The sequence below is a fragment of the Lethenteron reissneri genome, unplaced genomic scaffold (genome assembly GCF_015708825.2).
Source record: "Lethenteron reissneri isolate LAM-NWPU_2019-01 unplaced genomic scaffold, ASM1570882v1 scaffold_1639, whole genome shotgun sequence".
NCBI lineage: Eukaryota > Metazoa > Chordata > Hyperoartia > Petromyzontiformes > Petromyzontidae > Lethenteron > Lethenteron reissneri.
The window spans coordinates 5,694,499-5,806,218 of record NW_026891376.1 but is presented as its reverse complement, the minus strand read 5'-3'; the positions used below and the strand labels follow the sequence as shown (position 1 = coordinate 5,806,218).

Here is a 111,720-nt window from a genome sequence, read left to right as displayed (position 1 = left end):
GTCCACACGTGGACCTCCAATTAGTACGGTTGGCTACATATGCTGCAAAAGAAGTTCAACATACATACGTGGGCAGAGTCAACCGGCCCTTTATGTTCATGCAGGGCGATGGATACTCACTTTAGTTTGGTAAACTTAGCATTCCACCCACTCCGAAAAGGCAAATACGCACAGTCCTACATCTGATGCTCTGTAACACTCGGCTTGCTATCAAGGCTGATGAAGACAAAGCATCAGAGGGCCTCTCTGAATCACTTTAACCATTTGTTCTTACAAGTGTAGGACTCGTACTGACGCGACAGCTTTGTCTTTCTCGTTCTTTATTAACGCGTATAGTTCACATCTCCATCGGCATCACCCAATGTCCCTCCATTCTCTTCAACGCACAACTCCCCATCAACGTCACTCAATGTCCCTCCGTTCGCTCCGCTGGCTTCGCTCGCTCTCCCTCTGCTCCTCTCCTCCAGCGACCTCCCTCCCTGCTCTCTCTCTCTCCAGCTCAGTCGCTCTTTCTTCTCTCTGCCGTCTCACTCCGTCGTAGCTTCTCCACCAAGGTCCGTTACTCCGCTGCTATCCTATACTGTATTCTCTTTATCCGCTGCTACCCTACTGTGTCTTCTCTTTGTCCACTGCTACCGTACACTCTCTGTCCACTGCTACCTTATACTATACTCTCTTGTCCACTGCTATTGTATACTATACTCTCTTGGCTGCTGCTCCGTCTCTTCCTCTATCCGTCTCTTGTCCCAGGCACCAACCAACCCCCGTTTCTCCCCACGCTTTGCCTTTATCCCTGAACCAATTCCCTTCATCAATTAGACCATCCCCCACTTCGCCCCTCGCCCCCAGCCTCACGTGATGTTGTTATTGTAGACATCGAGGCGCCAATTCCCAACACCCATCCCTCTCGTCCAATCACCGGCCTGTGTCCTCGATTACCCCCGAACACCTGCAGGCCCCCCTTAATTACCTTACCACCTTAATTGGTACAATAACAACAGTATGTCGCCCGCTCCCTGTGTCCCTGTTTGCCCTCACTGTCTGCCGCGTGCCCATATCACAATCCAACGCGTGACGCGTGTTTCTCAAGTCCTACACAAGTAAAACTCTGGATCGGTTTTAACATTCAGTGTCTCACCAAGAGTCAGGCTTGCTTGAACCATGTTTTCAGTGCCAACAACACTCGGGACCGGTTTTGACTTTCATTGTCTCATCAGCAGCATATTCACCTTCATCAGGCTCAATCGAGCCTGACTCTGCCGCTGATGAGAACCTGAACGTTCAAACTCGTGTGAAATGTGATTCTCATCGGGCCCCAGGCCCATGGTGTAAACCAATGCAGCCTCCAGTTCTTAGCATCCAATCTGCCTCTCTCCTGGCTTTTCTGTGCATGTGCTATGAAAAGAAGGCAAGTCCATTTCCCAAAACGTCGCCTATTGTGCCTATTGTATATTTTAATCCAGTCAGCCTCACATGCTACGCTATTATTGATGACATGGAGAAGGGTCATTGCCAAAAAAGTCACCTGCTGAGTTCATTGGTTGATTATGTCATCAGATTGAGAGGGGGTGGCTTCCCTCACATGAAAAGATTGCAGAACACTCAGTGCAAGAGAGAAACACAGAAACAGACACAGCGACAGAAACACGAAGACACAGAAACAGAGACACAAACAATAACACAGTGACACAGACAAAGACAGAAACACAAAGGTACAGAAACACATACAGTCAAAGAAACGCCGCAAAAAAAACACGAAGAAACAAAGATACAAACACTTAAACAGAGACACAAAATTAGACAGACAGAATCACAAAGACAGAAACACAGACATGCACAGAGACACAGATACACAGATGTAGTGAAGGTGTATGTCTCCTTCTATTCTACTAACATGGTCCATCCAGCACTCACCCTGGATGCAAACAGGACCCTGCGGGGTGGGCTGGTAGGAACGAATAACCAAAGAATATAAACATAATGTATTATTACACTTGTTTAGCCAGGAAAGGCCCACTGAGTCTAAAGGTTTTTCTAGGGTCCTGCCAAGTGTTTGCAGTAGGGGGCGATGTTGCTACACCTAATCGGACGATACGAAGGGAGAGTTTGAGGCCTAGTTGTAGGCTTTAGGCCGCTGTGAGTTAATTGTAATTTAAATTATTTAATTATTTATGTAAAAGCTTTAAATGTAAATGTTTCTATTTAAAAACATCAGGGAATGTAACATTGTTAAACATTAACTCCCTTTCACACACGCGGGGGTACGATACGAAGGGAGAGTTTGAAGCCTAGTTGTAGGCTTTAGGCCTAGCTGTAGGCTTTAGGCCGCCGTGAGTAAATTTTTAATTTAAATGTTTTTATTATTAATGTAAAAGCTTTAAATTTAAATGTTTCTATTTAAAAGCATCAGGGAATGTAACATTGTTAAACATTAACTCCCTTGCACACACGCGGTGGTACGATACGAAGGGAGAGTTTGAGGCGTAGTTCGAGGCTTTAGGCCTAGCTGTAGGCTTTAGGCCGCTGTGAGTTAAATTTGTATTTAAAAGTTTTAATTAAAAGCTATCTCAGGGAATTATAAGGGAATGTTACACTTGTTTAGCCAGGAAAGCCTCATTAATTTAAATGTTTTAATTAAAAGCTATCTGAGGGAATTATAAGGGAATGTTACACTTGTTTAGCCAGGAAAGCCTCATTAATTTAAATGTTTTAATTAAAAGCTATCTGAGGGAATTATAAGGGAATGTTACACTTGTTTAGCCAGGAAAGCGTCACTGAGTCTAAAGGTTTTTGTAGGGTCATGCCAAATGTTTCCAGTAGGGGGCGATGTTGCTACACGGACGGACGGACGGACAAACGGACGGACGATATAATCTATTGTAGGCTGGTTCACTTCGTTCCTACCAGTATAACCCATTTTTATTAACTCCAACACCACTCAGTCTGACAGTTGGGGCATCCCTAATCCTGAATGGCCAGGCGCATCGGAGTAACAAGGGGAAATAACACAACTAACTATTTACCACAAGACGCCCACACGGTTGTACGCACCTGCCATGCCAGTCCCACAGAGGTGCAGTCTGTGATTTTTCGCTCTGAAGAACACGAGTAGCCAGGGCACAGCGTGAGCAGAACAGGCCCAGGGTGGAAGGTCATGGATACGTGTGAGCAAGGGGTGTGTGGAATCTGCCAAGGGGAGTCACGATGTTTCAGCGCATACGACTGGGAGCACGCAGTGGCTACGAACGCCTGACAACCTGATATCTTAGGCCAAGTGTCTACCGTTATGCTGATGTAAAGTAGTAACTCGGCAGGAGACGACTTCACGGGTAGCACACTCTTTATTTCACCAACTTGTAGTTACACGGATGACTAACACCCTACTTCGGTTCACGGGTGACTAACACCCACTTAGCTACACGGGTGACGGACACCCACTCAGCTACACGGGTGACCAACACCCACTCGGCTACTCGGGTGACCAACACCCACTCAGCTACTCGGGTGACCAACACCCACTCAGCTACACGGGTGACCAACACCCACTCAGCTACTCGGATGACCAACACCCACTCAGCTGTACTGACACGGGCTCTTACGCCCCGTAGCCTTCCGGGACACTCCCAGCCGGGGTGCCCGTCTCGGCTCTGGGTACCACCGTCCCGACCCACACGGGCGTCGGACTACGGTCCCCCCAGTCTCGGCTCCGAGCCACACAGGGCCCCGGTCCCCACAAGGACGGCGGGACTAGGGGTCTCAGGCCACTACCTCCTCCACCCCGTCTTCGGTCTTCAACTGGTTAACTCTGACCACGAGTGCTCTCGCGCGTCCCCCTTTATACCCCTCCTGCGGACGTCGCTGAGAGCACCCACTTATCTGACCAATCACTGCGCACTCGCTACGATCCTCTTTTCCCAGCTTGTGTGAGCGCGCCTTACCACCGGCGCGCGCGTCCATGCCACGCCCACATCGCGTGCCCAACCCCGCGCCCCGTGATCCATCACTGCCGGCGCACGTCAATACCACCACTACATCACCCCCTACCACATAGCTCGCAGCCGACCCGGCTGCTAATAAAACATACAACACCCCTTCACCCCCCATGTGTGCCCCGTAACATAACACAAACCCTAACAACACAACATGAACACCGCAATCCGCAAAACCCAGCAACCGCCACACCCACAACAAGAACAACATGCACAATCCGGCGAGTGGCAACGATACTGTGTATGCGGAAAGAGTAACAATAAAAAAAATTTCTTTAATCATTTTCTCTTCTTTTCTCTCCGACTCATGCAGCGTCCCAATGTGTCCGAGCGTCCCTTGAACGGGACATTACCCCGGCAGAGGGGGAAGCCGGCAACGAAGTCGGGCTTTAACAAAACAAAAAAAAAAAAATTTTTTTCATGAAAAGTGTTGCGTCCTTGCCCGAGTCCGCCTTGCCGGACCGTCGTACGGCACAGGACGCAGTTGGCCATCCGGCGGCGCCGGCAGTTCAGGAAGGCATGGGCCAGGCATCGGGGCTCCGCGCGAGCCGCGGGGTTCCGGTTCCCGACGGTCAACAGCCGTCAGGTCCGAGACACCTGGGGGTGGGTCAGGTGGAGACACGTGAGGATCAGCCTGCGACACATCCCTCCCCGAGTCGACGGTCACATCACACGCTCGGTCGTCACGGCACAACCCGGGGTCACGCGGCGCCGCGTAGGGTTTCAGTCGGGAGGGGTGCACGTACCAACGGCGTTTTCCCCATTTAATCTGTATACTCTGGGGTCGTGCAACCCGCACAATTTCCACCGGTCCCCTCCATGATCTCAACAGTTTGGGGGACGTAGCCAACGGTGCGTGTGGACAATGCAGCCAGGCCTTATCGCCCGGTTCCCAATTGTGCGTATGCACCTTCCGTTCATGCAATCGCTCGTTCGCGATCTGCCGAGAGCGTGAATTCAATCTCGCAGCCTCTCGCGCCTCAGCCAATTTGGCAATGTTAAACTTAATGTGGTCTGCCAATTTTGATTTTGCACGTGGCTGTGAAATCCCCAGTTGGACGTCCATGGCCGGATCAGCCTCCCGCCCATACATCAGAAAAAATGGAGAAAACCCCGTCGCCGCATGGGGTGCCATCCGATAGGCCGCTAGTACCCCCGGTACCTGTAAGTCCCAATCCACCTGGTCGTCGCATACCTGTTGGCACAGCATAGACGTAATCGTCCTGTTCAGACGTTCAACCATACCGTCAGTCTGCGGGTGGTACGGGGAGGTACGTACTTTCTTTGTACCCAACAGGTCGCACACCTCGCGCAACAAAACACTCAAAGTTTTTCCCTTGATCCGTCAGCAAGCGTTCGGGGGCGCCTTTGTCCAAAACGTAACCTTGGACAAAGGCGTCCGCCACTGCCGCAGCCGACTGGTTGGCGAGTGGCCACGCCATGGGCCAGCGGGTGAAGTACTCTACGCCAACCAGCAGGAACTTATTTCCCCGAGGTGTAGTGGGAAAGGGCCCCAAGATGTCTAGCGCGACCAATTCGTTCGTGCGCGAAACTTGAATGGATTGAAGCGGTGGATTAGCCGCTATTGGTGGCGGTTTCCTTTTAGCGCACCCTACACACCCCTTAAGAATGTTCGCCACGTCATTGCCCATCCCAGGCCAATAGTAGTCTCGCTGAATGAGGGCGAGCGTTTTGTGAAACCCCAGATGCATGAGTCGTTCATGGGCAGCCAGGACGACCTTACCCCGTACAGCAACCGGCACCACAAGCATGTGACGCCGGGACATGGAGTCCCACTTCATCAAGAGGCCCTGTCTGCACACCCAGGAACCGACCCGCGTTTCCCCGCCCTCGGGAACGTTACCCTTCCGACGTAGCGCGAGTAGGGAGCTGTCGGCCATTTGCAGCCGGCCCCACTCGATGAGAGGCAATGCTAACAGCGAGTCCCTCCCCGTGGGGGCGTCGACCCCCGTAGTATCCGTGGCGGCTAGCACCACTTCCGCGGGGACATCGACAGAAGGTTTACACCGCGCCGATCCTAACTGACATGCGCATTCCGTACGCGTCGGCAACCGTGACAGTGCATCCGCATTCGAGTGGCGCAACCCCTTGCGGTAAATCGTCGTGAATTGGTAGTCCTGAAGGACCTCCAGCCATCGGGACAATTGGCCGGATGGCTGCGCCACCCGCATAGCGTATTGGAGAGCCGCATGGTCCGTGCGAACCGTAAAGTGACGGCCATACAGATACGGCCTGAATTGCTGTATAAAAAACACAATCGCCAGCAATTCACGCCGTGTCACACAGTAGCGTTGTTCCGCGGGGGACAGAACCCTGCTACCGTAGGCGACCACCCGTTCGACCCCCCCGACCACCTGTGAGAGCACTCCCCCGATACCCGTGTTACTGGCATCCGTGTCGAGCACAAACGGTTGCGTGAAATCGGGGTAACACAAGGGGGGAGCCTGCACCAAGGCGTCACGAAGGGAGCAGAACGTGGCCTCCTCCTCCGGCCCCCAGTGAAACCGCACCCCTTTAGCCGTCAAGGCGTGCAGGGGCCTGGCTATGGTGGCAAACTGCTTGACAAAACGACGGTAATAGGAGGCAAATCCTATGAAGCTGCGGACTTCAGTAACAGAGGTCGGTGTTGGCCATGAGCCGACGCATTGCGTCTTAGCAGGGTCCGTCGAGATCCCCGAACGGCTAACGATATGGCCCAAATACCTGACCGATTCCCGAAGCAGAAAACATTTAGCCGGTTTAAATTTAAGCTTCGCGGAACGCATCCTGAGAAACACTGCTCTCAGTCGCTGGAGGTGCTCCTCAAAAGTTCGGCTGAAAACGATGATATCATCGAGGTAAATCAAACAGGTGTCCCATTGAAGGCCTGACAAAACCAATTCCATGAGCCTCTGGAACGTGGCAGGAGCGGAATGTAAACCCATGGGCAATCGGTTGAACTCAAATAGGCCTCCCGGTGTCCGGAAAGCGGTTTTAGGTTTTGATTCGTCATCGAGGGGCAATTGCCAAAATCCCGAAAGCAAATCGAGCGTCGAAAAAAACTGTGCTCCTGCCAAGGCATCCAGCGACTCATCCATCCTGGGGAGCGGATACGCATCGGCCATTGATATTTTGTTTAGGCGGCGGAAATCAACACAGAAACGCAGGGATCCATCCTGTTTTTTAACCAAGACGATAGGAGCACCCCACGGACTGGAAGAGGGCGCAATGATGTCGGCCGCCAACATGTCATTTACTGCCGACTGCACATGCTCCTTCTCGGCTGGACTGAGCCGGAAGGGATTCTGTCGGATAGGGGCCGCGTCCCCAGTCTCTATGTGGTGGCGCAACAGGTCTGTGCAGCCAATGTCGTACTTGTGCCTGCTAAACACGTCAGCGAACTCGAGCAGCAAGCCCCTCAATGCACCCAACTGTACACTGGACAAGGTACTGGACCCGGCACACAACGAGTCCAACCACTCCGTCCCCTCTTCACTTTGGGGATGCGTATCGACATTTGAATCGGCGTGAGCAACGAGCTGTTCCTCGACGGGTAGCGGCGCGGCGTGAGCGAGCACCGTTCCCTGCGTAATGACGGCCGGCCGCGACCCCGTATTTAGGACCACAACGAACGGCTCACTGTCCCCCCTCACCATGGTCTGGGCCACCGCTAAGTCGAGGTCCCCTTTAGCCCTGTTAGACGGCCCCAATAGAACTCCCTGCGCCCCCGCATCCGCCCCCAGGGGTTTTCTCAACCGAAGGGGTACCAACATTTGCGATCCCGGGGGCACCCGTACAGTCCGGGTTGCCAGCGCCTGCACCGTCGCACAAGCCGTGCGTATCTTATTTGGACTCTTCAAAAACTCAACCCGCCGACCCGACGGAAGCTCAATGCAGGCCTGGTCTATAAGAATTTTGATGGGCATTTTAGACAGAAAGTCCGTGCCTAGTAAACAAGGAACGGCCAACGATGAAGATACAAAAATAGGACCCGCCAATTTAATGTCGCCAATACAAATCTTCGCCCGAATCTGGCCGATGATTCCCAAAGATCCCCCGTTTGCCGCGTAAAATGGTACGTCCACCGGCAGAAGTGGTCGACATTGTACGGGAAGAATATTATAAATAAGGTCCGAAATAATAGTGGCCGACGCACCCGTGTCCACGAGCACCCGGACCTCAACCCCGTCAATGTACCCCGTTACCACGGACGACCCGGCCGACGCAGCCACAATCCTGTGGGCCAATTCGGACCACTCGACTGCCTTCGGGCCGTACGCGGACCCCTCTCGCCGAACCGAACCCCCGGTGCCCATACACGGTCCCCCCACCGCTAAGCGGCGACCCGAACGTGCCGTGCGTGTGGACCGAACGTGTGAGGTGCCGCGACTTGCCGGGTTCAGTTGGGATGTCTTGAGTCCCTGGTCGTCGTCCGGACGTGGTCCCGCGGTGCGTTGACGCGGGGCCCGGCACCCGGACGCGACGTGGCCCCGAAGGCCGCAGTTGTAGCAGACGACGAGGGACGCCGTAGGTTTCGGTTGCTCCAGCTTGCGGGAGGAGCGTGTGGGCGAACGACCTCCCGTTCTCCACTCCCCCGGCCTCGAACCAGCGAAGGCCTCCTCCCGAGGCACAGCAGGCTGAGGTCCGATGATCGTGGCGGCCGGTGCCCCGTTCTCCACCGATGCGCAGACGACCGTCGGCTTCCGCTGTAGGACCTCGTAAGCGTGGATACTCGTGGCAATCCCCAGGGAGCAGATGTCCATTTCGTCCGCCGTATTAATGGGAACTCCCAATCCGTGAGCCAACGCCAGCAGCTGCTCCGTCACCATGGCGTCCTTCCCCTCCTTGTCCATGCGGGGAAAAGCTGAGTCCGCCAGGGCGAGCAGCGCCGTGCGATAGGCGAGCGTTGTTTCTCCAGCCACCTTCCGCCGATCGTAGAACTGGTGGCGACAGGTCGAGGGCGGCCCGAACACCTTGGCCAACAGGTGCAGCGCGGCCTGGAGCGTTGAGCGGGACGACCTCGGGGCAGACGTGAAGGCCGCAAGCGCGTCGTCGTCGAGCATCGCTGGCAGCGCGCGCAGGGCAGTGGTGTCGGACCACCCCGACATTTCTTGATGCGCGATGAACCGTCGCTGGAAGGCTCCCCAGTCGCCCCCGTCCGCCTTGAACACCGACAGCGCGGGCAATCGTTGCTGGAGAACTCGATCGTCGTCGTCGTCGTTGGAACGATTTTCCCGCGCGCCGCTGTGGTTGTAGAAAATGTCGGCTCCCTCTGCAGGCGCAAAATGGAGAGCTCCGGCGCTCGCCGATGACGCGGGCTGCGCTGTGTGGAGACCTCTGGCCACGTGGTGTCCGCGTTTCCCGCCAACCGGAGGCGGACCCTCAAAAATGGCGCCAACTCCCAAACTTTTGGCGCGAAACGCCTTATGGCGGGAACCCTCCAGCCGCGCCGCCTCTTCCAACCCCGCAGGCGTTCCACCGGCCGCTGGAACGGAGATCTCCGCCAAGATCGCAGCGGCGGCGAGCAGCAACTCCGCCAGGCGGGAGTGTGCGTCCTGCAGGCTGGTGTCGGAGGCGGGCGGAGCATCGGCCATTTCCGCGAAGTGCTGCATCGGCGGCAACTCCTCGTCCTCTCCTCCCGAGGGTGGTGTCACCGGTACGTCGTCGTCTCCCCGGTCTTGCACGTGGGAACGAGAAGTCTTCCTTGTGTCCATTCTCCTTGAAGACAGGTTTACTTCTGACGCCAGTTGTAAAGTAGTAACTCGGCAGGAGACGACTTCACGGGTAGCACACTCTTTATTTCACCAACTTGTAGTTACACGGATGACTAACACCCTACTTCGGTTCACGGGTGACTAACACCCACTTAGCTACACGGGTGACGGACACCCACTCAGCTACACGGGTGACCAACACCCACTCGGCTACTCGGGTGACCAACACCCACTCAGCTACTCGGGTGACCAACACCCACTCAGCTACACGGGTGACCAACACCCACTCAGCTACTCGGGTGACCAACACCCACTCAGCTGTACTGACACGGGCTCTTACGCCCCGTAGCCTTCCGGGACACTCCCAGCCGGGGTGCCCGTCTCGGCTCTGGGTACCACCGTCCCGACCCACACGGGCGTCGGACTACGGTCCCCCCAGTCTCGGCTCCGAGCCACACAGGGCCCCGGTCCCCACAAGGACGGCGGGACTAGGGGTCTCGGGCCACTACCTCCTCCACCCCGTCTTCGGTCTTCAACTGGTTAACTCTGACCACGAGTGCTCTCGCGCGTCCCCCTTTATACCCCTCCTGCGGACGTCGCTGAGAGCACCCACTTATCTGACCAATCACTGCGCACTCGCTACGATCCTCTTTTCCCAGCTTGTGTGAGCGCGCCTTACCACCGGCGCGCGCGTCCATGCCACGCCCACATCGCGTGCCCAACCCCGCGCCCCGTGATCCATCACTGCCGGCGCACGTCAATACCACCACTACACTGACAATGCAGAAACGTGTCAAGCGGCTTTGTATCAATATTCCTGGGATTCCCCGCTCCACGTCCCACAGGATCATGGTTCTGAGGTTAGCAGAGTTATTCTAATAAACATAATAAGCATTGTATACAGTTACTACGGATCGTTTTCACACTGGGACTCACTGTCACAAGTTCGAGTTCAATTTGATATCCTGGACCTTGCTGATCACTGTCCTTTGTTGCTCCTATATATCCTGTTACTGGGATCACGATCACTCTGTCTCTCCCCATATCCCTGTTTGTTTCTCTGTGTATCCTGGTGCTTCCCTGTGTGTGTCTGTTTCTCCATGTCTTCCTGTGGCTCTGCGTATTTACCTGTGTCTCTCCATGTCTTCCTGCGTGGCTTTGTCTCCCTGTTTGCTGTCTCTCTGTCTTTGTGTATCTGTATCACAACGTTGATGTGCCTCTGTCTCGCTGTCTCATTGTCTCCCTGTATCACTTTTTCTGTGTGTCTGATTCTATCTCGGTGTTTGTCTAACTCTGTATCTGCGTCTTTGTCACGGTCTCTGGGAGGGAGACAGCAACCTTCAACTGGTCTTCCTGTTAAATGAAGTTTCTCAATGGGAAAGCGAATGCGAGGGAAGCTGATCATCACACATTTTTACAAGCCACCAAATGACCTCTGGCCCGATATGCAATGCAGCCTTCAGTGCACCCAACCGTCAACATTGACCACTTCAACAGCCAACACTACATGTGGGGGTATTCTAACAACAACACTGCACAAGGACAACTGTCAGATTGGTTCTCCATGCACGACCTAAACATGGTGTACAATGCAAAGCAGTCCGGCACATTCAGTTTCATCAGCTAGAAAGACTACTCGCCTCATCTTTCTTTCACGAACCACAATAGCAATGGCCGACTGCTGATGCGCTCCCGACAAGTGCTGCCCATCTTCTCCTAATCCCAATATCGCCCAAGTCAACCAGTTCTGCAGAAGGTGAGTGAGTGCAGTTTGTATGATCTCCCCCTGTTCTGCAGAGTGAGATTGAATGAGTAGAGTTTGTAACTTCTCTGTCTTATAAAGATTCACAGTGAAGATTGTATGATCTTCCCCAGTTCTACAGAGTGAGGAGTTTATTTTCTCTCCCCATTTTGCAGAATATGATGGAGTGAATGGAGCTTGTATGATTTCCCCCTGTTCTGTAGTAAGAGTGTGTGAGTTGAGTTTGTATGATCTACCCCTGTTCTACATAGTAAGAGGAAGTGAGTGGAGTTTGTATATTCTACCCGTACGGGGTAAATCCGTGTGATGTAAGGAAAAAGTTTAGCTGGAGGCATATTATATTATTTGCGACAATTGTAATGTGTGACTTACTGTTAGTAGCTCAGAATATTGGAGAGTATATTTAGTATACTGATGATATTGATGTAGTTTATATTTTAGTTTTTTTACGTGGTGGTCTGGCTGCTGCAGAACCTTACTATTGTAGTATGGTTCAAGGAGACTTGGACGACGTAGTCGGAGGCACACTTATTTATTAAACACAGTTGTATTACAGGCCGAGATATACAACACTCGAAGGGGTATCGGCCCCTTCACCCGTCTAACAGGGAGATCCCTCTATCTCTACCTCGGCTAGCCTACTCCCTGGTCCTCCACTACAGGGCTAGGGGAGGCTAGCTGACCCAGCTCTGGTTAAGCTGGGATCACGGCACCCTGAGTCACCAGACCGGCTCTTAGAAGAACATCAGCTCTGGGCTCTCAGGGCCATGCCACTGGCTTGCCCTGGTCGGTCCTGAGAAGGACAGCGATCCAGGGGAGTCCCAGGGCCTATCTAGCTGGTCTTCTTGCTTCACTGGTTTAAGCTGAACACTGAACCCCGAGCCCTCCGGCTCACCGCCTTATATAGCAATTCCCCCCTGAGGGGTGGGGCCGTGGGGGATCCCAGCGCCGTGTTAGCCCCCCAGGCTAAACGGTGCGGACGTGGATGTAAGCATCTCCTCGCGTACGGGCATAACCACGCCCAGTGTGTTTGTTTGCCATCCGTAACACCTCTACACTATTAAAAATTCCTTCCCTTTATTACTGCTACTTCCTCCCTTTGTTGCTGCTAATCCTACATAATGCACGGGCATAATATGGCTTTGAGACCCCCCCCCCCCCACCTCCCACGCATTTCACAAGTAGTGACTAATCCCATATCTGCATTTACCATGAATATGCTAAATTCATCTTCATATGCAAATTCCTTTGTCAAGGCGCCCTTCCCCCTCTAACCCAGCTTAAATATATGCTACCAAGCTTGGTGGTGCTCATGCAGACGCTGTCTTTCCGACAGACCTGTTCTTCACCTGAGGACGGCTGCTTGCGTTGTGGCCGAAACGTCGTGAGAATTGTATTTTATTATGTTTTATTTTTATTATTTCCCTTCTACGTGACTTTACCGAAAGAACCAAGAGGATATTCTACCCCTGTTCTACAGTGAGTGTAGTTTGTATGATCTCCCCTTGTTCTACAGTGAGAGTAAGTTAATGGATTTCGATTTAAAGCTTTCGTGACTGCAGGGATTCATCTTCTTGGTTCTTTCGGTAAAGTCACGTAGAAGGAAAATAATAAAATTATATAAATAAAACAATAAAATAATTCTCACGACGTTTCGGCCACAACGCAAGCAGCCATCCTCAGGTGGAGAACAGGTCTGTCAAGTAAACAGAGTCTGAATGGCACGCCCCAGGCTTGGAGCGACTATTTATGCTGGGATGGAGGGGCGAAGAGCGTCTTGACAAAATAATTTGCATATCAAGAGGAATTTAGCATATTTATGGGAAATGCAGATATGCGTTTAGTACTACTTGTGAAATGCGTAGGAGGTTTGGCGAGGGGTTTAAAGTAATTATGCCCATGCATTATGCAGGATGAACAGTATCAAAGGGAGGGAATAAGGTTAAAATTAATAAAGGGAAGGAATATTAATAATATGGCGCCGCAGCAACTAATATGCTTATAGACTATACATTGTAATATTACACTATGTTTTATTTTACCCACCCAACTGTATACCACACTGCTATATATTCACTATAAAATTACGATACTATATATTACCTTATACATTGTATTAAACATTACACTTTAACACTATTTTTTTATTATACAATATGCTATATACTATACCATTGACCGTCGCGTGAAAGGTACTAAGAGTAAGCAACGAAATATGTCAATGGGAGAGTGGTGATAGGAAGCTTGCAGCGGAGCAAAGAATCCATTCTCTGCGGAGAATACAAGATATATATAGTCAACTAGCGGTTAGTACCCGGCGTTGCCCGGGCGAAAAAGGCAGACACATGTAGTTACACACGCAAATCCATTGATACACAAAAATAGAGTTACACGCACAAATGGACTCGCATATACATGCATAGACTGAACAACAACAACCGCCATTCGCCACTAAGTGGCGGTGACTTCACAACAACGCTTGTGCCAGGCTATGTGCACCTTGAGGCCACGTGAAGTGTCGAACGCCCGCTGGAAAGAGGTGATGGGGCAAACCCAGATGGCACAGGTCGACTGACTGAGACAACTGGCTGATGCAGCACCTGTGGCCCCTACTGTGGCAACTTTCTGTGCTTTAGCCACCCAGCGCTCCGCTCGTTGTTGTGAGCGTCGCTCCTCTGCCCTCCGTTGTTGTTGGAGGGTGACTGCCTCCAACTGGCCAGTAGCGTCTTTCAGGAGCCTCCACAGTGGCCGATCTTGACACGGCTGGTACCAGTCATCCGCAAGTGAACTCAGCTCCAAGTCTTCCTGTAGCACATAACTCCATGTCTTCTCCAGCCCGTGCCGCACCCATTTAGTCCCCTCGATCCGGCGGAACAAAAGCTGTTTAGGCATGCGGTGGCTGGCCATGCGGGCTACATGACTCAGGCAATGCAGCCTTGCCTGCCGGAGGTCACAGATGGGACTTTGTGCACATCTTTCAAGGATTTGTGAGCTCCTCACACAATGCAGCCTGGTTAAAGCCAGGATGGATCGTAGGCAGGCCAGCCTAAATGTTTCTAACGTGCGAAGATGTTCCATTAGGGGGTTCAAGTTTCGCAAGCGTAGAGAAGGGAGGGAATGACCGTGGCCGAGAACACATGAAGCTTCGTACGGAGTGATAGACCAGGTAGCTTCCACACAGCGTTACGCAGCCAATGAAAAGATACTGCAGCTCGACTGATTCGAAGTGAGACCTCTGCTGTTAAACCGGAGCCGGTCATTAGCACACTGCCCAGGGAAACTCTCCACTGTTTCCACAACTGGCCCATCACCAATTGGGAGTTGTGGGGGTGGAGTGTCCGATGGTACAAAATAGCCAGGCAGGTGCTTAGCTTTGGTTGGGCTGATGGTAAGGCCCCACCTGTTGGTGGCAAGCTCCAGGTTCAGCAGCAGCACCTCGAACTCCTCCTCCGAGTGAGCAGCCATTAGCAGATCATCGGCATACATAACGTGGTTGAGCAATAGGGAGCCATCCCTTGACCGCACCCGGGCATCGATCAGCCTCCCATTGTATCTGTAGCAGATGGGAATTCTTCCGGTACAGGTGTAGTGGTGATACGCGCTGACAGTGGGGATCGTGGGGCAGCGCGTGATGATTGGCTGTGTGCCGGTGACGCGCGCTGACGGTGAGGGATCACAGGGCAGCGCGGGGTCATGGGTTATGTGGTGGTGATTGGCTGTGTGTTGGTGACGCGCGCTGACAGGGAGTGATCGTGTGGCAGCGCGGGGCGATTGGTTGTGTAGTGGTAACACGCGCTGGGAAAACGGATCGTAGGAACAGCGCGCCGTGATTGGTCGACTAGTGGGTGCTCACATCGCGGTCCGCATGGACTCCGTCTCCTCGGGAGCGGAGGGCTATATAAGGCGGTGCGCGCGGGCGCTCGGGGAGTGGGTGACCAGCGAAGACTGAAGACGGAGGAGGAAGAGATAGGGCCCTGCGGCACCTAGTCCCGCTGTCCGTGTAAGGGCCGGGGCTCTGTGTGACCCAGAGGCGGGACCCTGGGACCCGGGGCCGAACGTCCGTGTGAGGGCCGGCCCTCGGGACCCAGAGGTTGTGACCCACGCCCAAGCTGGGGTGGGCATGTAGGCTCCACGGACGTTACGGGGCTGGAGTGCAGTGTGAGCATGCAGTGTGAGCATGCAGCGTGAGCCATAGTAACTACACGTGTCAAGTGGAGTGTGTAGTGGGAAAGGTAGTGACCACACGTGTCAAGTGAAGTGTGTGTAGTGTGAGGAATAGTGACCACACGTTGTATCGTGACAAGTCAAGGTTTAATAAAAAGTGTGCTACCCGTCAAGAGGTTTCCTGCCGTCATTCCGATACTTCACAGGCATTGAAGGCTCGACGAACTACGTGGTCCAATGTGGGAGCCAGAGGACATCCCTGTTGCACCCCACGGTGTAAAGGGAATAGCTCTGACTCACGGCCACATAGTTAAGACGCGGGGCCGCTCACCATCATGAAGGTCCTTAAGGATGGTGATGAGTGGGTTCGGGACTCGGAAAGAACAAAGAGCAACCCAGAGGCCAGGCCTACTGAGGGTATCATAGGCCTTGAGCAGGTCAATAAAGCACACGCATGGACTAAGACGCACACATGGACCTACAGACACGCAAAGAAATGGAGTTACACTGACTAACATGGAGGCATGCACACACAGCGACTAACACACACGCACATGGACTGAGACACACACACACACATATGGACTGACACACACAAACACATCGACTTACAGACACACACACATATGTACTGACACACACATAGACATGTACTTGAGATACGCACACATGGAGTTACACACACATATCGACGTACACACATACAGCGACACACACACATACATAGAGTGACACACACATTGCCGTACACACACATACACATGTGGACTGTCACACAAACATCCACTTGAGATATACACACATGGAGTTCCACACACATATATGGACGTACACACATACAGCGACTCGCACACACACCGACTCGCACACAGCAATACGTGGACTAAAACACACATTGACATAAACACACATATGTAAATTTCGATTTAAAGCCTTCGTGACTGCAGGGATTCAGACTCTGCCTTCTCGACAGACCTGTTCTCCACCTGAAGACGGCTGTTTGCGTTGTGGCCGAAACGTCATGAGAATTATTTGATTATGTTTTATTTTTATTATTTTACTACTTTCCTTCTACGTGACTTTACCGAAAGAACCAAGAACACACATATGTACGTACACACACACACATATGGACTACGACACACACACATGAACTTACACATACATAGACTGACATACACACATACACATATGGACTGTGACACACAGATATCTACTTTAGATACACAGACATGGATTAACACACACATATGGACTCACACACAGACGCATTGACTTACACACACACATCGAGTGACACACACATGTATAGACTTACACACACATGTGGACTAACACACACATATGGACTGACATACACATCGACGTACACGCACACAGATCGACTGACACACACATATGGACTAACACACACACATACACACTTTGACGTTGTCCGTTCGAAAAAGACTCACATGGAGTTAAAGACACGCATGGCTCTACACGCACACACACATGGACTCAGACACACACATGGACTCACACACACATCGACGGGCACAGCAATCCCCGATGATGGCACAGCTATCAGTATCGCAGTACTACGTATGAGTAAATAGCGTGACGTGAGCGATGGAAACAATAAAAATGCATTTAAGAAATAAGCAGAAATCACAGACTGGCAGTCGACCGTGGCAACGTTATAAAAGCGCAGCAAAAAAATGGGAAATTGAGGAACCCAAAAATCCTAAAAGAGTTTTTTGTACACAAACATAATTGCTGCCTGTGTTGCTCTCTCTGTGTATCTTGGTGATGTCTGTCTGCTGGTATGTCTGTCTATAGTTTTCTGGTTGGATTTTATGTCGCTATTTCATTTTACCTGATGATGATTGCTTGTGTTGCAATCGAAACGTCGTATTCTATTATTTAATTTAATTTATTATTTTATCTTTAGACGTGACTTAACCGAAAGAAACAAATAACAAACATAATTATTGTAACATGTCAACTCGTTTCATAATGGTAAACAATGAACCTGAGTTATCTTCACGCAAACATAATTGTTGTAACATCTGTGAACTTGTTTCATAATGGTAAACAATGAAGCTGAGTTTTCATCTGCACACAAACATTATTATTGTAATGTTTGTCAACTAATGTGTTTAACAATAATAAACAATGGACTTGAGTTGTTAGCGTAAGAAGCAAGGAAAATTGTACTTACCATAGGCGTGTTGAGGCCTTGTGCGATGCGTAGCCCCCGTCCTGGCCTACATTGGCGAGGCGCGGAGTTGGCACGTTGCCAGGCTAGGGGCTGGGCCGCTACCCCCTCTCCAACATCCGGCGCCCGTGCAAGAATAATGGTATGTAAGCAGTAAAATATTATCTACGGAGTCTGTTGTATAAACTGAACGCATCGTGTTGGTGGGGGGGGGGGTGAAGAGGACATGACACTGTGAATAAATATCCGCAGCGTTATGTGTGTACGTGTTGACTGTAAAACGCGTAAAAGAAAATGTCTCCCGTGAGCTGGAGCGAACGCGCATCACTTGGCAGGGTCTGCCCCCACCCCCACGCAATTGGCGTCACTTGGTACGGTCGATGTCGCGCAATAAGTAAATAATGAATAATAGAAACGGCACAAATGTGTTAATTAAACTACTTTAAAGTTTACGGACGGGAAAACGGAATAGCCTATTCCCACCACGGGGCTTAGGGCGTGCCTTCTGGGAAATGATTTCGGTCTTAAACCCCACCGTCCGAGAGCCAAATCCTCCGCAAGTGCGAGCGCGCGGAGACTTTTATATATAACTAGCAGAAGTACCCGGCGTTGCCCGGGTGAAAAATATATTTCTTAATAACCTTGCATATATACACAGCTACTAAGGTATTGTCAAAGCCCGGTGGGCTTTGACAATACCTTTCACCACTCACCACTCACAACTCACCTTCACCACTCATCCTCACCACTCCCACTCACTACTCACCCTCACCATTCACCATCACCACTCACCAATCTCCCTCACCAATCTCCCTCACCCTCACCACTCACCCTCACCACTCACCCTCACCACTCACCAATCACCAATCACCACTAACCCTCACCACTCACTCTCACCATTCACCATGACCATTCAGCCTCACCACCACCACTCACCCTCACCACTCACGCTCACCACTCACTCTCTCCCTCTCCACTCACCCTCACCACTCACCCTCACTACTCACTAATCACCCTCACCAATCACCACTCATCCTCACTACTTACTAATCACCTTCACCACTCACCTTCACCACTGACCCTCACCACTCACCCTCACCACTCATCCCCACCACTCACCCCTAACCACTCACCCTCATTACTCACCATCACCACTTACCCTCACCATTCACCACTCACCCTCACCACTCACCCTCACCACTCACCTCACTACTCACCATCACCACTTACTCTCACCACTCACCCTCACCACTCATCCTCACCAATCACCATCACCATAAACCCTAACTACTCACCCTCACCACTCACCCTCACCACTAACCCTCAGCACTCATCCTCACCACTCACCCATAACCACTCACCCTCACCACTCACCACTCACCCTCACCACTCACCAATCACCAATCACGACTAACCCTCACCACTCACTCTCACCATTCACCATGACCATTCAGCCTCACCACTCACCACTCACTCTCACCATTCACCCTGACCATTCAGCCTCACCACTCACCACTCACCCTCTCCCTCACCACTCACGCTTACCACTCACCCTCACCACCACCACTCACCCTCACCACTCACGCTCACCACTCACTCTCTCCCTCTCCACTCACCCTCACCACTCACCCTCACTACTCACTAATCACCCTCACCACTCACCACTCATCCTCACTACTTACTAATCACCTTCACCACTCACCTTCACCACTGACCCTCACCACTAACCCTCACCACTCATCCCCACCACTCACCCCTAACCACTCACCCTCACTACTCACCATCACCACTTACCCTCACCATTCACCACTCACCCTCACCACTCACCCTCACCACTCACCTCACTACTCACCATCACCACTTACCCTCACCACTCACCCTCACCACTCATCCTCACAACTCACCATCACCATAAACCCTAACTACTCACCCTCACCACTCACCCTCACCACTAACCCTCACCACTCATCCCCACCACTCACCCTCACCACTCATCCTCACCACTCACCATCACCATAAACCCTAACCACTCACCCTCACCACTAACCCTCACCACTCACCCTCACCACTTACCCTCACCACTCACCCTTACTACTCACCACTCAACGTCACCACTCTTCGTCACCCTCACCCTCACCACTCACCCTTACTACTCACCACTCACCATCACCACTCACCGTCACTACTCACCATCACCACTCACCCTCACCCTCACCACTCACGCTCACCACTCACCCTCACCACTCACCCTCACCACTCACCCTCACCACCACCAATCACCCCTCACCACTCACCCTCACCACTAACCCTGACCCCTCACCACTGACCACTCACCCTCCCCACTCACCCTTCCTACTCACCACTCAACCTCACCACTAACCCTCACCCCTGACCACTCACCCTCCCCACTCACCACTCACCCTTCCTACTCACCACTCAACCTCACCACTGACCACTCACCACTCACCCTTACCCTCACCACTCACTCTCACCACTCACCCTTACTATTCACCACACACCCTCACCACTCACCCTCAACATCAACACTCACCCTCACCACTCACCATCATCACAAATCCTAACCACTCACCCTCACCACTCACCCTCACCACTCACCCTCACCACTCACTCTCACCACACCCTCAGCACTCACTCTCCCCACTCACCCTCACCACACACCCTCACCACTCACCATCACCATAAACCCTAACCATCACCACTCACCCCTCACCATCACCACTCACCCCTCACCATCACCACTCACCCTCACCATCACCACTCACCCTCACCACTCACCCCTCACCATCACCACTCACCCTCACCACTCACCATCACCATCACTACTCACCCCTCACCATCACCACTCACCCTCACCACTCACCATCACCACTCACCCCTCACCATCACCACTCACCATCAACACTCACCCCTCACCATCACCACTCACCCTCACCACTCACCATCACCATCACCACTCACCCCTCACCATCACCACTCACCCTCACCACTCACCATCACCACTCACCCCTCACCATCACCCCTCTCCCTCACCACTCACCATCACCATCACCACTCACCCCTCACCATCACCACTCACCCTCACCACTCACCATCACCACTCACCCCTCACCATCACCACTCACCCTCACCATCACCACTCACCCCTCACCATCACCACTCACCCTCACCACTCACCATCACCATCACCACTCACCCCTCACCATCACCACTCACCATCACCACTCACCCCTCACCATCACCACTCACCCCTCACCATCACCACTCACCCTCACCATCACCACTCACCCCTCACCATCACCCCTCTCCCTCACCCCTCACCACTCACCCCTCACCATCACCACTCACCCCTCACCATCACCACTCACCCTCACCACTCACCATCACCACTCACCCCTCACCATCACCACTCACCCCTCACCATCACCACTCACTCTCACCATCACCACTCACCCTCACCATCACCACTCACCCCTCACCACTCACCATCACCACTCACCCCTCACCATCACCACTCCACCCTCACCATCACCACTCACCCCTCACCATCACCACTCACCCTCACCACCATCACCACTCACCCCACCATCACCACTCACCTCACCATCACCACTCACCCTCACCATCACCACTCACCCCTCACCATTACCACTCACCCTCACCACTCACCATCACCATCACCACTCACCCCTCACCATCACCACTCACCCTCACCACTCACCATCACCACTCACCCCTCACCATCACCACTCACCCCTCACCATCACCACTCACCATCACCATCACCACTCACCCCTCACCATCACCACTCACCCTCACCACTCACCATCACCACTCACCCCTCACCATCACCACTCACCCTCACCATCACCACTCACCCCTCACCATCACCACTCACCCCTCACCATCACCACTCACCCTCACCATCACCACTCACCCCTCACCATCACCACTCACCCTCACCACTCACCATCACCATCACCACTCACCCCTCACCATCACCACTCACCCTCACCACTCACCATCACCACTCACCTCTCACCATCACCACTCACCCCTCACCATCACCACCAACCATCACCATCACCATCACCACTCACCCCTCACCATCACCACTCACCATCACCATCACCACTCACCACTCACCATCACCACTCACCACTCACCATCACCACTCACCCTCACCATCACCACTCACCCTCACCATCACCACTCACCCTCACCATCACCACTCACCCCTCACCATCACCACTCACCCTCACCATCACCACTCACCCCTCACCATCACCACTCACCCTCACCACTCACCATCACCACTCACCCCTCACCATCACCACTCACCCTCACCACTCACCATCACCATCACCATTCACCCCTCACCATCACCACTCACCCTCACCACTCACCATCACCACTCACCCCTCACCATAACCACTCACCCCTCACCATCACCACTCACCCCTCACCATCACCACTCACCCTCACCACTCACCATCACCACTCACCCCTCACCCTCACCAATCACCATCACCATCACCACTCACCCCTCACCATCACCACTCACCCTCACCACTCACCATCACCATCACCCCTCACCATCACCACTCACCATCACCATCACCACTCACCCCTCACCACTCACCATCACCACTCACCCCCTCACCCTCACCGCTCACCATCACCATCACCACTCACCCCTCACCATCACCACTCACCCTCACCACTCACCATCACCACTCACCCCTCACCATCACCACTCACCCCTCACCATCACCACTCACCCTCACCATCACCACTCACACCCCTCACCATCACCACTCACCCTCACCACTCACCCTCACCACTCACCCTCACCACTCACCACTCACCCCTCACCCTCACCACTCACCACTCACCCTCACCATCACCACTCACCCTCACCACTCACCATCACCACTCACCACTCACCATCACCACTCACCCCTCACCATCACCACTCACCCTCACCATCACCACTCACCCCTCACCATCACCACTCACCCTCACCACTCACCATCACCACTCACCCCTCACCATCACCACTCACCCCTCACCATCACCACTCACCCTCACCACTCACCATCACCATCACCACTCACCCTCACCATCACCACTCACCCTCACCACTCACCATCACCACTCACCCCTCACCATCACCACTCACCCCTCACCATCACCACTCACCCTCACCATCACCACTCACCCCTCACCATCACCACTCACCCTCACCACTCACCCTCACCACTAACCCTGACCCCTCACCACTAACCACTCACCACTCACCCTCACCACTAACCCTCACCATCACCACTCACCCTTACTACTCACCACTCAACCTCACCACTCTTCGTCATCACTCACCCTCACCACTCACCCCTCACCACTCACCCCTCACCCTCACCACTCACCCCTCACCATTCTCCCTCACCACTCACCACTCACTCTCACCATTCACCCTCACCATTCACCCTCACCACTCACCCTCACCACTCACCCTCACCACTCAACCTCACCACTCAACCTCACCCTCACCACTCAACCTCCCCACTCAACCTCACCACTCACCCTCAAAACTAACGACTCTCTCACCACTCACCCTCACCACTCAGCACTCACCCTCACCACTCACGCTCACCACTCACAACTGCCACTCACCCTCACAACAACCACTCACCCTCACTGCTCACCACTCACCCTCACCACTCACCCTCACCACTCACCCTTACCACTCACCCTCACAACTAACCCTCACCATCACCACTCACCCTTACTACTCACCACTCAACCTTACCACTCTTCGTCACCACTCACCCTCACCACTCACCCCTCACCACTCACCACTAACCCTCACCACTCACCCTCAAAACTAACGAATCTCTCACCACTCACCCTCACCACTCAGCACTCACCCTCACCACTCACCCTCACCACTCACCATCACCATAAACCCTAACTACTCACCCTCACCACTAACCCTCACCACTCATCCCCACCGCTCACCCCTAACCACTCACCCTCACCACTCACCCTCACCACTCACCCTCACCACTCATCCTCACCACTCACCATCACCATAAACCCTAACCACTCCCCTCACCACTAACCCTCACCACTCACCCTCACCACTTACCCTCACCACTCACCCTTACTACTCACCACTCACCATCACCACTCACCCTCACCACTCACCATCACCACTCACCGTCACTACTCACCATCACCACTCACCCTCACCCTCACCATCACCACTCACCCTCACCACTCACCCTCACCACTCACCCTCACCACTCACCCTTACCACTCACCCTCACAACTAACCCTCACCATCACCACTCACCCTTACTACTCACCACTCAACCTTACCACTCTTCGTCACCACTCACCCTCACCACTCACCCCTCACCACTCACCACTAACCCTCACCACTCACCCTCAAAACTAACGAATCTCTCACCACTCACCCTCACCACTCAGCACTCACCCTCACCACTCACCCTCACCACTCACCATCACCATAAACCCTAACTACTCACCCTCACCACTAACCCTCACCACTCATCCCCACCGCTCACCCCTAACCACTCACCCTCACCACTCACCCTCACCACTCACCCTCACCACTCATCCTCACCACTCACCATCACCATAAACCCTAACCACTCCCCTCACCACTAACCCTCACCACTCACCCTCACCACTTACCCTCACCACTCACCCTTACTACTCACCACTCACCATCACCACTCACCCTCACCACTCACCATCACCACTCACCGTCACTACTCACCATCACCACTCACCCTCACCCTCACCATCACCACTCACCCTCACCACTCACCCTCACCACTCACGCTCACCACTCACCCTCACCACTCACCTTCACCACTCACCCTCACCACCACCAATCACCCCTCACCACTAACCCTCACCACTCACCCTCACCATTCATCCTCACCACTAACCCTGACCCCTCACCACTGACCACTCACCTTCCCCACTCACCCTTCCTACTCACCACTCAACCTCACCACTAACCCTCACCCCTGACCACTCACCCTCCCCACTCACCACTCACCCTTCCTACTCACCACTCAACCTCACCACTGACCACTCACCAATCACCCTTACCCTCACCACTCACTCTCACCACTCACCCTCAAAACTAACAACTCTCTCACCACTCACCCTCACCACTCAGCACTCACCCTCACCACTCACCCTCACCACTCACCCTCACCACTCACGCTCACCACTCACCACTCACCCATCACCACTCACAACTGCCACTCACCCTCACAACAACCACTCACCCTCACCGCTCACCACTCACCCTCACCACTCACCCTCACCACTCACCATGACCACTTACCCTCACCACTAACCCTCACCACTCACCCTTACCACTTACCCTCACCAGTAACCCTCACCATCACCACTCACCCTTACTACTCACCACTCAACCTCACCACTCTTCGTCACCACTCACCCTCACCACTCACCACTCACTCTCACCATTCACCCTCACCATTCAGCCTCACCACTCACCCTCACTACTCACCCTCACCACTCACCGTCATAACCACCACTCACCCTCACCACTCACCCTCACCACTCAACCTCACCCTCACTACTCACCATTCATCCTGACCAATCACCGCTTACCACTCTCCACTAACCCTCACCACTCAACTTCACCGCTCACCCTCAAAACTAACAACTCTCTCACCACTCACCCTCACCACTCAGTACTCACCCTCACCACTAACCCTCACCATCACCACTCACCCTTACAACTCACCACTCAACCTCTCCATTCTTCGTCACCACTCACCCTCACCACTCACCCCTCACCACTCACCCCTCACCCTCACCACTCACCCTCACCACTCACCCCTCACCATCACCACTCACCCTCACCACTCTCCTTCACCACTCACCACTCACTCTCACCATTCACCCTCACCATTCAGCCTCACCACTCACCCTCACCACTCACCGTCACAACCACCACTCACCCTCACCACTCATCTTCACCACTCACCCTCACCACTCAACCTCACTACTCACCATTCATCCTGACCAATCACCACTGACCAATCACCACTCACCACTCTCCACTAACCCTCACCACTCAACCTCACCACTCACCCTCAAAACTAACGACTCTCTCACCATTCACCCTCACCACTCAGCACTCACCCTCACCACTCACCCTCACCACTCACGCTCACCACTCACCCATCAGCACTCACAACTGCCACTCACCCTCACAACAACCACTCACCCTCACTGCTCACCACTCACCCTCACCACTCTCCCTCACCACTCACCCTTACCACTCACCCTCACAACTAACCCTCACCATCACCACTCACCCTTACTACTCACCACTCAACCTTACCACTCTTCGTCACCACTCACCCTCACCACTCACCCCTCACCACTCACCACTAACCCTCACCACTCACCCTCAAAACTAACGAATCTCTCACCACTCACCCTCATCACTCAGCACTCACCCTCACCACTCACCCTCACCACTCACCATCACCATAAACCCTAACTACTCACCCTCGCCACTAACCCTCAACACTCATCCCCACCACTCACCCCTAACCACTCACCCTCACCACTCACCCTCACCACTCACCCTCACCACTCACCCTCACCACTCACCCTCACCACTCACCATCACCATAAACCCTAACTACTCACCCTCACCACTAACCCTCAACACTCATCCCCACCACTCACCCCTAACCACTCACCCTCACCACTCACCCTCACCACTCACCCTCACCACTCATCCTCACCACTCACCATCACCATAAACCCTAACCACTCCCCTCACCACTAACCCTCACCACTCACCCTCACCACTTACCCTCACCCTCACCACTCACCCTTACTACTCACCACTCACCATCACCACTCACCCTCACCACTCACCATCACCACTCACCGTCACTACTCACCATCACCACTCACCCTCACCACTCACCCTCACCACTCACGCTCACCACTCACCCTCACCACTCACCCTCACCACTCACCCTCACCACCACCAATCACCCCTCACCACTAACCCTCACCACTCACCCTCACCATTCATCCTCACCACTAACCCTGACCCCTCACCACTGACCACTCACCTTCCCTACTCACCCTTCCTACTCACCACTCAACCTCACCACTAACCCTCACCCCTGACCACTCACCCTCCCCACTCACCACTTACCCTTCCTACTCACCACTCAACCTCACCACTGACCACTCACCACTCACCCTTACCCTCACCACTCACTCTCACCACTCACCCTCAAAACTAACAACTCTCTCACCACTCACCCTCACCACTCAGCACTCACCCTCACCACTCACCCTCACCACTCACCCTCACCACTCACGCTCACCACTCACCACTCACCCATCACCACTCACAACTGCCACTCACCCTCACAACAACCACTCACCCTCACCGCTCACCACTCACCCTCACCACTCACCCTCACCACTCACCCTGACCACTTACCCTCACCACTAACCCTCACCACTCACCCTTACCACTTGCCCTCACCCGTAACCCTCACCATCACCACTCACCCTTACTACTCACCACTCAACCTCACCACTCTTCGTCACCACTCACCCTCACCACTCACCACTCACTCTCACCATTCACCCTCACCATTCAGCCTCACCACTCACCCTCACGACTCACCCTCACCACTCACCACTCACCGTCACAACCACCACTCACCCTCACCACTCACCCTCACCACTCAACCTCACCACTCACCCTCACGACTCACTCTCACCACTCACCACTCACCGTCACAACCACCACTCACCCTCACCACTCACCCTCACCACTCAACCTCACCCTCACTACTCACCATTCATCCTGACCAATCACCACTGACCAATCACCACTCACCACTCTCCACTAACCCTCACCACTTACCCTCAAAACTAACGTCTCTCTCACCACTCACCCTCACCACTCACCCTGACCACTCACCCTCACCACTCACCACTCACTGTCACAACCACCACTAACCCTAACCACTCACCCTCACCACTCAACCTCACCACTCAACCTCACCCTCACTACTCACCATTCATCCTGACCAATCACCACTCACCACTCTCCACTAACCCTCACCACTCAACCTCACCGCTCACCCTCAAAACTAACGACTCTCTCACCACTCACCCTCACCACTCAGCACTCACCCTCACCACTCACCCTCACCACTCACGCTCACCACTCACTACTCACCCATCACCACTCACAACTGCTACTCACCCTCACAACAACCACTCACCCTCACCGCTCACCACTCACCACTCACCCTCACCACTCACCCTCACCACTCACCCCTCACCCTCACCACTCTCCCTCACCACTCACCACTCACTCTCACCATTCACCCTCACCATTCAGCCTCACCACTCAACCTCACCACTCACCCTCAAAACTAACGACTCTCTCACCACTCACCCTCACCACTCACCCTGACCACTCACCCTCACTACTCACCCTCACCACTCAACCTCACCCTCACTACTCACCATTCATCCTGACCAATCACCACTGACCAATCACCACTCACCACTCTCCACTAAGCCTCACCACTCAACCTCACCACTCACCCTCAAAACTAACGACTCTCTCACCACTCACCCTCACCACTCAGCACTCACCCTCACCACTCACCCTCACCACTCACGCTCACCACTCACCACTCACCCATCACCACTCACAACTGCCACTCACCCTCACAACAACCACTCACCCTCACCGCTCACCACTCACAACTCACCCTCACCACTCACCCTCACCACTCACCCCTCACCCTCACCACTCTCCCTCACCACTCACCACTCACTCTCACCATTCACCCTCACCATTCAGCTTCACCACTCACCCTCACGACTCACCCTCACCACTCCCCACTCTCCCTCACCACTCACTCTCACCACTCAACATCACCACTCAACCTTACCACTCACCCTCACCACTCACCCTCACCACTAACCAAATCTCTCACCCCTCACCACTCACCCTCACCACTCACAACAACCACTCACGCTCACCGCTCACCCTCACAACTCACCACTCACCCTCACCACTCACTAATCACCACTCACAATCGCTACTCATAACCGCCAAAAAAATTGCATGTCAATGAGTACGAAGATACGCGTAGTAAAGTACGCAGGCTTAGAGGGAGAAAGAACACACTAAATTAAATAACCTAGCAAAGTATCGAAATGTTATGTAAAACGACACAGAGAGTCGGTCAACACACAATAAACGCATAGCCTGGTCGATTACGTATTTCAAAGATTGCTAAGTTAGAATTTAAGTGTGAAAATTCCAAAGAAAGACAAAACATAAAAACAAGAGGAACGGAGACACACAGACAGATAAAAAAACTAAGAACGACAAAAAACGAGTGTAGACAGAAAAAATTGCACTAAATATACAGACAGAGAGAGAGAGAACAAAAAACCCAGAGAGAGAGAAAAAGGTTAACTTAGAACTTCCCCATAGAAGTGGTTCAATCTTAATTTTGGAGCTTTCGTGACTGCAGGAATTATTATTTGGTTCTTTCGGTAAAGTCACGTATAAAGATAAAATGAGAAATTAAATAATAGCATACGACGTTTCGATTGCAACACAAGCAATCATCATCAGGTATAATGAAATAGCGACATAAAATCTAACCAGAAAACTATAGACAATCGAAACGTCGTATGCTATTATTTAATTTATTATCTTATCTTTATACGTGACTTTACCGAAAGAACCAAAGAACACCACATTATCTCCATACCATCACACCAAACTATCACTACACCTCACATCACCACACTATCTCTCCACATCACCTTTCCCATCACACCACACTACCACCAACTCAAAACACCATCATAGAGCCTCATCATGCCTCTACATCATCACAAGACACCGTCTCTTCAGAACATTCCACCACTTCCCCTCTCCATATCACAACACGACCCCCCCAACACCATCACCCCATCTCTCCACCATCACGTCATGCCATATCAAACATGGGAAGGCACTTGAAGTGGCCATTTATTACCAATGAAGACACAATGACATCAGGCAATAACATGAATTTTGTCTGTGAGATGATTGCAAATTGCCATTCCAGTTGCCCACTGTGGGTGCAGCAGTGACATTTGTCCAGATTATGGGCATCCACATCTTTACAATGGAATATTCTGTGGAAACTATTGCCCGTGATGATTGTTGCCAAACAATTGCCATGAAATCGTCACAGCCAATCACAGCCTTAAGTACATGAATGGGGTTTGTGAGGGTATATGAGCATGTAACATGTATTTTTATTCTGTAGGGTTTGGGTTATTTAGGGGTTAGGGCACTTACAATGTGATAAAAGTATTGATGGATAAGGAGTTGTGTTAACATCAGGTGATTGTGTATATTCATGTATGTGCTAAGCAAGTTTGCATGAGTAAATGTAGATTTCGATTTAAAGCTTTCGTGACTTTCGTGACTGCAGGGTTCTTTTCGGTAAAGTCACGTAGAAGGGAAATAATAAAAATAAAACATAAAATAATTCTCACGACGTTTCGGCCACAACGCAAGCAGCCGTCCTCAGGTGAAGAACAAGTCTGTCGGAAAGACAGCTTCTTTCTGACAGACCTGTTCTTCACCTGACGGCTGTTCTTCACCTGAGGACGGCTGCTTGCGTTGTGGCCGAAACGTCGTGAGAATGATTTTATTATGTTTTATTTTTATTATTTTTTTATTTCCCTTCTCCGTGACTTTACCGAAAGAACCAAGAAGAGTAAATGTAGATGTTTGCATCCGTACATAGATTTGTGAGTATGCATGTGTTTGGGTTTATGAGCACGTCCATGTTTACATGCCTGTGGGTATGAATTTTTGCTTGCATGTGCATGTTTGAATGTTTATTTGCTTATCTTTGCTCGAACAGAGGAGCATTGGGGAGTTGAAGCACTTAAGCGGGGTGAAGCGTCTCCAGGAAAAACACCTTGTGAAGGAGAAATGCACCATGGAAAAGGAGCGCCTCATTGAGGTGCAGCGCCTTGCCAGGGTGAAGTGCCACACAGAGGAGAAGTGTCTCAGAGACAATATACTCAAGAACCACCTCATTGAAAAGCACCTCATTGAAGTGAAGTGCTTCAGGGATGAGAAGCGTCTTTGCAAGGTGAAGTGTCTCGAGGAGAAGCATCAGGTGAAGCACCTCGCCAGGGTGAAACACCTCACACAGCAGAAGCGCCTCAGAGACAATCTCCTCAATAATGTGAAACGTCTCATGGAAAAGCGCCTCATTGAGGAGACCAGCTTCATGGAGGAGAAACGCCTTCGTGAGGTGAAGCGTCTCAATGAGAAGCGTCTGGAGGAGGAGAAGCGTTTCACCAGGGTAAATTACCTCACCGAGGTGAAGCGCTTTGCCAACATGAAGCGGGTCGAGGAGGAGAAGCGCCTCATGGAGAAGACGCGCCTTGTTGAGGTGAAACTTCAAGAGGAGGAGCGCTTCATGGAGGAAAAGCACATTGTAGAGGAAAAGCATCTTGTGGAGGAGCAGTGCCTCGCCAAGATGAAGCAACAGTGGCTCCGGACAGCTACCACCAACAGCAGCACCGCCAGCAGCCCCACCACCACCACCGCCACCGTCGCCTCTGCCACTCTTGTGCAGGGCCCGATTGCTCCGAGCTTTGGAGAAGAGGACTTCCAAGAAGAGAATGCAAACTCTGGGGCCGCTGAGCCACGGTAAACCACTCTGCATGTGTCCTATGTGTGTTTATTTCTGTATTATTATGCTTGTTTTTCTCAGGACGAGCCTCACGAAGTCTCAAGACTTTTTTTCAGGAGGGTCCTGCCAAGTTTGCTCGCAGTAGGGAATGAAGTTGCTGCTGTTTTTGATCCAAATTAGGCAATTTGCATTGCTTGTGTGGATCAGTTACAGGGAGAAAGCTGCAGCACCCTTCCAGAATAGGGGGCAACACACTCCACAGAGAGAATATGGCCAAACATGGAAATCAAACCCAGGTCTCTCTTACTGTGAGGCACAGATGCTCCAGTCCTGCCACATTTACAAATACACAGACACAGCAAGCCCAACGCGTACATTCGGCTATACTATGGACAGATATATTTTCCATAGTGTCTGGGTTAGACCACATAATGATGCGGCCATATCTTCACCATGTAACCCTCCATCCATCGTGATATTTTGGCAGTCTAAGGCCTGTCTCCAGGCCAGCTTCCAAGTTGCCTTGTAATGTACAGAGACAGCTACCACTGGGAGGGATCCTTAGGACATTCTGTCTACAGGAAAGCCACCCACACAGATTCCTACTTGAAACCGGATTCCCACCACCACCCATCTCAAAAGAATTCTCTCATCAAAACGCTATACCACAGAGCCCATGGCATTTCTGACCAACACCACCTGACCGGTGAATTAAGACATGTACATCGGGCCCTCAGGATGAACGGATACTCTGACCGTACTATCCGCCAAGCTGTCTCTCCCACCACACAGAAGCAGCCACATGAAACTCTGACCAAAACTATCACGTTACCATACATAGCAGGCGTGACCAAAAAGATCTCCAAAATTCTAAACAAACATAAGATCCAAGTCCGATTCAGTACAGTGCATAAAATCCGTGATCTGATTCCATCTGTGAAGGATGCTGTTCCTGACTTACAGTATCCTGGAGTCTACAAATTGAGTTGCATTTGTGGTGATTGCTACATTGAAAAAACGAAACGTCATGTTGCTGATCGTGTCCGCGAGCACAAGTCAGATCTGAAACACGGCAGAACTGATTCTTCGGCCGTTGCCGATCATTGCTACAACTCAGTGGGCTCTCATGAAATTGTCTTTTCCGAGACCAAGGTTCTCTGCAAACCTCCTGGCTACCATCAAAGGTTTGTACACGAAGCCATACAAATATACAAACACAGACATAATTTCAACCGTGATGATGGGTAAAAACTTAGTAATCATTGGAAAGATGTTATTAACCACGCAAAAAAGACTTAATCACACTTTTTTGACCATCTTATCTGACAGGCACTAGTTTACTTTACTTTACCGAGTGTTAACATCCCCAGTGTTTAACAGTGATCTCTTCATTGTTCAGCCAGCATTGGTATAAACATACGCATTTTCTTATCTTTTTCTATCATGTGTATCAGACCTCCCCCCTCCCCCCTCTCTTTCCAATGCGTTGGCGTGGGCAGCAGTGTGTCTCTTGCGCACAATAGCTTCCACGCCGTCGCCCACCCTTTTTTGGCCCTTCTCTCCCGATACTTTCCATTCATTGGCTACCACATTCTGATGAGCCCCCCCCTCTCCTCCCCCCTCAACTCGCTTTTAAGGGATTACATCTTGAATCATTGCCTCACTTGATGCAGCTGATCTGGCTGTGACTGTCCCACCTGATGACGGAGACTTGTGTTGCCTCCGAAACGTCGTGATCTTTATTTTTATTTAATTATTTTTATTAATTTTTACCTACGTGACTTTACCGAAAACACCTAAGAATATGATTCCTTGCAGTCACGAAAGCTTCAAGTCTAGAACTGGGAGGGGTGTCCAATTTCAAATGTATTGAGACGAGAGATGCAAGATGTGAGTGGCTCATCGCGTGCAATGCACTCTGAGATGCCTTCGATGTTAAGGGAGGCGGCTCTTTCGACCACAAATCACTGTCAGATATCTTTCCGAAATCGTGGATGGGTTTACGCGGCCAAAAGGTAGCGCACTCAACGTTCACCACTTACAGTTCAGATCTTGCTTCTCGCCCTTGCTATTACTGCCACCGCATTAACCACAAAGATACACATCCATTCCATCACAGCGGACTTTCAAAAACTCCACCGATATCATTTTAAATGTGTAGGCCATTATGTTCAAGGGAATAATTAGAATAATCATATAAACAATAATTTCACGACAAATTATCCAGCTAAATTTACACAGCAACGCCACCCAGTACTTTGAAACTACAGCAGTCTGTGTGAGACAGCTGCACCTACCTCAAGGATAGCCTTGAGCTATGAGAATGACAGCGCCAATACCAAGCACTCACTGGCCATGTCGTTATTGCTGTTTATATTAAGCTCAGATTAATCCGCCACACATTCCACACACGGACGATGGAGAGATGGCGATGTCTGCCATAGCAGGAAGTTGGAACGGTGCCGTGTTTTGTCTCTTCACAGATTTGAACCAGCGCAGCCCTCCTCCTCACTCATCCAGGCCTTTGAAGCAAAGACAGAGGTTATGGTGGAGACAAAGGAGGAGGTGAAGGAGGTGGTGAAGGAAGAGATGATGGAGGATGAGGTAGAGGCAGAGAAATCGGAGGAAGAGAAGACAAAGGAGGACGAGATTGTGATGGAGACAATGGAGAACACGGAGGGAGAGGATAAAGACAATATGGAGGTGGAGGACCAGGACAAAACAAAAGATGAACAGATGGTCGTGGTGGGGGACATGGAGGAGATAGACAAAGGGGAAACAATGGTGGTGGAGGAGGAAGAGAAGATGGTGGTGGAGATGGTGCTGCAGGAAGGTGAGGAGATTATGAAGGAAGAGATGGTGGTCGGGAAGGGGGAGAAGATGGAAACGAAGACAAATGTGGAGCAGGAAGAGAAGGTAGAGGAGATGGTGGTGGTGGAGGATGAAGAGAGGAGAAGATGGAGGAGGTTCAGGAGGTGGTGATGCACGAAAAGAAGAGGAAGCGAGGAGGCTTCGTTCACATGGCGAGAGCAATCACCTCACTCCTCCGCCGCGTGCTGCTTTGTGGCGGCAGGTTCACCGCCCAGTAGGGGTGGTCGTGGATTGGTGCCAACCATGACCGCTATCACCACACTACCCACCCACCCCATGATACACGCCACACACACACCACACAGTTCCCCAGATAGACGGTGCCACTGGGACCACAGCTGGGGAATGAAGCTGAGCAGCAGATGCCAGGACTACAGGGGAGAATGACTGCTACAAGGACACCTCACACACACACACGGGACTATCCCAATAGCATAGCCAACCCCACACTGGGCCCCTTCCATGCTGGTTTTCATCCAGGCAGTCCTCATGGGATGACCTTGCCATGGTTTCCAGGACATGGAAGGGGCAGCTGACCCAGGGTGAGAGAGCGGGAGGGGTCAGGTGCAGACAATGAACAAAACCTGCACGTGCCAAGTTTCAAGGCCACCCTGTTAATAATGAATATAAATACTATTGTTGTTACCATAAACTTTGTGAAATCAACCTTTGAGGACACAGCATAACGTTGCATTGCTTGTGCTTCCTGGGTTGGTTAAATGTGCCTTGGCTTGTGCGTGCGGTGTCCCGGCTGTGTGTGCGGCGGTACAAGGACACAATGAGACGTTTTGGGAAATGGTCCTTCTTCAGAGCACATACAAGCGGTGGTGGGAAAACATTCAGGCGATTTGCCTTCTTAACGACAAATCCGCCCCTCCTCTCCCCCATGAATCCACTGTTCCACTGTGCCACTGCTCCACTGCCCCATTGCTCCACTGCCCCATTGCTCCACTGTCCCATTGCCCCACGGCCCCTGTGCTCCACTGCCCCACTGCTCCACCATCTGGCACAGCAGTTGAAACGAATTATTGAGTATCTTAAATCCTCCTGCCTCTGTCCACCAAGCAGTGAAATCGGGTGCGCCACAATCGTGAGGCAAGATGTTTGGTGGATTAAAGAGAAAGCAATTGCAGGATTGTGCCACTGCTCCACAATCCCATTTCCTTTGGCAAAATATTCAAAGAATGCTGCTGCTCACTAAACACGTTGCTGCTAATGTATATAACGTGGGGGGGCGGCATGTTTAGACGCGGCCCAGTGACCTCGTGGTAATAGCACTAAACTGGCACCACGGAGTACGTCAGTTTGAATCCAGGCAGCCGCCTGTGATCAAAGCGGATTCTCAAGTCTAGCGAGTTAATGGTCTCAGCCTGGTCGTCATGGACTGCACAAAATAAACCATCACCTGGCTGTAATGTGGTTCTCCATGTAACTGATCAATTCCAGCTGTAAGACGTAACAACATTATTATAGATCATTGTCTCTGACATACACTCATCCCAGAAGCATGTTTGTACACGTACAAAAAAAAACCGTATATAGCCCTCACGAGACTTTTAGGGAAAGTGTTGTTAGCAAGCACGCTACGAAGCGGGTGGCCAGCACAACGTTCGACCACCTTTCAATCCCTAGTGGCGATGTTTACACAGCACGCCATGTACTCCTTTAAAGTTGAGTCGACCTAGGGGAGGCCCAAGACCAAATCAAATAATCGTCACTGCGATTAGCCATAGGTGGGATCCAAAATCGGGTCAACGGGTTCGTAGCCCAGAGCAGTAATCGCTATGCCACCACTCCCCACATACAGACACCTACAAAAACAAAGATCCCCTTTATAGCTTTAACAAACTGTTGAGGCAAGTGCCTTTAGTGAGCAACACCTATGAAGGCTGAGACGGCGCACGAAGGGGTGGGTGGACAGCACCACGCCCCAACGCCGTTGTCACCGGAGTGCTGATTGTGACACACCACACTGAGGAGAGGCTTAAGCCCAGTTCATATCAATCACCACCGAAATTAAACGTTAGCCGTGGACAGCAATCAAACTTGGGCTCCCAGGTTTGTAGCTCAGCGCCCTAACCACTGCACTACCGCTCTTCACGCAGACAACCGGGTTGGTGGGTCCAACCTGACTCGGAGTAAAACAAGTACCTGATGCGGTGCGTAAACACACGTACCTTAAAGACATAGCAAATCTGGCGTGGTGCTGGCCACAGCCCTGATGCACCGTGCCGGCCTTCATGGTGCTCGCTAACAACACTTGCCAACACAGGACTGCTGCTTGCATGCTCACCATGCCTGGGTACAGGGGGTGACATGCTTCCTCACGCGGCTCCTCCGCCCGGCCCAGCCAGCGCCCTGTGGGGCCGAGACTCGCAGCGCCGGCGTCACGCGATGCCCGCCACTACCACCACCACCAGCTGTGCCAATGTGCGATTTGCGATGGAGTGGCAGAGGACCTAGGGCTTTGTTACAAACACATGGGTTAATGTTCAGTAGCTGGTGAAATAAGTCAACTTTGCCATCATCATCTTCATCAACCATCATCTGCTGAATAAAGGTCTCCGACTCATCACCATCTCTCATTGGTCCTGTGATGCAACACAGGACCATTGAGCTCCTGTACAGCGGTTAGCACGCCACCTTGTGAACCCAGCAAATCGACGTTGGATTCTTGGCCAAGGTCAACATCAGAGATGAGCGATGTCTAAACTGGTCCCGAGGCAGCAGCTTCCCTCCCCATCCCACACGGAGTGACATGGCAACATTCAGTCAACTAACCTCCTCGACCTGCACGGCGTGGGGAGGTCCACGTCAAAGCATGGATTTACTAGGAGGTCTGCAATGTGTACGCGAGCATTGGGGGGGGGGGGCCCTGCGCTTCAATGTCATAGAGGAGTCAGATGTAAAACTTCCGGTTGAGTTTGAAGGCGTCGGGGGGCCCACACTGTGATTTGCCCCAGGCCTAACACCCTGTATGGACAGCCTTGTGTTTTATTTTTTAGTCTGCCACATGCCTTTGCCACACATAATATGGATAATAAAAATAAGACGCATCACAGGACTGTGTAGGGCCTGGGGTTTGAGCCCATGTAGCTCTCTGAAGTGCTTTCGGGTTGAACCGCGTGTTGTTCGGAAATACTTCAGTGTTGATGACGGGAGGATGAGCAGCAACTGTGAGACAGACCCGGATGAGTGTGGGTAGAGAGGTGAGTGTGACAGTAAGACAGACCAAGGTGAGCGTGGGAAGAAGTGAGTGTGACAGTGAGACAGATCCAGATGAGTGTGGGTAGAGACAGGAGTGTAAGTAGAGGTGAGTGTGACAAGGAGACAGACCCAGGTGAGTGAGTGTAGGTAGAGAGGTGAGTGTGACAGTGAGACAGACCCAGGTGAGTGAGTGTGGGTAGAGAGGTGTGACAGAGACAGATCCAGATGAGTATGGGTAGAGACAGGAGTGTAATTGTAATGTGAGGATATATCCGGGTTGCTGATGGATCACACCTCGTTACGATGATTGGCTCTACCGGTCCTGGCCCATAGCCAATGGGGGGAAGTCTAGGGGCGTGGCTCTGACGTAATGGGAAGGTGACATCTGTAAGTAGAGGATTGGTTCTGCTGGCTTTAGCCACAGCCAATGGGGAGACGAGTCAGGGGCGTGGTCCTGGGAGCGTACGATGGAGTCTAGAAGATTCCATAGAGGTTAACCAGGATTGGTGGAAAGGTACCACGTGACTCGGGTATTAATAGGGGTGGAGACGGACAACACGTGGTCAGAACTGGAACGGAGGGTGAGGCCACGCTGGAGCGGGGTCCAGGCTGCCACGTGGCCACGCGCGTCTCTCTCTCTCCCTCTCACGCTGTCTGTCAGCAGCGTGAAGGAGTAAGATGGGAGTGTTGTGAACGAAAGACAAATATAGACCGGATTCCAGAAGTCGCTTCCACGACCTTTATTACATAAGTAAAGGTGAGTGTGATAAGGAGACAGACCCAGGTGAGTAAGTTTGAGTAGAGAGGTGTGACAAGGAGACAGGCCCATCACAACAGCAACATTCATCAGTCACCTCCAACCACCACCACCATTGCGTCATCATCTCAATCACTATGTTACAGTCATCACCATCATCACACTGGAGCACTATTAGACATCACCACCATCATGCTCATCATCATATAAAAATGATCCCCGTATATACTTAACTAACAGACTGTTGAGGCAAGTGCTGTTAGTGATCACCTATTAATGCCGGCACAGTATACGACGTTGGGTGGCCAGCAACACGCCTGGCCGCATTTTTCTCCCCAGTGGAAATGTTTACACACCACACCACGTACTCATTGGAAGCTGAGTCGACGTCGGGGAGGCCCAGGAACAGTTAAGATAATCGTCACTGTCGTTGGCCATGAGCAGAAATCGAATTCGGATCGAAACATTTGTAGCACAGCGTGTTAACCTCTATACTACCGCTAGCACCACCATCAGCCAACACCATCAATAGTAACCATCAGTCACCACGAAGTCACTATCACCACCAGTCACCCTCACTACTAATCACTCCCACCAGTCACCACCAATAAGAGTAACCAGCACCACCAGTCATCACCATCACCACCAGTCAGCGGCACCACCGGATGGCAACCAGGCTGAGATGCATTAGCACTGAACTACTCGGAGAAGCACGTCTTCCTGCGCCGCCTGTGGGGGAGGTGGGCATCCTGCACTCGATCTTGCGGGGGATCGGTGGAGGAGGTGCAATGGGTTGGACCCCCCGCCCCACGAGTCACCACTGTCGGACCTCGCGCCCGCATGGCACAGCCTGTCGCACCACTGCAACGACATCCTGGCGGGGAGGGCGGCGAGTCGGGACCCGTGGCAGCTGCGTGCCCCTTGGGAGAGACTCAAGCTCGGGACCAGGATGAGGAGCTGGGAGAGAGCAAGCGAGGGAGTACCAAAATATAATAATAGGGTTGTTCTCCCTTTTTTTTCTGGGAATAAATCTGAAACCTTTTTACAAGGATTCATGTCTGCATTAACCACAATACTTGCAGTCAAAATGCAAACAAAAACACGCTGATAATATATGCATTGTCCTTGAAACTGATTGGCAAGGGAGGTCTAATGATGTAGATGCTTACCACGAGCCCTCATTACTATGATAGTGCATTGTCTTTAAGCTGTACGCCTTTTGGCGTCATCTGGTCTAGCACCAATTGAGACGAGGCTCAAAAGAAAGCTGTCTCTGGTGTGGACCAATCAATTTCAAGGACAGTGCATATATTATCAGTGTTTTTTGTTTGCATTTTGACTGCAAGCACTGTGGTTAATGCAGATATGAATCCTTGTAAAAAGGTTTTAGTTTTGTTGCCAGAAAAAAGGGGAACAACCCTATTATTATATCAGCAAAATTATATCACTTGAGAGAAGGCTGCAGATTTGTGTGTCGTTGAGTGAACACTTGGGTATGACGTGGTGCATTTTATTATTCTCGTGACAGACTGCAAAGGCTGAAGTGGAATTTCCTCACACATCCACAGGTTCCTGCTGATTAAAATTTGGAGCGACGCAATATACGCACAGAAACACGTAAACATTACCTCCTATATTTCCAATATTCCTATAACCGTGCTCGATTCAAGACACGTATTAACTCTTATCAGAGACACATTCAATAGTCATGTTTTTTTGCTGGCTGTTTTGTATGTTTCGGTCTTTGGGACTGCGTGATAAAAAAACAATTAGTTTCTTGAGTGTTATCCCCTCCATATGCGTAGGCTTTGTTCGGGCACTCCAGTTTATTGCCACACACGACGACCAATTCAGCTCCTGCCCTCAGGACCCTCTTGGAAATGCAGCTCGAGACCACCAATCACTGCACCGCTGCTCCCCGAATACAGGATATTGCAATATTTGTCAAAAATAAAATCCATTCAAGTCATTCTCAGCACAACGAATGAAGGCCCCTTCCGTACGTCGCGTCAATAATGGGGGTCATTTGACCATATGTTACCACGCTGGTGAGTGCGAGTTAGCAAAGCGTGGGTGCCGGGGGATCAGTCCAGATGTCGCTCGCCACTGATGTGTGCAATTGATGGGAATCGAACTCGGGTCGCCGAGTTCGTAGCGTGACACGCTAAGCACTGCGTCACCGCATCCCAAACACATATTGCACCATGTACCTGTACTGTGGAACAAGTGTTGGCACATGCGCATGTCCTCCCTTCTTACAATTGCCATGACGCTTCTCTGAATCGCCTTGCTGGCAAGTGCTCAAGTCATCCAATCGCTCACCATAGCACTGTCATGGGGGAGCTGCAGGGAAGAGGTTTCTGATGGGGGCGGGGTGGTATCTTTTAAACAGCGCCAGGTACGCCCCCCAATTCTCCATTTCACAGCCTCGAGACGTTTTGCACATTTGTAGATGCAGGGCTTTACATTCCTCGCTCTACATTGCCCCCAGGATGCTACTATAGGCTGGCTCGGAGTGGGAAATATCGGCGCAAGGCACTACCACTAGAGTGTGAGGTATGCCTATCCATAATAATGTTTCATTATTGTCCTCATGATCTTATGTCTATAAACAGATTTATACAAAATTATGAGGACCAAATAAAGAGAGATGGATGTGGCGTGACAAAATTATTCTCGGTGCAGCGATCTGGAGCGCTCCGTCTGAAAGTAAACATTGAGCGTCGCGATGGAGAGAAAGAGCAGTCTAATCACGAGAGAAGAAGGCGCGATGAAGGGACCACTCCTACCCCTTGTAGCAAGCCACCCTCCCTTATCACGCATCTTGATACTTCTCCACTGTCCATCAATGCTCACAATACGCCCGATTCTTTACTTGTGTTTTTTTTATTCTCGTAGATTCTTTGGCATGGAAGCCCCCGTTTCAGCGAGGCCGGTGCTCTCCTCCATCCCGTAGGCATTCAGACGTGACTCGCCTCCTCTCGTGCAACGTCTGACCTCCATCCCCCTCCCTGCGCTCCTCTCCTACAATGCTCCGTCTCCTCACAAGTTACCAAGTTCTCCATTCGGTGGCCACACTTCCCCTACAAGGCGACCCTGGCAGCGCGGACCTGGGAAGCTGCGATCCTCCGTGAACGCACCAGCGCTTTCCTTCAGCATCTTCCTCGGGAGGCTTGCTGGGGTCCGGAGCTCCGAGAAGGTGGGAGGGGGGTTCCAGGCGGCGTGGGCCGGGTCTTCACGAACCGGCTACCCTTATGCCGCCCCCTGCTGGCGTGGGGTGGCGACGCCTGTTCATCACCCAAATTCGGAGGCCTCATTCCCCGCCGTTCTGGCCTTAGTGACGGAATATGGAGGTGCTTTGGGATACAAATTAAATGAAACTAAATCGGAGTTGATGCTCCAATCATCTGTGTGTCCCCCAGTCCCCGAATGGCTTGGTGCTCTTCAAGTGGTCTCCAGCTCACATCAAATACCTGGGCATGATGATTCCTTCTTTCTTGTCGTTGCTTTTCCAGAAGAATCCCCCCCCCCCCCTTGCTTAAGTAGATTAGTGTTTCCCTGTCCACGTGGGCCGATATCCCTTTCTCGTTTCATAACAGGGTGCATCTGATTAAGATGCTGAGTCTCTCTAAACGCCTTTATTACCTAAGAATGATTCCTTCCCGCATTCTTTCCGCATTCTTTTTGTAAAGTGTGGCCCAAAAGTCAGAACACATTGGGTTATTATTGTAGGGTGTGGCCCAAAAGTCAGGACACTTAGCGTTATAATACACATTGGGTTATTATTGTTCATTGTGGCCCAAAAGTCAGGGAACAAGTTATTATTGGACAGTGTGGTTCAAAAATTCGGACACAAGGTTATTTTTGTAGTGTCGCCAAAAAGGCAGGACTCATCGGGTTATTTTTGTACAGTGTAGCCCAAAAGTCAAGACACATCGGAGTTATTGTTGTACAGTGTGGCCCAAATGTCAGGACACAGGTCTATTATACAGGGTGGCCCAAAAGTCAGGACACATTGGGTTATTATTTTAAAAGTGTGACCTAAAAGTCAGGAAACATCAGGGTATTATTGAATAGTGTGGCCCAAAAGTCAAGACACATAGGGTTATTGTTGTACAGTGCGGCCTAAATCTCAGGACACACAGGGTTATTATACAAGGTGGCCTAAAATCAGGACACATAAGGTTATTGTATAGGCTGGCCCAAAATCAGGACATATAGGGATATTGTATAGGGTGGCCCAAAAGTAAGGACACGGAGTTTGTATAGGGTGGCCCAAAAGTCAGGACACAGGGTTATTTTTGTACAGGGTGGCCAAAAAATCAGGACAGATTGGGTAATTATTGTACAGTGTGACCCAATCGTCAGGAAACATCAGATTATTGCACAGTGTGGCTCAAAAGTCAGGACAGGCAAGACACGTCGGGGTTATTATTGTACAGTGGGGCCCAAATGTCAGGACACATACAGTTATTTTACAGGGCAGCCCAAAAGTCAGGACACATCGTGTTATTATTGTACAGGGTGGCCTCAAAGTCAATAAACATAAGGTTTGTGTACAGGGTGGCCCATAAGTCAAAACACATAGGGAGATTGTCCAGGGTGGCCCACAAGTCAGGACGCAAGGTTATTATTGTACAGGATGGCCCAAAAGTCAAGACAAGCCTCACACAGAAACACATAGACTCACACTCAAACCCACTCACACTGAGGCCCAGGGACCCATAGAGACCCATAGACTCACAGAGACATATGGATTCACACATAGATCCACACATAGATCCATAGTCTCACACAGAGACCCATCGAAACACAGAGACAATATACTTACACAAAGACACATAGACTCACAAAGAAACTCATATACTCACACAGAGACATATACACACACACACATAAACCTATAGACACACACAAACTTATAGACACACACCGAGACCCATATACAGTAGAACCTCGGAGATCGAACGCCCCAGAACGCTAACAATTTGGTGATCGAACCAAATTTACGACCATTTTTTGCCCCGGACATCGAACAAAAATTCGTCGGTCGAACAACTGGAAAGAACATTCTAGATTTGAAGCTTTCGTGACTGCAAGGATTCATACTCTTAGGATTTTTCGGTAAAGTCACATAGGTAAAAAATAGAAATAATAGAAATAAAATAATAAATCACAACTTTTCGGAATCAACACAAGTCTCCGTCATCAGGTGGGACCGTCACAGCTAAATTTATTGTATCAAGTGAGGCAAAATTCCAAAAGACAAGCTCTTAAATACAAGTTAAGGGAGAGGGGGGGGCTTATCTGAATGTGGTAGCCAGTGAATGGAACGTGTTGGGGGGGGGGGGTTGGGCGGGGTTAAAAGAGAACAATCGGTGTATCTCGACTTCGGGTTGTAACCGGTGTTGGCTGACAATCCAAATACAAAAAAGGCAGTACTGTTAAACGCTGGGGATGTCAACACTCGGTAAAGTAGAATAGTACCTGTCAAATAAGATGGTACAAATATGTGTAGTTAAATCTTTTTTACATGGTTAATAACATCTTTCCAATGATTACACAGCTTGTACCCATCATCATGGTTGAAGTTATGTCTGTTGTATATCTGGATGGCTTCATGTACAAACCTTTGATGATAGCCAGAAGGTTTGCATAATTTATATGCCATAAAATGCCATGAAAAAGTAACTCTTCGGGAGCGGGTTCCCGCAGCCAGCCCATCATCCCGGCCCGGGTGAACAGGGGACAAGGGCGGGGAGCATCCCTCCGTGGGCTTGGGGCAGCGTCCTGCCCGAAACGTGCGCCTCTCCTTGTCGTACCGGCCGCTCCCTGGCGAGACTGCATTCCGTTCCCATACGTCCCGGGGCAGCCCCTGACTCAAAAATGGTGATCCTGCAGACACACGGGGGGGTAAACTGCTGAGGTGCGTTCTCCCACCGCCGCACAATACGCTCGTCGGACACATCCAATACAGGCCGCTTCGGGATGGGAGATGACGCATCATAAGGCAATACATATTTCTTCAACCGCGACGGGTGAACATGCCACAATCGATGACCGCACCGAATCCGTACACTCTGGTCCCTTCGAACCTCCACAATATCAACGGGACCCTGCCAGGGCCGATGGAATTTTGGTGATGTGCCCACTGGCACCATAGGACAATGCAACCAAGCCCTGTCTCCCACTTGCCATGGCTCCCACGGAGGCTGTGTACCATGTAGGCCACCTGCCTCTGCTCCGTATTTCCCAGTGAGGCCTCCCTAGCCTCTTTCAGACGGTCCAATGCCACTTGCATGGGGACAGGCACCGCTGACAACTTTCCTTTAGATTTTACCTCCAGTTTGACCAGGGCCGGGGCCTCCGGTTCACGACCATACATCAAATAGAAGGGTGAATACCCCGTTGAGGCGTGCAGGGCTAATCTATAAGCGGCCAGGGCCGCCGGAACATGTAGATCCCAATCTGTTTGAGCAGAATTAACCTGCTGGCACAACATAGACGTCAACGTCCTATGAAGACGCTCAACCATCCCGTCGGTTTGCGGGTGGTACAGGGACGTCTTAATTTTCCTCGTACCCAATGCGTCACACACTTCCTTCAACAGGCGGGAAGAATTTGTTTTGCCCTGATCAGTAAGCAGCTGCATAATGCACGGGCATAATATGACTTTGAAAACCCCCCGCCCACCTCCTACGCATTCCACAAGTAATGACTAATCCCATATCTGCATTTCCCATAAATATGCTAATTCCTCTTGATATGCAAATTCCTTTGTCAAGGCTCTCTTCCCCCTCCAACCCAGATTAAATATACGCTGCCACGCATGGTGGTGTTAATTCAGACGCTGTCTTTCCGACAGACCTGTTCTTCACCTGAGGACGGCTGCTTGCGTTGTGGCCGAAACGTCGTGAGAAGTATTTTATTATGTTTTATTATTATTATTTTATTATTTCCCTTCTACGTGACTTTACTGAAAGAACCAAGAAGATTAATACGAGTTCCATTAATCATTGAAAGGTGGCTGGCGCGGAGTGCAGCCCCATCGGAATAACGTTACAATGAAACAACCCCTGCGGCGTTCGGAATGCCGTCTTCGGTTTAGATTCCTCGTCCAAGCGCAATTGCCAAAAGCCTGATAAGAGGTCAAGAGTGGAAAAAAGATTTGCGCGGGACAAGGCGTCCAACGAGTCATCAATGCGCGGGAGCGGGTATGCATCCGCCACCAAAATCTTATTTAGTTTACGATAATCAACACAAAATCGCAGGGAACCATCTCGTTTCTTAACCAATACAATGGAGCCCCCCACGGGCTGGAAGAAGGAGAGACGATATTCTGTTGCAACATTTCGTCCACCGTTTTCCGAATGCAATCCTTCTCCAGCGGGCTCAGACGGTGAGGATTTAAGCGAATCGGAGGTGCATCTCTAGTGTCAATGTGATGCCTCAACAGGGACGTGCGACCGACATCATATTTCCCTAAGCTAAAAACGTCCTTCAATTCCCAAAGCAGACAACAAAGACGCGACCGCTGCTCGGGTGTCAAATCATCATTACAATCGTACAAATCCCGGAACCAGCTCAGTTCCTCATCATCCCGTGGCAGCGCACTTCCTTCCCCTGCTGCCAAACACGCATCCCCATCTGAGTTCCGCGCCACCGACGCGTGCGCTAACGTAGTCCCTTCCTGAATAACAACCGACTCGTGCCCCGTATTAACAATCTCAATAAATGGTTCGCAATTTGCCGGCACCATCGTAAAAGCTCCGACCAAGGAGGGCGTCCGTGCCACGGCGTTCGACGGTGTCAACAAAATACCTTCCCCCAGGTTATCCAATCGCAGGCTCTTTTTCAAGCGTACAGGAAAAGCATCTGCATCGCAGGCGGAACGTGCACCATGTGACTAACCACCGCCTGCACCACAGCGTTAAAATGAGCAAATTTAGATGGAGTTCCCAGAAATTTAAGGCACTTCCCCGATGGCAATTCCAAACGTCCCCTCTCAATTGAGATCTTAATGGGCATCTTTTGCAAAAAATCTGTACCCAACAAACATGGCACGGCCACAACAGTTGAAACCAAAAGGTATTCCGTTACACACACCTCCCCAACTTGAATCGTTGCAAGCACGCGACCCAAAATTCCCAAACTGCCCCCATTTGCTGCTATACACGGGCCATCCACTGGTTCCAAAGCCTGGGGCGAGGTTGGCAATAACCGAAGTTTGCAAAGAAATGAGGGTCGCAGAAGTCCCTGTATCAACAATAACTCTAACCTGTACCCCTTGAACAAGCGCCATTACATCCGACGAATCCAGCGCAGCTCCCAAAACACGACGAGCCAACGCACTCCATACAGCATTTCCGTGCGAATCATACGAAGGGGGATTAACAGTATGTGGTGTCGCGGATGGGTGAGGTGAAGGATACGGCCGTGTATTAAATGTGTCACGACTCGTCTGTTGGTCCTGGAATGGGGAGAATCCTTGGCCACGTCCCCCAAACTTCTTAAGCCATGGAGGGGTCTCGTCGAAATTGTTGAGGTTGTCCAGCCCCAGTGCATTAAAATCCGATAGGGCAGGCGTCGCTGGTTCGTACACCCCTCCCGCGCGTTCCTGCATCTCACATGCATCATGGGGGCCGAGTGTGCGACGTGTCCGACGAGCTGGGTGATGCCTCATTGGTGCCTAACCCACAGCGCAGTCGTGTCGTCCTTCCTGCAGGTGATGCGGGAGTGAGGGGGCCGTGCAAATCGACGTCGCCCCTTGTGGACGCCGAGTCGTCACGGGCCTTCCCAGGCGTGGCTGCTGACTCACCCGCACCGCTCGTACCACCAAGGAAGCCGCCCGTCTCCTATGGCGGCCCAGCGACACGCACTCGTGCTAAGACTCGGGGGTTTTCATGATGGCCTCGTTCACTTTCCCTCACATGTACGCGGTCTTGTTGTTCATTGCCTTACACCAGTTTTCTCTACATGGTTGTGGGGGTACTTACCTTCCATCGCTCGGAGGTTCCTTCAAATGTTTTTCTCATTGCCCGCTGGCTTGTTGTTGCTACATCGTGCGTGATCATGGGTGCGTGTCCACTCAATGTCCTCATGTATATATATGTGTATGGTGTGCACTTGCATGGGGGGGTATTTATGTTGGGATGTTGTTGCGTTTTTTGCGAGGCACACGCGTTCTCTGTTCGTGTTCACGTTTTGTTTATTGATCTTCATTCCATTGTTACAGCCAGAACGGCTGCAGCCTACCAAGGGGGGGGGGGGGGTGATGTCGGGGTGATTGTCACTCACCACTCTGCAGGCTGGTAGCTTCCCCTTATCGTCAATAGGGGGTAGAAGCGTTACCATGCCAAGGCAAATGTCCATGGCCCAAAAAGGGGCCAATGACAAATCCCAGCAAACGGATCCTGGGACGCATTCCCCCGGGGCCCTGGGAGGGGGGAACCGGGGGATGATGTCACCTTCCAGAATGTTCCAGAAGGAAGGCGTGGCAAGGGCGGAGCAAGCCATGAACCAGTACATAAGCCAGATGTCTCAGATGTCTGGCTCAGTTATCTGCAAGCTGAAGAACGAAGACCTGGGCTGAAGATAGGACCCTGGACCCCAAGCTCCGATGTCCTTCTCAGGGCCAGAGCTCAGTGAGGCCAGTGGTCAGGACCCATGGACCAGGACGGTCGGGTCAGATAGCCTCCCCTAGGTCCCAGCCGGAGGACAATAGGGAGCGGGTTACCCAGTGATAGGGCCCGTATAGTCCGGAAGTCATGCCTCCCCAGGTATCGGGTCAAGGGACCAATATACCCTTTGTGTTAGGGACCTTGTAAAAAAAACAATAAATATTGTGTTGCCTCATAAGACGTTTATTCGTCAATTTCTACCCACTATACATTCACAAAAATAAAAAGGATTAAAAACTTAACGTTTACATTTGAACATATTCACATCATTTGAGCACTTACTTTCATTGTCAATGCAGACATATTTTACACAAATAAACGGCATCAAAACCTTACGTTTCAATGACAACATATTAAGAACATATGAGCAGTTACTTTCCATTGTCAATGTACACATATTGACAAACATAAACGGCTTAATAACGTACACGTTTACATTACAACATATGACCAACATATCACCAGTTACTTGCCATTTTCAATCGAGACATATTCACAAACATCAACACATGAAAACTGTACGTTACAATAATAAGATATTCACTACATATGAACACTTACTTCCCATTGTGAATACAGACATATATAGTACGCGCGTTCGACGCTTTTATTTCGAGTCGGTTACAGCAAGAGTATATGAAACAAAATAATGCAAAGTACTTGAAAAAAAAAAGTTTTGAAAATATATTTTATTTCACTCATAACCACGATGGAAGCACCCAAACACAGCTATTCCCTGCTTAACAAGGGGACTGTGTTCATGAAAATTGTCATGTAAAGTGAATTCACGTTAAGCGGGGGGAGTAATTTTCCCCAAATAACGGTAAAGGTGGGTGTGGCGTTTCAAACCGGGATTTTATTATTGGTTTTATTTGACATGTTTCTTTTCAAATGTGTTGTGTTTATGTAGTATTTATATAAATGTGCTATGTGTTATTTATTTCAATATAAAGTGTGTGAGAGAGATATGGCGAGTGAAAATGTTAGGGAGTGAGATGACACTATACGCACACAGATGTCGGAACAAAGAGTGAGGAGGAAGGCACGCCATGTACCACAGTACTACAGTACCAGCACTACATTACCATTACTGCAGTACTACAGTACCAGTGTCATGGGTTCAATTGAGGCGCACACTCAACTTGGAGGCAACACTATTAACGTATAACAACCAACGTGGACATTATATACAGGGTGGTGACCACCGTTCCTAATCTCAATAACACTCGGGGAGTACTACACTATTTTCATTGTATGTGTGGTCATTCATGCTAATTACATCCCATAGTTCTTTATATGTTTATACCTGAGGACCAAATCCTATACAGTACATGGCTATTCCCAATCAAATAATAACCCTTCTTCCAAGCTAAATAAAAAATGAATACGCAAATAAAGACATGGAGCAAAAACAAAAGGCACATCATAACAGAGAAATTAGTCCGGTCTCGCATCGCAGACCACAATTCCAACTCGAAACTGTCGGTCAGTGGGCTGGAAGGGAGGAAGGAGCGGGTGGCTGGGAGGGGAGGGGTGGCTGGGAGGGGTGGCTGGGAGGGGAGGGGTGGCTGGGAGGGGAGCGGTGGCTGGGAGGGGAGGGGTGGCTGGGAGGGGTGGCTGGGAGGGGTGGCTGGGAGGGGAGGGGTGGCTGGGAGGGGTGGTGGGAGGGGAGGGGTGGCTGGGAGGGGAGAGTGGTGGGAGGGGAGGGGTGGCTGGGAGGGGAGGGGGTGGCTGGGAGGGGAGGGGTGGTGGGAGGAGAGAGGTGGTGGGAGGGGAGGGGTGGCTGGGAGGGGAGGGGTGGTGGGAGGGGAGGGGTGGCAGGGAGGGGAGGGGTGGCTGGGAGGGGAGGGGTGGCTGGGAGGGGAGGGGTGGTGGGAGGGGAGGGGTGGCTGGGAGGGGAGGGGTGGCTGGGAGGGGAGGGGTGGTGGGAGGGGAGGGGTGGTGGGAGGGGAGGGGTGGCTGGGAGGGGAGCGGTGGCTGGGAGGGGAGGGGTGGCTGGGAGGGGAGGGGTGGTGGGAGGGGTGGCTAGGAGGGGAGGGGTGGCTGGGAGGGGAGGGGTGGCTGGGAGGGGAGGGGTGGTGGGAGGGGAGGGGTGGCTGGGAGGGGAGCGGTGGCTGGGAGGGGAGGGGTGGCTGGGAGGGGAGGGGTGGTGGGAGGGGTGGCTAGGAGGGGAGGGGTGGCTGGGAGGGGAGGGGTGGCTGGGAGGGGAGGGGGTGGTGGGAGGGGTGGCTGGGAGGGGAGGGGTGGCTGGGAGGGGTGGTGGGAGGGGAGGGGTGGCTGGGAGGGGAGGGGTGGTGGGAGGGGAGGGGTGGCTGGGAGGGGAGGGGGTGGCTGGGAGGGGAGGGGTGGTGGGAGGGGAGAGGTGGTGGGAGGGGAGGGGTGGCTGGGAGGGGAGGGGTGGTGGGAGGGGTGGCTAGGAGGGGAGGGGTGGTGGGAGAGCAGGGGGCGGGGAAAAGGTGGGATAGGTGGGGAGGGGGTAGGAGAGGGGGGGGGGATCAGTTGGGAGAGGAGTGGGGTTGGACAGGAAGGGGCAGAAATCTTGACTTAAAGCTTTCGTGACTGCAGGAATTCTTCTTTGGTTCTTTCGGTAAAGTCACGAAGATAAAAAAAAGAATCATGAAAAAAATTAAGTGAATAAAAATAAAACCACTAAAGTAGACTGGTTCTATTTTTATTCACTTAGTTTTTTTTAATAATAATTTTTCTATCTACGTGATTTAACCGAAAGACCCAAGAGAATAGGAAGGGGGAGAGAAGAGATGGGTGAGAGGTGGGGGTAGGAGATAAGAGGAGAGGGCGGGGGGGGCAGGTTAGAGAGGAGTGGGGGGTGTGGGAGACAACGGCGGTCGTCCGTGCGTGGTGCCCATCCACCCTTTTGTGTGCCGTGTTGTGACCGTTATAGGTGCATACTCACTCACAACTACCACTGACTCACTCACCATACGCCTTTGTCTCCCCAGTGGCCATGTTCACACCACACAAGTTACTCGTTTGAGGCTGAGTCGACCTAGGGGAGGCCCAGGACCGGTTCAAATAATCGTGACCGGTGTTGGCCGTGAGCGGGAATCGAACTCGGGTCGCCGGGTTCGTAGCGCAGCACGCAAACCACTACACTACAAGTAACTGGTGTGGTGTGAACATCGCCACTGGGGGAGACAAAGGCGGCCGGGTGTGGTGGATCCAAGTCCCGGGCGAAGCCAAGTCCCGGGCGAAGCCAAGTCCCGGGCGAAGCCGGGTACTCACCGCGAGTATCTGGTAGATGACATTTGAAATGAAACTTGTCTTTGTTCCCCCCCCCGCTCCTGACGTCACCAGGGACCCGTTGCGTCACCGCGAGACGTCACGAGAAGACCCCGGAAGTGAAGTCGTCAACGCCGCGGCTCTGATCGCCACATGCGATCTCAGGTGCGATGTTTACACGGCGCCGCTTGTGATTATTATTGTTGTTGTTATTATTAAGTTTGTTTATTGGGGAAAGCCTCGCTTCTGGCTTCTTTCGTAGGCATATCAATTTAGAAGCAACAGTCTGGGTTAGCGTGAACACGCTACAACGCTGGGCCTAGTCGTGTAGGCTGGCCTGCTGCTCTTCACTGATTAAAAAAAAATCTAGATCTTAATCTTAAGTTTTCGTAACTGCAATGATCGATACTCTCTGATTTTTTTTCCGTCTAATTTATCCACAGCCTAACTGATAGCTTTAAGTCGCCGAGGAGAGCCTTGATACGTCTCTTTTTCATCAGGGCATTGCCTGGTTTTTTGCAAGAGGGGGGGTTGATCTTGCAGCTGTGTTCTTAAGTGTGTTTCCCGAGTGAAGTTGATTGAGCTAAGAATCTAATTTAAAATTTCGATTTAAAGCTTTCGTGACTGCAGGGATTCATCTTCTTGGTTCTTTCGGTAAAGTCACGTAGAAGGGAAATAATAAAATAATAAAAATAAAACATTAAATAATTCTCACGACGTTTCGGCCACAACGCAAGCAGCCGTCCTCAGGTGAAGAACAGGTCTGTCGGAAAGACAGCATCTGTTTCAGACGAAATAAATAACACATAGCACATTTATATAAATACTACATAAACACAACACATTTGAAAAGAAACATGTCAAATAAAACCAATAATAAAATCCCGGGTTGAAACGCCACACCCACCTTTACCGTTATTTGGGGAAAATTACTCCCCCCGCTTAACATGAATTCACTTTACGTGGCAATTTTCATGAACACAGTCCCCTTGTTAAGCAGGAACTAGCTGTGTTTGGGTGCTTCCATCGTGGTTATGAGTGAAATAAAATATATTTTAAAGTGGCTCTATTGGGCACTTGTCCTCCAACAACAGCGGAGCACAGAAAGTGACGCTCACAACAATGAGCGGAACGCTTAGTGGATGAAATGCAGAAAGTTGACAGAGTAGGGGAAACAGTAGGTGCATTTGCCAGTCATCTCACTCATCAATCAACCCATGTGGCCTCAATGTGCACCTAGCCTGCCACAGGCTCTGTGGTGACTTCATCGCCGCCTGGTGGCGAGCAGTTCTTATCTTTTACGTTTGTTGTATGTATGTTGAACTTCTTTCGCACCGTACGTAGCCAAGCGTGCTAATCGGAGGTGTATAAATAATATCTTATCCCTAGGTACTTGACAGAGGAGATGTCAAAGGTGAAACCTTTTGAGTTTAGAAATTTCGTTTTCTTTAAAAGTAAAACTTTTACATTATTTTCCTGAGTTATTTATTTGTGTGTTGCGTGCAGAGTTTTCCAGCTGCGTTTTCACAGGAACAGCAGCAACAGCACATCCCGCTATATCAGAGGCCATCGTCACAAAATCCCCGCGAGGTGAGTGATCTCCGACTCTAAACTCATATTTCAAATGCTACCACACAACAGTTATTTCATGTGTAACGCATTCAATGAAGATCTCTATTTAGCAACTGAAGGAGAAGTAATCCAATGAGCTATGGAGTTCTTCACAGATGTCCAGTAAGGGACTGAGGGGTCAGAAAGTTACATGAACAACAAACAATACAAGCAACACAAGGAGGGCAAAGTATAGAAAAGGAGTTAAGTCACTAAAATAAATAAAAGTAAATCAAATATACGAGTACAAATTGCATAATTACTTAAATTCCTGCCGATTTTCAACACCAAATGCAAGATTATGTTTAACAGATGAATTTGAAAAGCTAAACTATTATGGTTGTATAAAAAAACGAGAATAATTAAGAAATGTATGCAGAATAGAAGCTATAGAGGTTCAGAATAATTAATCCAAGTAAAGCTCATTGAGCGTCTTCGTATGGCTGGGGAAGCAGTTTTATTTTGTTGAGGTTTTCAATACATTCAGCAGCTTCTGGTGAGGCAGAGTGAATTCTTCTGATGCCACCGGGAATGAATCTTTCAGGGCTGGAGTTAAAGGAGTTGAATACGTGGGCGATTATCTGACTTGGGTGGCCAGCCACAATTTGGGATGCTCCTCGTGTTCCACTTGTGGAGCAGGTGGCCACATCTCCCCTGGCCTGTCTTCAAGTGGTTGAGGGTTGTCCAAATTTTCTGTGGTAGGTTGAACCCTGAGACTTCACTAATTGGGTCAGTTACCAGGTTGCAATTGGTCACATTTTCAGTCACCCAGGATGTGCCCTATTGAGAGGAAGGGCTGTCATCAGTTTGTAGGGTTTGGAGTGTATTCCAATAGGGGCTGCGAGATTTAACACGTGCGTAGGTGGGTTTTCAGCTCTTTCGTCAGTGGACTTAGTTGGCTGACAGCCGGTATTCTTTTCGGAATGCACCAATACATTGTTGCTGCATTGGCATTGTTGCTGCATTGGCATTGTTGCTGCATTGGCATTGTTGCCGCATTGGCACTCATGCACCGCCCGTGCTTCTGGTGCTGTTGGTACACTTGGGCTACGCCGATCCCCAAACCCTTATAAACAGTTTGCCTTTAGAGGCTGACTCCTTTGCCTGATGACGACCGCTTCTGTTGCGATTGAAACATTGTGTTTTATTTAATTTCTAACTACGTGACTTTACCGAAAGAACCAAAGAGTATGGATTCCTGCAGTCACGAAAGCTTCAAATCAAGATTTGTTTTATCCTACTAGGACAGGCCTACTGAGCGATTAGCTTTTTCAGAAGTAATCTGGCCATAAATGATAACTAAATGAAGTCGCTTATCATGTGGAAATCCACAGCAGCAAAATATTACAAATGATCTACCGTATTTCCCGCATATAGCCCGCATACGCATATAACCCGCAGACGCATATACCCCGCAAAAATAGCGTTTTGTGTAAAAAAAATTCAGATAGCTCTCACCTCCATATGCATTCATATATTTAACGTCGTTACCGCAGCTTAATTCCATCTCTCTCCCCCAGCTGCCCCACCCCCCAACCCCCACCTCTCTCTCCCCCAGCTGCCCCACCCCCCAACCCCCACCTCTCTCTCCCCCAGCTGCCCCACCCCCCAACCCCCAACTCTCTCTCCCCCAGCTGCCCCACCCCCCAACCCCCACCTCTCTCTCCCCCAGCTACCCCAACCCCCACCTCTCTCCCCCAGCTGCCCCACCCCCCAACCCCCACCTCTCTCTCCCCCAGCTGCCCCACCCCCCAACCCCCCCCCTCTCTCTCCCCCAGCTGCCCCACCCCTCAACCCCCACCTCTCTCTCCCCCAGCTACCCCACCCCCCAACCCCCACCTCTCTCTCCCTCCAACTCTCCCGTCGCCGGTAAACAGTGCCGCGCACTTCAAACAGTGTCGTTTAATTGTATAAACAATTAATTAAAAACGCCATAACATGTGCAATTTTAGCGTGAGTAGTTTATTCAGCAGTGCTTTAGTCAAAGGTAAGTGTTGCATAGTGGATAGTCCTACCATGAAAAAATTAACCGAGTCATGACATGTCACACGTGTAAAATATTTGTGGGATAGCCCGCACCTCCATATACCCCGCAGGGTCTTGTTTTGTTTGTAAAAGTGGTATACCCCGTGGGTTATATGCGGGAAAATACGCTAGGGAAAAATAGATGAACCCGGAGAAAAACTACACGCCTCCATGGGGGGGAATAGGCAAACTCCAAATATACAGGTGGCAGGGTCGGGATCGAACCCCGAACGTCCTGCATACCGGGAGAGGAAGTTAACATCCACAGTTCTTGCGTGCTTTTTGCACGAGGTGGCGTCGCCAACTATAAGCATGGCAGTTACCTGGTGAATGAGTGGAAGAGTCAGTGTTCATCTTCTGTCTTCTCTCTGTTCACGGTTTGTCTGCGCTTCGGCTTGATCTGCAGCTTGAGCCACAATCCAAGCCTCTTCACACCTCATACAATGTCAGTCAGGTTGACTGGACAACAAGCGAACTCTTCCAGCCTATAGCTTGTACAATGTTTCCATGCCCACTCAATATTGGTGTGTACCTCAAATATATGCTCAGGGAAGTTGCTTCATACCACAACAGTCGTCTTTCCAACAATTTTCTGTCACTTGTTACCTGAGTACAGTATTATATAGAACACTAGCGGTGAGTTCCCGGCGTTGCCCGGGCGAAAAAGGCAGACACACATGTAGTTGCACACACAAATCGACTGACACACACACATAGAGTTACGCACACATATCGACTCACACATACATACATAGACTGAACAACAACAACCGCCATTCGCCAGTAAGTGGCGGTGACGTCACCACAACGCTTGTGCCAGGCTATGTGCACCTTGAGGCCATGTAAAGTGTCGAATGCCCGCTGGCAGGAGGTCACGGGGCAGACCCAGATGGCACAGGTCGACTGACTGAGACAACTGGCTGATGCACCACCTGTGCCCCCTACTGTGGCAACTTGCTGTGCTTTAGCCACCCGACGCTCCGCTCGTTGTTGTGAGCGTCGCTCCTCCGCCCTCCGTTGTTGTTGGAGGGCGACTGCCTCCAACTGCCCAATAGCGTCCTTCAGGAGGCTCCTCCACAGAGACCGATCTTGACACCGCTGGTACCCGTCATCGGCAAGTCGACTCAGCTCCACGTCCTCCTGTACCACATCACTCCATCTCTTCTCTAGCCTGTGCCAGGCCGTTTAGCCCTCTAGATCCGGCTGAACAAAAGATGTTTAGGCATGCGGTGTCTGGCCATGCGGGCTACATGACTCAGGCAACGCAGCCTTACCTGGCGGAGGAGCTCACCGATGGGACTTTGTCCACATCTTTCAAGGATTTGTGAGCTCCTCACACAATGCAGCCTGGTTAAATCCAGGATGGATCGTAGGCAGGCCATCCTAGATGTTTCTAACCGGCGAATATGTTCCATTAGGGGGGCGCAAGCGTAGAGAAGGGAGGGAATGACCGTGGCTGAGAAGACCTGAAGCTTCGTGCGGAGTGATAGACCAGGTAGCTTCCACACAGTTTTACGCAACCAATAAAAAGATAATGTGGCTCGACTGATTCGGAGTGAGACCTCTGCTGTTAAACCGGAGCCGGTCATTAGCACACTGGCAAGGTATGGAAAACTCTCCACTGTCTCCACAACTGCCCCATCACCAATTGGGAGTTGTGGGGGTGGAGTGTTCGATGGTAGAAAATACCCAGGCAGGTGCTTAGTTTTGGTGGGGCTGATGGTAAGGCCCCACCTCTTGGTGGCAAGCTCCAGGTTCAGCAGCAGCACCTCGAACTCCTCCTCCGAGTGAGCAGCAATTAGCAGATCATCGGCATACATAACATGTTTAAGCAATACAGAGCCATCCCTTGAGCGCACCCGTGCATCGATCAGCCTCCCATTGTATCTGTACCAGATGGAAATTCTAGCGGTACAGCCATTGAAGGCTTCACGAACTATGTGGTCCAAATATATGTAAAATAATGTGGGAGCCAGAGGACATCCCTGTTGCACCCCAAGGTGTACAGGGAATGGCTCTGGCTCACGGCCACGTAGTTTGACGCGGGGCCGCTCACCATCATGAAGGTCCTTAAGGATGGTGAGCAGTGGGTGAGGGACTCGGAAAGCAGGAAGAACATCCCAGAGGCCAAAGCTACTGATGGTATCATAGGCCTTGAGCAGGTCAATAAAGCACACACATGGACTAAGACGTACACATGGGCCTACAGACACGCAAAGAAATGGACTTACACTGACTAACATGGAGGCATGCACACACAGCAACTAACACACACACACATGGACTCAGACACACACACATATGGAGTCACACACACATAGACATCCACTTGAGATACACACACATGGAGTTACACACACATGGACGTACACACATACAGCGACTCACAAACATACATACATAGAGTGACACACACATTGCCGTACACACACATACAGACTGTCACACATAGACATCCACTTGAGATATACACACATGGAGTTACACAGACATATATCGACGTACACACATACAGCGACTCACACAGATATGTGGACTCGCACACACATTGACGTAAACACACATATGTACTTACTCACAGACATATGGACTAAGACACACACATGGACTTAGACACACATAGATAGACTGACACACACACAGCCCTACACACATACACATGTGACACACAGACATCTACTTGAGATACATAGACATGGTTGAACACACACATATGGACTCACACAAACGCATTGACTTACACACACATCGAGTGACACACACGTGTATAGACTTACATACACATGTGGACTAACACATACACATGGACGTACATGGCCAGATGACACTGGCAGACCGTCGCAGCGTGATAAAAGCGCAGCAAAAAAAGGGAACATTTGGCAACCTAAAAATAAAGAGTTTTGTGCACACAAACATTATTATTGTAATATCTCCCAACGTATTTGTTTGATAATAGTAAGCAATCAACGTGAGTTATTTTCTGCACACAAACATTATTATAGTAATGTTTGTCAACTAATGTGTTTAATAATAGGAAACATTGGACTTGATTTGTTAGTGTAAGAAGCTTGGAAATTTGTACTTACCATAGGCGTGTTGAGGCCTTGTGCCATGCGTAGCCCCCCTCCTGGCCTACATTGGCGAGGCGGCGGAGTTGGCACGTTGCCAGGCTAGGGGCTGGGCCGCTACCCCCCCCCCCCCAGCATCCCACGCCCATGCAAGAATAATGGTATGTAAGCAGTAACATATTATAATCTAGGGAGTCTGTAGTATAAACTGGACACATCGTGTTGGGGGGGGGGGGGGCGAAGAGGACATGACACTGTGAAGAAATATCCGCAGCATCATGTGTGTATGTGTTGGCTGTAAAACGCGTAAAAGGAAATGTCCCCCGTGAGCTTGAGCGAACGCGCATGACTTGGCAGGGTCCGCCCCCCCCCCGCCACGCAATTGGCGTCAGTTGGTACGGTCGATGTCGAGCAATAAGTAAATAATTAATAATAGAAACGGCACAAATGTGTTCATTAAACTACTTTAAAGTTTAGGGATGGGAAAATGAAATTGGCTATTCCCACCGTGGGGCTTAGGGCGTGCCGCCCAGCAATTTTTTCAACATATAGCCCACCGTCCGAGAGCCAAATCACCCGCAAGCGCGCGGAGACTTTTATATATAAGATTCCTTTTCTCAGCGAATAGTTTTATACTCAGAATTTCTGAATGAGGCAAAACTGTATAAGGCCACTAGGAGTGCATATCAAGAATTTTCCTTGAATACACGTAACTTATATCGCAAAACAACTCTGCAAGAAACTAAAAATGTAAATAAATTATTTTTAAATGTTGCCTACTTCCAGGAACACTTTGGAGTCTTCTTTAGCTAGTTTGAAGGGTTACCCGGAGCTATTGCTATTGCAAGACTGATTTTTTTGTCGTCAAGAAGCATAAACCATCAAGTGGACTCCGGTGATCCTCACAGCGGCTTTTGGCTTACCATCGAACAAAGACGGTTACCACATCGCGCGCTTTCAGATGCGCTTCTTTGGCCGTCTGGAGCGATCTTCCTTCCGATATTTTTTTTCGAACTAGATTGAAAACTTATTTCTTTATAACTGCTTTCTGTGTTTAGTTTGTTGCCCTTTCACCGCACCTCCGATTAGCATGGTTGTCTACATACAGTGCGAAAGAAGTTCAACATTAATATATATGTAAGATTCTGTATGTTGTTTTTATTGGAATTTTTACCTTATTTCATCAATTCATAGGCCACATCAAAACCCGAAATTCCTCCCACTTTCACACCTGTGGTGCATCCATCGGGTCAGCTTTAGTTCATCTCTGGTTCTTGCTCTCCAGACATCCTGGTGCCTGATGTAAATTCTGCCATACTTCCTCTTTTTGGAGGGAATCTCAAAATTATTTTTGTGAACATAGCCATGGTGGTGAGATGTTAACTACCTCACCTGGTATACAGGAGGTCGGGGGTTCGATCCCGACCCTGACACCTGTATATTTGGAGTTTGCATGGTCTCCCTGTGGTCATTTGGATTTTCTCCAGGTCCTTCGTTTTTTTCCTCCACATTTAGAAACATGCATTTTCAGTATTTGGCTGCTATACATTATCACATAATGAGCCACATTGTTAAACTATCAATTGTAGCTAGGTCACTTCTGAAAAGAGCTATATAGCTCAGTGGGCCTTGTCTGGTAAAATAAAAATAGATAGGTTAGTTGATTACCCTTGTGAAGTCTATAAACTCATAAAAGCTAGCTTATCCCACTGTTTTTATTGTATATGTGTTTAGGTGTGAAAACAGCCTCCCTTCCTCTATGGGTGTTCATGTTTTATCCTCTCTCCTCGTTTGCCTGCTTTTCTGAGTTCGATTCCCACTCATGATCAATACAGTGGTGGTTATCTAAACTCATTCTGGTTCTCCCCCAGGTTGATCCAGCCTTAAAATTATTACCTGGTGTGTCATGTAAAGATCGCCACTTGGGAGACAAAGGTTGTTGGGCGTGGCTCTGGTTATACACCCTTGAAGGCATTGTTTTTGGTCGTGGAGAATTAGCATAATTAAAATATATACAGCAATCTCTTGCCAAGCGAGGACTTGCCAACCACAGAGTCAAGCATACATGGTTAATTATTTTTGTACTAATTTACCAACTGCGGTTTGGAAATGTGAGTATCCGCAGGTAGACATGGGTCTGCAACACCCATTTACAAATGTTGCATGGCCACAGTTTTCCTCCATTCACCAGTGCTATCCGTGGCCATCCATGGCGCTGCGTAGCTTATCAGCTGTCCGTACTGTAATTCTGGCAGCACATACATAGCCCGCCTCGCATCGCAACTGCACTCCCTTAACCCATTCCAAGTTGCAGAGTAGGTCCCGTTCACCGCTGAATCTCGTAACGCGCAAGCGGTTAGCGTTATATATTTTTATTGGCCTAGCGCCGTTGTTTGTAAATACATTGTACTCACCGCACAGAACTGTAGCAACACGACCGCACTCTATGATAGCTGCTGCCAAACTCTGACACGCCTTGTGGGAGTCTCTTCAGCTCGGAAGACGTACAGATAATTATTTTATTTCAGTTTTTCTTCTGATTCCGTTCAGGTGATGTACACGTACCCCTGTCCACTGATCTGTCATTGATGAACCGGAAGAAGATAGTGGGCTGAACCCCTCCTAACCACTCCTTCCCCCATCATCTCATTGTCATAATCGTTAATATTAAAGGTATGTAAATTTAATGTAATGTTTATATTTTATTATGTTATTGTGTAATGTGCTGTATTTTATTTGGTGTTTAGTTAATAAACAGACAAGTTAGTTGAGATATGACGAGTCTGACCGCGGTCGTGGTTCCCTTACCCCCTATTTCCCATAGGCCCTGTACTTTACCAACCACGGATTTGCCTACTGCGGCCTTTTCTTTGAACCTAACCCCCGCGGTTGGCGAGGGCTTGCTGTTTATATTTTGTTCTGAAAGATTCTTATGCACTTCAACATGAGCTGTCATAATTCCATTATCATCAAGGTTCACATGCTTAACCCAGATCTTGACATATTTTGTGATGATAGTGATTGTTAATAGATCATGAAAAATAATAATATTAAAACCTTTTGACCCTGGGCTGCATTGTCATGTAGTGGTATATCCTGTCATCAAATTTATAATTTAATACAATTATGTTTACAATATTAATATACAGTGGTCAAGGAATATTATTGTCCCCTTTGCCTTGTATCTGCTTGGTGGGGCAGCGGGTTTATTGTATTTTGCTATGTGTCATCCCTGAGTTCACATAGGTGATTGTCAGGTGTTCCCACGTATGTGTGACAACTTAATAATTATGAACTAGGTTTTCTAGAATCGGAGGTGAGTTTTAAAATCTGATCAAAAAAGTGTAAAATTCTCAGATGCTACTATTCTTGGACAATCCACTGACAGGAATGCTACCACTCAGCCACGCAGCCCAAGAAAGTAGTTTGTTGGGAACTGCTCAAAGACAGCATTATAACGGTGTGTGTTATATTTCGATTTAAAGCTTTCGTGACTGCAGGGATTCATCTTCTTGGTTCTTTTGGTAAAGTCACGTAGAAGGGAAATAATAAATAATAAAAATAAAACATAATAAAATACAAATTCTCACGACGTTTCGGCCACAACACAAGCAGCCGTCCTCAGGTGAAGAAACAGAGCTGTTGGAAAAGCAGCATCCCAATGAACACCGTCAAGCTTTGCAGCGTATATTTAAGCTGGGTCGGGGGCAGGAGAGCGCCTTGACAAAGGAGTTTACATATCAACACCGGAATTAAGCAAATTGATGGAAAATGCAGATATGGGATTAGCCACTCCTTGTGGAATGTGTAGGTGGTGGGGGGGGGTCTCAAAGTCATATTATGCTAGTGTATTATGTAGGATTAACAGTGATAAAGGGAGGAAGTAGGATTAGCAGTAATAAAAGGGAGGGACATTTTAATCGTAAGGAGCTGCAGCAGCCAAACCACCGCGTATCAAGCCCGTGCCTTGTGTGGGCATAAAAGGAGGAGTTTCTAAAGAACTGCAAATGCCCTACTACCATCTAATACACCTATGTGAAAAAACTAGATATAAACTATATCAATATAATCAATGTGCTCAATATACTCTCAAATAAGCTGAGCTATTAACATTAAGTAATTGGGTATACGCTACACTATATGACTACCATATAGTGAACCGATAAAAAAATAAAATATAACATACATCAATGTAATCAATATACTCAATATACTCTCCAATAAGCTGAGCTACTAACAGTAAGTCATACATTACACCTCTATGTTCGAAAACATAATAATAATAATATGCCTCCAGCCAAACTTTTTTCTTACATCACACGGATATACCCCGTATTATACACTGCCATAGACAAACCCAACATTGAAATATACACTGCGTTACTATACCTTAGACCAGGGGTCCTCAAACTTTTTAAACAGGGGGCCAGTTCACTGTCCCTCAGACCGTTGGAGGGCCGGACTATAGTTAAAAAAAAACTATGAACAAATTTCTATGCACACTGCATATATCTTATTTTGAAGTGAAGAAACAAAACGGGAACAAATACAATATTTAAAATGAAGAACAAGTAAAGTTAAATCAACAAACTTTCCAGTATTTCAATGGGAACTATGGGCCTGCTTTTGGCTAATGAGATGGTCAATGTCCGGATCCATATTTGTCACTGCTAGTCGTAACAAGTGATGCAAGATGTGTATCCGTTAGTCTAGATCTGGTTGGAGATTTCAAATGTTTCATTCTGGTACAAGTCTGTTCACAGACATAAGTGCTGCCAAAGATGGTTGCCATTTTGAGTGCATGGTTCCTGCGATGAGGATATGTCTCAGAGGGGAGAGATGCATAGAAATTATGAAGGCTGCTTGACTTGAATGCGTCTTTCAGAGAGTCACAATTCTGCAGTTCAGCCAGTTCCATTTGGTAAATTGTATCCACATTTTCAATGTCAATAGAAAATGGGTTACGGAAAAGCTGTATGTCCTGTTCATGGAGATGAAGCTCTTTAAATCTAAATTGGAACTCCTTTTGCAATTTTTCCAATAAATCCACACATGTTTTGTTTGGGAATGCAACCAATGGTTTTTCTGCTAACAGATTTTGAGTTGTGGGGAGATGGCAGAAGTTTTCCTCCTTCACTTGTTTGATGAGGAGGCCTAATTTTACTTCAAATGCTTTGACATGTGATTGCATATCACAGATGAGCTTCCCCTTTCCTTGAAGTTGCACATTGAAACTGTTGAGTAGCTCTGTTACATCTGTCAGAAAGGCAAGGTGCCATTTCCATTCTGCATCATTGAGCTCTGGTACTTCTTTGTTTTTTGAAAGCAGAAAAGCTGTAATCTGTGGAAGTAAGTCATATAAACGTTTCATAACTCTCCCTCGACTCAGCCAACGGACTTCTGTGTGGTACAGAACATCTTCATAGTCAACATTTAGCTCAGACAGAAATTCCTGAAATTGTCTGTGGTTTTGTGCATGAGCTCTAATGAAGTTAACACAAGATACCACAATTTTCATAACAGTCCCACTTCAGTGATTTACTACACAGCGCTTGTTGGTGGATGAGGCAGTGTATGGCTATTGGATGAGAATGGTTATGTTTGTCCATCTCTTGGTTAATGCGAGCAATTACTCCTTTCTTAGACCCCACCATGCTAGGAGCACCATCAGTTGTCACACTGGCTAGTTTAGCCCAGTTCAGCTCCAAACCATTCACAGTTTGGCAAACCTTTTCATAGATATCCTCTCCTGTAGTTGTTCTTTTGATGCTTTGCAGTGCAGCAAGCTCTTCTGTGACTTCGAAATCGTCATTCGTCCCACGAATAAAAATTAGAAGTTGTGCAGAATCACGAACATCATTGCTTTCGTCGAGTGCCAACGGAAAATAGGAAAGTTTGTTTGTGGAGTTTTGCAAATGCTGATGCAAATTGTCTCCCATTTCTTCAATCCTCCGTGTAATTGTAGGTCCTGAAAGACTCACTGTACTAAATAAATCGACCTTCTCTGGACACATCTCTTTGGCAACAGAAAGAAAGCATTCTTTAACAAATTCTCCCTCCACGAATGGTCTGCCAGTGCACGCTATTAGCTTGGCAACTTGAAAACTTGCTCGCAGTGATGACATTTAGCTGCTTCTGCTTCACAAAAGTATTTTGCTGAGTTGTTAATGTGTTTTTCAGTTTTAATATTTTATCTTTTCTCACTTCTCCGACCAAACAATCATATTTATCTTTATGTTGAGTTTCATAGTGTCGACGTAAATTGTATTCTTTGAACACAGACACTATATTCTGGCATATCAGACACACAGCTCTTTCCTTGTACTGCATGAAAAAGTAATCATAAGTCCACTGTTCTTTGAATATCCTACACTCCGAGTAAATTTTTCTCTTTCTTGACATCATTGTTTCCTAGGGAGTCAAAATTGCTATTAGTAAAATACCAATATATATATACAGCGCTACAAAAACAATATACCAGCAATAACTTTGCCCACACAGATACATACAGACTGCACTGCCCATCAATGCAGTCTGATTGGGGGGAACTCCGCCCCCTCTCACTCTTCCACCAATGACCGTCCTTCTCATGCAGAAAAAAAGTAACAGACAGGCAGCGGCGGCAAAAACACCCGGCGGGCCGGATAAATGTCCTCGGCGGGCCGCATGTGGCCCGCGGGCCGTAGTTTGAGGACCCCTGCCTTAGACTATACATTGTAATATTGCACTATGTATTATTCTATACACCCTACTGTATACCACACTGCTGTATATTCACTGTACAATTACGATACTATATATTACCTTATACATTATATTAGACATTACACTGTTATTCATAATCAACGTTTTTGGGTTTAGTTCGCGTTATTTATAAATGTGTCGTAACCCTCCACCACCCGACACGGCCAATCAGTAAAAAAGTGTCACGTTGACAAAAGACAAATAGTTCACTGCTTTAGCCCACCGGTATGTTGAAGTGTGAAACCACAACATTTACAATTTGAGTACGACGTTTCGCTGGTAATTGCATCCAGCATCATCGGGCAATTCGCCACAATGGTGAGGCTCTGCTGTGTCTCCCGTTCTTATATAGAGCAGCAGCAGGGTGACGTCATCATTAACTCATCAGGTGCAAAGATTCGAGGGGGGAGTTATTGTAATCATATACTAGATTAGTAATCAGGCTATTGTTACGATGCGAGTTGTAGATTAGTAATCATTTGGAATGTGTTTTATTGTGATTATGCTACATTAGTAATCAGTTAGTGTTTGTTTCCCTTATAAGGAATTGTAATGTATCTTATTTAATAATACGCTTCCAGGCCGCACTAAGCCTGTAGCTGTCTGAGCGATTAAAGTTATTTCTGTTTCTCTCAATTTCAATCGATTCTCTAATTAGTCTTTGCCAGTAGTAACTAGTTTTACACAACACTTCAACGTTGTCAAAATCAATTGAGTGTCCCTGTTGGCATGCATGTTCTGCCACTGCCGACAGTTGTGTTTGTGATAGTTTAATATTTCTCTGGTGTTCTTTTAGTCTTACACTAACGTTACACCCTGTCTGTCCAATATAGCATCTGCCACATACACAATTAATCCGATATACACCTTCTGTTGATAATTTAGGTAATTCGTCTTTAGTGCACGTTACTAGTTGTTGAATTTTGTGTACTGTACCAAATCTTACTGTAATGTTTTGCTTTTGCAAAACACGGGCTAATTTGTCAGTTACTCCTGAGATAAATGGTATTTTTATTGTTTTAATAATCTGATCGCTTTCAGCAGTGTTGCTTCGCGATCGTGATTTGGCATTTAGTGCTCTGTTAATTTGAGCATTATTGTAGCCATTCTGTCTTAGTGCTTCTTTAACATGTTTAATCTCTCTCACTAGACTTTCACCATCTGACACTGTTTTAGCCCGATGTATGAGCGTCTTGATAAGAGAGGATTTCTGAGCTGGGTGATGATGCGAATCTGCATTCAGATAGGCATCAGTGTGCATTTGCTTTCTGTAAACGCTGTGTGTTATTTTACCATTTAGGCCATGCCCGAGTAAAATATCCAGGAACGGGAGTGTTATTCACCTCCATTTCCATGGTGAACTGAATGGCCGGGTTTTGTGCATTGAGATGATTTAGAAAATCGTTAAGTGTATCTTTACCATGTGGCCAGACAACCAAAGTGTCATCCACATATCTAAACCAAAAGGATGGTTGTAATGTGCTCGAGGCAAGTGCTCTGGTTTCAAAGTTTTCCACGTACAAATTTGCTATAGCAGGAGATAAAGGAGAGCCCATTGCTGCTCCCTCCCTTTGTTTAAAGAATTCGCCTCTCCATAAGAAGTAAGTGTTATTTAAACAATGGTCTGCGAGTTTCGGAATATCTTTTGGTAAACCTGTATTCTTTACCAGTGTATCAAGTAATTTAAGCGACTCGCTCACTGGAACCTTAGTGAATAGCGAAATCACATCAAAACTCACCAAAATATCATTAGGGTTAAGTTTAATATCTTTGATCATATTCACAAGATGTTCTGAATTTCTTATGAATGATGATGTCCTACCGATGTAAGGCTGTATTTGTTTAGTTACATATTTTGCTAATTTATATGTGGCAGAGCCAATTGTACTAACTATGGGTCGTAAAGGGATGCCGATTTTATGGATCTTTGGTAGCCCATACAGTCTAGGTGGTTTTGAAGCCCTTGGCTTAATTAGGAATTGCTCAGCAAATTTGTACATGGAAAACTTTGAAACCAGAGCACTTGCCTCGAGCACATTAAAACCATCCTTTTGGTTTAGATATGTGGATGACACTTTGGTTGTCTGGCCACATGGTAATGATACACTTAACGATTTTCTAAATCATCTCAATGCACAAAACCCGGCCATTCAGTTCACCATGGAAATGGAGGTGAATAACACACTCCCGTTCCTGGATATTTTACTTGGGCATGGCCTAAATGGTAAAATAACACACAGCGTTTACAAAAAGCAAACGCACACTGATGCCTATCTGAATGCAGATTCGCATCATCACCCAGCTCAGAAATCCTCTCTTATCAAGACGCTCATACATCGGGCTAAAACAGTGTCAGATGGTGACAGTCTAGTGAGAGAGATTAAACATGTTAAAGAAGTGTAATAAAAGGACTCAGACACTTCTTCCTGTCTCCGTGTCCTTTATTTGGGGTTCGCGTTCTCCTTCCCACACGGCACTCCTCCTGAGACTCTCTCCCTGGCAGCCCCACATCTGCCTTCGCTCCCGTAGCCTTCCACGCTCCTGCAGCTCCGCTGCAGGCTCTTGGTGCAGCCCTCTGGCTGCTCCCACAGCAGCTCCATCGCTGCTCCCTGTTCCTCCGTGCGTGGCGATCTCGCCACCTCCCAACGTCAGCCCTTCGTGGCCTCTATGGCTATCTCGCCATTTCCTACCTCAGCCCTTCGTGGCCTCTGTGGCTATCTCGCCACTTCCTACCTCAGCCCTTCGTGGCCTCTGTGGCTATCTCGCCACTTCCTACCTCAGCCCTTCGTGGCCTCTGTGGCTATCTCGCCATCTCCAACCTCAATCCTCCACTCTCTCTTCCACCCCGCTGGCTGGCGCCGTCATGAGCCCCTCAGCCACCAGGCTGAGGCACGGCGACCACCCAACGTGTTCACCACCCTTCACTCCCCCGACTCACCCAGATAGCTTCCTGTCTCCCCGCTATAACTTCTCCCCCACGTCACCCTGACTCCTCCCTCTCGGATCGTCATATTCGCCCCGCCCATTTACGCCCGCATTACACTACCCTCCCCCGTAGAGAAAATCCCAGCCGTCCTCGGCTGAAACAGAACAAAATAATGCGGGCGAAGGCATCACAATCAGGAGTCCCCCAGACACAACGGAGATTATAACAACAACAACACAAGCAACGAAAGGGGAGGTATCAGGAACTGGAACAGAACACCGGCCTGTCCTCCGCGCAACAACAACAAGAATAAGAATGGCACAATGAACAACAACGGCAACTGACACGCAAGAACGGCCAACGCGCACAACCCAGAAATGTGATGTTTTAGTGCGTGTCCATGTTGCAGTTCCATCCGCTCGGCTCAAGTCCAACGTCAAAGAGCAAATGGTAGAGCAGAACGACGAACGGCGCTCAATTGCTCCTTCAAGTCCTCATCCAGCTAGCACACCAGGTAACACCCAGTGCGACGGGAGCTGAAGAATCTGTGACGAGAAGGAGAATCCAATCCCCTGAGGCACAGCACAACAACGCACATCCGCATGTCGTACACGACAGCCACCCGGCCTCAGGGTAGTGGAGATGATGTAAATCCGGCCCGCTTAAAAAAACTCCCCATAAATACCCAAAATAACGCAATGGATGCCCCAGTATTTACATTTTAACAACAATATTATTTACACATGACAACAACAACAACAACATTTCCTGCTCTTGCCCACCAGCAGTCCTCCCTTGAGGACCAGCACAGACATCGCACGTACACAGCATGTACCCACGGTCACTCTCAGCAACCCAACAAAACACCTAATCGCACACCCTCGCGTGGAGAGAGCCACGCTCCCCAGCGGTAACGTTTAACTCGCCCTAACCCCCACCGTGGTCGTCAACCCACAGCAACATCCACTGACCATACTCTCAGCTAGTGCAATTTCGGGGATGAGCAGCAACTCGGCCACGCTCCTCCCTTACTATCCCATCAGAGATGGACACACACCAGCCTCGTATAGTCCGATGCTTTATAGCCCAGGGAAGGTTCATCCCCCAGCAATGCCAGATCCCCTGTACTCCCCCCACGGGGCAATGTTCTCTTATAGAGACAATAACACCCTAACCCAGATCCCGTGAGCCCCCGGCACACCAGGTTCAGTCTGCCACCGCACAACTGAACCATGACTCCCTGAGCCATATGAGCACATGGCCCATTAGTTTAAGACATACCACGGAGGTTTCGCCTCCGGGCTGTCAGGTCAGCCATCAGCCATAGGCCGATGTGACCACAACTCGTGCATCACCCAATCAACAATGGCAGGCATAACAGATGGAATATTTGCCCCACCCCGGTTTTTCCCGCGCGCTCAAAAATGGCGTCCCCCTTCGCCCAGCACGTTCGCGCAATATCTCGCGCGCACTCAAAATGGCGGCCCTTTCCGCAAAGTGCATCGTCGCCATACCCCGCGTGCGCGCAAAATGGCGGCCCAACGTGCGAACACGTGGCCAGTTTTCTCCATTCGTGCACCCCAGCTTCCCTATGCTGGGGGTCACAAAATGCATCCCCCGTCTTATTGTAACAACCCCAACAACGATAGACGCACAGCCCCAGCTTGCTGCGCGCAGCAGTCATATCGGGGAATTTTTAACCAATATTTTACCAACCACATTAGTTACACAACCCAACTCACAAAGCAACTCGTGGCTGCATGCAATCAACCAATACACGACGCCACTTGGCGCCCATTTACGATCCCATTAGCATTAACATCTAAGCCACCCACAACGGCGTCATCGCGCACCCTCATTTTCAAAAAGCTCAATTACCCCTATAATATACACGCAATCTCGTGTGCACAACACCCATACAACCAAATTTTTGGGTCCCCCTCTATAATATACACGCAATCTCGTGTGCACAACACCCATACAACCAAATTTTAGGGTCCCCCTCTATAATATACACGCAATCTCGTGTGCACAACAACCATACAACCAAATATTTGGGTCCCCCTCGAATTTGTTACCAATTTCCAACAGGTACGCACAATATAATAACAATCTCAATTCCAATAGTCAACCACTGCATCGCACCCCATAACCATACAGAACGGTATAACAGCACATGCAATCAGCATATCGCGCTCACACGCGTACATTTAAGCACAATAGCAAGCAGATCTGCAGGCAACCAACACACCATTAATTCTGTCGTAACTTTGCAGCAACAACACAATTATTCTCTCTCTTGCAACAATCGCATCGCACACAGCACCTCGCAGCACAATACACCGAAAAAAAAATACATATTTTTTTTTTCCAATTAAGCCCATCGCACAAGGTAACCCACAAATAATACAGCGCAAGATACCCGACGCTCCCAAGTTAATAATTAACTTCACCATCAAGATAACAACTCCACGCAGCAGCGCACACACACAATTTGACACTCAGCAATTACAGCAGACTCTCCGTCCATTCTCAACACACGCACACACTTATATTGACACCAAGCAACAAGCAGATAGCGCGTTCATCGTTATTACACACACATACACACAGTCCGAACCGCGCTCCGCACAATCGAGTCATAAGAGAAACCCAAAATAGCCCCCCGGCCCTCGAAAGATGAGTGAGGTGTGTGTTAAGGCCGGGTGCGTATCGTTATGACTCGCCCGGGGCTGCAGCAAGAAGAGGACGGCAGGGTGGCAACTTGAGACGCCTCGCAGAACTCGTTCGGCGACTTGACGGCTCCGTTGTCACGCACCCGAGCCAGGACGGGAAGCTCCCGCCCCAGCAGCTGCAGCATCGGCGTCTTCTCCTCGCAGCACCCCCTCGAAAAACAGCAGCTCACAGCAGGCTGCTCACCCCGCGGCACCTCCAGATGGCAGCGCAAGGCTGCCTCTCCGCCGCGATGTTGAAGATGGCGGCGTCCTCCCGCCGCGGTGAAGACAAGATGGCGGCTTCCCGCCGTTTTTCCCCTGCCACGCCCAAGATGGCGTCTTCGTGCCACGTGGCAATGGCGCTGGCAGCGCAGGAAAGGCAGAGGCCTGCGGATCACCACCGGGCCTCCCCGACGTCGTCCTCGGCGTGGTGAACTCACACAGTTGCGCCAGCACGATTTTCAAGGTCCCCATTTGCATCGCCATCTGTCTCCATCGTAAGTTGGCGTCCTCCGGCACAGACAGGTCCACCGACGCGGCGACACCTTGCTCACCCGGACCCGTACTCGTTCCAGAACGGATCTCCTCTTCCATCGCAGGCAGGTCCACTGTCTGAGGAAGGTCGTCGTCGTCGGATGATGTAGCAGGAATATTCTTTTTTTTTCTTCTTTCTCTCAGTTGTTTTGAGATGCCGTTTCACTTCTGACTCCAGTGTAATAAAAGGACTCAGACACTTCTTCCTGTCTCCGTGTCCTTTATTTGGGGTTCGCGTTCTCCTTCCCACACGGCACTCCTCCTGAGACTCTCTCCCTGGCAGCCCCACATCTGCCTTCGCTCCCGTAGCCTTCCACGCTCCTGCAGCTCCGCTGCAGGCTCTTGGTGCAGCCCTCTGGCTGCTCCCACAGCAGCTCCATCTCTGCTCCCTGTTCCTCCGTGCGTGGCGATCTCGCCACCTCCCAACGTCAGCCCTTCGTGGCCTCTATGGCTATCTCGCCATTTCCTACCTCAGCCCTTCGTGGCCTCTGTGGCTATCTCGCCACTTCCTACCTCAGCCCTTCGTGGCCTCTGTGGCTATCTCGCCACTTCCTACCTCAGCCCTTCGTGGCCTCTGTGGCTATCTCGCCATCTCCAACCTCAATCCTCCACTCTCTCTTCCACCCCGCTGGCTGGCGCCGTCATGAGCCCCTCAGCCACCAGGCTGAGGCACGGCGACCACCCAACGTGTTCACCACCCTTCACTCCCCCGACTCACCCAGATAGCTTCCTGTCTCCCCGCTATAACTTCTCCCCCACGTCACCCTGACTCCTCCCTCTTGGATCGTCATATCCGCCCCGCCCATTTATGCCCGCATTACAGAAGCACTAAGACAGATTGGCTACAATAATGCTCAAATTAACAGAGCACTAAATGCCAAATCACGATCGCAAAGCAACACTGCTGAAAGCGATCAGATTATTAAAACAATAAAAATACCATTTATCTCAGGAGTAACTGACAAATTAGCCCGTGTTTTGCAAAAGCAAAACATTACAGTAAGATTTGGTACAGTACACAAAATTCAACAACTAGTAACGTGCACTAAAGACGAATTACCTAAATTATCAACAGAAGGTGTATATCGGATTAATTGTGTATGTGGCAGATGCTATATTGGACAGACAGGGCGTAACATTAGTGTAAGACTAAAAGAACACAAGAGAAATATTAAACTATCACAAACACAACTGTCGGCAGTGGCAGAACATGCATGCCAACAGGGACACTAAATTGATTTTGACAACGTTGAAGTGTTGTGTAAAACAAGTTACTACTGGCAAAGACTAATTAGAGAATCGATTGAAATTGAGAGAAACAGAAATAACTTTAATCGCTCAGACAGCTATAGGCTTAGTGCGGCCTGGAAGCGTATTATTAAATACGATACATTACAATTCCTTATAAGGGAAACAAACACTAACTGATTACTAATGTAGCATAATCACAATAAAACACATTCCAAATGATTACTAATCTACAACTCGCATCGTAACAATAGCCTGATTACTAATCTAGTATATAATTACAATAACTCCCCCCTCGAATCTTTGCACCTGATGAGTTAATGAGTTAATGATGACGTCACCCTGCTGCTGCTCTATATAAGAACGGGAGACAGCAGAGCCTCACCATTCTGGCGAATTGCCCGATGATGCTGGATGCAATTACCAGCGAAACGTCGTACTCAAATTGTAAATGTTGTGGTTTCACACTTCAACACACCTGTGGGCTAAATCAGTGAACTATTTGTTTTTTGTCAACCTGACACTTTTTTACTGATTGGCCGTGTCGGGTGGTGGAGGGTTACGACACATTTATAAATAACGCGATCTTAACCCAAAAACGTTGATTATGAATAATATTGGTCGCGAAAGCCTACGTGTTAAATTACACTGTTATACTATTTATTATTATACAATCTGTGAAACACCATCTCATTGACCTTCGCGTGACAGGTACTAAGAGGAAGCAACGAAATATGTCAATGGGAGAGTGGTAGCAGGAGACTTGCAGCGGAGCATAGAATCCATTTCGTGAGGAGAAAACGTGAACAAAATCAGTCAAGACCCGAAATGGTTTATCACGTCCTTCCAATGATTGCTGAGCCAGAGTCCATCTTCTCGGTTGAAATTGTCTCTGTGTTTGTATATGTGGATGGCCTCATGAACGAATCTCTCATGGTAGCCAGATGGCTTGCAGAGAACCTCCGTCTTGGAGAAGTCAATGTCATGTGAGCCCACTGAATTATAACAATGGTCTGCCACGGCTGAGGTGTTCGTTCTACCGTATTTCAAGTCTGCTTTATGTTCACGGATGCAGTCCGAGACATGTCGTTTTGTTGCCAAGCTTGGCGGTGTTCATTAGGACGCTATCTTTCCGACAGCTCTGTTTCTTCATCTGAGGACGGCTGCTTGTGTTGTGGCCAAAACGTCGTGAGAATTTTTATTTTATTATGTTTTATTTTTATTATTTTATTATTTCCCTTCTACGTGACTTTACCGAAAGAACCAAGAAGGTGTGTGTTATTACGGTGCACGATCCACGTTAAAATGGTGAGCGTTATAACGGTGCACATTCCTCGTTGTGAAAAAATGTATTCCTAATGGAAGAACCGAAAACGCGTTGTGTGAATGCCACGCGTTAAGCCAGAACTTGCCGTTTTTGTCAATTGATTTTGGGAAGAGGTAGGTTTTCACGACCAATATTCATAATAAAGGTTTTGGGGTTAGATCGTGTAAATATAAATGTGTTGTTAACCCACCACCCCCCGACACAGCCAATTAGTAAGGTTTGCCACGTGAACAAAATGTGCCAATTGGCTACTACGTGCTAATTATACCGGTATGATGGGTAATGAATAGGCTTTACCCGTTCTGGAAATAACACAGGAGGTGTTAAAATGTTCAAACATCAGATACACTCATTATTGGAAAGCATCAAGTCTGCATTAAGCATACATCATGAGTGTGGTAAAACATGAAAATCATGTTTTGATATTAATGTATGCATTGTCTGTGAAACTGATTGACCTGCACAAGAAACAGCCTCATTCATGGCCTTGTCTCATCACCAGTGTTAGACCAGAGAACAACACCAAAAGGTGACTGGCGCAAAGGGTAAAGCCTATTCTTTTTCATCATCTTGATACTCACAAAAAGGGTCCCGTATAAATTAACAGTATTTTTGTAAACAGTATTTTGTAAACAATACATATAAATTGTGTGTAATATGTATATCTGCAGAAACGGATGGAGTCGAGAAACGTGACACAGCCCGGTACTAAGAGGTACCAATGCGGCCAGTGTCCGTACAGCACGGATCGAACTGGTAACATGAAGAATCACAAAAGAACACACACTGGAGAGAAGCCCTTCAAGTGCACTCTGTGCGGAGAGGCATTTGCACAGTCGGGAACGCTTCAGATTCATCAGAGGGCGCACACGGGCGAGAAGCCCTTCAAGTGCCTGGTGTGTTGGAAGGCATTTGCGCATTCGCCACATCTTCACAGACACCGGAAAACACACACGGGAGAGAAGCCCTTCAAATGCACTGCATGCGGGCATTCGTTCATACGGTCGTCACATCTTGAAGAGCATCAGAGAATACACACGGGAACAAAGCCCTTCAAGTGTACTGTGTGTGGGAAAGCATTTACCCGGTCAGGAGCCCGAAGCAGGCACGAGAAGATACACAAGAAGGGGAATGTGAAGTCAATAAGTGAAAGTCAAAGTTTTGCAATGAACCTGTCTATTATTAAACAAGAACCAGGAGATACTCCCAGCTTTGATATGTGGCCAGGAGTGAAGGTGGAATATGTAGAAGTGAAGGTGAAATGTGAGGAATTGGAGGTTAACTGTGAAGAAGTGAACGTGAAATGTGAAGGCGAAGATTCGATTCCAAAACCTGTCTTTCACATCGTTGGAGGCAGCGTGAAGGAAGAGCAGAATTTGTAGAATGAGGCAACCCCAAGCAGTTGATGGATCTGGAGGTGTGGGTGGACTTCTGAGCAAAGCAGAGTTGGAGCGACCAGCAGGTATGAAGTGGAGAACCCGGCTAGATGTGTAACCAGCAACTTTGGACAAAGAAGCTGCTACTTTGTCCCAAGTTGTACAATAAAGTCCTAATTTAATGCACTCGTAGTAGATGCATTCCTGAAAATTGCCACATGAATTGAAAAATGCATGCGAAAACAATTTCCCCATTAATAATGTAACCATAACATTTGGCGAGATACGATGTACTACGCACCCAACACAGGGAGATGGTGGGACAAATAAGTGAGGGTATGCCATCACTGCATTACTGTATCGTTCCACGCTGTACCGCTCAGCTCAAGAAAGTAGTTTGTCATCGACCACTGAGAAAATTCGCTCTAACAGTGCGCATTCTGCATTATAACTACGCATTCCGCGTCATAACGGTGCGGGTTCCGCGTTGTAACGTTCAGCATATAAAACGGTGCGTGTTGCGCGTTGTGCGAAAAGTGTTCCTGTATGGAGGAACCGCGTTACAGCGAGACACGCGTTGTGTGAATACCGTACGTTTTGCGACGGCCTGCATATTTTGTAACTGAAGTGGAGTAGTGAATTATTGTCGATTTGCAAAATAGTATACGGGTGTCTTTTTTATAACATGTTATGACATTTTGTTGATTACATGTTCAGTGACTGAGTCTATACATTCAATGTTAGAGTGTACAAATAAAGTCCCTACCATCTATTTTGTGCTTTAACTGCGTTTTCCTAAATGTTATTGTGAAATTTTTACTTTTCAGCATTTTTATAACATTTATATTAGGTGTTCTTTTAAGAAATAATAATATTGCTCTAAGAATATTAGGGACTTTCAAATGTTGTCAAAGCACATTTTATTTCCAGAAAATCGCAGTGACGATTATCTGAACCGGTCCTGGGCCTCCCCTAGGTCGACTCAGCCTCAAATGAGTACCTGGTGCGGTGTGCTGGAAACATCGCCACTGGGGAGACAAAGGTGACCAAGTATGGTGCTGGCCATCGAGTCCTTAGTCTACCTTGCTGGCCTTTAATAGGTGCTGCAACTCGCTAACAGCACTTTCCGCAGCAGTATGTTAAGGCTACATGGGGGATCTTTGTCTTGTAATTATGGCATGCTGTTATGTGTGCCGGCCGAGTGGCCCTTGAGCAAAAGCTTAGCTTAATGGGTTTTACGCAAGAAATACACTTCAACCTCTGGAATCTTTTCCAGGTAGATTCCAGTATGAAGGATATTTTTAGTCATATTCTGTGTTTATTTTTTTTTAGCTAACAGAAGAAACCCAAGAACTTGGAAAAATTCAATGCAAAACATCAGGCTTTGTCTTTCCTCGTCCATCCTACCCCAAACTCTACTACTACCTCGTCACTACCCCTGTCACTGGACACAGTTCCCATCATCAATGATCTCTGGCAGCCAAGGCTGCATTGGCTGGGACATGTTGCCCGCATGCCAAGCCACCTCATGGCTAAGCAGCTTCTGTTTGGCCGAATAGAGGGGGACAAAACGGGAGCGGCACGGGTTGGATAAGAGATGGAGCTTATGGGTGAATGTGTGAAAGTGTGGTTGAGTGCGTGAGGGGGTGTGTGGTACAGGCAAGAAAAGAGATGGACTTATGCGGTACAGGAGGATGTGGATCTGAGGGCACTTACTAATAACCGGTACCAGCAGTGTCAAAATCGGCTTCTGTGGAGGAGGTTCATGAATAACGCTATTGGGCAGTTGGAGGCAGACGACCTCCAACAACAGCTGAGGGCAGAGGAGTGATGCTCCGAACAAGGATAGGAGAGCTGCGTGGCTAAATTTCAGAAAGTTGGCACGGTGGGGGGCATAGCTGGTGCATCTACCAGTCATCTCAGTTGGTCAACCCATGGCACCTGGGTCCGTCCCTTGACTTACTGCCAGCCAGTCTTCGATACTCCACGTGGCCTCAAAAGTCCACCTAGCATGGCACAAGCGCTATTGTGACACCGCCACTTAGTGGTGAACGGCGGCTGTTGTGATTTGAGGAGTGGTGGCACAGTGGTTAGCGCACTGGACTACAAACCTGGCGACTCGAGATCGATTCTCACTCATGGCCACCACCAGTGACGAGTATCTGAATCGGTCCTGGGCGTCCCCTAGGTCGACTCGGTCTCAAATTAGTATCTTGTGCAGTATTTGAAAATCAGCATTGGGAAGACAAAGGCGGCCAGGAGTGGTGTTAGCCACACCACCCCGTCGTGTGTCAGCCACACCACCCCGTCGTGTGTCATGCCCACCTTAATAGGTGCTCACTAACAGTACTCAAGTGTGTTAAAGGCTATATGGGGATTCTATATATTTGTGAGTGTAATTGTGTGATTGAGATTGTGATGTGAGAGTGTGCTGTGTGTGTGAGATGTATTTATTCTTCATGCTTATGGGGTCGCTGACTACTCACAATCATTATTTTGGTCAGGCCCATGTAAAGCTACGTTGCCAGGAGTTGGAGCCATTTCCTGTTCACCTTGGTGTCAGGGATGTCCTCTGGATCCTACATTATTTAGCATCTTCTGTGACCATGTAGTTTGAGAATATTTTTTTGCTGCCTTGCATTTCGTGTTTAAAAAATCAGAAGTAATTGTACCTATATACTTTATTTTTTTAGTGGCTTGCTTACCTTTTCTCGATTTTGCACTCCTATCTTTTTCTGTATTGCTTGTTGTAACTTGCTGACCTGCTCCTACTGAAAATTCACTATCTGAACTTTCTATGGTTCTACTAGAGGAATTATCATTTGATACAGAAAAATATAATGGAAGGCGGCTGATCAGTCCCTGGGTGTTGTCAAGGAATAGTTCTATATTGATCTGTTGATTGCTGCTCATTCAGAGTGGGATGCATTGCTGCTGAACATGGAGCGTGCCACTAAGAGGTTGGGCCTTAACCGTCAGTCCCACAAAAACAAAGCACCTGCCTAGGTATTTTACATCATCAAACACTCCACCCCTCAACTCCCCATTGGTGATGGGGCAGTTGTGGGGAGAGTGGATAAGTTCCCATACCTGGGCAGTGTGCTAATTACAGGCCAGAACTCGTAATTATCACACTACCCAGCCTGTTATAAGGCTATTGGGGGTCTTTAGCTTCATATACATATGTAATTGACAATTTTCCGTTTGCCTCTCCCACCATCATGTTATGTATCTCCCAGATCGTAAAATTGTCGACTCTCAACGTTTTCACTCCGAACTTTAAACAAAACTCCTCGGAAACATCCAATATCCCCGGTAATTTGAAATCAATTTATTTTCAATGTGTCCTGCACTTAATTTCTCAATCTGGATGCAATGTTTAAAGGGTGCTTACAGCACAAGGTCAGACATTCAAGACAATTGGGTTGCGTTTTTCCAAACTTTATTTCATCCACCCACTGCCAGAGTTGCACTCCTGTCTCAGTCCAGGTGCTGAGCGACCATCTCAATACCACCGCCTACGTGCAGATTTATGAACAGAGACTGAAATATTTCACCAGTCCTGTTCCCGCCACCATTAGTCCATTGCCGCAGGATTTGGAAGGTTACCAGGACATTATTTCAAATGTACAGAAGCCTGCGAGTGAATAATTTTCACATGGGGTAGCTGCTGTGCCAACAGCGACCACATGGTCATGACGAACAGAAGGTCGAGAGCCCAGTCGCAGGGAGAGTCTAAGACAACCGGAGATCTCCAACTTGCTGCAGCTTGTGTCTGCTTTCACAGCCGTTGAGATACAAAGATCCCCTTCCGCCTGATCCACCGTTCAGGACTTTGTCTTCCTCAGAGCCTGGTTTTGCCAGTCCATATCAGTGTTAATAACAAGCCTTCACAGCTTGCCTAGCAGTCTGGGGGTAAGGTTGGGTTTGGGAGGGCATGCAGTGTGTGGGTGCGTGGAAACAATCATGGGGGTGGGGAAGCAGGGGAGGGGTGGGGTTCGGGGGTATAATGGTCGTCTCGGGAACAATGTCCTGTGTCTTGGATAATGGGAGAGAAGGGGGGAAGTGGGGGGTTTGGGGGGGGGGCATGTCGCAGCCCCGGGGTGGTGTCGCCAGAGCAAATACTTTTAGCAAGTAGCACCTATTGAGCCTGGCTGGCATGGCACACGAGGTGCTGGGTGACCAATACCACACACTCACTTGCACACACATACACTCACATTTGTGTGCGTGGATGCACATACGCACAAACATTCCCCGCGAGATGCTGACTCATTACATCTCACATAGGATCATTCCGCTGAACAAAATTGTTCCGCAGTTCAGTTTTCAATTGCGAGTTCACGTTATGAGTCAATAATTAAAAACATATTTCATGGAAGCTGGTTTGTAAGTGCGGGTGTGTGGGGCCTGACGTCCACCCTGCCGCCCTCGCTGGGCAGGTGGGTCGCAACGTCCACCCGTTCCGCTCTCTCCTCCATCGCATCGGTCAGCTGCTGCCGGGCCCCCTGCCGACTGAGTGAAGGGGCCCCCCACGCCAGTGCTCTCTCTGAGGGACATGCCCGTGCTGCTGACCTCGGAGCCACACAAGGTTAAACCACGCATGTGCATACCGCAGCTGTCGCTAACAGAGGACCGCACGCTTCCACCTGCACGCAATTAACTGTTAATCGCATGCCTGTGCACACCGTGGCCCCGCTAACAAAAGGGGGCTGCGAGCGCGCTCACACCTGCGCGATTACCTCACTCGCACAAATGTGGTAGCAATCCCACGATCACCACCCCGCGTTCACTCTTGTCGCGTGTTCCCCCACCGCTACCCAGGGCTCAGCTTGCACACGCAGTCACTCCACACAGAAATCGTAGACACCAAACCACATATGCTCTGTGCTAACTTTTATTCGCAGCGCAAACCACAATCCTTTCCAGTAAGCTGTTAGAAAAACCAAGCCTACTGCTGCCTACGCACCCAGTCACTCAAGCGTTCTACCATGTACCTCGTAGCTGTACTCACGGCGTCACACGGACGCTGTGAGAGGCGGAGGGAAGAGTACGACAAAGCCTTGCCTAACACTGCCTCGTAGCAACACTCACTGGCGTCACACAGACGCTGTGAGCGGCTGAAGAAGGCAGGACGGCAGAAGGGTCTTGACAGCCAAGATGGATCATCATGTGACCTCCTTTGGCAGTACCAAAATATGAAAATAGGTTTTCCCCTTTATTATGGCAACAAAACAGGTGTTAAGGTGTTTAAACATTAACCACAATACTTGTGGTCAGAATGCAAACAAAAAAACATACTCTGATAATGTATGTGTAATAAACGACTTCCACGACACATTGAGACTTGCGTCCTTTATTAGTTATGACTGCTCGGCTCCGCACTCTCTTTAGATGGTCACCCTCTCTCTCCTGCCGCATGCACGAGCTCTCTGCTCCTCCGTTCCTGCGCGGCTTCCCTCGCTCTCGCTTCCTCGCGCACCGCTGGTCGATGGCGCACCGGGAATCGGGAGAGCTTCGCCCGCAGCTGCCACGTGGTCGGTGGCTGACGAGATGGCGGAGATGCAGTCCGGACCCAGGCTTCTACACCGAACCCCGAGTCCCTCCTGCCTCTCCTTATATCCTCCTTGGCGGAGCAAAGCCCCGCCTCTAACCACGCCCCCTTCAGAACCTTCTCGATGGTTCCCGCATGTACCCCTGAGCTCCGCCCATGAACTTTGGCCCAGATCGAACCCGTAGCCCTGATTAGCTATGACCAATGCGGCAATGCCTATGCAGCCCTCCATATGTCGGTGTGTTCTCTCATTACATATGCATTGTCGTTGAAACTGATTGGTCCACACCAGAGACAGCTTTCTTTTGAGCCTAGTCTCAAAATGGTGTTAGACCAGAGGACGCCAAAAGGCGTACAGCAAAAATACAAGCACTATCAGAGTAATGAGAGCTCGGGGTGAGCAGCTACATCATGGGCACTATTTTGCTAGTCTAGCGTCGGAAATACTTATGCACACACCGCCTATGGGCACTTACATGCAGTTACGGCCAGGGGTCCGTAGGGGGTGCCAGCCTATACAAGGGGATAGAGAGGCTGGGTTCCCCTCCCCTACCCCAGGTGAGGGGCTGGGGGAGCCTTTCCAGGATCCCCTGGAAGATTCCATAGAGAGGGCGGTACCGGGGGTGGAGAGTCCCCGGGACGTGTATAAAAGGCGGCTCTCAGGTCGGCTTGAGGCAGTGCTACGAAGACGAAGACTGAAGACCAGCGAGGCTAGGAACCTGGGACCCCAGGACCCGACGTCCTTGTAAGGGCCAGAGCCGAGTGTGGACCAGTGGTCAGGACCCGTAACTTGGCTGGGTCGGGTCAGTCAGTCTCCCCAAGGTGACCCCTAGCCAGAGGGCTCTAGTTTACCCCGAGTGATAGGGCACGTTAGCCCAGAGGCTGTACCTCCTTAGTGAGTGGGGTCAAAGGGGTACCGTGTTACGTTGTTATAAATAAAAGTGTTGCCTCCAAGCTACGTCGCAAGTCTCCTGGAACCCACTACACCAGTGTGGTGGTGGTATTGGGGTACGCACACGCCAAACCGGATGACTTGTAATATTTACCGGTGCGGGTGGTTGTGGTATCCCTGGCCAGGCCTCCTGAGGGGAGGGGGGGGGGCTGTGGGGCGCGTTCGGTCCCGCAGAACCCCGCCCTATGGGAGAAGCGGTACAAACCTGTTCTGGGCGATTGTGTGTTGTGTGATGTACGCCCAATGCCTCCTGAGGGGAGGGGGATGGGGGGCTCGTGTGATCCCACAGAGCCCCGCCCCTCAATCGTATAAAAGGTGGGACCCAGAGAGCAGAAAAGCAGACATACAATAGAGTCAGTAGCATCTAGTCCAGACATGGGCAAAGTACGGCCCGCGGGCCGTATACGGCCGGTTGGGCTTTTTAATCCGGCCCGTCGAACTTGTCCAAATATTATTAAATTAAATTTTACCTTCCTGTAATGCCCTCATTTCCCCATTAGATGGCGCACTTTGACCGGGAGAGAGAGAGAATATTCGTATGAGCAATTCATGTTTCTGTAGTGGTGATAACTATTTGCTGTTCGCAAGCTGTGAGAGAGCGGATCGTAAACAAGGTTTTCCCGCTCAATCAAACGATCAGGGTCAAATGGGGTGAGGTAGGATCCAAACGCCAGATTGGGAAGGACCAATCGGAGGGTTCCACAAGGTGGCCGTAAATTGGACAACCCGGTCACGAACAGGTATAAAAGCCAGAGCGCTGAGAGCTCTTGGCCAGTTCTGCTACACGAAGACCCAAGTCGGCCGAAGACATATAGTACCCTGGACCAAGCCCTCCAGCCCTTATCAGGGCTAGGGTTCAGTGTAACCAGTGGTCGGGGAGAAATCTCCTAGGTCCAGCCAGATGACGCTGGGATAGCAGGGAGATTAGATAGCCTGCAAGGTCCGGAGGCTGTACCTCCTTAGAATAGGAGCTAAGCGTGAGTGTGGAGCTGTACAAGGTCCGGAGGCTGTACCTCCTCAGGGTAACGGGTGAGGGGACCATATACCCCTTTGTGTGATAGGGACTGTGTATTTAGACAATAAACAGTGTGTGCCATAAAGAAGTTTAGAAGTCAGTCCTTTACAACACTACATTTCTATTGAAAGTTAGTTAACAGTAATATTTGGGTACAGTATTGTTTTTGGAAGCATTCACTGTAATATCGTATGAACGTTTACTTCACCGCATCATCGTATGAATGATGCGAGAAGAGATTAACGGGTTCTTATGTTAGCGATTTACGTACTAGGCGCTTTCGCTCTCTAAATTACGGCTTGAATGAGGGGGAGGGGTATGACTACATCACAAAATTAATATCTTACTAGGAATTTTATATAACAAAAGTTATATACATAAATGTTACGCTTTGTGTAATTCAACAAAACAAACAAAACTTAACTCCGAGTTCTCTCCGAATTTCGTCCGTTCTAGACCCCACCGTTTTTTAAAGATTTTTAAGCACAAAAAACATAATTAAAGTTTGAAAAATCATTAATTATACAAACTTTTCAATAATTTCCTTCTTCACTTCGATTTAAATTTCTTTAAAAACTTCTTCTCACCAACATTACCACTCATTACCACTTTCTCCAAAGGCAAGTTTGTAAAAGAATACATGGTACAGACAGCAGACATCTTGTGTCCGGAGATCAAAAGCAAATTTGAAAAAGTTAGTTTATCACGCAGGACTGTGACTCGCCGTGTGGAACTGATTGATACAAATATAGCCAGTCAATTAAACAAAAAGTCTGATTCCTTTGAATTATATTCACTAGCACTGGATGAAAGTACGGACGTAAAAGACACTGCTCAGCTCCTCATTTTTTTCCGAGGCATTGACGACAGTTTTGCGATAACAGAGGAGTTTTTGACCATGGAGTCCCTGAAAGGAACAACGCAGGGAGAGGACTTGTATTACCAGGTATCTGCTGTCATCGAAAGAATGACGCTACCTTGGAGTAAACTTGTCAATGTCACAACGGATGGATCGCCAAATTTAACTGGAAAAAATGTTGGGCTGCTGAAAAGAATCCAGGATAAAGTGAAAGAGGAAAACCCTGTCCAGGATCTTATTTTTCTTCACTGCATCATCCATCAGGAATCCCTGTGTAAGTCTGTATTGCAGCTTAATCATGTCGTGAATCCAGTCGTAAAACTTGTGAACTTTATACGAGCAAGGGGACTTCAGCACCGTCAGTTTATTACATTCCTGGAGGAAACTAATGCGGATCATCAGGACTTGCTGTACCACTCTCGTGTCCGCTGGTTAAGTTTGGGGAAAGTGTTACAACGAGTGTGGGAGCTGAAAGAAGATATCATCGCATTTTTGGAGTTGATGGGGAAATCTGACGAATTCCCTGAGCTAAGTGACAAGAACTGGCTTAGTGACTTTGCGTTTGCTGTGGACATATTTTCACACATGAATAAGCTGAATGTGAAACTGCAGGGGAAAGATCAGTTTGTTCACGACATGTACAAACATGTGAAAGCCTTCAAATCCAAGCTCACTTTGTTCTCCGGACAAATTGCGAACAAATCTTTTGCTCATTTCCCCACACTTGCCATGCAGGAAGAGGCACCGCGAAACGCAAAAAAATACAGCAAATCACTTGAGGACCTGCACGGAGAATTCTGCCATAGGTTCTCTGATTTCGAAAACATTGAACAGTCATTTCAGCTGGTGTCTTGTCCCCTGTCACAAGACCCTGAAACAGCACCACAGGAGCTGCAGTTGGAACTGATAGATCTTCAGTCTGACTCCGTCCTAAAGGAGAAGTTCAACTCTGTTAAACTGAATGACTTTTATGCTTCACTTAACAGAGCCACATTTCCAAACCTCCGGAGGACTGCACAGAAGATACTGACTTTGTTTGGCTCGACTTATGTGTGTGAGCAGACATTTAGCGTTATGAACGCCAACAAAGCCCGTCACAGATCAAAGTTAACGGATCAGCACCTCAGATCTATCCTGAGAATTGCCACAACCAAAATAACTCCAGACTTGGATCCACTGGCAAAAATGGGAGATCAACAACACTGTTCCCACTGAAACTGAAAGCGATTATGTGTTGCTGCAGCGAGGTTGGAGCCAAATCTCCGACATACATCCTGCGTGGCTGCTCTAACCTGTTAATGTAGATAATAAAGAAGTTCAAGTGAGGGAATTGGTTTGGGCGCAGGCCTCAGATGTTTTCATGATGTTTGATCAGTCACGTTACGACATGTTTTTGTATTGTTCATGTTCGTGCAATTTGTTAAATTGCCTTGCAAATAAATGCTTTGCTACCTGTTAAAGGCCAAATCCTTTCATGTAATGAGTTTTACATGTCATTTATATTAGTTCACACAAACACTCCATCCATCTGTTCCTGGCCCGGCCCCTCTGTCACATTTTTAAACCCATTGTGGCCCGTGAGTGAAAAAGTTTGCCCACTCCTGATCTAGTCGCTCTATAGTAGTATATATTGACTCTATGGTTGTATCCACAGACTATAGTAGTAACTACTAACTCTATAGCAGTATCTGCTGACTCTATAGCAGTATCTGCTGAGTTTATAGCAGTAGCTACTGACTCTATAGTATCTACTGACTGCAGCAGTATATACTGACTGTAGTGGTATCTACTGACTGTAGTACTATGTACTGACTCTATAGTAGTAACGACTGACTCAATAGTAGTACCTACCGACTCTATATTCGTATCTATCGACTAAACAGTAGTATCTACCGACTCTATAGTAGTACCTACTAATTATATAGTAGTATCTGCACACATTTGGGTGGAGGGGGGAGAAGAGGACATCACACTGTTCAGGATTTACCTCAGCGCGAAAGAGAAGCTCCCTCACGTTGCTGCTGAGCGAGCTCGTGTGCGTTGCTAGAGGCAACCGTGAGTCAGCATTTCCGCACATGTGCAGATGCGTGCTTTGACGCCTCGATCAGCGTAATAAAATAAATTGTTATAAAGTGTTATTTCATTACTCTTTGGTTCTTTCAGTAAAGTCATGTAGGTATAAAATAAAATAAATTAAATCACGACGTTTCGGTTGCAACAAAAGCAATCATCATCAGGTGGGAAAACCACAGCAAGAAAGTTTTTTTGCTGAAGTGAGAGAGAGAGTTGCCCGTGGTAAGAGGTTATATAGGTGTAGGGGTGTTACGGGAGGACAAACAAACACACAAGGGGTGGTTGCGCCCGCACGCGTAAGGGTGCCTACATCCACGTCCGCATCGGTTAGCCCTGGGGGGCTGTAACGGCGCTGTGATCCCCCACGGCCCCACCCCTCGGGGGGGGGGAGTTGCTATATAAGGCGGAGAGCCGGTGGGCTCGGGGTTCAGTATTTCAGCTTAACCAGTGAAGAGTGAAGACCGGCTAGATAGGCCCTGGGACTCCCCTGGCTTGCTGTCCTTCTCAGGACCGACCAGGGCAAGCCAGCGGCGCGGCCCTGAGAGCCCAGAGCCGATGCTCTTGTAAGAGCCGGTCTGGTTGGCTAAGGGTGTCGTGATCCTAGCTTGGCCAGAGCTGGATCAGCTCGCCTCCCCTAGCTCTCGAGTGGAGGACCTGGGAGCAGGCTAGCCGGGCTAGTGCTAGTGGGGTCTCCCTGTTAGACGGGTGAAGGGGCCGTTATCCCTTCAAGTGTTGTATACATTGGCCTGTGTTGAGTGTAAAGTTATAATAAATACGTGCCTCCGACTACGCCGTCTACGTCTCCTTGAACTCACTACATAAGTAAGAAAGGGGGAGGAGCAAGGGGGGAGAGGGAGGGGTGGGGGTGGGGTAGGGGGAGGGCGAGCGCTGTGTGGTGTAGTAGTACCTGGCAGATATGATAGACAACAACCAATACAAAGCAGTTACGGTTTTACCTGGTTAATAACATCCTTCCAATGATTGTTCAATTTGTATCCATCTTCTCGGTTGAAGTTATGTCTATGTTTATATATCTGGATGGCTTCATTAACAAACCTTTGATAGTAGCCCGAAGGTTTGCAGAGTACCTTGGTCTCGGAAAAAACAATATCATGCGAGCCCACAGCGTTATAACAATGGTCAACCACGGCAGAGGTATTAGTTCTGCCATGTTTCAGATCTGCCTTGTGTTCACGAACACGGTCCGAGACATGTCGTTTCGTTTCCCCAATGTAACAGCCACCACAGGTGCAACTTAGTTTGTAGACTCCAGGATATTGCATATCAGGAATGACATCCTTCACAGATGGGATTAGATCACGGATTTTGTGTACTGTATTGAATCGGACCTGGATCTTGTGTTTGTTTAAGATTTTGGAATTTTTTTTGGTAACACCTGCTATGTTTGGTAACGTTGTTTCTCCATGGTTGGAGAAACAGCTTTGCGAATAATGCGGTCCGAGTACTCATTCATCTTGAGGGCCTGGTGTACGTGTTCCAGTTCACTGGCTAGGTGGTGTTGGTCAGAAATGCAGTGGGTCCTATGGTGTAGTGTTTTGATAAGGGAATTCTTCTGTGCCGGGTGGTGGTGGGAATCAGGTTTCAGATAGGAATCTGTGTGGGTGGATTTCCTGTCGACAGAGTGTCTTAACGACCCATCAGGTCTCTTCTCAAACTAAACATCCAGGAATGGTAGCTTACCATCCTTCTCCACTTCCATAGTGAATTTGATGGATGGGGGTATTAAATTAATGTAGTTGAGAAATTGGTTCAATGCTGTCAGGCCATGTTGCCAAATGATGAAAGTGTCATCTCCATATATCTTCTACAAGGAAGGACGTAGGGTGGATGTCTAGATGGCATCTGTTTCAAATTTCTCCATGAAAACATTCGCTATCACTGGTGATAACGGGAAATCCATGGGGGTAGATTCATTTTGTTTGTAGAAAATACCATTCCAGGTGAAGTAAGTGTTGGTAAGGCAGTGCCTAACCAGAGTAGGAACATCAGGATTCAGTCCATGTTGGACCAAATCTTCAATTATTGCTAAGGTGTCAGGTACAGGAACCTTGGTGAACAGAGAAACTACATCAAAGCTGACGAAAAAATAATCTGGGGACAGTGAAATGCCCTTCATTAGAGAGACCAAGTGAGCTGAGTTACGTACTGCTGAGGTAGTCTTGCCAGTAAATGGAAGCAAGGTATCAGACAGAAAACGGGCCAGTTTGTAGGTAGGTGAGTTGATAGTGGAAATGATGGGCCGAAGTGGAGAACCTTCGCTCGCCCTTCCCCTACCCCACACCCCCACCCCTCCCTCTCCCCCCTTGCTGCCCCCCTCCCCTTTCTTACCTATATAACTTACCACGGCAACTCTCTATCCCACTTCAGCAAAAAACTTTTTTGCTGTGGTTTTCCCACCTGATGATTGCTTGTGTTGCAATCGAAACGTCGTGATTTAATTTATTTAATTTTTTAACTACGTCACTTTACCGAAGGAACCAAAGAGTATGGATCCCTGCAGTCACGAAAACTTAAAATCTAGATTGTGATTTCATTAGTTTACATTTGACGGAGGGGAAAAACAAATACCGCTCTTTCGTCCGGGGGCTTAGTGTGTTGTATCTGTGTACTTTGTTGAAACATACACCCACCAGTTTGTCACTTAAAAGCATTGCAAGGCATGCGCAGACACCCAGACAAAAAATGTACTTTCATAGGTAAGAGACAGTATTTTTTTACGTTGTCACTTTTAAATGTACAGTATTTCTTCTTAATTATGAGTAAAAATTCTTCCATTTTTGTTGAATCGTAACACATTTCATAACACTCACCATATGAGCATTTAAATACAGTGCATTATTGTGTTCCGATTTAGAAACCACTCGACTTACGCACGGGTCTCAGGAATGAATAAATTAAGCCGAGTACTGCCCATACTGGTATTGTGGGAAATTTTATTGCGGTATATCATGCAGTGTCGACCAAGCAATATGTATTATGGTCTTTGTCTGTGGGCAAGGGGGAAACCCCAGCCGGGGTCCCGTGGACTCCACCGGAGAAGGAATGACAGCTTACCAGCCATGGTATTATAAACCTACTGACACAGTCATTGTGAACCCCACCAACATGACCATTATGAACCACCCAACATGACCAAAAAGGGCCCCATCAACACTGCTGTTAGGAACCCCGACGACACTGCCATTAGGAACACCCCCAATACTGCCGTTATAAGTCCCCCCGACACTGCTGTTATGAACCCCCCCGACACTGCCATTAGGAACACCCCCAATACTGCCGTTATAAGCCCCCCCAACACTGCCGTTATAAACCCCCCCGACACTGCCATTAGGAACACCCCCAATACTGCCGTTATAAGTCCCCCCGACACTGCCGTTATGAACCCCCCCGACACTGCCGTTAGGAACACCCCCAATACTGCCGTTATAAGCCCCCCCAACACTGCCGTTATAAACCTCGCTGACACTGCTGTTGCCGTTAGGAACCCCCCCAACACTGCTGTTATAAACCCCGCCGACACTGCCGTTAGGAACCCCCCCGACACTGCCGTTATAAACTACCTCCAATGGCACGTCCTTAATGAAGGGGGGTGCTGGTAGTGCGGTGGGCCCCTCTCCATAGAGGGCACAAGCGTGGAGTTCACATGGCCAGTTGGACCAAGCGTAGCGGACGGACGTCACAGCCCTGCTGGTGCTGATGCAGGTGGAGATATTGAGGAAGACACTCTGGGCTTGTACGGAGAGGATTGGAGCTTGGTGCCAGTCGTTATTGAGACACTGACCGCGCACTTGGGAACAGCAGATCTGCGATGGAGAAAAGGAGATGGGAGCGGGAGAGCAGCGGAGGGGAGAAGAGAGGAGAGCAGAGTAGGGCAGAGAAGAATGAGGGGACAGGTGGGGAGAGGAGGGAAGTTGAGGGGGGAAAGTTAAGAGGTTCAGAGAGGAGGGAGTGGAGGAGAGGGGAGGGGGGACAGTAGAGGAGAGATAGGAGAGATTATGATTTCCAATTATGAGAAAACTTGTAGCAGAATAATATGGCGTGAACTGCAGTTGAATAAACAATCTATATTCATACTTGAAGTAGAGCAAAGCATACAAACAATACAATAGAAAAAATTGTCATACAAAATAACAAAGGTATCAGAAACTGATAACGCAATAATTGTTGTCATATCATGTAACACGATCTCTGACCTGAAAATCGCCCCGTCCCCCATTGTGATGGATTAGCTCCTGTCCATATTTGATGACGAGCATTTGGGTTGTGAGGTTCACAATGGCCAACTCTGGGAAGGGGCCCTGGAATATGGAGGAACTGTCATTGTATGCAACAGCCATCGCACCCAGCAGTAGACGGGTGGCAACCTCCTGCTTGTAGCGTGGGTGGATCCTACACAGAGAGACACATCATATATTACAATACTGTATATTACACTACATTATATATACTAAACTATTCTACAATACATTATATACTACACTGAAATACACTACATTACATACTAAACTACACTATTTTCTACACTATATTATATATTATACACAGTAGAACTCTTTCAATTTACACTCCAACAATCTGAAGATTCCTGTAAGTCATGGTACTCCCGCATTTTGAGGAAACTCTTGTTGTCCATGGGGCAGACATCAAAACATTTGCGGCAAAGTGACTTTACCGAAAAAAACAAAGAGTATGAATCCTTGCAGTCACGAAATCTTCAAATCTAGAATTTGCGGCAAAATCACAAATTTTAGGATAGTTTCTGAAAGCGGCTAATTCCTCTCGTAATCTGCTATGCACCGCTCGCTCCTTGGATTGTTATACTTTTGCTGAAGGCCTGATGGATTCTATGAAGTCTGCCCTTTGGAGGACAGACTTGAAGTGCACTATAAAGTCTGCATTTCGTACAGGACTGCTGGTCGGCTGGCTGGATAGGAGGGGAGTAATGGGAGAGGAGGTGAGAAAGGGACCATTACTCTGAAGTGAGCCACTCACCACCCATAGCTGGAGGTCCGGTCACACAAGTCAATGGTGACGGCCATGAAGGTTTTGGGCATTCGCGAGTTGGGGGAGAAACCGTAGTCTGCAGACTGGTGCCAGCGAATGCGTGGATATGAATCCGTGTTGTCATTTGGGTCACTGGTGGAGATCTATAGACAACGGGAGAGAGACATCGGGAGAGAGGTATGAATAAAGAGATACGGGGAAAGAGAAATGAAGAGAGAGATATGTTGGGAGATACAGGAAGAGTGATATGGAGAGGGAGAAGTAACACAGGAAGAGACAGGGAGAGATATGAGGATAGAGACATGGGGAGAAAGACATAGGGAGAGATAATTCTGATCAAAGAGGTCGAATATGAAAAAAAAGTTTAATTTTGTACTGCTATTAGGGACTCACCTGAGAGATAGCCGGCCACCTTGATCAAAGGGTTTCCAAAAAGTCGTTGACAAAGAAAAGCACGACAACAATCCGCCGTTTTGGGCATGGTGATGAAGTCAAGTATGGCAATCATTATGATATTTTTACGTACCAGCCATGATAAATCCACTGCTGGATGGTTTAACTTCTCACCTGTGCAAATCCAAAGGGCAGAAGCGGGTCTGTGTTGCCATTGGTGGCTGTGTAGAATTCCCGACGCCAGTCGTTAATCATGGCCGGGAAGCTGCAGTTGTACAGGTCAGTGTTGTACCCAGTGTTTCTCTCACCTGCTCAAGGAACAAGGATAAGAGAAGTGCATGCACGGTGGTACTTGCTTAAAAAACCCCAGCATCTCAAAGAGCCTTACATCAACATCTCAACCATCCCATTGCCCCGTAGCAGTCAAGACTTGGGGACCATACAGTGGCAGTTGTCCCTGTGTGGCTCAAGGTGAAAGCAGCACTGGTCTGCAAATATACAAAGACTCATGCAGAAGCCCGTAGACTCACGCGGAAACCCACAGACTCACACAGATGCACAGGCAGACCTCAGTGCTCAAGATGCTTTCCTGGATAAGTAACAACAAATCAAATCAGCACTAGAATTGGTCATTATACATTGTATACATGTGAATGCGTTATTGAGAGCATTGTTTCTTTCATATCAGCGATATATGATGGCTTCATTTGGGTATTGGTAATAGCGCTTATAATAATTTAGATACTATACATTTAAAGATTTTTTTATCATAACATCAATAAGTCTTATGTATTGTACTTAGGAGTAAATTATACTGTGCTCCTGATACATGGCAGTGGTGGGAAACGAGGTTGGTGGTGTTGCTGCGCTCCCAATCCGAGTTATTCTCAGGAGAGTTCCAAGGACCTCCGTGATCTTAGCGATACCCTCAGTCTAAATCTCTGGTGAGGCCTCTTTGAGGTGGAGCCTAATACTCTATTCTAGTCTGTTAAGTCCTCGCCTGGCTAAACAAATGTATTTTTTTAATGTAAAATATAATCGTGACTACTAATCGAGATAATCGAATTGCAAGGGGTGGGATCTGGTTGGCCTCCACAATTCGCTGAGCGAATGATGGGCGCGGGTACAATTCCCCGGCCACTAATGCTGCGTGTTCTCACACTCAAGCGCTGTTTAGATATTTTGATTACATTTTTTGCAAAAAAATCTTCTCCAGGACAAAGAATGCTGGTGATCTACAGGGTTGCGCTCAACGAGGTCTGCCTGTACATACTCGCATGGAGACTCGTAGATTCACACAGATATATTTATACTCACTTGAATACCCATAGACTCACACTGAGATTCATAGACTAGTGCAGAGATGCAGACTCAGTACTTGGGAATAGCAGGTGTATGGCTGGGGCTGACTTTGAGCTGGCAAGAGATGATTCTTGGATCTATATGTGCACAGCTTTGAGTGTCACCCTGGACTCATTGAGGTTTTACTGACATAGAGACCCATTGTAGCACCCATACAATCACAAACTCATACGTGGCTCTTCTGAGCAAAAAAATGAAGAGTGGGTAATTAGATGTGGGAAGCCGTGAGTCCTAGGCAATTGTGAGCCGTGAGTTCAGGGAATGGTGGTGGCAGCTTACGCCTCGACCAAAGATAAATACAAATATGTGATGACATCTGTGTCAGCAGCTGGGCAACGCTGATGAGTCAGATGCCTTCTTTGACCTCCTGTCCCAGGTACTGGCTAAAGTGCAACCTTGGGATAAAAACAACTTATTTGGTAACTTTAATGCCCCAGTGGGTTAAGATGCTCGTACTTGGGTCAAAGTGATTGGGAGACATAGGCCAGATCACTTCAAAATCCATGGCAAGATAATGCGAGACTTCTGTGTAGCCACCAACATGCTGTTCCAGCAACGGCGCATTCACATATCATGGATGCACGACAGGTTTAACCAATAAAGTCTGGTGGACTATATAGTGACGTAACAGCGAATGCAGGACGATGTGCTTGATATCAGGATCATCTCTGGAGCTGAGCTGTCAACTGACACATGACTCTTTAATTAAAACGTAAGCTGCAGCACCCATTTCGGGAAAGCGAGTAATTTTCAATCCCAAATATTGGGTTTGCAGATTATCTGAGAATTCCTCTAAGGTCCTTTGGGAGGGGAAACTCATACGCTGAAATAACATCATGGGGCAAGGTGAGCTTAATCCTGCTGGGGCTGCTGTGCCTCAAATATTTGAGGAAATATACATCCGCTGTGAGTTGCACTGACGTGCCATCTGTTGAGGAATTGCAAAGATAGATCCAAAGCTTGAGGCCAGGTAAAGCGCCAGGCGGAGATGACTTCTCAAGTGAACTGCTGAGGGAGATTGGTGATTGTGTGCAGGCTGCCCTATATGACACCATTACAACTGCTAAGATCACAGGATTTGTTTCACAGAATTTAAAGAATGTCCCTTATCCACTTCTCACAGTTATTAAGCACTTTTATGATGGTGGGCAGAGCCATCTCTATTTACCTCGGGTGCAACAGGGATGTCTTCTGGTCCCTACACGATTTAACATGTTCTTTGATGACAGTTTGGGAATCGTTCCATGGCTGTAGAGATGGATTTTCATCTGTTATAGATACAATGGGAGGCTGATCAATGTCCAGTTGCAGTAGAGAGATGGTTCCCTATTGGTGATGTGTTTATGAATGTGTAATAATATTATAACTGCTGTACAGCGTGCGTCTCTCGCTCCGTCTCCGCGGCTGGCTTCGCTCTGTCGACGGACGCGGCGCACGCTCTCCCTCCTCACCGCCGCGGCACTCTCTCTCCCCACGCTCGCCGCTGGCTGACGGCGCGCTGGAGAGAGGGGAGGTTCCGCTGGCAGAGCCCGCAATGTGGCTGGTGATGAGTAGAGGTAGGCGATGATGTTGCTCGGATTCCAGGCTTCCCAAACCGACCCAGAGTCCTCCCCTGCCTCTCCTTATATTCCTCTCCTTATATTCCTCTCCACGGGGCTAAGCCCCGCCTCTAGCCACGCCACTTAAGAAACCTTCTAGAGTGTTCCCGTGCTTTCCCGATAGCTCCGCCCGTTTACCTTTCACTCAGATTGGATCCCCCTATTGGTTGGATGTTAGTCAACCTAGCGGTGCCCATGCAGTTACCCTCAGTCGTCCTGTAGGTGGCGCACTCTCATTACAAATGTATGTACACATGTTTATGTGTGTATGTCACTGACCTTGGTACCAGATTACTCCTTTGAGGGTCATATTCAGCAGAGGGTGTATCATTGCGTTCCACAGCACTGTCGGTTCCTGTTGACCACTGCACTCAAAGAAAAAGACAATGGTCCCTGGTGAAACCGACATAGACTATTGGGACAGGTGCTGTTAGCGAGCCCCCTTTGAATGCTGGTATGGCACATGATGAGGTTGCGTGGCCAGCACCACGCTCTTCATCTTACAAATATTAGAGAGATTGTGAAAGGCTTATATTGAGTTTCCTCTTAAAATTTTCAATTATGATTTTTGGGATTGAATGTGGGCAATAGATCTAAAGTCTTAGAATAGTCCAATTGTCTTGAGTCATTCAGTTGCCTCTGATACCTCTTTTTCCCACTGTAAAAAAATTGCCATGTTGCTGACATCACAAATAATGAACGAGTGGTAACGCTCGTAGATGACATGGTGATGCCGCGTCCTCACGACGTACTGATGCCACATGCAATTAATCAGTGGAGATGCCTGTAAATGACACTTGGTCCTGAGTCAGACAAAGATGGCTGTGCGGTGGTGATATTTAACTCCCTCGCCTGGTATGCAGAATATAATGGCTTCGAACCCGACCATGACACCTACTGCATATTTGGAGTTTACACATTCTCTCTGTGATCATGTGGGTTTTCCTTCGGATCCTCCGATTTAACCTCCACATTCAGAAACATGCGTTTAGAGTATTTAGCTACTCTATAAATTTACACGTGATAAGCAACTTCATTTAACTGTCATTTGTGGACAAGTCGCTTCTGAAAAATAGCTATATAGCTCAGTGGGCCTGACCTGGAGAAATTAAAATATTTTAAAATATATTTTTTATGCGTTTTGAGGGAAGTGTATTATGGTTTGGCTCCAGTGCAACATGGCAAATAGAATTTAAACAGTCAACAATAGACTCTGTGTGGTTATTATATGATGCCTCTACGAAAGTCAAAGGGTCTCCTTGTGGGTCTATGGGAGTTTCCTCATCACACGTACCTGCTCTGAGGCTGTGAATTGAGTCCACAGCGCGCCAGGGCTCGGGGCGAGGACCAGGATTCAATGGGGGTTCCCCCCCAGCAGGACTGCACCAACCCCACGGGGACTCCCAGAGTGCGGTGTAGGTTCCGGCCAAAGAACCAACAGACGGCCGAGAAGACGGTGTAGTCTCCCATGCCTAGGCGGTCTAGACGCACAGGGAAGCATAGATTATGCATAGGTATAGATAAATGATTCCTCGTGTAACCTCTAATAAATTGGTTAAGCAATTTCAATTAGTGAGCACCTATTAGGGCTGACATGGCACATGAGGAGGTGGTTGGCTAGCAACACGCCCAACTACGCCTTTGTCTGCTCTATGCTGATATTGAATACACCACACCAGGTCCTCATTTGAGGGCTAGTCTACCTAGGAGATGCCCAGAACCAGTTCAGATATTCACCACTACATTTTTGGAAATCAAATTGGTTGGCAAATTGATGACCTGAGTATGGATGTGTCTTCAATTATTCCCCTAGTTGTGGGTCTCATTACAAATACAATGCTTCACCCTTTACGGCAATAAACACACGTGTTCAAATGTTCAAACACCAAGTAAAAAAAAAGTTTTACCGTTTTTGGCAACTACACATACTTTCTGATATTTGTGTTTAATGTGGACTTGATGCCTTGTAATCGGTGTCTATTTGTTCTTTGAATATCTGCATATATTGTCAGAATGGGTAAAGCCTTTTTTAAAATAATATTTATACTGGCAAAATGGTCCATTAATATTATGAACAAGTTCACCACCTGTTCCACTGAGTGAACGCAGGTCACGTTTCTCAGTCAGCTGAAGCATTTAATCAATGCGGTTTCTTGTGATAGGTTTGAACACAATTCTGTTACCAGAGCTCAATATAAATACATTCCTGCCACACAGGATGTCAATTCCTGGACTGCCCATGTCAAACTCTGAGAGGTGATTAATTATGAATACTTACCAGCTGTGGGGAGACTCCAGGGGAGTGCAACTGATGCAAAGTCATCTAGAGGCTGGAGTGATGTCTTCAAGGAGACAGCGAACAGACGGACGAGAGAGAAGTTGGCGGCTTGATTCAGCTCCCAACTCGCATTCACTACCTAGATACGGGGACACGCAGACATGGGAAAAGAACAGACACAGACACCCAGAGTTAGACCCCAGCTCGTGTTAACTACCTAGTGACACGGAGACATAGGGACATGTAGACACAGTGGAACAAGGACACGGGATACGTGAAGAATATACAAAGGGACCAAAGGACATGGAGGCACAGGGACATGGACACATGAAGACCCAGAGTCGTGGGAAAATGGAGACACAAATATACGGGGACACTGGGTCACAGATTAATTGAGACATATATACACATAGACACAGGGAGGCTGATACACGGAACACAAAAACACGGGGACACAGAGGCATGATTACACGGGAACAATACACATAGGACAATTGAACATGGAAATATTGGGACACAGACACATGCAGGGGATGGCAGTGGCCATCTGGGGATTCAACAGCCTACGTACGGCGTGAACAACAACAGCAGTGACCATGGCAGACCCACGGAGGAACCCGGGATCGTGCGGAGATCTACTGCAACCACTGGGGGAGGCCGGGACACATCGCAAGAAGATGCTGAGGGGAAGTCGACCTGAGAAAACCAAGCCAGCTCTGGGAAACACCGTAGGACTTCCCAACAATCAGGCTAGTAGTGACACCATGGAAACCCGGCCAGACCACACACACAACCTCGTCATCAAACACCTCATCACCATTATCACCTGCACACCACTCGATCGTGGCAACTCAGGGCAACACAACACGGCAAATTTGAGCAACATCAAAAACATAATGGAAGAAACTCGTCAGACAGGTTGTAGCAGCGGCTACGGGGACACCGGTTTTATCAGGAGCGATAGGAGAAAATTTTGTTAGGGTGTTATTTTTGACTTGTGGTTAGCAGGAAGGGTATGGATGCAGCATCGTTGCCTGGTTGTACCCATCCCCTACAACAACAGTTATTAGAAGTGCACGCTGAAAGATGTATGCACTTTGGATACCGTAAATTATTTCTCATGCTCCAATCTCAATATTTTTGACCAGGAATGTCGAAGGATGTACGCGAGTGGGTCAATCGTTGTCAAGATTGTGCGAAAAGGAAATCACCTTTCCACCCGATACAACCCCCCCCCCCCCTGCAGTCGATCGAGTGTCAAGGGTAAACGAGCAGGTGGCGTTGGATATCCTGGGTCTATTCCCTAAAACATCAAGGGGAAGTAAATATGTGCTTATTGGGTATTGCACTCGTTAGCCCATCGCATGGCCACTACCAGACCAAATAGCTGCGACTATAGCAGAGGCCTTTCTTCACGGGTATGTATTTAGCAAAGGCCCCCCTGAGAAACTGCTCACAGACCAGGATCTATTTTTTTTTGCTAAACTGTTGCACAATGTCTGTGATATCATGGGCACTAAGACATTTCGATCTTCACCCTCAGTGCGACGCACAGGTAGAGATGCTAAACTGCACGCTGTCCGCAATGTTGTGCCATGTTGTTACGGATGATCAGACAGACTGGGACTTACACATCCCAGGAGTCCTAGGGGCATACCGTAGAGTGCCACATGCATCGACTAGGTTCTCCCCTTTCTTTTTGATGTAAGAGAATGACCCTGAGCTGACTATTGAAGACCAACTGGTAGCTCTCCCTGCTAAATCGGTTTGGTGTCTGGCCTCCCTCAGGCTGCCACTAGAAAGGTTGCAAGAAACTTGCGAAGCCACGACAGCGAAGTCTGGCAGATCGCGATCAGTGAACAAACACGTGCGAAAAAGGCCGGCTATATTTTTCGGGGGTGGGGGGGGTGTTATGTAGGGGACTGTACAAGATGGTTGGAAACAGGTGGCCATTCGGCACTGTAATCATTATTTAATTAAGGACACGTGTTACAGTAAAGTGGGAGGGCCACTGTCCAATAGGGGCAGGGCTGAGTGAGTATATAAGGGGGAGAGAGGCCTGCGGGGGTGCTTGCTCGGGGACTAATTGACGACCAGAAGTGGACGACTTCAGGGCTGACTGTTTGAGATCAATTAATTGGAAATCATTGGGGCTGACTGTTCGAGAACCCACTTGGTGGAAACCATCGGGGCTGAAGATAGCCATAGCAATTATGAGTGTGGCAGTCGTTACACTCGGACTGTATATACTTTCAGAGAAATAAAGCTCTACTACCCTGAAAATGGATGTCTGCAAGGAGCTTTCTTACATATGTATGTTGAACTTCTTTGGAACAGTACGTAGCCGACCATGCTAATCGGAGGTATCTGGAAGGACAACAAACTAAACTGAACACAAAAAGCCTTCCACTGTATGTTGATTCACTGTGACCAACCCAACAGGTAATAGATACGGCATATTGTAGTTTATATGACAACATTAACTCCACTCTGGTTTTAGCACCTGATAGCTCACAGTGATGACATCCCCTTTACTCTATTTAAAACCGAAACAGGAATATGTCTTCACAATTGTGGCAAATCGCCTGATGAAACTGGTTGTAATTACCAGCAAAATGTCTTACTCAAATTGTAGATGTCATGGGTTTACTCTCCAACAGACCGGTGTGCTGAAGTATTAACTAATTGGCACGTTTTGTTGACGTGGAAACCCTTACTTATTGGCTCTGTCGGATAGTGGGTAAATTACACATTAAAATGTATGCGATATAACCCAAAAAAACCTTTATGATGTATATTTATTTATTTTAGCGATAGCAAACATTTTAGTTCGCCGAAACTCTGAGGAATGTATGCTAATATGCGTGCGAGTGTTACAAGTAAATTGTTTACCCCGCACTTATAGCACTGGGCGAATGCTCGGCACCATGTGTGAAAATGCAGTCAAACGATCGTCTATTTATTTCTTTATGCCGCGCGGCAAACACATTTTCTTTTCGTATGAAGAAACCATGTAGATGTAGTGACATAGAACGGTCACTACTGTGTCGGCCCGTACGAGGGCTAGGGGCCCAAGGGGGTGCCTGGGGGGTCACGTGGTGGAGGGATCCGGACCTTCCCAGAGGTGGGGGAAGGGAGGTGTGGCCTGGGAAGGGAGGTGTGGCCTGGACAGAGCCAGCCACGCCTGGGCGGAGCCGGCCACGCCAAAGCAGATATAAGCGTGGTGTGAACGCAGAGCGAGGCTGTTGTACTGTACTCCGAAGTAAAGACATCATCGGTCGTCAAGTCCCGAGTCGTCGTCCTGTGTCGCGTTCCAGAGTGTTAGTGAGTTGAGGAAGGTGGTCACCACCTCATGTACAGTGTTATATTACTTACCGTTTAATAAATAAGTGTTGCCTCCAAGCTGCGTGTGTGTGCACTTAATTCGAACCCACTACATTTGGCGTCAGAAGTTGTGGAAATATAAATATTGCTAGGTGTTATCCTAGGGAAGTAAAATGGGCACACGAAAAACAAATACAAAACTCATCTGGACGCCTTCGTACGACGGGGATGGTGTGACGACCATCCTTCGGACAGCCCCGGGGATGGCAGCCCCGGTGACAGACAGAGAGAGAGAGATGGCGCTGCACGCGGAGCGGTGGGACTGGCATCGCACCGCTGCTTCGCCGCCATCGGGAACGGAGCGATGGAGCCGCAGGGAGAGGACACCGTCGTCTCTGCTGGGGGCTGGCGGGGGGAGGCCCGGGCATGCGGGCCACGCGGTGGTGCCGCCAACTTCGGCGGCTGATCGTGGCGCTGTTCCCGCCAACTCGGTGGCTGGTCAGGGCGCGGTTCACGCCAAAACGCCGCTCCTGCCAACTCGGCGGCTAGTCGGGGCACGGTTCCCGCCAAAACGCCTCTCTCGCAAACTCGGCGGCTGGTCGGGTCGCGGTTCCCGCCAAAACGCCGCTCCCGCCAACTCGGCGGCTGGTCGGGTCGCGGTTCCCGCCAAAACACCGCTCCTGCTGCCAAAATGCCGCTCCCGCTGACATCAACGCCTGCAGAGGGGGAGTTCCAGTCTTTTGCTCGAGCGCGAGAGGTGGATGGGTTCGCAAGAGCAGGCCGTGTTCACCATGAAAGATTCTTCGGGCCGTCCCAGTGCTCCACCTTGCCACCCTCCGCTATTCACAGTCGCCAGGCGAGTCGTGACATGACAAGCACCCAAGAAAAATAATAATAACTTCACCCATCTTGCGTGTGCCGGGTTGCGATCGCGGGTGTTTTTTTTAACTCGCTGGTTTGCGGAGCGTGTTCGTCCGCTTGTGTGCGTGATAAATTGACGCGGCTTCCATGCGGGTGTCTGCTTGTAACAGTGTTGTTAATTACGGCGTCGAGATCGGTATCTTCTGGGTGTAGTTAATGATTAATTCGTTGTTTGGTGTCCCGAGCTCCGTTGATATCCTGTAGGTTGCTGTGTTAATGACTCGTGTTGTTACGTCGTTTTGTTGCGAAATCGCCATTGTTATTGTGTATACTGTATGGAGTTTCGCTCGTGATTGTCATGTGTAACTGTCAGAAACTTTGATTGTGATTGTTGCCAATGTACAGACCGTATGGAGCATTGCGCCAAATGATTGACTGTACGAACTTCCTATACTGCATATACTGTATTAATCAATTCGGCGATTCTTGGGGTTTGTGTCTAGTTTTTTTTGCTCTCAAAATTCGAATGCCCTGAGTCCCATGGTTAATGTTGAAGGGGATTTTGAAATGACAGGTTCGGTTTGTTTCAAACTCACTGGTTGGTTCCTGTCCGTTGTTGCACAGATGATGTCTTTTGTGCGGGAATGCCCCTTGTGTTCTACATGGATCGGGGGTGCATTTCCGTTAATTACCGTCAAATTGCGTTGCTCTCTCCACTCGGTTGGTACAGCTGCATGCTGCAATGCGAGTCTCGGAGATGATGTGTACGGATACGGGATGTGAGGTGTATTGTTGTGACCATTGAATATTCGGGATTGTCACAAATTGTGCGTACCTGTTCGGCATTGGATCAGTTCTGTGGGGGATCATAATTCAAATTGTATGTGTTGTGATGGTGTTAAATTGCGATGGTGACATGCTGCCAGGTATTTGGAATTGTGGTGTTGGCTGTCACTTATCTTGGGGCGCAGATCCTGACCAGGATGGCCCAGTGAGAGTTGCGTGTCTAAAACGAACATTGAGGTCCCGTCATGCTGTGTCTGACGGCTTGACCTGACAGCCCGGAGATCGAGACACTCCGTGGCTTGTCTAGCCTCGTGGGCTGTGCGCTCACATGGCTCAGAAGAGTGTGGTCCCGTCATGCTGTGTCTGACGGCTTGACCTAACAGCCCAGAGATCGAGACACTCCGTGGTTTGTCTAGCCTAGTGGGCTGTGCGCTCACATGGCTCAGAGAGTGTGGTCCCGTCATGCTGTGTCTGATGGCTTGACCTGACGGCCCAGAGAGTGAGACACTCCGAGGCGCGTTGAAAAAGTGGGCTGGAGATTCGTAGTGTTCAAGGTGGAGTTGTCCCGTTACGTTGGGACTGTATCCCTCAGTTGTTAGCGTGCATGTTGTGCAGTAAGTGAACGATGGGTCGTCTCAGCTCGGTCGGTACAGCTATATGCTGCGATGCGAGTCTTGGAGAGAGACTGGGTTAAAATCCCCCCCGATATGGCCGACGCATGCTACTGGTTGTGACGCCGCGTCGGAAAGGCGGTGGGGTTGTAACATGGAAATTCTCCCCCGATATGGCCGACGCGTGCTACTGGTTGTGACGCCGCGTCGGAAAGGCGGTGGGGTGGTAACATGGAAATTCCCCCCGATATGGCCGACGCGTCCTACTGGTTGTGATGCCACGTCGGAAAGGCGGTGGGGTGCTAACATGGAAATTCCCCCCCGATATGGCCGATGCGTGGTACTGGTTGTGACGCCGCGTTGGAAAGGCGGTGGGGTTGTAACATGGAAATTCCCCCCCCGATATGGCCGACGCGTGCTACTGGTTGCGATGCCGCGTCGGAAAGGCGGTGGGGTGGTAACATGGAAATTCCCCCCCCCCCAATATGGCCGACGTGCGCGGGTTTTAGGATGGAGACGCCATATCGGAAAAGCGGGGGGGGGGGGGGTGCTATTGGGTGACTGTCATGTCCGAAGAGCGGAGGCGAGTGTTCGTTGAGTGATGCCTCAGGAGGGTTTGTTTCTCGTCACAGGAGGCAGTATCTACCTGGCACCTTGGAGTCGCCGGTTATGCCGACCGGCTACGGACTGGGGGGGGAGGGAGTGGAGCATGCGTCAGCTACTCCTGCTCCTCCTGTTCTTGACTCCTGCGGGGAGGGGCCGTGCCCTTTGGGCCGCTTCTGGTTCCCCAGGCCCGGCCACATGGACTCGTTGAAGACTGGCTGCTCTACATGCCTCTCAGACTCCTTGCTCTTTGCCTACGCCGTCGTTCCAATGGCCACACTCACATGTCGGTGCATGAGTGATTCTCACGGGTAGGCTGTGCTGGAGCGTAAGTGGGTTAGCCAGTTTTCATGTATATTTGTTGTTAATTCCCCATTTTCTATGCAGTTTCCTTCCTTTCACCCTCGTCGATTCTGTGTATATTACGTGATTGTATTTCTTATCGGTCGCCGGTTATTTATTGATGTTGCTGGTTCGGAGGCACACCTTTTCGATGTTTCACAGTTGTGTTACAGCCGGGGACGGCTGTGTGTTTATACAGGGGGGGGGGTGATGTAGTGACATAGAACGGTCACTACTGTGTCGGCCCGTACGAGGGCTGGGGGGTCACGTGGTGGAGGGATCCGGACCTTCCCAGAGGTGGGGGAAGGGAGGTGTGGCCTGGGAAGGGAGGCGTGGCCTGGACAGAGCCAGCCACGCCTGGGCGGAGCCGGCCACGCCAAAGCAGATATAAGCGTGGTGTGAACGCAGAGCGAGGCTGTTGTACTGTACTCCGAAGTGAAGACATCATCGGTCGTCAAGTCCCGAGTCGTCGTCCTGGGCCAGGCAGGCCATTGCCTGCCTGGTCCAGTCTGTGTTGCGTTCCAGAGTGTTAGTGAGTTGAGGAAGGTGGTCACCACCTCATGTACAGTGTTATATTACTTACCGTTTAATATATAAGTGTTGCCTCCAAGCTGCGGGTGTGTGCACCGTAATTCGAACCCACTACATAGATACTAACCATGTAATATTACATGCGAGTGAATCTGATTTATTTTACGCAAGATTTCTCTCCTGCATATATGATGCCAGCACAAACGCGAGGGCGCCTTGCAGGCAATGCAGTACAAATTACCGCATATTTACTTTCATTCATTTAATGGTCTTATCACACTATATCTTGCTTGTCTCATTTCTTTCTCGGTTCCATCCCGCCCTCCTCACTCCAAGTCTCTCGAGCCCCTCTCTGTTCCTCCCTCGCCCTGTGCCCAGTCTCGTTCTCGTTCCATTTCCCTTCTAGTTCCTCTTCACTGGAACAACTCTCGCTGCACATAAAACAACATGTTCACTATAACAACCTGCAGATTCTGCTCCTCCTTTAAAACAGCCACCATCTCTTCTGCCCTAGCCCATCCTACTGCTACTCCCTGCCCCACCTCCAAGCTACGACTAGGGCTACCCGAACTCCTACCACTACTACTACTACCTCTATCACTATCACTACCCCTATCAATAATATCACTACCTCTATCACTGTATCTATCACTGTCCCTATTACCACCCCTATCACTACTCTTATCACTACCCCTACCTCTATTACCACTCCTATCACGACCCCTATCAGTGTTCCTATCACTACCCCTATTACTACCTGTATAACTTGCCCCTATCACTGCCCCAATCACTACTCCTATCACTACTCCTATCACTACCCCTATCACCACCCCATCGCTACTCTTATCAATACCACTATCACTACTTATATCACTACCCCTACAACTAACCCTATCACTTCCCATACCACTACTGTTATCATTACCCCTACCACTACCCCTATCACTAATCATATCGCTACCCCTACCACTACTCCGACCACTACTCGACCACTACACCTATCACTTATTTTATAACTACCCCTACCACTACCTCTATTACTACTCCTATCACTCCTCTTATCATTACCCCTATCACAACCCCTACCTCTTCTTAACCACTCCCATTAAAACAAGAATTGCACAGAATTTGTTTTTGTCGTCAAGAAGCCACACAGCGACTTCAAGGCATGTAAAACAACATGCAAGAGAGTCGGTACTCAATACCTCTAAGCGAGCTCTTAGGAGCCATGCGGAAATGATGTTTAAACAATATTATTTAGCTATGCCGCGTGGTAAATTATTATATATTTACAAACATCTGCACAGACACGGCGGGAGCCGATCGACGTGGTGGAGGAGGGCGTGGAGGAGGCAGACGTCGCGCCCCATCTGCCCAGCGAGGGCGTCAGCCTCCACAAAGAATGAGCCTAATGAGTAGGGGATGGGGAAGGGTGACGGTGGTCGGGATTTGCTGACTGGCAGTGGCGGACGAAGAGAAACCTGCTCACCTGCTTCACAGTCATCTGCATGTTGCTCTGCCCCCCGCAAAGCCAAACTTCTCCGAACCAGACGTCGCTGATCACAACTTCCGCCCATGCCACTTCCCCCCCAGGGCCGCTCTCCACAGGGCTCCACTGGGTGGCATTGAGAGAGAACGGCCCCCCAGCATCCATGGGGTCCAGGGTCACGGACCACGTCCGTGACTCTAGACAAAGACAAAGACGCCCCGCATAAGCGTTAGCAGACTGTTGAGGCAAGTGCTGTTAGCGAGCCCCTACGAAGGCACACGAGGGGGTGGGTGGCCAGCACCACGCCCGACCGCCTTTGTTTCCCCAGTGGCGATGTTTTTACACACCGGACCAGGTACTCATTTGAGGCTGAGTAAACCCAGGGAAGGCCCAAACCCGTTCAGATAATCGTCTACTGGTGGTGGTGGCCGTGAGTGGGAATATAATTCGGGCCGCTAGGTTCATAGTGCAGTGTAGCGCTAACCGCGACACTGTCGTTCCCATTCACCAGTCCTCTATAGTGTTAGATTACAGGCATGCATAGCCACCACCGCACGGTAAACCAGTAGGCCTTAAGCGACTGTTTGGGCAAGTGTTGTTAGTGAGCACTGACACGGCACAAGAGGGGGTCGCTGGCCAGAACCACGCCCAGTTGCCAGTGCTGCTGTTTACTCACTGCACCAGATACTCTTTGAGGCTGAGTCCACCTCGGAAAGGCCCAGCAGCGGTTCAGATAATAATCATCATTGGTATTGACCATGAGTGGGAATCGAACTCGGGTCGCTGGGATTTGGAGTGCGGTGTGCTGCAACAAAATATTTGATCATGCACGGGGCCTTGATTAATAATTGCGCTTTTAAACTTAAGCTTTTGCTTGCCTTCGCTTCGTGACCCAGTTCTCTTGCAATTAATAACCCAGGTCGCTCTTGCGAAAGAGGACATATATATCATGTATCACATTGGGGTTATTTATTTTATGGTTGCCTAAAGGGCACTGAATAAATGAGCACTATACTATTGTGTTCGTATCATGTGTCCAGCTGCCTTGGCGCTTTGTGAACAGGGTGTGCCCTTTGGTGAACTGAAAGGTTAAGTATAACAACGCCTGTGTGAAAGGACTGGCTATGAGGGAGCTGGTTATGTAGTACATTGGTAAGCACATTTGCCTCTTGACAGCATTTTTTTTATCATCATCATCATCATCAGCCATGGGCACACCACTACTGGATGAAGGATTTCCAAAGCCACCACCGCCTCTTATGATTTTGTGATGAAAACATCCATCTAGCACCTGCGCATTAAATTAAATAGTCACTCCATTTCATCCTCTTGGACATTATTTTGTCTACCACGCCATGATTATTCTTTAACATTGTCCAACTAGCCATGCGTCCTACCCAATCCCACTTAACTTTCTTGACACCTTTAGTACTCAGACCCCAGGATAAGGGCACTCCAGCGGGGCAGGAAGAACAATGATAAATTAGCTCCGGGCCTCACACAAACAAGGGTGCCGCAAAGAATCGTTTTTACGTCGCTCATGAATAAGGAGGCTCGAGGTAGCAGCGTGGTGGAAAGAGAGACCTGTCGACACGTTGCTCCTGTGCTCTTGTAGCAAGTCCCTGCTCCTATTGTAGAGTCTCACGACCACCTCGGCTCCTGCCTTCCCGAACCCCCACACGAAGGCGCCACGTGGTCCCCTCTGCAGGACCATGTGGTCCCCGTAATAGGAGGCCAAATGGAATGTTTGAGCCAAGCGCGTGGAGGTAGATGTGGCTGGGGAGACACAAAGCGCCAATGGTTAGTTATGACAGTAGTGATCGTGCTTGTAATGGTGCTGATGCTGGGTGATGGTAGTGCTGGTAATCATGCCGATCATGATGCTGGGTGTGGATCATTTTGATGGTGGTATTGATGGTTGTGGAAATGACGGTGGTGACGGTGGTGGTGAAGGTGGGCATGGTAGCGGTGGCGTTAGTGATCGATGGTGGTGGTCGTATTGATTTAAGTAGTGAACGTGGTGATGAAGATGATGATGATAATGATCATGGTGGTGGTAGAGGGGTTGGGGGGAGGGCGGGGTGTCAAGCACTCACTGGTGTTGTTAGGAGCCTCATGTGTGCGATTCACCACCAGTGCTACCAAGCACGCCACCGTCGCGACTCCAATCAGCACCACCAGCACAGGCACATAAAACATCGTCCTGCTGACGTCAATGCAGGTGGGGTGAAGGAGGAGGCATAGATAAACAGAGACTCGAGACCGTGTTCCAGTTCGTCGTTAACGCCGCTAGAAATCAAGGTATCAGCTTCCACGTGATTGCATTTACACATGGGGAGTATCAAACCAATGGATTTTACAGACTCTCCTTCTATGATGTATGTCGCTTTTTCTGGTTGACATGTGGCAGCTACAACCTTGGAAGCCAGTAACAGAAAAGCTCACGCTTGTTCAGTAGGTCGCAAAGAAAGTCCATCCAATGTTGTATCACGTGACACTTTCCTGAGCACACCTATTTCCCTTTATTCCGAGGGGACTATTTTAAACTGCCAAAAATGTAACTGTCCCACACGATTTCCACCCTCTTGGCCTGCTTAAATTAATTGTACACAATGGGCAGACAATGAACAAGGACTGCACCACTCTAGATTCAAAGGTTGTAGGTGGCTCAGGTGTTTATACATTTAAAAAACATATTTTTTATTGAACCCGCAACTCAAACAGAACAGAGGTTATACAGATTCGCACGCAGGAATTATTGAGCAGAGGTCGCGCCCTCTTAGTAATTCTCTCCATAATGGGGTCCGTTTAAAGTACGCATAGTTAATTTCCCTACAACACTCCGGACAATGGTCGGGGTTAATGAAGGGAGGGGAGGGGGGAAGGAGACGGGAGAAGGGAGGGTGTATGACCAAATAAAGGATAAGGATATAAAAGAACAACTACCTTTGTTATTTCCTGGGAAGAACAGTCACTCAAACTGTGACAAAGTAATTTGGTGTCTGTGGTCCAGTCCTCTCTATACAGCCCCCTGCTCACCCGTCATCGTTCAGGTATTGTGTGTTATGCGGGGTTCTCAAGAAGTGGGGTCTATATTGCTTCGTATTGCAGTTATTTTTCCTTCAACGCTGCCAAGGCGTATACACATCTGTGCTGCGGTCTCCAGGTGAGGATGTTCATGGTATTTTCAGTTTTCCAGGATAGTTTTCCTTGCTGTTCCACACATTGTAGTAGTTCAAAACTCATGATTGGCCAACTGAGCTTGCCAGAGTCGGAAATAAAACGTGGGAAACACTGTATCTCATGAGCAAAGAATTCCATGAAATCCGCGTCTCAGTTCTGCTTGGAAATGTAAAGCTAGGCCAAATTAGGACAACACAAATCTGAAGCACTTTCATTCCTTTGACTCAGCTTTGACTTTTTCTTGACTTTTGGGTTCCTACAAAGAGCGAGAGAGTTCTTCCTGATAGTACCATGCATTGTTTTCGTGCGATTTTCAATGGCATTCTCCTGGAAACCCTGTTCCTGTGTTTTGCTTGAGTGATGCCTGGTTTGTACATTTGATTCAGATAGCTTTATATTGTAGATAATCGTCTGACCAACGGTGAGGTAGTTCTGGGATGCTCGTATGTCTTGTTATTTTAATCTGAGGCCATTGGGAGTCATTGAAAGGATGTACTTGAGGATTGAGGGCAGGGAGTCCTCTTAGCGAAGTCATCAGAGCATCTGAAGCATTCAAGTTCAAATATGCATTACTTTATTATTAACACAGCTTTAGTGAGAGAAACAGTATCTTCAGTCAAGTCTCGCTTTCTTAGAGATACTCTCCGCATAGTTTTAATTACTTTTTAGAAAATGGTAAGAGTGTTTCTGCCATCATACTGTTGCTAAGCTTCTGTAAAGCATCCAATCAGTTGTCTTTTCAGTCTGGTCTTGTTGGCGATCCACAGAGTGATGGCTAGTGAACTTAAAGAGGCGCTGGTCAGCTCTGCACATGCTCTAGACTCATTAATTTTCCATCTGTTTTTGATAGTCTTTGATTTTACTCCTAATTAGACTGCGATACATATTTATACATTTTACAAGCCATTTCAAATGGTATTTTTTCTCTATGGCAACTCGATCTCCTCCAATTTTAGTTAAAGGCTCAGTGTATTGTATTTTAGTGGCTAAGTCTCTCACATTTTTTTCAGCATCACATGTAGATAACTTATGATGATCACCTTTATAATGTCCTTGTTGACAGAAGGAACACTTTTGAATGTTCAATACCTGACAATGACTGGGCATCAGTGGCCCAGAACTTTGCTGCATTTCTCAGAAATGACGTGGAGGCATCATTCTTGTCATCATTATTTCTATGGGCGTTTCAAGGGCATTTAAAAACTTCAGCAGTATCTTAATAGCAAATGAGTCAACGATTCCAGTTCAATTGTACAATTATACAAATATATAATAACACACACAGTACAGCAACATATAATAAAGAAATCTCTAAGTTGTATTTACCTTGGATGATGATGGGGGTGTGATGATGGTGATGGTGTTGTTCGAAATGAAGTAAAAGTTATTACATCTTGCGGTAAACTCTTGAGCTCACTTCCCCCACTCACTTGACCCTTCGACACCATGGTGGAGCTAAAAACACCAAAAATTAGGCAAGAAAATGCCACAAGAAACAAAGAGACTTGATCAGTATGTGGTTCTCGGCACAACTGATAAATAGCTTGGATGCAGGCATACGGAGTCACAATCCGCGACTGCAATTTAAATTTAAACTTGTATACAAACATAGATAGCATCGCGAACAATCGACTTGCGCAAAGGAAAAATCAGCAAATGAAGAGGTTTTACTGTACTGCCAAATACAAAGTATTGTGGTTCTGGTTCACTTTTTATGAATACGGCAATTTGCATTCAGGATAATGAATTATAGAACTTTGCCACGTGTATCTACGTTTCAATAAAATAGTATATGTCTCGTGTTTAGAAATTAAAAAATACCTTTGCATGCGCACAACAGAGCAGTCGAATAAGCTTGGCCGCTTCTCCACTCGCGAACCTGTCAGTCGCCAGGATCCTCTGAGCTGCCCGTGAAGTCACAACTGCGTGTACGCAGATTCCAGAGAACTGGAAGAGCGGCTTCGTGGTCACAGCGGGAGCACGTAGCACCTCTGGCACGTATGGCCTTCACTTGACTCTTGGGGCATGCTGCGTTCGCGATCACCTTTTAAGGCTGAGACAGCACGCGAAGGGGTGGGTGTGGCAAGCACCAAAGCTGACCGCCTTTTGTGTCGCCAGTGATGGCTATTTACTGTACACAGGGCAGGATCATGGTCCCGTGAGGCCCCTGGGCACATGTCTCTTCGAGGCACCCCCCCCCTTTCCTATATTGGTGTCTTTCTTGCCTTCCTCCTCAAAAATAATCCACTAGATCGTCAAAATCCAGCTGTCTGACAAGGTCTAACTCTATTGACATGAGTGACAATGAGCTGCGACGTGTTTGGCACATGCTACTCCGCAGCAAAATGTTTTAGTCTGCCTAAAAGGGATAATGTCCGCTCACCCTGGCAGTTTGTCGCTGGCAAAGTTAGAAAAATCCGAAGTGCCACGAAAACATTGGGGAACACTGACAGCAGATTAAGTGTCTGCAACGGCTCAAGCAATTTAGTTGGCCACTTGTCACCCTCAGAGTCAACATGAAAGACTTGAATTGGATGAGTTTGTTGGCAAAGTTCATATCCAGGTCTAATGGATATGCAGTGGAGAGTGCATTTACCTTTTCCACTATGAACTCACTGTTAGACACCTGATCTGACATAAACAGAACTCCAAAGAGACTGGTCAAGCGCTTGTAAGCGTCCAAGCATTGTTCAATGCATGCCACTAGCTTATCAATGACCAAATACAAACTTCTCCCTCCCCTTATGTGTCAGACCTGGCTCTGAGCTCTCATATGCAAATATTTTGCGTTTCCTCTTTCGCTGAAGATCGTGCTTACGTGACTGAGAGACACCTGTCACATTTAAGGCTGCCCTTTCAATTTGCCACATCGGCCTCAATTCGAGTATCTCTTTTCTCATTATCATCATTGCACATACCACTGAAGGCCTCTCTAATGTGGGTGTCATTTTTCCACGGTGCCTTGGTTGGCTCTGCCCGAGCACTCCACCTGGTACTGGATAGTGATGTTAATGTCAGTCTGACATCTGTCTTCCGAAAGACTTTCCCCCATATGTGTGTGGATGAACAGCAACATGTATACAATGATTGCAACATGTAAAAAACACTTGTTAGCCTCTGGGCTACTGCCGTCTAAGGTGTTAACACCAACAAGTTAAGTGAATGCGCTGCACAAGGCACATGTTGTATCAGATGTGTTTTTTGTTTCAGGTGGGCCTGTAGCCCATTGTATTTTCCTGACATGTTTCATATGACTGACCTCTACCTCTACAGTTTGAGAGGTCCAACCCAAGGCCCTCCACCATCAAAATCACACAATCTGCTAAACTCTTACCAGTGTGGTTCTCAATTGGCTCAAAGCCCAGGAATCGCTCCACCACATTCCCGCGAACCCCAATCACTATTGCAGCAGCTTTTCACTCGCCATCGAACAAAGACGGTCACTGCATCGCGCGATGTTAGATGCGCTTCTGCGGCCATCTGAAACGCTCTTCCATCAGATATTAGGAAGCCACTGGGAGCTATGCACTTTTAAATCTAAATTGAACTCTATTTTCTTTAGAACTGGTTTTTGTGTTTAGTTTGTTGTCCTTACCCCGCACCTCCGATTATCACGGTTGGCTGCATACGGTGCAAAAGAAGTTCAACATATTTACATAAATACTCACGAACTGAACTTTCCCTAATATCCTGTTCAAGCTATACTGGCTATCTTTGTCTTTCGTGAATGTTTGCGTGTGTGCAAATGAGTGAAGCGAGTGGGCACTTACACCACTGAGTTATGCTTTTCGCATTATTAATTACAACCCCTGCCGGACAGATTTCCACGAGACCCACAAACAGAAACTTTCGCATTAACCGTCACTAAACGTCACGGTCATAGTGAGCAATCTTGATTTGAAGCTTGACT

General features: G+C 48.9%; 1 protein-coding gene and 1 pseudogene across 1 annotated transcript; one reads left to right on the top strand and one right to left on the bottom strand.

Moving 5' to 3' along the window:
• Positions 1 to 51,436: 51,436 nt before the first annotated feature.
• LOC133362987 (zinc finger protein ZFP2-like) lies at positions 51,437 to 75,743 on the top strand. Its single transcript, XM_061581969.1, has 3 exons — positions 51,437 to 51,563; positions 52,905 to 52,988; positions 74,267 to 75,743. Exons 1-3 carry the CDS (start codon positions 51,552 to 51,554, stop codon positions 74,975 to 74,977), a joined length of 807 nt encoding a protein of 268 aa, XP_061437953.1. The 5' UTR covers positions 51,437 to 51,551; the 3' UTR covers positions 74,978 to 75,743.
• A 12,426-nt stretch (positions 75,744 to 88,169) lies between these two features.
• On the bottom strand, positions 88,170 to 109,815 carry LOC133362989 (sialate O-acetylesterase-like; annotated as a pseudogene).
• Positions 109,816 to 111,720: the final 1,905 nt, after the last annotated feature.

Bases quoted from the DNA above. Each gene is read 5' to 3' on its own strand.
- LOC133362987 (XM_061581969.1), top strand. The intron at 52,989-74,266 runs GTGAGTGATCTC...GTATATCTGCAG, and splicing joins CGTCACAAAATCCCCGCGAG to AAACGGATGGAGTCGAGAAA.